The 139,731-nt window shown below is 54.0% G+C and overlaps 1 protein-coding gene across 1 annotated transcript; it reads left to right on the top strand.

The window, feature by feature from the left end:
• The first annotated feature begins 45,842 nt into the window (after positions 1–45,842).
• RBM19 (RNA binding motif protein 19) lies at positions 45,843–119,134 on the top strand. The gene is made up of 25 exons (XM_054219881.1): positions 45,843–45,987; positions 47,159–47,341; positions 47,890–48,021; positions 48,223–48,261; positions 48,842–49,055; positions 50,155–50,423; positions 50,929–51,003; positions 51,272–51,350; positions 52,105–52,176; positions 52,894–53,094; positions 54,486–54,616; positions 55,020–55,141; positions 55,913–56,009; positions 56,449–56,559; positions 57,037–57,237; positions 57,761–57,857; positions 58,785–58,936; positions 60,233–60,293; positions 62,341–62,420; positions 63,735–63,790; positions 65,315–65,431; positions 94,314–94,419; positions 100,929–101,049; positions 108,452–108,564; positions 118,753–119,134. Exons 1-24 carry the CDS (start codon positions 45,952–45,954, stop codon positions 108,541–108,543), a joined length of 2,844 nt encoding a protein of 947 aa, XP_054075856.1. The 5' UTR covers positions 45,843–45,951; the 3' UTR covers positions 108,544–108,564; positions 118,753–119,134.
• Positions 119,135–139,731: the final 20,597 nt, after the last annotated feature.

The raw sequence follows: 139,731 nt of genomic DNA, 5'->3' as shown, positions 1-139,731 counted from the left end.
CTTTGACCCTCCTCAGAAATTTCGTAGAAATCAACAAGTTCTTGCAAAATGTTCTGATTTCGATCCAAATGTGGTTTTGGAAGGAAGGCCTCCATCAATAACTCTTTGACCAACTGCTTTTGATCCATGGCTTTCTAGTTCCACTCGGTACTCAAAAATGCTTTCCCCCCCCTCCCCGTCGTTTTCTTAAATTGAATTATCTCAACCCCTCAGAAGGAAAGGCAAAAATCATTCTTTACCCTCATTTTACTGACAAGGAAGCCAAGTTGTAGGGAGAGAACTTGGCCAGCGCTTGCGAGGAGGGAGGGCTGAAGAGGAAGCCAAGACTTAGGGGCCACCTCAACGCTTCCCTCGGTGTGGATCATACCCAGCTCCTCTAGGACTAAACGGGGCATGTGGTCTGTGCTGGCCAGGATGGATGGTGGGAGGGACTGTGGGAAGTCAATGTCTCCATTAAACCCTCTTGGATGTACAGTACTGTGTGCTTTCCTGTGCCGTACCCTGAATAAATGGGGGGTTTATGCGCTGCTGCTGGTACTTGCTTGCATCTTGGCTTGTTAATTCAATGAGTCGCAATTTCCCAGTCTAATTTTGCAGTTTCCCAGTCTAATTGCCCTGGCAAGGTGCTGCACCACCAACGTTGTACTCGGTTTTCACCAGTGCTCAATTTGCTGTTGGTTTTTGGTTTTTTTGTGGGTTTTTTTTTTTTTTTTTTGTAAAACTGGAAGCGGGGATGGGCGAGGGGAGGGCACTTGCTTGGAGAAAACTCAGGGTTGAGCGAAGGTTGTATCCTGTTTCCTGAGGCTCTGCTTGATCTTGATGGTAAAAGAAGCTTTCTGAAAAATAACATGACAATTGTCATTTGTCCCATCACAGTCAAGGTTTGTCCCATCAAGTTACCCTCAAGAGATCTGGAGGGGGCTGGTTGTTAACCAGATTTCTGAGAGTTAAAGCATGTGTTTTTTATTTTTAAAGTGCCTGGTTTCACCTGGGGGAGAATCTCTGTAGAAGACTAAAGAGTGAACGAATAACCTCTCTTTTTGTATGTAGAAGCCTTAAAAACCGGTTCAAGCTGAAAGGGAACACTTGGGATGTGATTGATTTCTTTTTTGCTTTTCCAAATTCCTATTGAAAACAAATAAATAGCCTCACGAAATGGCACCGCTCTATTTCTTTACTTGGAAAACAAGCTTTAATAAGCGAAATATTTATGTGTTAGTTCTATGCAAAAGCCTCGTGCTAAAGAAAGGTGTGCCTCGAATGAGCCAGCTCTAGCTTGAACTTGGTAATGAATATAGTCTTCACCAAAGTGTCTGACTGCAGTCACCTCTCCCAGTCTCTCCACTATTTGCAGTCAATCACAGCAGCATTGGCCTTGGTCCACAAGGTCCTTTGACCTGAAACCTTAGTGGAGTTTGGTGAGCCAAGCTCTTCAAGGGCATGGGTTTAAAAACCCAGAGCAGGATAAGGTCTCTCACCTTCTGGAAGTGCCTCTTTCTCTCCTTGGAGGAGCTAACGTGTGGAGATCTCCATAAGGTCAGGTGAATTCCTCCATTCCCGCTTTGTTTTGTCCTTTTCCAATGCACTAAGCACCAGTCCCACTGCTAGCTTCGCGGTTCTGAGCTGTGCTGTCATTGCAGCAATGGGTGGGAACCTCTCCGTTCCCAAATCTTCATTAGCCCAAGGCTGTACTTAGTTGCATCTGACTCCACAGCCTCTAGAAATGTGTGTATCTAGGGCAGCTTTGTGGTTTTGTATAGCCGTAGTGATAACACAGTAATGAAAAAGTCACCCTCCAAAGAAAGCCCTTATCTTTTCTGACAGCCACTCAGAGGAAGAACACTAATTTCCAACCTGTTTCTAAACATACTGACAGTGGGTGATTAAGGGAACAAGGGAAGCAATATACTGCGTACTTGGCCATAAATGAAGAATTAATTGAACACTTTCTTTTAATTTCCCCCACTTGCCCGAGGCTGAACCAAACTTGCATCTCTTTAGCTGACAATGTGCTTCCCGGTGGAGGAAAGGTGCGCAGTGGTTATTTTTCCGTGTTTGTTGGCGCTTCCGTCACTTTCTGCTTGATTTGGACAGTTCTTCGCTGGTTCTTTGCTCTTTTCACATCAGCTCTTGCTTCTTCGTGCTCCTTTTCCAAGTATAGCAGAGCCAGGAGGAAGGTTTGGGTTGCTGGATTTAGCAGAGCATCCTACGGTTAGTGGTGACGGTGTAAAAGATGTTCTGTTCATGGTATCAGCTCCAGGTAATGGCAATGTCTGGTCAATGCTATGCCTTGTTATCAGCTGTCTGCATCCTGTGCGATACCTGGAGACCGTGGGCTGTAGCAACCCTGATTTTGGAGGGTTGACCCTCCCGTGTGTCCCATCACATCCCTTCTTTCAGCTGCGGGTGCTCCTGGTCTGGACCTTGGTGTGACTTTGGAGAGATGTTGTGATCCTTGAACTCGGTAGCAGGTAACTTGCAGGTCAAGCTCCTTTCCCTGGGGAATGTAGCCAGCTACGGAAATATATCTGCTGCTGTGGAAAAGGGAGCTTTTTCTCACCTCTTAGTGTCCCTTGAGACTGGGAATCCCCCAGCAGCAGAGCTGTGCTCTTGGCTGGCTTTGCAGCATCTTTGTCACCTGTATAACAGAGAGAAACTCAGAGGCAAACATAAATAATTTAAGGAAAAGTTCTCCTGAAAATGATGGGGAAAAATGAAAATGCGTCCAAGGAGAAATAGGAACATAGTGTGTTCAGCTTAGGTGCTTTTCTCCCCTCTTTTTCTCCCCCTTTTCTCCCCGCTTTTTGGTAAAAAGGACCCACGGACAGCTCTGGGTCTCTCCCATGGGTCTCCCCTTCCAGCTTAGATCTTTTTAACTGAATTACTCTCTTTACCCTCAGTACTGGGCTTTCCTGGTGTGACCTCAAAGACTTCTCCCAGAGCAGTGGGTATCATCCCTCAGCCTGAGCACTAGGCAGGATTTGGCCCTGCCTTTACCACTAAGGAGATCCATGGCCTGATGCTCACCGTGTTGCTCCCAATTTTGGGGAGCGTGGAGAGCCAGCTGCCCAGTAGCAACTTTTGCAGCAGAACATGGATTTACAGAGGAGATGTTTGGGCAGCATCGGGAGATCTGAAGCTTTCTTTTCCCTTTTTGTCTCTCTCTCCACTCCCCTGACCATTGCCTGGCCCCAATTACAGCCTGGGTGCTCTCGGAGGAGACGCAACAAAGCCCCGTCGTGCGCCGTCCCGCCAGCCCTACAAAGACGACATCTCCTGGACTTCTGTCCTAATGAGAGCAAATTTTTTGTCCAAACATTTGAGGCGAGGAAGTGCCTTCTCTTGCCACCCCCTGCCGGGATTAATGTTATTATCCAGTTCGTTCGGGTTAGAAATTAAAACATGGGCGTTCGCTTCTTTTAATGAGAGGTGACAGTGGCTCCAGCACTTCAGAAGGGAATTAGGAAGGGAGGGATGGCTGCGGTGCCCGTCTCCGCAGAGTCTTATCCATCGGCCCTTCTGTCCTGAGCGGTATGTGGGATCAAAGGCCACCTACCTGCTGCTGAGCACAAAATCCCTCGGGACACCCCCTCCGGCGACCCTGCCCCACGCTGGAAATAATGGATTTAAAGGGCAGCGTAACGCTGGGCTTCGCTTCCCTCGGGAGGATGGGGCAAGAAGGCAAAGAGGACCCCGTGGAGCTTCTGGGCATCGTAGCCAGCTGTGGAGTTTTTGGGGTGCTAAACCTGGCCAGGTTTTGGCTTACGACTTTGGTGGAGGGGAGAAATATTGGCATAGCCAGACTTCAGGCAAAACTGGTGAAAATGCAGCAATTGAAATGTTATGGAGACAATTTGTTATTATTTCTTTTTTTTTTTTTTTAGTGAAAAGCTTGGAACTTGAAGTTTTCAATGGGACCTTTTGACTTTAGCTAAATGTTCCAGACAAAGGTTTGAGGTTTTTTAGGAATTTAAAAAAATGCTCATTAGAAACACCCACCAAAGGCTTCCCGTGACTGACGGTCTTATCAGTGAAAAAATAGGGAGCTAAACCCGTTCTTATATCTGTCTCAGGATAGGTTTGATTAGAAACGTCAAAAAAATATGGGGCAAAAATGTGAATTTTTAATCCCATTTTAAAGGACCTTTACCCATGCGTGAACTTTTCTTTTGAAGTGCTGCAGTCGGCTCTTCCCCGCGCCGCTCGGAGAAATGCCTGCTTGGAGGGGGAGATGGCCCGCGAGCCCAAACAAAAGGTTTCTCGCTGAACCCTTAAAGCAGACGGCATCGATCGCTGCTCGTGGTGGGACGCCGGAGCGTCGGCTCCTTCTGCTGCGCCAGGCTGCGCACTGGGACACGGCCAGTAAATCCATTTACTGGAATGCCAGGGAAATTGCTGGTGCTCTGGAGGTGGAGAGGGATGGTGGGGAGCAGACACCGACCCACGTAACACAGACCGCAGGGTGGCAAAACAGATTGAACAAGCTGATAGCAGTGATTGTAATTAATTTTGCTGGGTGGGTTTTTTTGGTTTTTTTTTTTTTTGGGGGGGGTGCTGAAACAGCTTATAGCTGCTCTAGGGAAAGGATGGGGAGTGGAAAATAATTCCCCATGCACACGTCATACAGAGGACGTTTTTTTGTGCCCCTCTGCTGCGGGGCTGGAGTCTGGCGCGCCTTGGCCATGTCTAAATGGCTTCAGTAGCTGATATGGGATGAATTCAGCCCAAATCCCACCCTGTCTTATGCGGTGGTGCGCTCCCCGGGGAACAACCCAGCTGAAAATTCATTTTAAGGGTTTACTAGCATGAGTTTTGGGGAGGCAGGATGTTTGATGGAAGTAAATTGGAGAGAGAGCAGGCGGTGGCCGTGTGGGTATTCCCTTAAAGAGCTGTGTCAGAAGCGCTCTTGCCGGTGGCTGGGGACCTGCTGGTTATTGCTGTCCCCTTGGTGGCACTGGGAGCCAAGGGACAGCAAATAACAGCTCCACCAGGGCATTCCCCGTGTCGGGGAAAACAGGAACAGATGTGTCGCAGCTCCAGCTGCCGGGGGAAAAACATCCCTTTCTCCCCATCTCCACCACAGAGGAAAATTTCTGCTTCTTTTTTTTTTCTTTGATTGGAAAGCTGCAAATGAGTGCAATTTTAGGTTTCTGAATGAGAAATCGTCAGTTTTCAATGGATATGTGACGTAGCTTAGGGAAAGCCGACCCTCTTAAGTAGAAATCAGCCTATTTTGGCGTTCAGCTCTGGAGCGGGGCAGGACCACGTGTGAACAGCCAGGGAAAAGCAGAATTAACGGCATGAACGCTCTCATCTCTCTCCATCAGGGCTGGGGGCTGCCAACATCACGACTGGAAGCGGGATGGGGCCATCGTCCTCGCCGAGGGCTGGGAGGGGGGAGCCGGGGAGCAACCGCTGGGGAGCAGAAACACGGCTGCTCTCCCGCGCAGGTACGCTCAATAAATAGCAAGCGATAAAACAGCCGTCTCCATCAGGAAATCAATGAGATGTGAGGCCTTTGGGCTGGCTTTTTTTTTTTTTTTTTTTTTTAAAATCCTTTTTTTCCTCCTCGTTTTCCATTTTTCAGGCAGATGTCTAAGGTGAGGGTTGTGGAAGCAATTGCTTCTCGAGGCAGTTGCTTTTCTGTTCTCTCCATTCACAGCTAAAGTGCAGCGAAGCCCATCGCTCTGGGGCTTTGTGATGCTTCGCTGTTCCACCCCCCCCCACCGCCATCCGCTGGGAAATTGGGTGGAGAGAGGCTGGAACTGGGGAGGTTGCTGGGGTCGCGCGTTTGAGATGCTCACGGCTTGGAGGAGATGCATCAGGCTTGGAGCCGGGCCCAGCCGGCGAGACCCGGAGCGAGGGAGAGGAGGGTTTGGAAGCTCTAGTCGCAAAACGTTTGCTCTGCGTTTGGATTTTGAGCTTGCTCAGAGACGAGGAGGGGCTGAGAAGAGGGTTCAATCCAGCTCTGCTCGGGGTGAGCTGCTGGTCCCGGGGACGTGCTGGAATGAGTGGGCAGCACGAGGTCTTTGGCAAGAAGAGACGGAGCAGAGAGGTTCGGGTGAGATGCGCCAGTGACTGGGGAGATGCAGGTTTCCCCTTGACTTGTCAAAGCGTCCTTGTGGCCCATCAGCCCAGCCCTGGGGCAGTGGATGGCTTCTCCAGGGCTTTCCTCAGCTCCCACCTGAAGCCCTTTGCAGCCACGGCTCTGCCAGGGACTCCAGGACCTCAGCTCCCGTCCCATCCCTTCCCAAGCAAAGGCGATGCGTCTGCATTTTAGCAGCGATGCTCTAAACACCTCCCCATGCTCCTCGCCTCATGTTTACAAGCGTTTCTGCCCCCCCCAGCTGACGTTGTGGTCTCCCTCCTGCATTCACAGCATCCACCCAAACCACTCGCAGTGCCCCGTCCAGTGCAGCGAGAACCACCCAAACCCACGGGGTGTGCGTTGGGGTGGAACTGGAGCTCTCCCTCATCCCTAAAATATCCAAACGGATTTTGCTCCTAAGCAGACGAATGAAGATTTTTACAGTTAGCATGATGTGTCCGTCTGAAATAGCCCACCTCTGTTTTTTCGCAGGGAGTACAGATGTTTACAGAAACCCAAAGCCCTGAGTTCGTCCCACCTCGAGAGCATCCGCTTGCATCCCGGATGAATTCGTAACTGCAGTAAACAGGTATTTGAAGCTCTGCGCTCCGCCTCACGCTTTCCTGACTTGTTCCTTACACTTGCCTTGTTTTACCAGAGTTGCAAAGTCCTTGAGAAATTTTAACTTGTGGAAATAGTCCTGGGTTAATTTATTTAATTTGGATTAAGGAGGAGTTGGAGATGGAGTTCCAGAGACATGCCCTTAAAGATAGAAATAAAACCCAGCCTATAGAGGTGGAATAAATATTTCCATCCCTTTTTTTAACTTGTCAGGATGGGAAAAGCAAGGCATTTGATGGGTCGGGCTTGATGGATTCAGCAGGACTGAGCGTATTTGGGAGCAGACCTGGGTTTTGGAACTAGAAGTTCAGGTTGAAGAAGGGCGACCCAGCTTTGAGACCAAGACTTGGATTTCATGGTGGTTAGCGTCCCCTTTGTAACTCGTCCTTGTCGGTGGTTTATGGCCTTGCTTGCCTCACTCCTGGCTTTAACCTTCAGAAGCTCAAAACTGCCCAACCCTTTCTGCTGCTGGTCGCACAGAGACCTGAGCGCGTGAGGAAGGGACGGCGTTGGTTTAGCTAAGGAGGGCTGAGCTGCTTCGTCCTGAGATCTGGGCTCTTTGCAAAAATGGAGAGGAATTTAAGAGGTCAAACGTTACCACGCAATTGAATTTCGAAAAAACTTCCTGCTTTGAGAACATCGGAATATTCGGTGGGCTGGGTTTTAATGACACATTTTCGTAAGTTAAAATATAAGCTCCTGAATAGCTGCTTTGCCAACCTAATTGTCAGTGAAAAGGGTAATTCAGCCTAAGAAGTCATAAGGAAGGGAAATGAAACAGCAGGGGCAAAGAGAAAGGCTGCCTGAACTAAAGCATTTTGCTGTTATTTGAAGGAAACAAATAAATTTCTCCAGGCGAAAACTTCACCAGCGTTTCTGCAAAATATTGTGGCTTCTGCAAATCTGCTTTTTGTGCCGCTAATTTGTGTCACGGAAGGAGCAGCAGCCTCCTCCTGCTCCAGTGGAGACTGAAGGGGGTTTTTCCCCGGAGAGCAGGAAGCAGGGGATGCTCTCCTTGCGCTGCCGCTTGCCGGGGACCGAGCAGAGGACGGATTGCCTCGAGTCCAGGTCCTACACACAGCGTGGAGAGGCAGGGAGAGACCTTGATATATCATCTGTCCCTTTGAACAATCTCAGGTCGGCTGGGCAGGTTCATTCATCTTCTCTCTCAGAGAAGGAAAGGAGTAAATTCGCTCTGGTCTGGATTCCAGATGTTTGGGGCAGGGGGTTTGTCGTGGCAGTACCTGGGGTGCAGAGATGGTGCGCCTTATCCGAATCCTCCGATCTGGAAGAGCGCTGGGTGCTCCTGCCAACAGCGTTCCCGGGCAGACGGACCTGCTCCATCCTCCGGAGCGTCGTGGGCTGTTGCCTGGTGGGGATCAGCCCTGTCTCCTGGTGGGGTTACCACCCGTCAGCCGTGCGGACATCACCGGCTGCACGCGTGTTCCTTACCTGTTGCAAATGTAAAGTATTCTTTAAATGATTTCTCTGACCCACTGGCTTACGCTGCCGGAGTTAACTTCACAGCCTCATCATTAAGGCTCAGCTACCAAGAGATGCCTCAGCTGCTTTTAATCGCAGGGACATCCCCTGAGCTCCCAGATGCCAGACTCGGGCTTATTACCTTGCAGGAACTTGTTAGGCTGTCAGCCCGAAATGTTCAAATATCCCAGGTGAACCACCTCCCATATTCATTTAATTATCTGTCTATACTCATACATATATATAATAGTCTTGCAGCTTGTAGGTTAAAATAGCTGACTTTGAAAGGAACGGATGTAAGAGTATGTTTACCCTGCCTTTTGTTCCTTAACCATCAAGCATAGATTTTTAAACCACGTGCAGACAAAACGTTTTAGGATTCAGTAACGGGGGCTCATACATTTGCTGCTTGCACGTCTGATCCGGACAGGAGATGTGTTGAACTGGTTAAAACATGCGGTTTTTTCTCTCTGTTAGTAAGTTTGATGTTGGGAAAGAAAATGTCATTCTGGTTCATAATTTCAGGAATGACATTGGGAAGGGGATAAGAGGGAATCGAGGGCACTGAATGTCACCTGCTTTGGGCAAGGGGGTGTCTTTCGCTCTCCTTTTCTGGAATTTTTGGGGATTCTGCAATTAGCACAAGGGAACTCTGTGGTTTTGTTCAAACCGAAAGCAAATAGAAATTGGGAAGCTTCAGAAGGGCTTGGGTTGGGTTTTTTTTTTTTTTGTTTGCACGCACATGGTGTAACCTTTTAAAACTTGTTTGTGTAAAGCGCCGTCTCCGCCGTCAGTCAGATGCTCTGGTGGCCAAAGCGTCGTGTTGCAGCTCACATTCAGCTCGCTGGGTCCCCAGCTTGGTCCCCCCCGCCAAGGACGGATAAGGCCATGAGTTATGTTTCTGCCTCTCAACTGCGTTTCCTCTTCACCCCAAATCAGCTGAAAACACCCGGGAAAGCTTCTCCTGGGGTTTTCTTCCGGTTGGTTGTGAGCGGAGACCGTGCCCAGGCTTGAACGCTTGGAGCATCGTTGCTCATCACTGCGAAGGCCAAGAGGTGCCCTTGGCCCTTACGGGGGACCGAGGGCTGGTCGGAGAAAGGGCCGGGGGGGGGCCGGGGACTTGGAAACCAAGCACATTTCTTTTAACGCCGGCTGCCTCCGCCGCCGGCCGTTCCCTCCCAGCCCATCCTGTTTCAATCGCGCCAGCCCGGCAATGTTATTTCAGCAATCAGCTGCAAGACAAAACAGCTGGCCCCGTCAGCCGGCGTGCGGAGGTGTGGAAAGTCCGCTGGGGGATTAAGCTGGTCTTACCATCAGTCCTCACTTGTGAAAATACAACCTACTAAGTTTTCCTAGATGATGCAGTTTTCAATTGCTTTTGTTTGCTTTTCAGGCAGGTCTTAAATCAGGCTGTCAGTCAGCCTCCCTTCCTCCCCCCCACCCCTCGCCTCGCCTCCGAGGCGGCTTCCAGGCACTTTCTGGGAGGACCTGTAATATCTTTGCTATCGCCATTTATTTATGGGGTTTTCCCTTCCCTCCCGGTAGGAAGGGAGGTGCTATGTCTCGCGCGGCGAAGCGCATGCTCCGTAGCTCGTTGTTCAGAGCCCCCCGATTGCCATCGGTCCCGGGGTACCCGGCAGTGATGCTGCAGGGGGGGGCAACATGTGGGGGAAGGACACGGGGGGGACACCCTGCCCTGGCGCTCGGTGTCTTTGCATCGTAAATCCAACCCGCCCTCCAACTTTCTGCTTTCGCATGTGCAACACAGCAGGGTCGGGAGGGTGGGGAGATCGTTATCGGTGTCCGAGGAACCTCTCACCCTCTCTTCACGCCTGCCACGGGGGATTTCCCATGAAGGGCTAGGTTTATCTGCGTTTCCTCTCCTCCCTCGGCTGTTACATCCATCTTCTTGCCTGCAAAAGGTATTTGCGTAGCGTCCCGCGGGTAGAGCGGAGCTGAAGGCTCGTTAGAGCTCACTGCTAGAGTTTCCTATCCTGGCCAAAGAGGGTGCCATGGTTTTTGGAGGATGAAGTACTGGCTGAGATGTGGAGGAAGCAGGTCTGCAAGGTGCAGGGCTGCGAGTTCAGCGGGAGTCAGACGCTCGGCTCGGCCCCGCGCTCCGTCCCACCAGGCACATTTTTATATATCTTTAGGTGCTTGAGCACAGTGCTGTCAACACATGGGGAAGGAGGTGGTCCTGTCTGCGTGTACGCAGCAAATCCAACACATCGCAGGCAGAGGTTGGCTCTGCTTGACATATGGAGCAGGTTGGTGCCTCCGGGACGCGGCAGCCCTGCGGCAAACGTAAGGCAGAGCTGCTCCCCATGTGTTCAGGGGAGGTTGATCCGGGGTTTCTGACCATCCGGAGCAAGCCCCGACCCAGGTCTCTGGGCATCAGGTTACTGCTCCAAGTCATGGTGCGGGGGTCCCGCTGGCAGAGGTGGCTTATCTCCAAGGACCTTTACAAATCTGGCCCAAATCTCCTAAGCAGCCGTGGCAAAGTCTCTTCCCCCCACCTCGGCCTCAATGTTCCAGGTGTTTTCTTCCGCCTTTGTCTCATAACACAATACACAAAGGACAGACCTCTTCCAGATATGGGAATCTGTGCGCCAAGTCCACTCCCAGCAGCCCACTAAATCCTACCCCTCCATGTAATTTAAATCGCAGCGGTTGTGCCTAGGGGAAGGTGGGGGAGGCTGCTGGATTTGAATGTCACCTGGTTAATGAATGCACTGCGATACCTTTTTCCCCCCCTCCCTGTATCTACAGCAAAAGTCCGGGGATGGAGGGGTTTTGATCCGCGCTGCTGGCTGAAGAAGCTGATTCCCCTGGCCGAGCTGCTGTGGCTGGTATAACGCAGACGCGGTGTGCCGGCGGAGCCGGGGTGACGTGAGCAGACAGGGCTCGCAGCCCTCCCCGAGCTCCTGGGGGATCGCGATGCTGAGCTGCTGGCAACTTGCATCTCAGATAAGGAAAGAAGGCCGAGAAAACCCAGGGCGCGTCCCTGTCCTGGAGGGGCCGAGGGCAAGCAACTGGTTTTTGCATGGTGCAAGCGACGCAGGAGAACGGCCCCTTCCTGGCGGAGAGATGTGCGCTCCCACCTAAGCTATCAAAAAATGCAAATATTTGTCTAACATGCCCCATTGCTGCCAGAGACACGCAGGGAATTGTCCCCAGATAATTTTATTAGGGAAAGGATGGATAGGTGGGCAGATCAGTAAGGCAAGGTACCCTAAAGCTGTTTGAGGATAGGGGAGGAGCTGGATGTGATTTTGGGGGTGCGTGACAGCCAAGTGAGCAGTGACCCTCTCTGGCTGCAGGAAAGCAGCAGTGCTTGGCACTGGACTGGAGGATGAAGGAAGGGGTTTCACAGGCTTTCCTCCTGCTCTTGTTGGTGTGCAAGAGCCTTGGGCAACTGGAGAGCCCTTGAGAACCACCATGCAGACGTGTGGTCCCTGCAAGAAGGGGACAGAGGGTGGTCACGTCTTTGACTTACACAGCTGAATCCGCAGCAGCTCCTCACTCCAAGGCTTGAACTGGTTTTACGTCTCATTTTTGGCAAGCCAGAAGAACCTTGGCATCTAGGTAATGCTTTGCTTTCCTCCTCCTCTTTGCATCTCCTGCCAAGCAGCCTGGAGACACTTGGAGAAAACTACATCTTCCAGTACTCTGGTGAGCAAAGAAGGACCCAAATTCCTGGTCTTAGTGTTATGTAGCCAACCATAAATCAGACCGGTCTTGCAGGAGGAATAAGAAATGTGAAAGTGTCTGTGCTGTTAAAGGGTCCAGCCCATAGAGTGAGGGGAAATGTGTTTTCCCTTGGGCCAAAGCAAGCTGAAGGACCGAAAATCTCTTGCCTCTCAACTCTGATGTGAAATCCAGGTTGCGTCCCCTGCACACGTCTGCAGCACTGTTTCTTCTGGTGCCTTCAGGAGAAAACAAAGCAGGAACAAGCCATGGCAGACGGTCTCCAGCACAGCGTGGTGCCGAGGCCTCAGGTGCTTTGCAGGTGAGGAAGACAGGCTGTGGTGCACAGCATGGCTTAAAAGCCTTCCAGGGATGCTCTGAATGAGAGTCACCTTGTTGTCCTGCTAGAAGCATTGCTTGAATAGCTTCATCACCAGCGGCTTCAGCAGGGGCTTATCCAACTCCTGAGCTCCCCAGCACCATGGCTCACTCAGCTGTCTTGGCTCGAGGAAGGAAAAGCATCTGGCTGGTGTCAGGGCTGCTTGTGGCTGATAGAGCAATGAGAAATCACTGCACCGTGCTTTGAACCATGCTCTGCTGGGTCTGGGACCTACTGGATTCATTGACAGTCTGTCTGCTCTTGGCCTGTGCTCCCAAGACATCCCCCAGCCGTTGCTGCTGGGCAAGGAGAGAGGATCAAAGAAAGTCCTTCAGGCTCAGGAGATGGGAAGCCACGGCCCTCCCTTGTCCTGGTCTGGCTCCTTCCCCTTTGCATCTTGCCCCAGGGGGTTTTGAAGATGCCCAACTGGCAGGCCTTCAGCGCATCCCTGCAGAGACAGGAGTGAGCTACGGAGCAAGGCATCAGACCAAGAGCTCCCTGCAACCCAAGATCATGAGCGTGCATCAGCCTAATGATGAGGAATAGCATTCCCCCCTCTCCCAGGGCTCCCAGAGGAGGGATACACAGGTGGGTGTCTGTGTGTCCATCTCTGGAGATTTCACTCCTGGCATTAGTGAAGCCCTGGCGTTGGCAAGCATGGCCCAGAGCCTGAGTGGAAGACCTCACACCACGTGAGCCATTTTGGGTGCAGCAATGCATCTTACTGCTAACTTGGAAGCCCTCCCTGGTGAAGATAATGGCTGCTCTCATTTGCTCTACCCTGCCTAGGGAGAAAATGATGTTTGTACCTCGGAGTGGTTTTTTTTGGCTTGTTTCATCCTTCCCTCTTGCAGCCTAGGGAGCAGAATAACTGATTGGTACCCTTGCAAAGCTGCTGGATTCATTAATGCTATGTTACTTGGAAAATGCTGCTCAGGAGTCTTTATGTGTGAGCTTGGCTGTGGTTAAAACAGAAGCATCTCAAGTGAAAAAAGGATTCCTCAAGGAACTCCAAAATACCTGCTGTGGGATATCAAAGGGTTAATGTTTTAGCTGAACTCCTCCTCTTTCCACGCACCAGCCTCTCCTGGAAACAGTTGTGGATTTTTTTTAACCTGATATAGAAAAATTTTAGAAATGGCACCCGTTTTATATTTGAATGTGATTAACCTAGCTGGGATCATTCAAAGCCAGCACCATTTCTCAGAGGGGTTCTGGTGGGGGGACCTGGGGGCAAACCAGGCTGTGATACGTACTAACAGGGGGCATTGCCATCCTACCCGCTGGAGCAGGTCTTGCAAGGGGATTGTGGAGCAACTGGCAGCAGACCTGGCTGGGAATATTTTTGATAAAAGACGCGTTGGAGTTTCTTGGTCGGATGAAACTTCTCAATAGCTACATGTGGCGCCTGCCAAAGCTGAAGCTGGGAATGGTCGCCTCCATTAGTAAGGCAGAAAAAAAGGGGATCCGGGAAAAACAATGGCTTTATGCAAGTACATCCAGGCTGGGAGCGTTGGCTTCAGCTCTCTGCAGAAGTCAGAAGCACAAGGCAAGGCTGCCAGTGACACCAGAGGTGTTGGACCTCCTTGCCCATCCACCATTGCAAGACCCCTGATGTGGTGCCAGGACCCACCATGTACTGCTTGATGGTGTGTCCTTCTCAGCGGGGTGTGATTTGTGCCAGAGCCTCCTGTCCTGCACACGGTGTCTTGGATGAGCTGCCAGTGGGCCAAGCTTGGATGAGCTTGGATGAGTTTGCATCTAGAAGCAAACTCTTCAGCCCAAGCCAGGGGATGGTCCGAATCTCCTCCGCTCTTCCTTCACCTTTCTCTTTTTCTCAGAAAAATTTTGGAGGTGGCCCCTTCCTTGTGGTGGGAAATAGGAAATTCTTGAAAATGTCCCTTTTCGGCAGGCGAGCAGCATTTCCGCTGCTCTCGGCACAGCGACGCCAGCCAGGAGAGGCCGCACTGATGGCGAGCTCCTTACAGCTGCTCTTCTGGTATAAATCTGAACGGCGAGCTTACCCAATTCATTAGACACTGCCTGTTGAAAAGGCAGTAAATCAGCTAAAACCTCAGTCAGAACCGGCTTTGGCATGTTTTATGGCGGAATTAGAATAATGAATGAGGAGCCGGCTGTTTATGTTAGTTTTGGCTTCCAAGCTGAAGAAAAATTCTGGTGTTGAGCTTCATGATAAACTCTCTACACCAGTGGGCTCTGAGGTTGGAAACAACTTTTTAAAACCTCAAGGGCCCAAGAGGGTGAGGGACGGGCACATCGCAAGCTGAGTGAACACTAGGGCTTAGATAAGAGGCGTGGGCATCTTTTGGGACATGGGGCAGGATGGGACCTCGCTGCATGGAGGGGTTCTCCAAAGCTTGGACACCTGCAGTCTTCTGCTCCTTGGCGTTGGTCTCCACACGACATGCTTAAGGAGCAAAGTGAATTGGCCAAACCTGCAAGTGTCCAGCTATTTCCGCGCTCTGACTAGCTTATTTATACCTCGCTTGGATGAGTTGGGGTTCCTCCACACCTTGTGGTGGGTCACCCATCACCTGTCCTTAGTGGGGTTTTTTCCAGCTTTGCTCTCACATCCTTACTTGAGCTCATCTGTATAAAATGGGCTTCGTGGTCTGAACCTGCCAGAGCTGCAGGAACCAGAGTGAACTTCAGTGTGGTTTTCTCCAAGCTTTAACCTCGGCCTGGATGGCTCGTGGTGGAGCTGGTCCTATTTTCCTCTGACTGAGGAAAGATACTCTGGAAAACCTGACGAGCGGTTAATGGGACACAATCTAGCTTGGTGGATGGATGGGGAGCATTTCTGTATTAGTATTAATAACCTAATAATGCAGCCTACAATGCATTATCCCTGATTCAGGCATGCTGCAGCAAATTCCCATTTTCTTGATCACTCTGTGTCCAGGCAGCCCCTCTGAGGTTACTGGGAGGAGTGAGTACCTTGATGTGCTGAGCTCCCTCCACCCCATGACTCAGCAGCGCTCTCCAAATAGCATGACCTCCCTTTGCTGAATCCAGGTTTTCATTTCTTGGTGGTCCTCTTTTCCCTTTGATGACTCTTGCTGTTTGGCTCAGAGTGGGACACTCCGTTCACCAAGCTCTAGGATCCTTCTGTCATGACCCTTTTGCCCCAGCCAGCAAACGCTAAGCAGATGAACCCAAATCTCTGTGCTTCCATAGTTTTACTAGTGCACGAAACTTGGCAGTGCTCGTGGTCTCGTTTTTGCTTCACCAGGTGGTTGACTTCTTTCCAAGGGCGGTAACGCACGTCACCTTTCCAGCAGAGGAACCCAGCCCACCTGGCCTTGTCACTGTTCATCTTGTTGATTTTCCTGGATTTTTGAATTTTGCTTTTTCAAATTGTCTAAAAAGAAAGTGCTTGGCTTTGTCATGGGAAACGAAAGTTGCACAAAAGTCTCTTCCACCAGGTGGACTATGAAATGCAATTTGTAGACGGGGCCTCCTCATTTGTACGTGCTGCTTGGACAGGCAAGCTGAAAGCTTTGTGGAGGGCTGCTTAGAGCATGGAATTTGAAGCATCCTCTGTCTGAATCCAAGCTACAAAATTTGTAAAGGGAGGAAATCTGCCTACCGCTCTCCATCATGCTGCATCTTCTATAAGTAACCCTGTGCAAAGAGTCCAGGCTTGGACTTTAACAGTGATCACAGGATCTAAGGATGTGGTAATTCTCTTCCCACCTATGACATGACTCTGGTCTTTATGGTCTTTGCACGCCCCTTTTGCGCTCAGAAGCATAAGGCAAGTACCACCTCAGTTCATCTTTCATCCACCCCTTGACTGTCACCCCCAGGCAATGAAATGCCCCGAGGGTTTAATCTGAACTCAGCTGGAGACCATTGACTTCAGAGAGCTGTGGAAGTTCCTGCAGATCCAACCGCAACTGGTCATTGGCAGTCATGACTTTTTGTCTTCTAAGCTGTTTTGAACTCAAACTGTGCATACGCTTGGCAGGAGGAGCCAGGGCTTGGAGGGAGAAGAACACAATGAGGTTTCCCTTTGTGTCCCCTGGTGCCACCCCAAAGCCCAGGGCTCTCCCAACAGCCCTGCAGCCACCACCCGCCACTGGATCCGCCGTATCCTTCCATCCCCTTTTTCTTCCTTTCCTATTAGCCGCTGAACTGGACTCCACTCAGTTCAAGTTTATCCCGAGCACGCTTTGTGGCCGGATTTGCCTCCCCGAGCTCCCTCGAGCGCCGGGACCGCGGCTGCCTCCTGCCGGAGTGGTTCGCTCAAGGGCAGCCGCCCTCCTTTATCTCTTTGAAGATTAGGGGGCTTTAACGTGTCTTTAAAGTGAATTTCTCCCCCCCCACCACCTCTGTTTTATTATTATAATTGATGACCAGCAAACTTTTCTTTTCCTTTATCTCTTAAATATGTTTCTTTACCCTTAAAAACGCAATATTTCTTTTAACTCGGAATATGGATGGGTCTGTGCGTAGCAGGGCCGCCTTTGAATCATCTGTCAATTTGATCGTGTAAAGCCTCTGTTTTCAGCTGGCATCCAGCGCAGATTTCAAAGCCGTGACTCACCCGTTCTTGCAGAGTTAGGACCGAAAGGGAAGGTAAAATTAAAAAAAAAAAAAAAAAAAAAAAACAACAAAAAAACCAAACCCCAAAGAAACCTTTTCCAAGCAGTTAATAATTATTAAGTTTTATTTTGTGAGGTCTCTGTATCGGGGCTATCGGGGAGTTTTGCGCGTGCCAGAAGGATTAAAAGCGTTGCAGGATTTCAGTAGTGAGGACTCCAAAATGAATGGTTGCTCCGTGGAAAAGAGTAGGTTGGAAGAAATTAAATGACCGTAAATGAAGTGGGGAGGCCAAAACGTGAACTTCTTTTCACCAGGCGTAAGGCAGGGAAGGGGGAAGGCACTTGGATCATTTTATGTAGAGTCAAACCACTGCATTTACGTATAACGTCTATATGCTTTTGTAGCAGATGCTTGAAACTGAAACTGCTTTTTCTCTCCGTGCACATCTGTATAAATAGCAAAAACAAATCCCCTTTCAGAATGAAAAATTCTGCTGAACTGAAAACCAGAAATTCCCTGAAAATGTGAATATGCCTTTTTTTTTTTTTTAAGCAAAATTCCCCCCTATTTATATCGTTTCAAAAAAAAAATCTTTTTTTTTCCAAATGCCGTTTTTATCGGTGTGATTGCAGCCCGACATACCTGCAGCTGGGAACTGGTCGGTATTTTCTGGGCCTGATGCCCCAGCCCAGGGTTATGAGGCACCGTGTCCCCCCCCGGGAGGTGACAGGGCGCTGTGCTCCTGCCGCCGGTGGCTTCTGTTACAGAACCCCAGGCTTTCACCGAGACAACTCTGCAAATAGTGTCAGAAGAATACGCGTGCAGCAGCTCAGTGTTTCCTCTCTTGTCAGATATTTTTATGACACCTTATCGTATGCACCTTAAATCCACATGTAGAGAAAGCAGGCATTAAAAATGAACGTTTGTAACCGCCCGATGAGCGCCGGTGCCGTCTCTGGGTCAGCGGCAGGATGCTACCGGCGGATGGGACGTTTCCTAAGGGCAGTCCCCACTCGGAGGTAGGGCAGGACTCACCGCGCCGTGTGTGACGGTGCCAGCTTCCAGCCCTGCTTATTTTAAGACTTCTCACTCCAGGATGGGGCGAGCCCAAATCCCTGCAGGCTTTGCCCCGTTGGCTTTGGAGATGGGGGACGGGGTGATGTTGCTGGTGAGCGTGCGGTGAGGGTCCCGTGGCTGTCTGAGCACCCAGGGTGCTCTGAGGTTCCCATTGGGAGCACTCTGCGCTGGGATCTCCTGGTTAAATACCACCTTATAACACCACTGGGGACCCCAGAGAGGCTGCGTGTGGCAGTGGGGCCACGGTGGAGCTGTGTTGTCAGGAGGCAGGTCAATCGCGGAGGCTCTTGGAGCGCAGGCTAGTACCTTTGCATCTTTACAACACTTGCTTGTGCTGTAGCGGAGCCTGGGAGATGCTCATGTTGTCGCCCAATGCGCTGGCCAAGTATGTTGTCACTCCTTTTTTCCACATTCCTCATTCCCAATGCTAATCTTGGCACTTACTTGGCGATCCCAAGCAAGCTGGGTTTGAGATGATGGCTGCTACAGCATCTTCTGGAACACAGCACAGTTTTAAAACAAAATTTGCAAGCAGCTGCTGATGGAAGGCACTTCACGATGTCAAGCACTGCAGAAAACTGGTGTTTGGTGGTTGTTCATCCTTTGTAGCCAAGAGTAATGCAGCAGTGTTGGTGTGAAGCGCATGGAGCTAGGGGCACGAAGCACAGAGCCTGCGTGTGTCTGATCCCATCTATTGAACTTACTTTTCCTTGCACCAGCCAGTTTCTGTAATTATTCCTTTCCTCAAGCATTGATGTTCTCCAAAGTGTTTTGTATATTGGCACCTCCAGCCTCTCTTCTGGACCTGCCTGGGAAGTGCTACCTGACCAACTATGTTGTCTTCAGCCCACCATTGCCATGTGAAATGGGCCACATTCCTCTTCCCTTTGGCAAGTGACTGCTGCTGTGTCATCGTCAAATACCCTTTGGTCAAAACTTCTTCAGCACCAAGTTCCCCTTGAAAGTGGCCTCAATGTTTTCTTAGCCTCTGAAGACCAACAGCTGGCCAGCGGGAGACATGTGCCAGGGGCACTTAAACCACCCAAATGTGGCCTTACAGGTCGGTCTAGAGCAGTTGGGAGCTGGAAATTAGCGCTTTTCAAAACCTCATCATTCATCACGTGGTTGTAAAAAGTATGAGAAAGGGAAGGGAATGCTGGAAGGAGGTGGTGGGGCAGACAGGAAGGAGGCCACCGGTGCTCGGTGGCCATTGACTATCTTCCTCTCCAGAAATACAAGATTCATCCCAGAATTAAGGTTGTTCTCCTGGTCTCAGGCTCTGAGAACAGAAGCTTCGAGGTGACTCCACGTTCTCCAGCCGCTCTCAACACGCAATAGTGAACCAGCTGTGCTGACGTGGGCCTCCATGGTTTGGTCCTCCTGCAGCCACCCACCCGCTCCTGGGGGAGGCGACGAAGATGGAAGGAGACAGTTTTAGAAGCAGAGTGTGAGTCACTTGGTGGCGGGGAAAAGCTCTAAGCAGAGGAGTCCTTGCCCCACCAGGCACCCACTGCTATCGGGGGGCTTTTGGGGGCACCGACCAGCAGTAGCAACTGGCTCAGGCTGGATCTGAGCCCGTGAACCAAGAGATGAAAAGCTGCGTTACAGGTCCAGGGAGCCCACCCAGGGCCCTACAGCAGGCTGAGCGCCAGGCGTGAGGATGGATACGCGGGCCATTGAGAGACCTCAGCCAGCGTATATTTGGGTTGTCTTGTGTGACACAAGAGAACCTGAGTTATTATTTGATCCTGCTCTGAGTAATAACCAGATAAATGGGCCTGCGGATTTCCAAATAAACATTTTAATAAATGATGGGTGAATTAAAGGAGAGCTGCTCTCCCCCCGCCCTCCCCTGCTCCCAATATTAATGTTCAAATGAAGGCAGGCAGTGTCTAACAGAGCCCCGTGTACTGTAAATACATTTCTTGCACTGTCACACATAAACACTGGAGAGAGGGAGATCAAAAGGTCTGGCCGTGCAGAGCAGAGCCGTGTGATGAAGTGAACATGTTGCTTTTGTGGCTGGGGTGGGGTGATGGGACGCCTGAGAATAACAGACTGGCTGGAGACGTAGGAGCCCAGAAGGCCTGGGGGGCCTCAAAGGGGGAACCAAAAAAAAAAAAAAAAAAAAAAAAAAAAAAATCCCCACTAGCAGCAGGAAAAATAAATAATTCCGTTATCTCTGATGAATTTCTGCCTTTGATCTAGTTTTTCCTCTCCCTCGCGCTGCCTTTTCGTTCCCTCTTCTCCCCCTGGCTCGCAGCCTTCCCCCACCTCCCCCTCGGACACTTTTTCCCCCCCCCTTTCTCCTTCTTGCGGTTTGATTTATCCCGCGGCCGGCTCGGGGAGCCTGACGGGCCCTGATGAATGGGCAGAGCTCGTCTGCCCGTAGCCCTGCCCCGGCGTCTGCCAGGACATCCCCGGCTTCTTTTCATTCTTCGAAACCCGGCGTCCCGCCGGGCAGCCTGGCGCGGTGGATTCGGTTCGCGGGTTCTGCTTTCCTCGTCTGCCTCGGGGAAGATGCTTTCTGCCTCTCCCGCTCATACGCACACAAAGCCCAGCCTTCCCCATCCCGGGGTTATTTAACTTATCCTTGACAGCCGCTAAATAATGGGGTGTTTCTTCCACAGCCGGTACCTCCTTTCTGAGCCAGGGGAGGCCACATGGGTGCCTCTGATATTTCCCTGCAGCATTGCCAAAAAAAAAAAAAAAAAAAAAATTAAAATAATAAAGATGTGGGTTTGGAAACAGAGCGGAGTGGAAGTGGTCCGAGGAGGGACGGTGGCACGGGAGGGGGGACGGCACCCCCAGGGGGGTTGAACAGGGAGATGCGATGAGAGGTGGTGGGTTTCCTCCTCCTCCTCAGGGCTGGCAGAGACACCGGGCTGACCCTTCCGAGGAGAGGAGAGAGCAGTGACACCAAAACGAGCTGATGCTCAGCTCAGCTCTGAAATTCTGGTCCTGGAAAGGGCCCGAGTCATGACACAGGTCAGCACAAGCGCCCGACCTGGGGCGCTTCTGTTTCAGTGCCCAGATGAAGATGTCTTTTAAAAACAAACAAACAAACTGCTTTTTGGCCTCTCTGTGTTTGAAAACACTGTGAAAACGCATCGCAAACCGTACCGTGGGCCTTTTGTAGACCACCGCCTTCTCCCTGCCAACTACTCCAGTAAAGTCTACAAACTTTGGAAGCCCAAGCTGGAAAAAGCGGCCGGGGAGACGCTGTGTAAGAACCTGCCTGGGCTGACAGACCCCTGGGTCGATGCATCAACCGTTTCCCGTGGCTTGAAGCCAAAACTCATCCAGTAGCCCGCCCATGGGATTGTTAAAAAAGAAAAAAAGGGTCTTGCATTTCTGCTTTGACATCTCCTCGCTCCCAGTTCAGCTGGTTAAAACTTTTCCTTCCATATGACATCTAATTTTAACAATTTCCATTAAAATCACTGTGAAATACGTGACGTTTCTGTTTGATTCAAGCCCGCAGATGCAGCCCAGCTCCTTGGTGAGATGGTTTTTCCCCCCCTTTCTGTTTCTTTTCTGCCTGCAGTGCCGTTGTGGTTGATCATTCCTGATTTTCCACCCTCTGGAGATGTCTCAGTAATGGCAACCTCCCCCTTTGGGCTGCTTGGCCCTGAATGAACTCGTCCCTCTCCCAGAGGATGTTAGCTTAAAAATTCATGCTCGACCCTTGATAACAAACACTTGAAACTGTTCATACGTTGATACAGAGGTCTGCTTTCTCCTATAGTCTGTTCACGGATCCACTTCCTTCTTCAAAGTCCTCTATCCTTTAAACCTTTTTTTAATGTAATTTCCTACTTTTGTTCCCCGTGAAAATAAGTTTTTGCGTGAAAGACTTTTAAGGGTTTTTGTCGACAGTCAATGCATTCATGAAGCCTACTGGCAATGAAATACCTCCAGGCTTCTTATCCCCACCAAAACGCACGTATACCTTGAAAATACTTGTATAAACAACGTCTCGGAGCCCTAAAATCAAACCGACCCATCACACTGAGCACGATACAACCCATCGCGCAAGGCGTTCCTGCCCTAAATACTCACAGCAAGGAGGAAGAACTGGCAGCCAAAAGCACAGAGGGGTGAAATAACTCTGAGAAAGTCGCAGAGCGGGTCGGAGGCAGAGCTGGGAGGAGAAATTGGGTCCCTAAATCTGTGTTTCTTTTCCTAACCTGCTACGATGCCCACCCAGCCTGTGTCACTGGTGGTTCTCGTTGAGAAACCTGCCCCCGATGATTATGCATTCGTGTATTGAATAATCAGGAGCTCATACGCATCCCGGCAGTGGTGTTTTGGGGGCTGTAAGGTGAACGGTAGCAATCGCGGTGCCAGGGAAGGTCACATCCAGCCCCTGGGCTGGGTTTCAGCATGGGGCTCCCGGGGAGCATCCAGCTGCGGTTTGAAGACATCCAGAGATGGCAAATCCATCACTTCCCACAGTGGGCTGTGCCAGCGGTTAATCACCCTCACTTAAATATGCATGCCTCGTTTCTCGCTGGAATTTGCAGGGCTTCAGCTTTTGAGTCGTCTTTCACTTTTCCTTGCAGAAACGCAGACCCTTCCACGGCCGGCGCACGGTGAGCTCGCAGCGCCGGCTGCGCCGCTCGGCACCCCGATGAAGGGCTCGGGCAGTTTTTCTGGGCTTGCTATCGGGGACGCTTTATTAATTCACTTTTCTCTACAACTCAACACCGAGCTCTGTCCTCCCATCGTCATCTCCGGATATTAATAAGGAATAAACGGCTGTGTTTCTACTATAAATAAATAGATATCTTTCCTTATCCATGGATAGGAATTTAAAAAAGTGTTCTGACTTGGAATGGATTTTTTTTCCCCCCGCTAAATTTCCCTAAAATGATCACTTGCAAAAAACAATCAACAATCAAAAGGCTGCAGAAGAAGTAAGGTGCCCTCTGTGTTTCTGCAGCATCACTTTGGTCCTTTGGCTTTTCATTTGTCTGTGGTATTAAAGTGTAATATACTATAATATATATGATAAATACCACATCAGTTAAGGAAATATTTTTAAAGTACCATTTTGCTTCCAACCACGCACCGCGGACCAGCTGTAGAGCTTCACGCAGCAGAGACACAAGTAAGACGACCTCCACCCTGATTTTAGCAAGGAAGGGGATGTCCTTGGCAGCACAGCTGGTAAAGCCCCAGGAGTGAAGGAAAGCAAGCTAATTAGCTGAACAACCTGCTGGTAATTAGAGAAAGGGCAGGACTTCCCCTCCTTGGGGTGGCAAATGCCATAGAAGCCCCAGCACCACAACGGTTGTACCGATGTTGGTGGTGTTTGGGTGGTGGCGAGGTGTGTTTTCTGCAAGGTAGGTGGAGTGTTTTCACGCGGGGAGGTGGGTGTGTAGGGTGAGAAGGTGTTATTTGCTTGTTTATGCTATTTTGGGGGGCGTAACTGTTCTGCTCTGGGTGCCGCTGGCGCTCAGGGAGCGGTGTTTGGAGGGGGTGTCCTGCTGTGCAGACACAATGGTGTAGGACGCACCCGGGGCGTGGAGCCCTGGGGCATCGAGGGGCAGGATTAAATCTCCCCCCAACCTCTAGAGATGATGGTTGTGCTGAGTCCCGTCATCAGACAGAGGCCGTTCTATGCTTTTTGAAGGGAAGAGCTCCCATTCTGGCTGGGGCAGTTTTGGAGCTAAGGGAGTAAACCTGGTGGATAATCTCTGAAACTCCTGAGAGCATCTGGCTTGGCGCTTGGCTGTCTCTAGAAGTGAAAGGAAGGAAAAACGGATGCGCTGAGTTCTGGGGTTTGGTTTTGTTTGTTGTTTTTTTTTCTTTCCTCTTTTTCCCAAAGTGCAACAGCTCGACAGCTTTCAGGTGACCTTACTGTAGAAGTGAGAGGTGAAGCAACTCCTCTGCTGGAGTGGTGTTAAATAAGGAGAGGTGAGGGCTCAAATGAACCTGGTGCGGGTCCGGCTCTGGTCACTGGGTGCCTTGTGGCCTGGCCGGGGACAGGGGGTGATGGACACTGGGGTAAAGGCTTGTACCTTCCCTCCTGGCCTCAAGAGGGATATTGGTTTTGGGGAAAGTTCTCAAATGCTTCAGATAAAGCAGCCTTTGGTGAGCAGAGCACTTGGAGTTAGGTGCAGTAAAGTAGAAGCTACTGCCCGCTCTATAAAAGTAAGACCTCCGTTGCAGAATTCTTGGAGAGTGACTTGAAATACATGAAGTTTCAACTCTGTAAAGTTTTTGCTGTGCGCTTCATCTCTCTGCTTTCAACTGAGGGTTTGTTGCCCCCAACCTTGCCCGCCCGGGCTCCGTGATGCGCTGCACAGCCCGGCACGTGGGGTGCGGATGGAAGGGGAAGGCTTTGGGAGACGCTGGGGACCAGCAGCGTTGAGCTGAGCGGGCTGGAGCTCCCAGCACAGGGCGACTCGTTTGTAAGCAGCAATAGGAGGAGGAGGAGGCTGTTGATCAAACATTTCTGGAAGCCCAGGTCTGTGCGTGCTCTGCTGAGTGACTCGCAGAAATAGCCCAGGCTGCCGTCCCTCCCGGGGAGCGGCCGCGGCCGGCGATTGCGCCGTCGCCTTATCTTTCCCCTAAACATCAGAGAACCGATCTTGCTCCTGAGGCCGGGACCTGACAGCCTCGTACATTAGCACTTTTTTAAAGTGATGTCCACTTTTGAAATAGTACCTGTCCCGAGAGTGGTCACTTCATTTGACAAATGCCAGCGATGACAGCTGGACGCCACTTTACAAACTCCAGCCTTCTGCTCGCCCTCGCTCCGGCCCCGCTTGCTGCTCGCCCACCCCGAGAGAGGCGAGAGCCGTGGGCCCCTTTGCTTTGTTGAGATATTTGTAGGTGGCGTCCTCTCTGAGCCTGCAGCCGGGGGCTGATGTCTACTGGGACCTTGGCTGCTCCCCCTGGGACATGTGCCCGGCCCCCCCCACCAGCAGCACGGTGCTCGGAGCGTCACCAAAGAGGGCAGCTGAAGGCAGGTCGATGGGGATTTTCCCAAAAGGATGGTGGGGTTTTGTCACCCTCTAATGTCTGCCTGGAGCAAGGAGCGAAGGGAGACAGAGAAAGCAGTTGTCTCCTCACTACGCAGGAAGGTTTTGGCTGAAAACTTCTGGCTGGGGCTCCTGGATACTTTGCCTGTGACCCTGCTTGGCTCAAAAGCTGTCCCCTAGATGTGCTTTTTTTGCCCTGGAGAGACCGCTGGTGCCCAAAGGGACTTGTCTGGCTGGATGGGGTTGCACTGGGCACTGCGCTGAAGAGCTGGGACAGCCTGGGCGAGAGGAGGGAGGGCTGAGGCTCCTGACGACCACGCAGCGGAGCAGAGGAGGTAGAAGGGAATGAAGTCCCTGCTCCGCTAAGCCTGGGCAAGAGCCCTTGGGCTGCTGCTGGAGCATTATCTGGCTGGACGAGTCACCCTTAAAACCTGCGCTGAAACCTTATTGAAGTGACAGATCAGGGAAGAGGAGAAACACCAGAACTTGGGTTGCATGAGTGATCTTCTGCCCTTTATTTTAAGTAGGAGACTAAATGCACCTTTTTCCTTAGATTGGGGTGCCCTGTTGAGGATTTCCCTGGCAGATGCCCGGTGGTACCCAAGTGACATACGTGTAGGCAGTGGTGTCTTGTTCTTACTGTCCATGGACTATTTGCAGCACCTACGTGAGGAGGTGGTGGAGCACTTGAGACATGGTGGCAGCTTCCTTTCCCTTCCAGACGCCTGCCCACTGCTGGAATGGTAGTGGGCTGGAAAACTTAACTCTCAGCCCCGGAATTCAACGGGAATAATCTGTGGGTAGGAGCAGAGGGAATGCCAGGGAAGGCTGGGCACCAGGTGTGCTCCTCAGGGTCTCCATTGGGGTTCAGCGAAGCTTTCAAGCGTCTCCCAAAGTTTCCCAGAGCTGTGTTTCGAGTGTTTCCCGAAGTTTCCTGCTCAGCAGGATTTCCTAGATAGCAGCGTGGGCACGCGGGCAGTGCGGTGAGTGTGTGTTGAATGCTGTGCTCTGGGAAATACCAGCTTTGCTGCCCGTGCCCAACGTGCTTCACTCTAACGCATCTTGCACGCAGCAGTGTGTTCGGATCACTGCTGCTGGCGACGCTACGAGTTCATGGCAGTACGCGGGTGGGCATTTGAGACTCCAGGACAGCCAGTGAGGCATCCAGAAATCTTCAAGCCTGGTAGAAACTTCAGGCAGAGGCAGAAAAAAATGTATTTGGGAAACTCGAGCATCTCCTGGTGAAGTATTGAGGAAAAAGCTCTAAGTGCTCTTCAAGTAGCTCCTTGGCCACTCTCTGCTCTATAGGTTGGTGTGTGTTGGTTTGCTTCTCTTCCTTAACTCTGCCATTCTCCATCATTTGGTCCCACCTCTCTGTGTGCTTCTACCCCGCCGCTTCCCCTGCACGCCATCTCCTTATCCAGCCCTCTCTCCCTACTCCTAACGTAAATCCCGTTGGACAAGGAGGGCCTGGGTAGACCGGCTTGATGGAGAGCTGGTACCTCGCAGGAGGATGGTTGCCTCTGCTGCTAAATGACACAGGGAAGCATTCCAGGCTCATTCATGCTCCTAGGAAATGGGGAGTCTCAGCAACTTGTTCCCAATTTCTCATCTTTTTGGCAATTCTGGGGTTGGGGGCGGGGGGGGGCGGGCAGAAAGCAAATCAGGTGAATTCTCCTTTTTCTCCCTTGACTGGCTCTTGGATGTTTTCTTCAACCACCAACTTGTCTCTTCCTGGCCATCCCTCTGAGCCATCCCTTGGTGCCCGCCTCTTGATGGGGGTGACTGTCCCACGCAGCTGCCGTCTGTCTCCGTATACGTCTCCCTCCAGGACTCCACCGAGACCCAAGTTGTGCTGTGAAACTTGGACACGTACGGACAACTGGCACGGCCCAAGCTGAGCCTGTAATTTCCTGGCTCGTAAAAACATGAGCTTCCTTCGGGCCCAGGTCTCCGCCAGGTCATGCTGATCTGAGTCCCACACCTCCTCCCCAAGGCCCCCCCAGCCCCAAAATATTTCGTGACACCAGCCACAAGCTAGATTTTTTTTTTTTTTTTTTTTTTTATTGCTCCATATGTTGGAGACACATGGAAAAACGCATAGGAGAAATCCCCTTAGCGAGGGAGCGAAAAGCCACCAAGTTTACAGGGTGTTGCAAATAATCTGAGGCAAAACAAATGTTTTTAGGCTGACTTGACTGCCAATTTTGAGTACATTGTTTTAAATCCGGAAAAACAGGCCAAGGGGCAGTTGTTAATAGGCCAGTAATTTTCTTCCTTTCTGGACACCCCAGAGCAACAAATATCAAATATTCCTTGGGAAAGAAATCAAGCGTTGGGAGCCTTTTTATTTAACGTATCAAAAGGCATCATTGACTCGCCCTCGTAGGGCGCCGCTCCTTCCAGCGAGGGGCTTTTACAAGCAATAACCTGTTTGCGAAGCAGAGCGGCGAAGCCACACGGCCAAGCTTGGGGCTCGCTGTTGGGGCTGACTTTTATAAGACACTGTGGGGGCTTACAACAGCCGTGCTTTTTTCTTTTTTTTTTTTTTTTTTGTAAACCAGTCCATTAAACAACGCAACCGGAGCTAAAGAGCGGTGGGGGACGGAGCCTCCGGGGACCTTTCCGAGCCGACCCCTCTGCTTCTGTAATGAACTCAGCAGCATCCCGCTTATGGCTGGAGCAGCAAAGAGCCTGTACGGAGAGGCTAATGCATTGCTGCGGAGAAGGTCAAGTATGAAAAGACCCAGGTTGGGATTTTTCCAGAGCGTTTGGTCGTTGCTGACAGGATCAGTTGGCCAAAATGCTGCCGGTCCATGTAGTTTTATTGCTGGTGGTGCTTGGAGGCTTCGGGGATCCCTGTTGAGAAGGCTTCTCTCTCCAAGTGTTGGTGTGATCTTGTGGGTATTACGCTGGTCCGCAGCCCAGGAGAAGTGCCTGTGTGCTGGGAGAAGGTCCCCAACCTGCCAGGGGACCGTGGGTTGCTCGCTGTAGCTTCGTGTTCCCATCTCTCGCTGGGCACGGTGTGGCTGCGGTGGCTTTGGGCGCTCCGGGTAGCTGTGTTGCAATTTCTCCTGCTGCCGTACTGGGACAGGAGCATTGCCTGGAAACCACCTCAAAGAGAGCCAGTGTGAATTTTTGATGATAAATTGTCTCTCTTTTGGGCTGCAAGAGGAAGGAAGGACCTGTTGCCTTTCGTTATTAAGTGCAGGACTTGCATTCCCCTGGGCCGTTCGCATGCGGTGAGAGCGTGGTGGCACAGGAGCTCAGGCAGCAATGGTCAGGGTCTCTGCTGGCACCCGGGAGGTCTCTGGATGCTCACTGGACCAGCATGGGTGAGGGTGGCGGTGAGCACAATGATGCCATATAGTTTGGGTGAAAAATTCAGTTCTGAAAATGCGGTCTAAAATATCCAAGCCAAAAGTCTCCATGGTCTTGTTTGGACCAAGGAGGCTGAGGAACCCCAAAGCCCGCTGCTGTCAGTGTGTCTGGTGCCAGTCAGCAGCTCCTGAGCAGGAGGGGAGAGAGACAGGGAGGGTGTTCGATGTATCATTTGTAATTAGCACTAATGAGCATGTCAGCCACCTCTCCTCCTCGCTGCCCGTGAGCCCCTGATGCCGTGGGTGGTGATGGTCCTGAGTGCAGCCTTGCCAGGGGTTGGGTGGGTCCTGTTCCCAGGCTCAAGCTCCTCTGAAAACCCATCTTGGGTGTCCCTCTCGGTCCTGGGACAGTCTCCACTTGGGCTCCCGGTTCTGCCTGGGCGGACTTTGGCCACAAGGCAAAGCCTGTGATGCTGGAAGAGCAGCAGCTGCTGTGGGAAAGCTGCAGCTCCATGGGGCACGGAGGGACGGTGTGTCCTGGAGGGATTCGGGGAGGAGGAGGGGGTCACAGAAAAGGGGCTGTGCTCGCTGTTTGGGCAGGGACCACAGCCAGCAGCGTGAGACCCCTCCATGGCCAGTCTCTGCAGACCCTGGTGGCACATGGCTTGGGGACATCGGTGATGGATGTCCCAAGCTGGAGAGGGCAGCCAGCCCTTCTTTGAAATTCTCAAATCTTTCCGAGTTCTCAGTATCCATGGCTTGTGGCAGGGTGTTCTCCAACTGGATTACAGGTTTAAAGGGGGGGGGGGGGCGGAAATTATCTCTCTCCTGTCTAAAACCTGCCACCCGATCAGCACCGTGAGGTCCTTTTCCTGCACTGGGAGAAAGGGTGAGCGGGTGCTCCAGCTGCCCGTGCCGTTGCTGGGCTGGGGGCTGCTGGGGGTGGATGAACAGCTCTGGGTGAAAATGTGACGCTCTGAAAGCAGGGGACCTGAGGAGGAGTTGGGCTCCACACTTGAAGCTGGTCTCAGTGGTTATGGGGTGGAAAACAACCATCCGGCATCCCTGCCCTGTTTCCTTTCCCCTGCCCGTCTGGTTTTGCTGCGGACGAAGGGGAGAAGGGATGAAGCGCTCGCTTTTCCCAGCATCCAGGAGAAGCTGTTGATGGGCGCAGCCCCTGGCTGTGTGCGAAGGGCACAAGCACTTGCTGCCTTATTGCCTTTCTCAATCTGCTGGTGTTTTCTCAAGAAAAAGCCATGCAGAGCACCAAAACAAGCTCCCTCCCCTCCAGCCCTTCCCCTTGCAGGCAGTGGGGTGGCAATGCTGGGGCGTGCTGCGTGCGGGGCTCGGCGATCACCCCGCTGTGGTGAAGCTCGTGGTGGACTTAAACTGGAGAGGGGGGGGGAAAAAAGCACCAAAGCAATAATTTTGGCATTAAATCCAGCTTTGCTTAACCCCACTGGTGTCTTTTCTCTGCAACGCCTGCCCTCGGGCCTCAGTGGCTGCCACTTGTCGTGGTCTGAGCAGCTTCGTGCCAGCCAGGGAGGCTGCAGGCAGCGAGGGAAGACCTGCATCTGCCTCTCCTTCCCGGGATGCTTTTTGTATCTCACTTTGAGCTTGAGGCTTTTACCTGTTGGCAGGTCTTCTACTCCCCACCGGGGGCTGGGGGAGGTAAAGGGGTCACGACAGAAAACGCTGGAGCCTTCCCGGCTGATCTGACACTGAAGTTGGCACCGGTTGCGCTTTTCAACAGTACTTTTAGCTGGAAAAAAAGACAGAGCTGACAATGCGGGAATGTTGTGGGAGTTCCAGGTGCTCTGTCACGTTGCTTTAGAAAACTGAATTTCCCCTCAAGTCAAAACTGCTCACCTCTTTGTATTTGCAGAATAGCACTGTCATTTGTCTGGTTTGGAACAATCTTCCCTTTCAATTTTTTTTTTTTTTTAAATCTTGAGGTTTTTGTTCAAACTGAACGAATTATTTTGGAGCAAAGCATCTTGATGAGTCCATGCTCTAAAGAAATTTCCAGATTACTCGCAAAACCAGGGTAGTTTTGTTCTGAATCAGGATAACCCTACTTGAAATCCCTCTGTACTAATTCAGCTGAACGTTGTCTTGCGCGGATACCTACTATCGCACTTTGGAGCCGGAAAGATTGTAATGATGACTTTGAAAGCAATTTATTCTACTCACTTTTGGTCTAAAAAGTCTGGGTTGCAGGTTTCTGGGTGGATGGAAAATTTAAGGGTAAAGGACTCCAGTCCACGAAGGGGTTCAGGACTGGGACGGCGAGGGCTGGCCCTGCGGTACTGTGCTGGGCATCCCCTGGTCCAGCGCCGGCCGCTGGGGGGATGCTGCAGCCGGGGGGTTGCCATGGAAACGGGAAGATGCTGAGCCCGGGATGCGGTTTGGTCCCCGTTGATGTCGCAGGGGACGAGGCGGCACGGCCGGAGCACCCCAAGGGGGTGTCGGGGGCGAGTGGGGGGGGAAACCCCTCGGGTCAGGCTGCCCCCGGCCCGGCGGGGGCTTTCGGGGGGCTTCGGGCGAAGGGTGCGGGTGACATCTTGTGGCGACGGCTCCTCGCCGGGGCTCTGCAGCGCTGGGGGCAGCAACAGCAGGGGCTGCCCGGCCATTCCGGAGCCCGACGGGGGCGTGGGGGGGTGGAGGGGGGAGAGAAGAGCTCCTCCGGTCCCCCGGGCTGCAGCCTTGCCCTGGGGCTTCGCTGCGGGCTCCTTCCCGAAGCTCCCGCACAGCTCGGGCTCGGCCAGGGCGAGAGGATGGAGCTGACGGCGAGGCAGCCCCGGTCCCCTGCAGAAGGCTAAAATCCCATTTCCCACCCCCCTACTTTTTGTCAATCAGCATCTGTACCAGCGAGTGAAAATTCCAGCCCGGCTGATAAGCCCAGACGTGGCCAGGCTTTCCCGTGTTTGTGCCTCGATGGGGACGCGCGGTGCTCGGTTTAGTCCAGCCTGACGCTCTGAAGCAAGACCTTGTCCTGCCCGGTGGAGGGTCTGTAACCAAATGCGAACTCGCTGCTGCGGGATGCCGTGGAAGCCAGAAATATCAGTGGGTTCCAAAGGGGCTGGAAAACTTCAGAAAGAAGAGGGCTGTCTGTCAGGGGACGTTAAACACCATGGTTTGAAGGTAACTTGGGATGGCCCTAGGGCGTCAGCCGAGGCAGGAGTAACTCCATGCATCCTTGCTTCCTTGCCTGAGTGTCCAGTGCTGGCTAGTGCGAGCAGGAGGATGCTGAGCCAGCTGGGTGTTTGGACTGTCCCCTTGTTGCTTGTTTTTATGGACTTTGTGTCTTTTGGGAATCTCAGATGTTGAGAGGTAACGTTGGGACAGAGCTCTGAAAACTCATCGCACCCCAAACCACGGCCAGTTTGGGGTGTGCCTGTCCTTGTGCTCTGGCATGTGGAGGAGGGACTCGCACCCTACTTTCTTGGGAGATGGGGAGGGTTTAAAAGTGTCTGGCTCCTCAGGGCTTTGCTCTTGCTGCTTATTCCGTGGAGGGAAAGGTTAATCCCCAGGCAGGGGTGATGGTTGGGACCACGGTACTGCTGAGCAGCCCGGGGGTTTTCTTATTCCCCTTGAGCGCGGTTTGTCCCCTGGCTCCCAGCACCCTCTTGCCGCCATCCTGGTCCCCACGAGTGACAGGGGGCTGCTGTGGGAGCAGCCTCCACCTTTGCAGCCAGCAATGTCCCTAGAGTGTCCGTGTCTCCGGGCACCCAACGCGGCAGAGCAGCTCCAGCAGCAAGCAAGGAATAACGTGAGCCTGGGGGTTTTGGTACCTGTATATCACCGGACACCTGCTTTTTGGCTCAGACATTCCTTCCCTGACTGTTAGCAGCGTGAAGCGAGGTCCAGGTCCTGCTCTGCGTGTGCATTTTTGGTGGTGCAAGGTCCCTGGTTGGAGTCCCTGTGGCTTTTTGGGGTAGGACCTTCTTGGTTCACGTAGCTCCAAGTGGAAGCAAGACTCGAGGTACAGCTGGGATTTTTGTATGTGATTGGCGGGGAGGGGGGGGGCTGCAGGTATTTCAACACTGAAATGAATCAGGTGGATTTTGTAGCACCGTAGGGAAGGAGACATGGGGGGTGAACCCCCTATTTTAGGGGTCGTGGTTCTTCTCTCCCCCCGTGGACCCATGTGGGAGGTGGGTACGTCCCATGGTGACTTTTGAGAGCCCCTCTTTGGGCGGCTGAGTTGATGGAGGGTTAATGAGTCGAGAAGGCCTCCTGCTTCCTCAGTGGATGGAAAGGTTTAACTCTACCCTGCCTCAGCCACCATTTTTCTGCTCGGGTGGGCAGGAAGCTTAAAATGCCACTTTGGCTGGCAGAAAGATGGGGGCCAGGGGAAGGGTGAAGAAAAAAAGCTTTTACTTCCAAAAATAACTCTGGAACAAAATGAAGAGGTCGGAGGGTGAGCAGGGAAGCAGAGAAGTACCTTCCCCAGGGGCCAGCACTGAAGTTTTCATCCTCTGAGTACCCAAGGAAGGAAAGCTCGGCTGTATTAAAGACTGTCCCCCGCTGCCAGGGCTAAAACAAGCTGGGGCATGGTGTGAGAGCAGCCGGGTGACGGTGGCACAGAGCATCTTGCTGCCTTTCCTCCCCACCGGCTGTTCGTAGTCGAGCCTCCCCCAGCCCATCTTCTAGCCAAATTTTTCTCCTCTGTGCAGTCAGAGCCGGGACAGCGTGGGCCATGGCGTGGGCAGAGAGGGCAGCGGTGGCATCACGGTGTTGGCCATGTCTCTGCTGGTGGGACCTCTCACTGCCTGGGTCTCCGGCTTTGGCAGGGTGATGCTGCAGCTGCTTCCCAACCCCAGGACACTGGCAGCGGTGGCAGGGGGGCAGGAGGGGGGACCGAGGGACTCCACTGGTCCCTTACCCATGCGTGTGCCAGTCCATGCCCAGGCCACAGGGCTGACTGTCTTGGAGATGAAGATGGGACAGGACGGGATCGCCAGAGGGTGGAGATGTTTGTGATGTTTCAGCAGGCTCTGCCCACAGTGGAGGGGGGAGATCAGCAGAGAGGGAGAAAGGATTGGGGTCTGCGCGTGAACCCAGGCGGAGGCATGGGGCCATCTGACATCCCCTCGCTGGGGACCAACCTCCAGCTCCTCAGGATGTGGTTCAGAGAGAGTGAGGTGCTGGGCCCACAACTTTGCTGGTCGTGAAGAAGCTCTGGCTGGAAGCATGGCAGGTGGTGGAAGGAGGATCTTGCTGTTCTGATGGCTTTTCCCCCCCGCCCCCCAGCTTGATCTGAACACCCGTGTCCCACCCTTATACCAAGCTCTGAGCTTCTTGAAGAAGACTTCCCCTCCAGCTTGGTGCCGAGCTGGTCAGAGGGAGCTCCTGTGCCAGCAATCCGCGAGCCGTGAGACCCAGGAGCTGGCACAGCCCCAGAGGACCAGGACACAGGGAAATCCTGTACCAAAGCGGGGAAAAAAACCCCAGTATGACACCCCAAAGGCTGTCCCCTGGCCAAGAGCAGGCCATCACTGCCCAGGGCAAGGGGAGCGCAGGGGTTATCCTTGCTCTCTGACCCGGCACCCATCCCTGGACTCGGCACCCATCCCTGCCCCATGCGAGGGGGCTGCCTGTGGGTCCCAGCACCTGCAAAAGCCACCTCCGGCACATGGGCCCCTTACCAGTAAAAAGGGATTTACAAAGGAAGAAGATGCAGAGGGTATTTCCCAAAGCAAGCGTTGGGCGGGCATTTTATCGGCGGTGGTGGCCGGCATGCCAGGAAATATTGTTATTTCTTCCCTTCCCGAAGCTGGGAGATGATAAACACTGGGGTCTGCCACCATTCAGCTGGGATCCATCAAGGCCGGGGAGGGGGGGGGAACTATCGCACCAGAGAGTGGGTGAAGGGAGGTCAGTGATTGTGTAAACAGGCACTTTAGAGTTCACCCCGAGCTGGTATTACTGTAATTCATTAGAGGTGTCAGCCCTCTTTGTAGTTCCGTGCTTGGAGAGCCCTTTGCCTGGCAGCTTCTAACATCCAGCCTTGCCAGCAGAAAAACAAACTGCCCGGGATGCCTTTGCCGCAGGCGAAGTTGCAGTTGCAGCATCACCCTGAAGAGGAGGGGGAAAAAAAAAAATAAAGGTGAGATTTAGCATCTCTGCATGTTTTCAGGCCAGGCTGTGTTGCACTAACGAAGGCTCCTCCTCCACTGGGGCACCTGCAGTTGAAGAAGTCTTATTTGCTGCTGCCAAACCCACGCTAAGTGAGAGGCAAGGTGGTGCCTGATCGCACTGCTTGGGCAGAGCACACCCACTGCTGAAGTTACAGAAATTGCTTGGGAAGGTGGAAAAAAAAAAAACATACGGGCACCGAATGCACTGTGCTTTCCTGGAGCCAGGGTGGGATTTGCTTTGGAGGACCCCAAAAGAAGGACGTGGACCTGTTGGAGTGGGGCCGGAGGAGGCCACGGAGATGCTGGGAGGGCTGGAGCCCCTCTGCTGGGAGGACAGGCTGAGAGAGCTGGGGGGGTTCAGCCTGGAGAAGAGAAGGCTCCGGGGAGACCTTGGAGCCCCTTCCAGTCCCTAAAGGGGCTCCAGGAAAGCTGGGGAGGGACTCTGGATCAGGGAGGGGAGCCATGGGATGAGGGGGAATGGTTTTAAACTGGGAGAGGGGAGATTGAGATGAGATGTGAGGAAGCAATTCTTGGCTGTGAGGGGGGTGAGCCCCTGGCCCAGGTTGCCCAGAGAAGCTGTGGCTGCCCCATCCCTGCAGGGGTTCAAGGCCAGGTTGGCCGGGGCTTGGAGCAACCTGGGCTGGTGGGAGGTGTCCCTGCCCAGGGCAGGGGGGTGGCACTGGGTGGTCTTTAAGGTCCCTTCCAACCCAAACCATTCTGTGATTCTACGAAAAGTCAGGGAGCGCAGGAGGCTGCTGCCTCTCCCTGCGCACTGGGACCCATGTGCTGATTCACCGGTGGAGCATCCTTTCCAGCTTGGATCAAACCGCTCGCACCAAACCCCCACTGAATGGATACCCCTGTTCTCCCCAGGGTGGTGTGGGGGTTGGGGAGCCTGCGCTCTCCTCCGCACCCTGCCCGGCTGCTGTGCTCAGTGGGAAGCTTGGTACCTCATCAGCATCCAAGGATGGAGCAGGGCTTTGCAGGGAGCCTGCTGAGCCCGCGTGCCGGAGGAAGAGGACTGCAGTGCCCTCCTGCATGGGAACAGCTTGTTCCTGTCCCCTCACCAGCTTGCTCTGCTGCAACACTTCACCCGGCTTAAAAGGGCACTAAAATTCCCCCTCCCGGCAGCGGGGAAGCCCAGCGGGGTATATAAAGTGCCGGAGGTGTCCAGTGAGCGGTTCACGCCGTGGCTTACGGGGCTGTGAACACCGAGGAGGATGAAGCGCTGCGGAGGGCAGCCCTGGGGCTGCAGCTGCTCGGCTGGGTGCTCTTGGCACGGTGGTGGTGATGATGCTGAAGACCAAGCTGCAGGGAAAGGAGGGAGTGTGATGTGGTGTTTTGCCCTACCCGGAGGATATTAACACCTCCCGGGCTGGATGAAACTGCTCCTTCCAACCAAAATGTCCCTGCAGGTGTGCTTGATAAAGGTGATGGAAACCTTGGGTGGCTGCTCCTGCACATTGCCGTACCCAGGAGATGCAGCACGCTCTCCTGAGAAGAGTTATGGCCTCAGCTGTGTGGTGACAGGAGATGAGCTGAAGATGGCGAGTCCTCTGCGGGCAGGGCTGTGCCTTGCTGCGCGCTCTGCCTTGGTGGGGCTGCTCGGGGTGACCCTGTGTGGGACCACAGCATCCCGGTCAAGTCCAAGGTCACCTCCCGGTGCCGGGGGCACTTTCCCCAGGGATGTGATAGCAACAGGCTATCACAGACGCACAGAATTCTGTCCCGAATGCAGAGAATTCCCATCTGCTGCTGGATCTGGGAACCGGGTGAACCCCTCTAGGGAACTGGGCTGCTTCATCAGCAGCCTGCAGGTGACACGAAAGCTGGGTTTTTCTGGCTTTCTCAGCGTCCAAGGGTTTCTATTTGTAAGGGATGGTTGAGATGCACTTGAAGGGAGCAGTTGGGGCTGTTCCAAGGAGATACGCGGGAGTGAAATCAATCCCTGGCAAAAATGTGAGGTTTTGCATCTCTGCAAAGCCAAACAGGTCTGAAGCTGCAGGAGAGGAGCCGGTGTGGGGAGCGAAACTAATGGCCTCAAGCATTCAATGCCCCCTAAATGTTTTTTGTATTCAGTGTGAAAATCTTCTCATAGGGTTCCCATGATTCTCTTTATTTAATGCTTCAGATTTGCATGTTTTCAGGCTGCGTTGCGCTAACGAAGGCTCCTCCTCCGCTGGGGCACCTGCTGCTGAGGACCTGTTTGCTCCCACCAAACCGAAGCGCGATGCAACGCGGTGCCTGACCAGGCTGGCTGGGCAGAGCCCGCCCACGGCTGAAACTACGGGATTTGCTTAGGGAAAAAAAAAAGCTTGGATGCACTTTGGGTTTGGTGAGGATGTTTGACTTTGCCGCAAGTCTGTTGAGATCCCAGGGGCTGGGTGTTATCTCGCCTGCTGGAGAGAGGGTGAATCCTTAGGGATGGGACATGTTCTTCGGATTGGGTGGGAGGAGGAACCGAGCCTGCGGTGTGGCAGAGCTGACGTCACTAGTGGGCTTTGCATCAAGCTCTGATGCTCCGCTCGGTGAGGAGGAGGAGCGATGTGTCCAGGGCAGCCTGCGGCGCGTCACCTCCTTTGGCCTTTAAGGCTACGAACAAATGAGTATTAACCGAGGGGCCGACTTCCATGTCTCCCTTATCTGCCTCCTCGAATCCTGCGAATCGAATCCCATCTCTCCGCTCGCCGCACTCATTACTGCGGTACCAGGGTGCCGCGTTCCCAAATCCAACCTCTCCTGGCCTGTTGCAGGGGGTGGGGGGGGGGAACCACTTCCATGATCGACCCGCTTCTGATGCCTTTGCGCTGGAACGAGAAAACAAGCGTCGGCTCCCAGCTCTGTAGCCGCTAATAAACCATCTGGCATTGCTTATTTTAATTGCACTGTGCTCCGATGGAGGCTCGGGGAGGAGAGAGGGTGCCCTACATTCTCACACGCGGCATTTGGTCAGGGATAATTGTGCTGTGCGAGCGGCGGGATCCCGATGCCGGGGCCTTTGATTCCCGGCCAAGGGAGGCAGGTGCATTCAATATTCGCCTTGCTAAGCCTCTCCCATAGGGAGAAGTGTTTGCAAGATGCACATGGTGGAGGAGAGGCCGAGGAGGGAGTTCAGCCTGGGTAGGCAGCGAGTCCTTGGTCCGGGCTGCCCCACGGCCTCGTGCCACAGCCGTCCCTTGTCACATCGTGCCCTTCCCGTGCTGCCTGGTGATGTGTTTGCCGTGTGCGGCTCTCCACGGGTGTCAGCGGTGGCCTGTCACCCTGCGCTGCCTCGGGGCAGCTCGAGCGATGCCCGATGCTTCCCCCTCCCGTCCTACAGCCCCCTGTCCCTTGCTGCTGCCTCTCTGCTCTCCCAAATCTTCCCTCCATCCATGCCCAGGCGCCAGCTCCGGTTTGCCTGTTCGGGATGGGACGGGGCAGCTGCATCCCTGCACCACCGAGGGCTGTTTCTGCAGCTCAGGGAGCCTCCGGCCACCTCCACAACCCACACAAAAGCGAGCGTCTTGGCATGGTCCTTGGGTCGCTCCTAGTGCTGGAGATAAAATAGGCCGGGCATGGTGAGGGGAGGCTGCGGCTGCATCCCTGGCTGCACCACCAGGCGTTCCCCTCCCCATGCCTCAGTTTCCCTTTCTGCTCTTCCGTTTTCATGCTCAGCTTCCGAGTGCTGGGATGCAGGACTCCGTGCAGGCATGGCTGTAGGTGGAGCCTGTGAATCTTCGGTTTGTTACCAGGTCGGGGGAAAAATGCACTTTTTGGCCTGTGTGGTATTTCAACGGGTAAATCCTTTGGGCTGGGACTTGTGTGATGTGACTATATCCGTGGGGACGTGGCAGTGCTGATCAGGCTGTCGCTCCTGTCTTGTTTCCCTTTACTGAGGATCTCATTTTTCTTGCAAACCTTTCCCAGGGGTCTTCAGCTTCACTCGCTCCCCGGGGACACCCAGCACCCCCCAGCCCCACGCCGTGCTGGCGCCAGCAGGGGGAATAAAACAGGTCTGGCACAGGGTATTGCATGGGGCACAGCACCAGCTTGTCCCATCGGTGCAGAACTGGGGCTGGGCTGCCCTCTCCTTGGCTGCCACCCATCCTCTGGTCCGGAGTGGGACATCTCAGATGTCCCTGCTTGCCACGGCAGCTCCTCCATGTGCCCGTGGCTTGCTGTGGGGATGGCTGGCAGCATCACGGCGCAGAGCATCACTGCTCTGGGAGTAAGCTGGGCGCATAACCCTTGAGCTGCCGGTCCATTTCTGCTGCTCTTTGCCTCCCAAATCCTCCCTCCCTTCCTCCGTGCCAGCCCCATCAGCTCTTAATCCTAAAGCCCTCCATCCACACAAAAAAGGCTTGTCCATGCTGGCTCTCCCAGCCTGGTGTGTGAGCAGACATTTTCACATCTTTATTTTCCCAGGGTTTGCTGATAAACCCTGTCTCCATAACCCCAGCCTTGATTGACTCATTATCAGGCAACGCGCGGCGAGGAAGCGACCCGTGACCCTGCCTGGGGAGATGGGGTGACCCTGCGGGAGTAACCCTTATCGGCACTTTTTAAAAGCTTCCCTTTTTAACGTGCCGGAGGAGCCTCGGCCAAACCAAGCAATACCCAAATAGCGACGGGGTGGAGGAAGGTGTGCGGAGGGTGAGGGCAAAGGGGTGCAGGAAGCATCAGGCACGTGGGGTGGGGTTATTTCTGCTGGCAGGGGGTGAGGGTGTTTGCTGAGGTTGGGAAGAGCCTCTGCCTGGGTGAAAACATCGACCCGGTTCCCAGCGGAAGAGCTGAGCATCGCGGTGGAGCAGGGACGGATGTGGCTCGGGGACGGCTGAGCTCACCCAAAGCCTTGCCTGGGTCCACCTGCTCCGTGCGGAGGGGATTCCCGGCTCCCCGCCGGGGCTATCGGGAGAAAGCCCACCGGGAGATCAGGGCATCCGTGGGGGAAGGTGATGTGGGACAGGCTCGGCGTTGGCGCCACGCTCCCAGATCAGGTTGTCCCCCACGCTGTCACCCGCGTGCCTGGGACGGAGGGGAGGCCGTGAGCTGTGTCCTTGCTGTTCCCAAACCCCGGGTGTGTGTCGGGAGGGGGCTAATTTATCTTCCCTTTTCCTCCCAGCTGTTTCTACAGCAAGCGACCTTTCAACCCTTGCCTCATCCTTATGGAGGCGATAAAAGTGTTAGGGCGTCACTGACCCACTTTCCCTTCGGCATCCCCTCCCGGGGGGCGCAGGAGCCGCAGGGTTGGGTGCGTGCCGGGCTGGCGGAGATGTCGGCAGGGGCAGGCAGGGTTGCTCAGCGTGCGGGAGCAGGGAGGAAGCCACGGAGGGCAAAAGAAGAGGTGGAAATCCCATTTCTTGCCCTGTTGCGGGGAGGATAACACTTTGCTTGGGACAGAACCCCCTGAAGCAGGCAGGAGCCACCCTCCTGCCCCTCACCCTGCCTCAGGGCACGGATCGCTCCCTTCGATGGGCCGAGGGCTGGCTCTCCTGCGCGGGTCGCTGATCCGGCCCCCCAGCTCCCCGGCAGGGATTAGCGGGGATGGGTTTTTGCCAAGTCCTGGCTGTCACTGTGTTCCCACCTTTGATCAGGAGTCGGCATTCCTGAAGTGCTCCATCTCCCACATGTTGCGCTGATCAAAGGCAGCTGTTGCCTGGACCCTCCCCTGAGTCCATTTACACAAACACACACCCCCCAAAATACAGAAATACAAAGGAAACTGAAGGAGGTGGAAGGGGTGATGGATGGAGGAGAGACCGGGCAAGGGGCAGCAGCCGGCAAAATCCCTCTCCCCGGTCTCCTTGCGGAGGGTCCCATCCACAGCCATCAGGAGGACCGGTGGGGAGTCTGTTGTGGGTCTAAAGAGAGATGCTGGAGGCTGGCTCCGGGCACCCTGGAAAAGAGTTGGACCTTATCTGTCATCTGGAGGAAACGGTGTCATTGGTGAGTGACAGCACTTGCCTGGGCCAGATGCAGCTGCGGCAGAGCATAGGCAACATCTCCCATGGCTTTAGGTGGCATCAAGATGGAGACTGGATGAACCTCTCTGTGTGCTCAATGGCAAGGTCCACGCAGTCCCCTCTGGAGGTCCCTGGGATGCCTCTGCTAGGGAGAGATGCTGCTGGAGGCGTGTGGGTAGTGGTGATGTTCCTCACCAGCCCATGGGCAGAGAAAAGCCATGAGGGGTTTGACCTCATGGACCATCTCCAGCCACCAACATCAGCTGCCTCAAAGGGAGAGGAAGGAGGTCTGAGACCTGCTCTGCCGGTGGCTCCTCTCCAGGGCAAATGCGGTCCCGTTAATTGTGTTTTGGCAGATGATTTATTGTTCATGCACGTGATTTACTGCTGCTGCCCAGCTCCTGTAATGCCATGGACTTGGCCTACCTGGGTTTCCAAGTCCTTTCTGAATCCTTCTCCATGGCAAGCCTAGCTGGTGTCAGTGGCTCGTTTGTGCTCGGAGACCTGATGGGGGAAAGCTCTCCTGCCCTTCCTCATCCTCACACCCATCTGCTGGTTACTCAGCATTCCAGTTTAGCTTCAAGGCATTGAAAAGACACGATCTCCACCCCAAAACTGCAGATCCGAAGAGGACAGAGAGCAGGACCAGGGGACACGCTTGCAGACTCTTTCCCTAGCTGAGGCAGGCAGGTTCAGGTGTGGGTTTGTCTGGTTGAAAGCCAAATTCTGCTGCCCACAGTGACACTGCAGCAATCGCATCCCCCAGGCAAGGACAAAAGCATCCCCTCCCTTGAGCAGAGGGTCCGGCGGACCAGGCTGGGCAGAGTCCAGGCGTGAAGCCCTTCAGAAGGGCAGTTTGTCCTCCTGCTCCTCCCTTGGCCCCATCTTGTTGTGCAGCACGCAGGGGGCAGGTGTATCAGGCACCAGCTGTAGCACTAAAGGCGGCCTTTTATTTCCTTTCTCCGCGTCTGGGCAGGAAAATTTGTTCGTAAAAAGAAGGTCCAGTCGTCTCTGCTCACAAAAGCTAATGTCTCCAGCAGCAAAACCAAGGAGATTCAGGCAGCATTTCCAATGGTGCCGTTAATATAATGTTACCCACGTAAGGAGAGTGCTTTGGGGGGGTGCCAGCGCATCGAAACCAGGTAGTAAGTGTTGCTGGGTCACATTCACCCCTGTCCTCGCTGGTATCTGTAGGTTAATTTGATCAGCTGAAGAAGGTCCTCAGCCAGGTTCCAGCCCGCTGCGGTAATTCCCTGAGGCTGCATTTTGCTCATGATCCACATCTAAAAGAAAAGAGAGGGACTCAAGGTCTGAGTGTCAAGGAAACTAAGCATCTCTAGCGCTCGCTGCCATGGAGGCATGTGCTCAACCCCTAACCCCCCCCCCAAACCTGCCCAGCATCATCCATCTGGCACTAGGACGGCTGCCTGACAAGGCTGCACAGGGGATGCTGTCCCAGCAAGGGTGACCCTGTCTCAGATGGATCTTACCTTCCCTGTTCACCTTCACCAGCGTCCAGCGGTGGCCAAGGCGCTCCCGATCAGACAGGCATGAAGGGCTCCTTGGGGCTGTGCTCGTCCTTCTCGGGCAGGGCTGGCAGCGCCTGCCCCCAGCCCAGGGCAGGCTGGCTTGTCACCACAGCAGCCGTCCCAGCTCAGGGTCACAGCTCTGCCTGCCTGGGATGGCAGGAGTGACAGGCTGTGCTGCGGCACCTGGGGAAATTGGGGAGAAACCTCTGGTGCCCCTTTGGACGTCGCCGAGGCTATAGACCAAGAGGAGAAGCATCTCTCCAAAGATGGCAGTAGACTTTGCATCTGACCTCTCTCTTGTCATACCTGGGGATAGATGGGATCTGTGGCAGCTTCTTTCTTTCTCTCCTTCTCAACAGCACTTTACCCCCAGTTCACCTCCCGGAGCACAATGTCGGGGACCCTTTGCCCCTCCACCCACACCTGCCTCTCCCCACTGAGAGATGCCCCCGACGCTGCGGTCCCTTGCCCTAACCCTGCTTTCCAAAGTTCAGCCGCCTGGCTGCAGGCAGCCCATAATCCCGTTTTACAGCAAGGTGACCCCTGCTCTTTGGCGCTGTGCAAGCCCCTGTCCGGCCGGCCGACGAGCCGGCCACCTAACGCGTAGTGACAGGTCGAGTGGATGGAGCTCGTGGAGGGACCACGTCTTCCCCCTCCTCTCGGCGGTGGGGTTGGAAGAGCGTTGGGTCCCCCCCCGCTCCTCTGCTGAGCATGGAGGGGGGGATTTGGAGGAGTGAAGGTGAAGGGAAGGTCATCACCCAGACCCTGCCACCGGCCCATCAGACACCCCAATAGGGAGCTAAGTGGGGGGACAGGAGGGCAAACCTGATGGGCTGATGTCGTGTCACCTTTGCCAGGCACGTCACCTCCCAGTTCCCCCCCTGCACCTCGCTGCTATAAAGCAGTGTAAGAAAGAAAACCTGGGCAGAGTGGCTCTTTCTTTCATTTCCCCACCCAGCTCCCAGCGTGGCTGCCCATGTCCATCCCATCTGCTGCTTGGGGACCCCTCACAGGGAGAAGGTCTGGCACTGCTGCGAGGACAGTCGGTGGCACGGGGACAGGAGGATCACACACCAGCACCATCAAAGACAATAGTTTCCGTGGGAAAAAAAAAGTAAAAACCAATTTATTCAGTCTCTTCCCCAGCCTCTGCTGTGGAGCGTGGGCTGTTTGACCTGCGCCCAGTGTGCCATCCAAGCTGGCTGTACAATACCCGCTCCGTTCCCTACTCGTGCCTTGTGCCAACAGCAGAAGGGTTGAGGATGATCTTCAGGACAGATGTTCAAGCACTGGGAGCTGCTTTCCAAAACCTCCTTTGAGCCTCCTCAAGATGGGGCCTCAGTTTCCCTCTTGTCTGCCCGGGGCTGTGATCTCTGCTCAGAAATGAGCCTGCCTTGGGGAAGGACCTTCCACGGCACAGCAGAACTACCCGCTGAAGGAGCAACTCTTGTATCGCTCTGATGCCTCCCAGATCTCCAGGTTTGCCAGAAAAAAAGTTGTTCCAACTCTCATGTTTGCAAACTTAAAATCTTGACCTACCCTGGGGAGCAGAAACCATGAAGTTTCTAAAGTCGGTATTAGTAAAGTTTGTGCTTCTGTATTGCGTCTGTGCAGGGCTAAAATATGTTGTTTTCAAAGAAGGGAGATTAGCAAAGCTGAGCATCTCCACGGACTTTGCAAAACCACATCCCCCTGTGGACACCGAGGCTTCTTTGCTGGTATCAAGAGTCAGCGTGGCTACCTGGCGCAGAGCCTGGCTCGGTTAAGCACCTCTCTGCTTAACCGAGAGCCTCTCAGTTAAGCTGCAGTGGAGAACTGGCTCTTTCTGGTCCCAGGCACCCTCAGAGGACGCGGCCTCAGCAGCCGAGTGCTGGGATCAAGCTCTCACCTGGGGAAAATCAACCCCAATTGCAGGAGAGGCTAGTAAGAGGGAAACTGTAGGCCCAGGTGGGGTTGTGGCTGGAGATGAGGACTTCCTGAGAGCACGACGGCTGGCTATGGCCAAGGTACATCTCTATCCCTGCTGTCCCAGTAGCGCCCTGTTAGGAGGCAGGGACAGGCAAGGACAGCGTGGGCAGGAGCCGGGCACCGCTGCCGGCTGCCAGCAGCAGGTGAGGAGGAGATGGGGAGGGAGAGAGGGGGGCAAGTGTCTTGGAGAGGACGGGAGTGACAAGGGCAAAGTCTGGATGTGTTAGTGATGGTGTGAGTGTGGCCCTGTCAGTGCCAGCCTTCATCCCAAGTGACAGGCCTGACAGCCCGGCCAAGGACGAGGCAGGAGCAGAGGGCAAGGGGAGGTGGGAGCTGGGTCCCTGGTACAGTGGCACCTCACAGAGACCCTTTTGATGTGCCAGGTGAATGGGAGCAGGAGCATCTCCTCCTGGGTACCCCCAGTCAGGGCTGTGTGAGGGTGAGAGGGGTTTGTGCTCTGTGTTTTCCCTTTGAGCGGAGTCCCAGCAGCATCCCACCCTCTCCTGTTTCCCGTGCGCTGAGCCCAGCTGTTTCCCTGGCTCTCCTTCCGTGGAAAATGCAAGAGTTTCCCTTGCTGCTCGCTTGGGGGAAGATTGTAGGCTCGGGCTGGGCTTTCCAGTTACCAAGCCTGCATCCCAGGCCACCAAGACACTGGGATGCGGCAGTGGTGTGGCTGGGTTGAAGGCTGCCTCCTCCAAACACCTTGTTCCACGTGCTCCCTGCTGCCTTGAGCTGTCGGGATGCGCACAGCCGCCTGGACCAGTCTCAAAGGGTTGTTAGGAGATGGTGCCCCTGCCCACGCTGTTTGTGGGGTGGAAGAGCTCTGTGCCAGGGTGGCTTGGGCTGGGCAGAGGCAGCCTCCATCCCTGGGGTAAATCAGGTGTGGAGCCCAACTGGGGGTGGAAAAACTAGTGAGGGTTGTGGTGAAGCTGAGCACTGCCCCAAGCATCTTTCTCTGGGAATAAGGGTGTAAAGCCAGATTTCGGGCCCAGACCACCGCCCCTCATGTAAGACAGGCAGAGCTGGACTGAAGGGCTATGAGCAAGAGGAGATCATAGAATAGTTTGGGTTGGAAGGGACCTTAAAGGTCATCTAGTTCCAACCCCCCTGCCCTGGGCAGGGACACCTCCCACCAGCCCAGGTTGTTCCGAGCCCCGTCCAACCTGGCCTTGAACCCCTCCAGGGAGAACAGTTCTGCTTCCCCAAAACACATTAGCCCTCCAGCAACGGGTGTTCAGGGCAGGAGAGCACCCTCCGTGTTTAATAACCCTCAAGGGATTTTTCTTCCATGATTTTTCACCTCTTTTGCCCTTGGGAGCTTCTGTGGCCACAACATCCACAGGTTCTGGAGTTCCTTAGAGAGAAGCTGCTTTTCCTCACTCCTGTTTCCCTTCCTTCTTTGCTCCTGCTGCGTAAGTTTTAGGTGGAAGAGCAGGGCGGGGGCCGGGGAGGAGCGGGGGGGAGGGCACACTGAGGCTTCCCTCCGCGTTAAACCCCACTCCTCGGCAGCCCCCGCGGGAGTTTTGCTCCGGTGGGCGCCGCCGTGCCCGGCTAGGGGCTGCAGCGGGCGCCGAGCTCCCTCCTCCGGCCCCGCGGAGCAGCACGGCCGGGCCGGGAGGGCTGCAGGCACCCATCCCGGAGGAACCCGGGGGCGGGCAGCGGGGTCCCCTCTGATGAAGGGGACACGCAGCATCACCGCGGGGGTTCCAACAGCGTCCGGGCGGGGGGGGGAAGCTGGGTGACGCCTCCGAGGAGGCGCTGCCGGCTCTCCCACCGTGCGGCCGGGTCCGCTAGTCACCACCCTGCCCCCCCCTGCACTGCCGGCCCCCCCCCTGCACTGCCGGCCCCCCCCCTGCACTGCCGGCCCCCCCCCTCCTGCACTGCCGGCCCCCGCCCGCTTGATGCTCCAGTGATGCTCCCCGTCGTCCCCCCGGGGTCCTCCCGTTGCTAGGGGCCCGTTGCTAAGGCCGTTGCTAGGGGCCCGTTGCCAGGGTGCGGGCCCCGCCTCCGGCGCATGCGCGCTGCGGCCCCGCGCTCAGGTGACTCGGGAGGGAAGATGGCGGCGCCCGCGGGGAGGCGTGTGCGGCGTTGAGCGCGGCGGGGCCTTGCGTTGCATCGGCTGGTTTCTGCCGCTTCCCGCTGTCTGTCGCCGCCATGTCGCGACTCATCGTGAAGAACCTACCCAACGGGGTGAGGCCGCCGCGCGGTCTGGGACGTCCGCGGGGTGGAGGGGACCGTGCGGACCTGGAGATGGGTCTGAGGGGACGCCCCACGGGGACGTGGCCTCCTGGGCAGGGAGAGGCCCCGTGAGGGGATAGGGTGGGGTGGGAGGGGGCTCCCGGTGTGGTGAGGTCGGGGTTGAGCGGGGAGATTCCCTGGGAGAGAAGGTCCTCGGTTCGGGGTGGGGGGGAAGGTGACTTGGTGGGGGAGCAGGGAGGTGTCCGGGGGGAAGGGGCTCTAAGGGGCACGTGTGCTGGAGGGGGGGGGTGTTGTCCTTGCAGGAGAGCGGGCAGACACCCCTGAGGGTCGGATGGTGGGGGACGCTGGGCAGGGAGTGCCCCAGGAGCAGGCAGGGAGGTGCCCTGGCAGGGGGGAGGCAGAGTGGGCTGGGGAGGTGGCCCCAGGGAGCTGGCAGCCCCTCCGGGTGGGGGAGCCGAGCTTGTTGTGGTCACTGCCCTCCCTCATTCTTCAGGAATTGGGCACAGGTACGCACCGTGCTGCTCTTCTGCCATCTGGGTCCCCCATGAGGGTGCCTGTGGTCGAACTGGGGGCTTGGTTTGGCAGGCCAGTGCTGTGGGGGCTTGGGCTCCCCCAGAGCTGGGTGCACCCTTAGCTGTGGGGGTGTTGCAGATGGAGATCTGTATGTGTAGTGGATTTATGGAGAAGATCATAGAGTCATGGAGTGGTTGAGGTTGGGAGGGACCTTAAAAGATCAACCAGTTCCACCCCCCTGCCTTGGGCAGGGACACCTCCCACCAGCCAGGTTGCTTCAAGCTCCGTCTAGCCTGGCCTTGAACCCCTCCAGGGATGGGGCAGCCACAGCTTCTCTGGGCAACCTGGGCCAGGGGCTCTCCACCCTCAGAGTGAAAAACTTCTTCCGAACATCTAATCTAAATCTGCCCTCCTTCATTTTAAAACCATTCTATCTCTCCTATCGCTCCACTCCCTGATGATGGCAATAGGATGAAGATGAAGGGTTTGGTAGCTGATGTGTGGGATTTTTTTATTAGCATTGGTGCAGTATGGTGTGGTTCCTACAGCACTTTGGAAGCCCTCTAGTAGCAAATGTTTTACTTTGGACGCAAGGCATCTCTCACCGCATTGCTGATTTGCCTTCCTGTTGTTCTTCCGTGTTTCCCAGATGAAGGAAGATCGCTTTCGGAAATTGTTTGCCGCCTTTGGTACGCTGACCGATTGTTGCTTGAAGTTCACCAAGGAGGGCAAGTTCCGGAAATTTGGTTTCATTGGCTACAAGTCTGAAGATGAAGCTCAAGCGGCACTGAACCATTTCAACAGAAGTTTCATAGACACCTCCAGAGTCACAGTGAGTTGATATTTTTTTGATTCTTAAGAAAGTTTGTCGGTGGAGATTTTGTTGGTCTTAGAGGTGAACAGCCAGGGGCCAAGAAAGCCTAAAGGTTAAGTCCGCTGCAGCACAACATCAAAGCTTGGTGCCAGGCCTTACTGCTGGAGTCTCAAGCAGGTGCTTGATTCAGACGGGCTGCGTTCATGCACTAGCAGTGATTTCAGTGCTGGCTGGAAGAGCAGCGTCAGATTTTAAGGTGTCATCATCTGAATTTTTGAACTTGAGCTCATTGTTTCATTTCAAGGCTTTTGTCCTGTTTATCTTGAATCATTCTCTGTCCAGAACAACTTATTTGACTGTGCTTAAGTGAGCACAACAAACTGTTCCTCATGTTGAGTGGATACGTAGCTCTGTGTTTTTAAAATGAACGTCTGTGTATGAAGCTGCCTGTTCTTCTCCTGCGCACACCTCCTCCATCCCATCAGGGTTCCTGAGTGATGCTTATCCAGCAGTCACAGACCTGGACTGTTGAACATACGTTTCATTAAAGGTCTGATTCTTTTCAGGTTGAGTTATGCAAGTCTTTCGGTGACCCTTCAAAACCCAAAGCGTGGAGTAAGCACTCTCAGAAGGCCCCTGCCTCAGAAAAACAGCCCGAGAAACCTGTGACAAGTGCAGCTCCTGCAGGCACAAAGAAAGTGAGTCTTACTTGTGTCCTTGAGGCTCTGGTGTGTGTCAGGGACTCGGCAGAGAGAAGGGTAGCTGGGACAGTGGATGTTGGAGTCTTGGTTCTGTTATTTTCTGCCTTAGGATCTGTGTTCCGGTACCATTAGGTTACCTGAGAAATGATCTTGGTTGTGCTTCTAATAAGCCTTTCTAAAAATGATTTCTTTTCCTAGGATAAAAAGAAGAAAGACCCAGCGGAAAACTTAAAGGAGGTGAGTTGAGGTTGATTTGCAATCCCTGCATTCATGCTAGCTTGTATTAAGAGCAAGAGCTGAATAATTTTTCTGTACTGCTTCCGGTGCTGTTAATTCAGGCAAGGTGATTTAAGCAGCTCTGTGACAGTCCGATTTTACTGTAACAAACCATGATTTTAACAACCACAACATTGGGGACCAGTTTTCTAATGGTCAGCTACCCCTATGTGACCATGCACTGCATGCAGGACAGCCCTGTTTCAACAGTTCTGGTTTTTAACCGTATGCACGTCTTGTTTAACTTGTTCTTACTTTAACTTGTACATGTACTTGTACATTTTTTTTCTCTTTAATGTTTTGTTTTCTTCTTTAAAGTGCTTTCTAAACATCAATTACAAAAAAGAAAGAGTAGGACTGAGAGATCTTGAGAAGACTTCAGTCACTTTAAGTGGTCACCTTGTGAGTGTAAAGTGGATTTAGGACCTTGGGGATTTTTTTTATGTTGTTGGAAATGAGATGATAGCTTTGGATTAAAACTTACTACTAGCTCTCCTGTGTCTGTCTTCACAGCTTGTGTGCTTGGTTTCTTTTTCAACAGCTGGAAGAAGATAAGACATTCCAGGAGTTCTTGGTGGTTCACCAGAAACGGTCTCAGGTGGCCACTTGGGCTAATGACACTTTGGCAGAGGAGCCCAAGAAGGGAAAATCAAAGCCAGCAGCTGATTATCTCAACTTTGATTCAGATGGGTCTGAGGAGTTGAGTGAGGAGGAGGATGGGAATGAACCTTCTGGAGATGAGGAGGAAACTAAAGGTACCGAAAGGAACTCTCACCCTTTGCTTGTCTTTGTCATGGTGAGTGTGAGAGCAGGTGTGCTGACTTGGAGCCCTACCTCCAAATGAAGACAGTATGATCAGGAAGGTGGTTTCTCAAGCACGAGACTCATTCTTTGTGCTGTGGATATGTGGTTGTTTTCCCAAATCTGGGGAAATGTGGGAAATGCAGTTTCTGATGTTAAGGGGATGGCATTTATGCTTTTCCCTGGGTCCTTAAGTCAGTGTCTAGGGAAGAGTAACAGGGCAAACAGCTGTATTTTTTCCCTTAAATGCTCTCCTAGCCTGCAGCTACTTTTATCGCCAGGATTTCCAGAGCGTAGTGTGGTTTCTGTTTAATTAGTAACCTGTAGCTGATGTCCGTGAACTTGTCTGCTCTGCCTCTGCATATTTCTGGAAACGGTGTATCCTTGGGCTCTGTCAGGTGGGAAGGGATGGAGTTAAGTATCTTGGATCCTGAAAGGAAAACTGTATCTAGTAGAGTAGCAGGTTAAGCTAGAAGACTGAGAAATCTGGGCTGCAGTCTGGTGTGTGACTTCTTAAAACCCCACGTCCCTGCACCGGTGATGAATGTGGTTTTGGAGCCTTTCTCCCTCTTTGTATGGTATTCCCTTATGCTGTTCTTTTGGAGTAAATAGCATTTCCCTGCTGCCTCTCACCTCTCTTTGGGTAATTAAAATGATCAGTTGATCTTTGGTGGGGGGGAGTGTTTTGGAGAAGCATCTTCCTCTGTCCTTTACCTTGCAAAACTAAATTGAACAGTTGAAAACCTTCTCTGGGGTCTGTCTGAAGTAATTGCTTAAAAATGAGACAAAACACACTGCCACAGTGTTCCTCAGGCTGCTTTCTGATTTGTTTTATACATGAGCTGTTGCTTTGAAAAATAGTCATCCAGAAATGTCAGTCTGGAATTGCAGAGATAAAATTGCTCTGCTATTCTCGAGCCTTTCTTCCCCGTGAAAAAGGTAGAGGAGGGGAAGGCGGTTCTTGGGATTCTGTCTGCCCTCAGCTTTTACCCGGCTGGGGAGAGAGCAGCAGCATCTGTGTGTAAAAATTCTCTGATCTCTCCTCTCTGACAGCAAAGAAAGGAGAGAAGAAGGCAGCTACCAGCAAAGACCTCTCGGATATGGATTACCTGAAATCTAAAGTGGTGAAGGATTCTTCCTCCTCATCCAGTTCAGAGGAAGAAACAGATAGTGAGGAGGTGGAAGAGGAAAGTGAGAGCGAGGAGGATTCAGGCATTGCAGAAACTGCTGGCACCAACACAGATAAAAAGGGGAAGCCAAAAGCCCAACAAACACAGCAAGAGACGCCAGCGGAGAAGAAGAAAAAAGGATCCACGCTAGAGGTATAGCTGAATTAGACGTTTGTCTTAGCTAAAGCAGGAGCTTTATGGGGCAGTGTGTGTCTGTCAGTTGCTCCAGGGATGAGCTGAAAGCTTGAAGTCTGGGGGACCCCGTAGGTACCAGCTTTCTTGGCTCGCTGGGCAGGAGCCATTCAAAACGTTTGCTGGATCCAGTGCCTATTGAATCCCTGGAAGATGGGGCTTGCAAACAAGTGCTGTTAGTGCCCTTTCCAGAGGTTTTTTCCTGTGTCTGCAGGAAACACTGTGCTGCAGAACTCGATTTTTAGTGACTGGGTTTGACTATCCCAGCCAAACCTTGCACCCCTCACCCAGCACCTCCTGCCCAGGCTGATGCAGCTGTGACAAATCTCTTGATATTCTCTCCCACTCTTCAGCCTCCTGTTTGTTGGACAAGACCAGCTTGTTGTACTCTGATTTCTGTTGGTTTTCACTCAGCTTCATTTCTTTTTTTTTTTTCCTCTTTTTTTCTCCCCATCCTTGTGTCCAGAACCAAGGCAGCTCAGCAGAAGCCAGCACACCACACACGGTGAAACTTCGTGGTGCACCCTTGAACATCACTGAGGCAAGTGTTGTCACCGAGCTGGGAATGGAGGCTCAAGGGTGTTCTCAGTGTGTAACTCAGTGTGATCTTTGCAGAAGCTTCTGTCGTCACTTACGGAGCTGTTTTGAGGGTTGTATGGGTGGTTGGAGAAACTTTTCAAGTGGTTTTATGCAGAGATGTTGTATGTTGCACGTAGTGTTCTTGTAGTGTATATAAAAACTAGAAGCCTGAAATGTGCTGCTTTCCATGCCTGGGAACTTATTTAAAGAACTTATAATTCTTCCTGCAGCAAAAGATTCGTGACTTCTTCTTGCCTCTGAAGCCAGTGGCTATCCGGATAGGAAAAAACGCCCGGGGGAAAAATACAGGTAATGTCTATATGTGGAAGGTGGGGGTTGGATCTGTGAGTTAGAGGACCTCTCAATCACACCCCTGCTCTTTCTGTCTGCAATTCCAAATCGTTGGCTCGCGTACTGATTCTTACAGACCTTTCTGTGACTTTGCAGCTCTCCTGCCCTAGTTGCTGTCCATAGGATGCCGTGGGCAGAGGAATGTTGGCTACGCTCCCTTAGGCGTAGCAGCAGGAGCCTTTTCTTTGATCTGCCTCTGAAACTTTCCTAAACATACCAAACCATGCCAAGGAAAGGCCTCTTCCTCTAGGATGGCTGCAGTAGCACCCAGGGACTCTGCTGACCTGTGCCTGTCGGCTGCAGAGCGGTCTTTAGCCAGGGTGGGTCTCCTGCCAGGCTGTGGCTACCGGAGGTACCCGGCAGAAGGAGCGTGGAGCAGATCCTCAGAGCTGGTGGGGAACTCTGCTATATGCTGTTTTCCTTTTGCAGCCTAACAGCGGATACACCCTTTGTTTGCTCTTGGAGACACCTGTGAAAGCCTACTTCAGCTGTTCAGTTGGGCGTCTTTGGTTTGCGTGTAGAGAATAAGCTTTTAAAAGGCAGCCTTACAGACTGACTTGGCCATTTTCAGGCTGGATTGAAACTTTAATGGGAGTCGAATGCTTTATCTATAGGAATCTATATTAAAGAAAGCCCAATTCACCCTTAATTAGCCAATTAGTGGTTGTGTGTTCCCCACATGATGCTCAGTTGAACCTTTCCTTCCTCCAAGGTTGCATCTTTGTTGACTTGAAGAGTGAAGCAGAAGTGCAAAGGGCCTTGAAGCGAAAAAAAGAATACATAGGTAAGGGCTGTTTGTTGCTCCTTGTTCTGGCTGATGTCAATGGCAGGGTGCTCAGCTGCTGAAGTGTTTGCTGCAGAAGTACCTCCTGTTGTTTTAGTTTTTCCCAGGCAGATGGTGGGGGTGGTTTCCTCCACTCGGCTGATGCCGGGATAAACCATGTGCTGTGTCAGGAGCAGCGTAGAACTGGCAAGTGACTGAGCTGTGTGTGTTGCTCTTTGGCCCTCGTTTTTTTTCTGTCATGCGCTTCAAGTGTATCTTGCTCTTGGTTTAAATCTGGTTGGGGTAGCGTAGGGGATTTGTACAAATGATTCTGTAAGCCTGCGTTTGAAACCTGTTCCTGACCTAGTCCTTAGCTGAACTACTAGAATAATATTTGCAAAAATTGCATGCAGAATGGGAGTATCTACTTGGAAGCCTTGGACTAGGTTGGCGCAGGCAGAAAAGCTGGAGCTGTCTGTAAGGAAGGCAGACTGTGGAGCTGTCTAGCAAATGTTATCCTGGTTTTTATGAAGACTGATTTCTTGCAGCCCCCACGCTGTCGTGTTTTTTTTGGTTTTTTTGTTTTTTTTTTTTAAATCGGGCAGAGATCTGCTCAAAGCTTGTGGAATTGTAATTGCTTGTGTCGCTGCTGTAAGCCCAGGCTCTCTGCACATTGATATTGATTGCCCATGGCCTTGGGAAGCATCTAATGTGCCTCTCTGTGTGTTTGTGGATTAGGTGGACGATGTGTTGAGATATTCCGATGCAGGAATACCCCAAAAGAAACTGTTACAGCAAAACCTGATAACCAGCCATGGCAAAGAAGGAAAAGGGATGATGAGGAAGAAGAGGACTTGTCTGAATCAGGGCGACTCTTTGTCAGGAATCTTCCCTTTACTAGCACTGAGGAGGACTTGGAGAAAATCTTTTCTAAGTACGGTAAGTATTTGCTGTGGGACTGGGATTTGCAGGGCTACGTCTTTGCTTTGCTCACACAGAGGTTTTCTTGCTGGCTGTGAATGGACAAAGCTCTGTGTCCTTGAATATGGACCCACTCCCATCATCTTTATCGCCTGGTGTGGTGGTGTGTGGCTGTTTGGCTTTGAAACTGATGCTGGGGTCGTGCTGCTTTGCTGGAATCATGTGCTGCTGTGTGCCCTCACCCCTCTCATTGCATCTCTGGTGCAACAGTAAAAGCTCTTGCCAGTCAGTGCAGGCTCTGAGTCCTAGTGGGATGGGGAGAAGGAGGAGATAACCAAAAGCACCTGCTGCATGAAATACTGATCACACAGATTTCTAGATACTGTAGGTAAGAGGCGAGTCATAGAATGGTTCGGGTTGGAAGACCTTAAAGACCATCCAGTCCCAGCCCCCTGCCCTGGGCAGGGGCACCTCCCACCAGCCCAGGTTGCTCCAAGCCCCGTCCAACCTTGAACCCCTCCAGGGATGGGGCAGCCACAGCTTCTCTGGGCAACCTGGGCCGGGGGCTCACCACCCTCACCGCAAAGAATTTCTTCCTGAGATCTAATCTAAATCTCCCCTCTTCTAGTTTGAAGCCATTACCCCTCATCCTGTCGCATCATGCCATGGTAAAAAGTCCCTCCCCAGCTTTCCTGGAACCCCTTCAGGGACTGGAAGGGGCTCTAAGGTCTCCCGGGAGCCTTCTCTTCTCCAGGCTGAACCCCCCCAACTCTCTCAGCCTGTCCTCACAACAGAGGGGCTCCAGCCCTCTGGTCGTTTTTGTGGCTTCCTCTGGACCCGTTCCAACGAGTCCGTGTCCTTGTGCTGAGGACTCCAAAGCTGGATGCAGTACTCCAGGTGGGGTCCCCCCAGAGCAGAGTAGAGGGGCAGAATCACCTCCCTCGACCTGCTGGCCGTGCTGCTGAGATACACCCCAAATTCATGTTCGTGTTTGGCATGTCAGGTGGAAGCCTGAAGCTTCCCTTTGCTAGCTCAAAGTTAAACAAATTTAAGGTTGCCTTGGCATTAGAGTGTCCTGAGGGGTAGAGAGGGTTAGGTTGGGGAAATCTTTATTCCTTACTGAAGGTAAATGCAGTGGCTTGGAACTTGCCTGGTTTGTGTTACGTGTCAAAGCCCTGTGAGCTGCCACACAGGGCACAACCGGAGTTGGGGTGCTTTTGCAGGGCCTATCTTGTCATTCTGCAGCCAGCAGCTCCTCGCCCAGGCTGGTGGCTTGCTGCACACCCGCTGCAGTGTTCAGAGCTGCTCCCTGGCTCCTCTCCTCCCTGTCTTCGGCCGGGAGGCGCCAGTTCAGGGCGTGTGATAGCAGTGCGACGACATCTCTCACGGAAAGGCCTTGCCTTTTGCAGGACCCCTCTCAGAGATCCATTTCCCTATAGACAGACTGACCAAGAAATCCAAAGGCTTTGCTTTCATCACCTACATGATTCCTGAGCACGCGGTGAAAGCCTACGCAGAAATGGATGGGCAAGTGTTCCAGGTATGGTGACTGATGGCTTTCCTGTGCTGTTGGACCGCTGCCGGTGGGAATATTTGTTCGTAACGTAGCCAAAAATCTGCTTCTGTGCTTTGATGAAAAGGTTGAGTCTCTTCTGCTTTGCTGTAAGAGAGCATACTTGTTTTCGATAGAGCAGCCTGGTTTGAACAGCATCACAGGTACCAAAGTCTGCACTGGAGGTGGAGAAGGAGATCCGAGTCTTAGTCTCTCGCATTGTGTGGCTACTCTGACTTGCAATAATGTCTCCTTTGGGAAGGAAGATTCCCTCCTTCCACCTAGGCTGCTTGACTAGGAAAGGTGCCGGAAAATTTCCTCCACTCTGCTTAGTTCATGAACTTCTGTGGGTTACTTCAGAGCTGCTGAACCTCTTCTTCCTTTCTTCTAGGGTAGAATGATGCATCTTTTACCATCCACGATCAAAAAGGAAAAAATCGAAGCTGTGGATGCGGAAGAGTCTTCCTCCTACAAAAAGCAGAAAGAGGCCAAGGACAAAGCCAACAGTGCCAGGTACAGAGGTGTCTTGTAGTGGAGCAAGGCAACAGAACCTGCCAAATTCCCAAGGGGTGGGAATGCATATGGGGTCTTTGCAGGGGCCGTATAGATTACCAGAGTCAATAAATCACTTGCTGTGCAGCTCTGTTTCCTTTGTCTCTTACCTGCTTGATTCCTCTGTCCTAGTAGCTCTAGTAGCTCAGTGAGCAGCAGAAATTGAGACAAACGTGGTTTTGAATGGCTTTGTGTACAAGTTTGTTTCTCTGGTGTCTACTCAAAGTTGTTCTGATGCTGTAATTCTTTAGGGTAGTGGCTTCGGATCAGCTGTGTCTTTCTCCTCCACTTGGCCATCTGCATTTCTGAAACTTGTAGGAACTTTATCTTTCTATGTGACAAATTAGTTCGAAAGAAGTGGCTGGTATTTTGTGACTGGAAGGGAAAGAAACGCAACCTTGCTTGTGTGGGCTTTGTGCTTTTAGGAAACCAGCTGAAAAAAACCCCCATGTTCCTCTGAGCCAACATCTGAACTTCCTACTGTGACCAGTGACCTCTAGGGAAGGAGAGCTAAGCTGCCAGCATTGCGGCCTTTGTGTTCTCTCTCCAGCCATGTCTCCCTCATCCTGTCCCTTCTCTAAGGGTGTTCCACCCTTCTTTCCCTCTGGCTTTTCACCCCAGATGCTCATGGTGGCTTTCAAAGCTGTTTTTCCCCAGGACCACTGACTAGAGAGACACCAGTGGAAGAAGGGACCACACGACTCTGAACCTGACTCTTCTTTCTCTTTCCAGCTCTCACAACTGGAACACGTTGTTTGTGGGGACAAACGCCGTGGCTGATGCCATTGCTCAGAAGTACAACGCTTCCAAAAGCCAAGTGCTGGATCATGTGAGTTGGGTTATTGATCGGCTGGGATGGGAGATCACTTTCCTATCTGCTTCCTCGTGCCCAGGGCCTTCCTCTGTGCATGAACGAGCACTGTGCAGGCTGGGAGATCGTTTTAACTTCTCTGTGGGATCTGAGCCTAACAATCCCTTTGCCACTGGAAGGCAAAGCGACACTCCCAGCCCTCCTTCCCACTCTGCTTTTCTGTGGCTGAATTTTGCATTTCTACATAACCAGAAGTTGATGGGAATTTACACCCTGAAGTTCAGATCCTTCCTGGAAATGTTATTTTGCCTTGTGAAGCATTCTGACTCCAACAGCAAAGCTCTTGGCGGCTTCAGAGGAGCTGGAGCATTTGACCTTCAAGCTTTCTGCTAAATTTCCTTTGCATCTGCTTCTGAGAGGCGCATGAGCAACAGGTGACTGACATTCTCTCCTGCAGGAGAGTAAAGACAGTGTGGCAGTGAGGGTCGCTCTGGGAGAAACTGAGCTGGTCCAGGAGATTCGCCGGTTCCTCATTGAAAACGGAGTCAGCCTGGATTCCTTCAGTCAGGTGAGATGCCCAGCTGGAGGGCGCGGTGTGGACCTACCCTTTCTAGATGATGGCCTAGGCCTAGTGTCCTCAGCTCTCGTTGAAAGTAGTAACTAAATCCTCAGCATCTTGTAGGATTGAACCCTTACATGGGTTAAGAAATGTTCTGTCCGTTTGAAAATGCAGCTGCCCTCGGGGTGGTTGAAATACCTAAGTATGATGGCTTATAGTATGACAGTCAGCGTGTCGTAGGCAGAGGAGGAGTCCTGTGTCCGTACCAGGGTGAAGCTGGAGCTCCTGTTTGCGCAACAGGGAGGCTGTACTGGGGTGTAGATTTTACAGGAAGTGTTTTCTAAATGGCTGTTGGCCCTCTTGGAGCCTGGAAAGGGGCGCTGTGGAGTGAGAGAGCACGGCGTGTTGGATCTGCAGTTATTAAGATATTGGGGTTTGCTTTTTTTAAATCCCGTCTCTCCCTTCTTCCCCCACCGAACGCGGCAGGCTGCTGGTGAGCGGAGTAAAACGGTGATCCTGGTAAAGAACCTCCCGGCCAGCACGAGTGTAGTGGAGCTGGAGGATGTCTTCGGCAAACACGGCAGCCTGGGCCGGGTGCTGCTGCCGGAAGGAGGTATCACAGCCATTGTGGAGTTCCTGGAGCCAACTGAGGCCAAGCAAGCGTTCACCAAGCTGGCCTACTCCAAGGTGAGCATGGCAAGGGGGTAGGCAGCTGCCTGGAGAGTGCGGATCTTGATCTTGGCTCGTTGTGAAGCTGCAGAAAGGAGTGCTTTTCTACAAACACGGAGGGCAGAGGACTTCTGAGGGAAGTGAGTTATCCCAGAGCCACTGCTGTTACTCTGTCCCTTGGATTTAGGGAGATGCCTGCTGCATCCTTGTGCAGCAGTGGCTGAGTAGGGCCCTCAACCTGCAGAAGATGGCTGGAGGAGGGGGCTGTGACACATCTAGAGAAGCCTCGGTGACCTGGAGAGGGTTTCTTTTACCTTTGGCGATACAGGAGCGTGGTACACAGTAGACACTTGTCCTGTGAGAGGCTGGCAGCAGACTCTCCTTTGGTGAAAGAGAGTTTAGCCAGCTGAAGAAGTTGCTCAGCTTTTCCGCTGCTGCTGTTTTCCGTTACAAAGTGAGAGGAAAATAAAGCTGAGAGCAGAGCTTTTTCTTCCGGCCTTCCCCCTCCGCTCTTCATTTCTCCCCTGTGTTCTCTTTACAGTTTCATTCTGTGCCGTTGTATCTGGAATGGGCTCCAATGGGTGTCTTCTTCAGCCCGGCCCCTCAGAAAAAAACCCTTGAGGCTCCAGAAAAGGAAGGTAAAGCTAGGCTGGTACCTGGTAAGAACTTTGACTTTGGGACAGAGGTATCTTTGGTTTTTCCGCCTCTTGTTTATGTGGAAAGCAGCGGTGCTGATATTCCTGACCCTTTGGGGATGGAACCAGCCTCACAAAGGTGTCTGCACGTAAGGTCACCTGTTCTGCAGTACGTTAGTTGATCGTATCATACAAGCGTTGTGCTTATTCCCGTCCTTGCCCTCCTCACCTCCTGGATGAGGCTTGGGCAGTGCAGTGCTGCTCACAGCACACAGGTCCAGTTTGGACTGGGCTAACATGAGCTCTGGGAAGAGATTTTTGGTCCAGCGTGGTCTTGGGAGTAGCTGTCAGGAGAGCAGCAGCTGTTTTCTGTAAGCTGGACCTCACCCCTGAGCGTGTGAGCAGAGTATAAACACTGGAAGTGTTAATGCCATAGTGAAGCCCTTTAAGACGGCAGCCTCGGCGTTGGGTGCAGTTCTTCGTTGCCCTTCAGTATATGTTCGAGCAGAACAGGCCATGTTCCTTCACGTGCTGATGGGTGAGTTATTTCATGTCCTGCGGATACATATTGGAATGAGATGAGGTTTCAGAGCAGCAGTGCGGAAGGATGCTCAAGCAAATTTGGGGCCCCTTGCCTAGTTCAGTAGGTGCCTGGTTGGGTCTGGTGTAAGGAAGCAGGTTTGGGGAGTTTCTACGCTCAAAGAATAGGCAATATTTTATTTTTCATGGGGACACATTCATATACTGCCTGTTGAGTTTGCTTCAGTCCACGTCCATCCATAAAGAGCCAGTGGAGAAGTAGCCTTTTCCTGCTGGAGTAGTAACTATTAGCTTAGTTACTACTAAGCTACTACTGGGATAGTGGACAAGCTCCCCCCAAATTTGGCTTTGTTACACCTTACGAAGTTTGGTTTATTCTTTTTGTTTCAGGTGAAGGTATAAAGAGCTCAGAGGAAACAGCAACACAGGAAGAAGAGGAGGAAGAAGAAGAAGAGGAGGAGGAGGAAGAAGAAAGCATTCCTGGGTGTACCTTGTTCATCAAAAACCTGAACTTTGCCACCACGGAAGACACACTGAAGGAGGTGAGCTGTGAGCGAGGAGAGGGGATGGGGTTTTGCTTAGCATGGTCTGCTTGGATGGAGTGGGAGGGGGTTGAGCATGTGGTTGAGGGCCAGACTGAGATGCCTGGTGGAGTAAAGCCCTCACTCCCGGCATGGGCTAGAAGAAGGGGCTCTACTCTGCTGCAGAAGGCAGGGGACAAGCTGTTCTCCACCTCTGTTTTGCTAAGGGTAAAGTGTTTAAAAGAGTTAAATTGCAGCCAATATGACCTAATGGGAGATGAGGGAGCACTGGATTGTACTGGGACTGGGAACCTCTGCTTTGGGGTTTTAGGCATCAATTAAGACAAATGTATCTGAAACCGTTTTGGTGGGGTTTAATTCCACCTTGGGGCAGGTGGAGGCGGTAGGAAATCTTTTAAGACTCCTCATTTCCCATGCTTTCTGTAATCCTTCTCCTTGGGACAAGCACTTGTGCAGCTGTGATGGTGCTTTGTGTGTTGAGGCAATAAATAAATAAATAAATGATGGTTTCACCGAGATGTGCTTTTCATCTGAGGTTGTGTCAGCATTGAGCTGTCTGTGCTGCTTTACCTCAGCAAAGCCCTTGGGAGAGATCCTGGCATTTCTAAAGCCATGTGAGGTGGTAGCAGCAAAACAGGGAAAAGCATCTGGGAGTTCTCGTCTCTGCCAGTTTTTGTAGCCATGTGAAATGCCACGTTTCGTGGCCCAAAAATGCCGGTGCAATGTCAGTCCATCCTGGGACTACCTTGGGACAGTGGTACTACGTAGGGACCCTGGTCCAGTTAGGTCTGGAGACAAATGTAAATGTTGGGAGGAGGACTGGGACTTGTCCCCTCCTTCTTTTTCTGCCTTCTGGCTGCAGTTTTACAAGGAAGTCGAATAGATGGCTTGCAGCCTCTGCTACCCTCCAGCCCTTTCTGTATGTCTTTGGAAGGAGCTGTGTTCTAGGGGCATCACAGGAGTCCCCCATCCCTAAGGTGGCCGAGGGCATCTTGTGATCCATAGTGTTCCTCCAGAGCCATCCCGGATCTCTGCACTGTTTCTGAGGAGTGGTGGAGGGTTTCTGGGAATGCGTGTATTGATATCTTTAAAAATCTGTCTGTGTGTGTATATTTGGAGAGAAATAATCTTACAGGAAAAGACACAGCTGCTCTGACTGCTTGTCAGGTATGCGCTGGGGGGAGGTGGGCCTGCGAGCGTGTGCTCCTGGCTCTGGAAGAGGGCCACATTGTCACTCGAGTTGAGTTGCAAGCCGGTGACAAAGGGAACTGAATCACGTGTCTGAATTCCTTGCAGACGTTCTCCAAAGTGGGAGCTGTGAAGAGCTGCACAATATCCAAGAAGAAAGACAAAGCAGGTACTCTAGATGTTGCTGTTCAATTCCTTCCCTCGGCTGGTTGCCGAGGGCTCAGGTGTGGCATCGTTTTAGCATTTATCTGTCTGAGCGTTTGTGTTCTCTTTGGCAAAATCGTTAATATTTCTCAAAGTGTGCCTGTTGAAATGGCTGAAAGCAGCAACCAAAAATACCCCGGGGTTCGGTTTAGGAGGTTAAGCTCAATTGTGGGGTTTGTGGAGACGTGGCCTTCTCTTAGATCTTTAGATAGAGAAGCCAACTCCTTCAGGATCGCAGAAGAAGAGAGCGGGATGCAAGCTGAAAGGAATCAGTGCCCCGTGATGATTAAACCTGCGCACAGCATGCTTTATCCGCAGTAACGGCTGGGATCTTCAAGGATGCCTGGCGGAGTGCTGTGCTGAGCGAGCTTCACGTGCCTTCTGCCTGCCAGCTTCCAGCCCGGCAGGCTGCGGTGACGAGCGGTGACGCCTGTTGCGCTGACTGCGCTCGCCTTCTGGGCACTTGGACAGGGAAGAATTTGCTTAAGGCAAGCGCTGGCTGGATGGGCTGTGTCGTCTTTCCGGATTTTAGGCTAGGGAGTTGCACAGCTTTATGGGATTTTGCCTTAAGAAGGCTCCTCTTGCATCCGGATCCACTGAAAGGAAAACTCAGATCCACTGAAAGGAAAAAGAAATAAAGCGAACTCTTCAGTACTGCTCGCCTGTCTGGCTGTAGGCGTGCTCATGACCAGACAGCAACATCGAGGCCTGGAAGTTGGAAACCGGGTGTTATGTTTTTGCTGGTGGATTTTTCCTTTCCTCGCCCAGCTCTTGTCCTGGTCAGTGTGTTCCTCAGAAGCACGGTGTGACCGTAGGTGTTGCAAACCTCTGTAGATGTCTCCTCCTTTCGCGTGGAATCGGCAGCTGCCTGCCCAGTTTTATAGGAGCGTTGGCTCCTTTTGTGCCTTGCAGACCTCAAAGGTCTCGGAAATGAAACGCAGGGCTGCCGCTTTGCGATGCTGGGAAATACAAACTGAAACAGATCTCAAATGCTCGGCTCCCAGCAGCGGTCAGTAACTGACTGGTTGTCGGCTGTTGGCCAAAATGAATTTCTGAAAGGGCTGCAGGTTAGAAATGTCTCTTGGAGACCAAACTGCAACTGGCACGTTGCTATCCTGCAGCAAAAGTCCCACCCGTTTCTGGGTAGCTGGCAAATTTTCCAAATGAAGGTCTCATTCCAGTCATGAGGAAAAAGTCCTGGGTATAAACAAATGTTTGTGTATCCATAATGAGATCGCTTACCCGGTGGCTGTTTTGTAGGACTTAGTGCTTTATTTAAGGAGTTTGCACTGAAATTAGGCAAAGCAAAAAAAATCTGTTTTGCATGCATGGCGTGGGTTATCTCCTCTTCAACGTCAGCACCAAAACAAGCTGTTCTAGAGCAGCATCTTGCTCAAAACAAAGTCAGTAATCACAGAACCATGGAATGGCTTGGGTTGGAAGGGACCTTAAAGATTGTCCATCCTGGGCAGGGACACCTCCCACCAGCCCAGGTTGCTCCAAGCCCCGTCCAGCCTGGCCTTGAACCCCTCCAGGGATGGGGCAGCCACAGCTTCTCTGGGCAACCTGGGCCAGGGGCTCACCACCCTCACAGCAAAGAATTGCTTCCTCACATCTCATCTCAATCTCCCCTCTCCCAGTTTAAAACCATTCCCCCTCATCCTATGGCTCCCCTCCCTGCTCCAGAGTCCCTCCCCAGCTTTCCTGGAGCCCCTTTAGGGACTGGAAGGGGCTCTAAGGTCTCCCTGGAGCCTTCTCTTCTCCAGGCTGAACACCCCCAGCTCTCTCAGCCTGTCCCCACAGCAGAGGGGCTCCAGCCCTCCCAGCATCTTGGTGCTCATGAGGAGCATCGGAGTCAGGGCACAGACAGGCTGGCCCTTTTTGCTGGGGTTTTAGTTTCTGTCCCCCCAATTTTGGCAATCAACGCTCGCTTCTGATTCGTTTTTAAATCTCCTGCTTAATCTTGTCACTGTTTCCTGCTAGCTTAATGAGTCCCCTTTCTCTTCTGACAGGCGCTTTGCTTTCCATGGGCTTTGGATTTGTGGAGTACAAGAAGCCGGAGAGCGCCCAGAAGGCCCTGCGCCGGCTCCAGGTGAGCTTAGGCATCCTCTGTCCGGATTTCTTTCCCGATATGGTGGGCAAAGACTTGGATGGAGGTTTGAAGTGTAGCCGAGGATGTCAGTGCTGTGAGTTACCCTGTGCAGATGGAGAAGCCTCTAAAATGGGCCAGGGAAGAGGAAGAGTGAAGGAAAAGGAGGAAAGAGGGTTTGTAAAGGGACGAGACCTCATGCAAAAGAGCGTTTCCTAGTGCTGATTCAATACGGACGTGGCAGAAAATATGCAGTGAATGAAATTTGATGAGTTTATTGTGCAAGGTGCCCTTTGCAGAGGTGACAGAGACCCAGGCCCCCACTGGCAACAAATATTGCTTGGTATTTAGTGCTGCAGAGTTCAGCTTTACCCTCTGTGGCTCTGCCATTGCTTCAGGGTCTTCTGGCCTCCTCCTGCCTTCTCTGTGTCACAGGCCGTGGGGTTTGGCTGCACTCTGAAGGAATAAATCATTTTTTCTGCTGCCTTGGCATCTGAGTGTTTGATCCATGCTACCTGGGTGCTGTGGACCACCTTCAGCAGGTGGGTATTTCATATTCCACAGCCTTGGGGAAGACTTGGGATAGATACATCTCTCCATCCTTTTGGAAGGCAGAATCCTGGGGAAGAGAGAAAGCAGGAAAACGGGTATTTTTGTGGAGGGAAGGGGCAGCGGGGCTCCAGGTTCCTGGTGTAGTGCCTTTGCATGTCGTGTGTCCTGTCAGGGATGATTAGACAAGAGGCTGCTTGTTTTCAGTGCTGAGCTGAAGGGATGTTCTTTGAGGCGCAGGAAGCAAGAGACAGAAGACTTTCTTGCTGTTTTGGCTGCTGATGGCCAACAAGACATAGAATCATAGAATTGCCTGGGCTGGAAGGGACCTTTCAGATCATCTAGTCCAACCACCAACCCAACTCTGACAAAAACCATCACTAAACCATCTCTCTAAGCAACATCCTCGGCTCATTCCAGAATAAATAAGACGACTGTGAAGGGTTTGCAGTCTGGAGGTAAGGGAAACCATAGCTCAGAGCAGTGAAGTGACTTGTCTTTGCCAATTTAGTGGCAGAGCTGAGGCTGATGGACAGCTAGAGCGGGGATGTTGGCTGCTGCTTCAGTCAGTCAGGCTGTCTCCAACCTCCCGTCTATGAGAAGCCTTGCCTCGCATGAGCGGTGTTCAACAGAGGAAAAACTTTGGCAGGGAGAAAGGGGAGGAATATATGGGAAAGAGCAAGATCTGAGATGCCGTGTTTATATTCTGGAAGCTTGGAAGCTGTTGTGACTTGGATTTTTTTTTTTTTTCCTTATTTTAACTTCTAGGGCTGCTCTGTAGACGGCCATCAGCTGGAGGTGAAAATCTCGGAGCGAGCTATCAGGTAAAGCTCGCGTCTCGCTTCTAACAAGGTTACGCTGAAGCTGGTGGGTTCTTAATTTCTTACCTAGCGTCTCTGCATCGTGGGGGATGTGATCGGCAGCACTCTGACTGCTGGACACATCAGCCTTCGTTGTGCTTTACTCGGAGTCGCTTTAGTCATTTCTTACTTGGAAAAAAGAAATGATCACTCATCAAATGACATATTTCCAGGGAAAATCCGTAAGCAGCCTGCAGTAGTGGGACCCCAAAAATGAGCCCAAAGTGAGAAGCAGGCACTTGAGTTTTCTTCCGCACTCAAGGAAAAGACTCTTTGAAAACCTGTTTTGGTGGCAGTTTGGTCAATGTTGCGAAATGAACAGATAGCCCGAGTTCCAGTAGGTTTAAAGAGTTCTGGAAGACAAATCTTCTCTGTGTAATGAATTATTTCAGCCTGGTTCATCAGGGAGAAGAGCAGCTTAAGAATAATGTTCTGCTGCCAATTCCGATCAAATAAAGACAAATACTGGGTGGGGTTGTTTTTTCTTGCTTGGGAAAAAAAAAAAGAAATTGGATTTAACTTCTTTTGTTTGGGCTGCCGGGTGCAGAGGAGGTGGTTGCTTGTGGATGAATTGACTTGGAGTTAGAGTCCTGCTTTTTAGGGTTTCCTTCCTAGTTTTTATCCAGTACAGAATCTTTTAAGTCCGAAGTTGAAAATTAATCCAGATTGTTTGAAGGTGAATGTTGGCAGCTAAAAACTGTCCTTCAGACACTTTGGAAACCCGACTGGAGGAGGTTTCTCTGAAATATCAAAATTTGCTTGAAAATCTGTTCCCTGAGGACCAGAAACAGTCTGACAGCTCCTCGTCTGCACTTTGTGTTTCAGTTCTTCGATAAACCATTTTCATCCATTTTTAATTTTTAAAACCCCTTCGGTAGGTATCCAGCCTATGATGCGGAATGTTTGGCTTTATGAAGTGAGCTGCTGTGTTTTGTATTAGGTAAATTCTCGCCTTGTTCAAATGCAATACAATTCTGAAGTTAAAAAAAAAAAAAATAAAAAAAAATTAACAATCTCTTAAAAACCTTGATTTGCTGTTTTCTAAGCCAGTAAGAAAAAAAAATCAAAATCAGCTTACATTAAGCTTTTTTTCTTTTTAAAAAAAAAAAATATATTAAATAGTACATCCTCCTGAGAATTGGATGGACAAGACTTGATGTCAAAACAAAAGTTAGTGGCGAACGTGAGCCCAGGCCTCCGGCCTGGCCTCAAGAGTCCGCCTGCCGGTCTGCCTGACCAGCAACAGTCGCTTGCAGTCAACAAGCTGGAAACTTTGATTTTTTTTCAGATGTAGGATTTAAATCACTTAAATTCATTCCTTCTCGGTGTAGTGTGTGACGTGCCACTGTCACCAGGAAGCTGCCAGCGAGGCTGTGGGTGTGAGCTGGCTGGCTAATTTTTCTGCATTCCTAATTTTGAAGGAGCCAGGACGCGATGGGTGTCTCGCCGCGCGGTGGTCCTTACCTGCCCTTTCTCTTGACTTCATAGGCCCGTGGTGAAGTCGTCCCGAAAGAAACAAACCATCAAGAAGCAGAAGACTTCCAAGATCCTGGTCCGAAACATCCCATTCCAGGCCACCGTCAGGGAAATCAGGGAACTCTTCAGGTAGGAAGGCGCGTTCCGTCGGGTCTGCGGAGTGCTCCGGGCTGGAGCCGGTGTGATTTTTTTTTTTCATACAGAATCTTGCTTATCGGATTGTACATGCATTTTTGTTTTCTTTGTGGAAGTAAACAAGCCTTTTAGGGAATGTAAATACAAATGGCTTGGCAGGTTACACCAGTATAGAAATCCTGCTGGTGAGACGGCCATGACATAAGCCAGCGTTTTGGCTGGAGCCACTCTCAGACCCGGTGGCCCATCACCGCGCAGCAGGCACTCCCGCAGCTTCCACACCTTCCCCGCCTGTCGTGTGAATGACATAGCATTGGATGTATTTCGTTTTTCCTCTTGCCCGAGAGGCGTGCAGCAGCTTTCCTGATGCTCGGCACGCCTGGCCGGGGAGGAGCACCCGCAGCCGCTGCAGACAGCAGCTGGGAAAGGTTTTAACTGGGGCCGACTCCCTACTCCATCTGTCTTCCCCACGGGATGGTGTGACTCCTTCCCGTCATGAAGGGAGCACTTTGATCTTGCATTCCCTTCCATGAGTGTTTCACTGCCTGTGCCTCGCACCATCTGTGGTTGGCAGCCCTGTGTCTGTAAGGATGTGGGACTGTGCTCTCTGTAACGCCCTCTCCGGCAAGAAATACCTCGTCAGCCCGGAGACCTGCCTGGGAGAGGGATGAACGTGGAAGAGGGATTTTGGGATCCCAGTATGCGTTCTTCTATGCACGCTGCTTCTTCTTCGTGTCTCGTTAAGCTTTGTAATGCATCCTGGAAAAGAGGTGAAACTTTGTAAAATAGAGCATCCAGCATTTCTTCTTCTCCTGGGATGAGAAGAGCGTTGAGCCAGGCCATGGTCCAGTGAGAACCTCATTGACCCAGGCCATGGTCCCTGCTCCGTTGCTGGCTTGCAGAAGGAATTTGGGGGAATCGGTGTCCGGCTCTGCCCATCAGTCTCCCCTGCCTGCAAAACTAGGGTGATAGCTCAGCTCTGCAGGGCACGGTGCAGCGCTGTGTTAGGAGGTGGCTTTTCTTCTAAGCAGAAGGCGGGCGCTTCCGTCTGGTCAGGGCTGTCCTGTTTCTTCCCAAAGGGGCTGAGTTGAGGAATCGCTTAACCCTTTGAAACCTTCCTGGACCACGCAGCAAAAACTGCCTTGCGAGGAGCCGCGGGGCAGTGATTTGTTGGTTGCGGGGGAAACGATGCATTTCCCTACGTACCATGAATTCTACCTGCTTTATCAGGGGGTGATGTTCTCCTGGCTTGCCCACAGGCGAGGACAGTGGCTCCCACGTGGCTGGTAGGCTGTTTCCTCGCAAGGTGTAAGGTGGGGAGGAAAACTGGATGTTGCAGCAGTGTTTTGGGGTGGGCTCCGTAGATTTAACTTGGATGCAGACCATGACTTGGCTCTTGGACGCACGTTGCTGGAGGGGTGATGGTAGGCACGACGTAGAGATCCCTGTAGAAGAGGTTTTTCTTGCTTGTGCTGGGCAGGTTGGAGGCTTTCGCTTCAACACTGCCCTGGGAGGCCCTACTGAAACATGGCAAAAAATGTGGACTTCCAAGTGGCTGTGCTGAGTTTTCTTAGCACGTGAGGCACCGCTCGTTTGAAACCCAGCTCCGTGTGGTTACAGATGTGATCTTTGTAAAGCTGGCGCAAACAAAACCAGGGGGATCTGTTCGCCTTTTAGGGCCCCGGGTTAAGTTGAAGGGAGGGTTATGTGTATCACAAGGATAGACAAGCCCAGCAGAGACTGGGGGGGGGGGGGGGCTTTTTTTGGTCTGTTTTTCTTTTTTCCTCCTGTCTCGTCTTGCACCTCAGTGCCGCGAGAGGAGGGGTGGAGGAGCCCTCTGATTAATATTGCAAGGAACACGCAGCTTCCAGCCGCCTGCGCTGCCGACAGCCCTCGCGGAGCAATGCGTGAACATCCGTTTCGTTTACCTAGGATATTGGGAGATGTGTGTTTTATCCTCAAAACAAAAGCCAATGGCTTGGGGGGGGGGACGACCCACAATCCTCCCTCCACCCCTGCCATCCCTCCTTCCCTTCAGAGTGGCTAAAACCAAGCACGACGGAGCGCTGCTAAACACTTCATCCTCCTAGATTGCTTTATTTTTTTTTTTTGGGGGGTGGGGGGTGGTGGTGGTTTTAAATCAGAAGCCTTTGCTCTGGAGCTTTTAGCTCTTTCTGCATTTAGGAGCCTGTCTTATTTGTATTTTGGTACTTAATTTATTTGAAAATGCGAACAATCGCTTGGCGGCGGAGGCGGCGCGGACGGCTGCAGGGGGCACTCTTAGCCTGCCCAGGAAAAGCTGGCTGGGGACCACCGCGCCGGGGACCACCGCCAGCCTGGGGACAGCAAGGGACAGCCAGCCTGGGGACCAGCGGGCATCGCCGCGCAGGGCAGCAGCCCCGGGTGTGCGGAGGTGGGAGGCTTTGCAGGGCCGGCAGCTCCTCTATTGTTTCACACGCTCAAAAGCCACTTTCCAGCTGATGGCTCCCAACCTGCTGCCTTCTGTGCCGGCTTTTTTTTTTTTTCCCCCCTTTCTCAATTGCCTGGGCAGGAGAAAAATTAATAAATATACATATACACACACTTTTTAATATATATATATATGTATGTATTACTGTGTGTATATGTTACCCCAGAAAAATACATATATTATGCAAGTATACATTTCCAAATATATGGCCATATTTCCAAATATATATATATCTATCTATATATTAGGTATTTCAAAATATATATATATTTATTTGGTATTTCAAAATATATATGTGTATTTGGTATTTTTATATATATATATTTGGTGTTTCAAAATATATCTCTATATATATATTTGGAAATACAGATATATTATTGTTTCTTTTCCATGTTTTGAGCTTTGTCAAGGAGCCGCGTCTTCCTTTTCAAACGGACCCGCGGTAGGTGTTAATGGTGCTGGAAGAGCAAAACAAGGGAGTTGGGTGTTTTGAGTCGTGAATTTTGTGTTGCACCTGTGCTGCTCGGCGCTGGCTGTTCAGGAAATCTAACCCTGGCTGCTTTTATGCTTTTTCATATCATTGTTTATGGATCCGTCGCTGAAACGCTTCCCCAGCTGCTTGGGGCGATGGGTGCGAACCACAGGGGAAGACTCTGCGCCATCCTCTGGGCTGGACCTCTCTGTGCTTTGGAAGTGGCTGGGGACACGCGTGTGCTTCCCGTCACACGTGTCCTCCACAGCGCGAGCACCCGCAGGTTTGGGGAGCCGCGGTCCCCAGGACTTTCCTCCTGCCCGAGGTGGATCCCGGGGAGGAAAGAGGCCAGCAAGTCCCTTGGGAAAGGTCTGAGAGTAGGCGTAAATTTATTTTTTTTTAATTACTATTTATTTATTTCCCCCCTCCAAGCTCATAGTTTGCAGGAGATTCAAAGCGAATGTGTTTCGTTTAATTTTGGAGTTTGGGGAGTTCTAATTCTTGGGCTGGAGGAAGGTGGTGCTTCATTTCCTCCGTACGGGAGTCACGAACGCTCTGGTTAACAGCTGAAGTCCCCTGCCCGGAAAATAAATGTCTTGTTGCGAGGTCCATGAGCTTTAGGTGCTGCCCACCTTCCACGCCGGACCCAATGGGTGTGCGCCGCTGGTTCAGAACGTGTCTTGCCATCTCCTGCTGGAGGTGTTAGCCTCTCTCGCACCGGCAGGGGATTTTTTTTTATATATTTTTTTTTATTATTTTTTTTGAGACCCAGTAGGTGTTATTTCCTTCAGAGAGAGAAACGCTTTTCAATTATAGGGGCTGGTTTTGGGCTAGGTGTGAAGATTTAGATGCTACTCTTATCTTTACTACCTGGAAAAATGACAAAAGACAAATGGTCCTTGGTTCTTTCCAAAGAGCCATAGTTAGGGGAGGAGAGACAAAGGCATTGATATCCCAAGAAGGCTGCTAATTTTTGCTACCAAATTGGGGGGCTTTTATGGCAAGATTTTATTATTTTATATATTTTATTTTTTTTTCAAAGGGAACTCTAGATGTGGCAAGCTGAATTGGAGAACTGTGAAAGGCCACATTTTCACAGATTGGAGCTCTGGCAATTTCTGAAAATTAGGCTCCTTTAAAAATCTATCCCATTAGATCCATGCAGCCTTCGTTGGAAGCTCCAATTAACTATTTTGTTTCGCAGCATCCCCTTCCATCCTCCTTCCAACTTCTCTCCTCTGCGCCAACTTGCACGAATATTAAAAATAAGGCTGGTTTTGCAGTTGGCATATAACATTTCAAGGAGGTGTACGTTTTATTTTCCCTAAAGGGGGTACGCTTAGATTTAGAAAAAGACGACTTAAAGATTTCTACCCGATCAAATGCAACCTGAGGGGTAGATGCTGTAGAAAGTCTGCTTAGGCTTGGACACACCTGATGCTTATTCGCAGTTATTAGAGTTAAATCTCAAGTAGCGTGTTTTGGGGCTGGCATTGCTTCCTCTTTCCTTTGCAAAATACAGCTGAGAACTTACCACTGGGTCTGTGTCTATAAATTCCCCTAAAATCGCAACGTCCGTCACTTCCAGCCCCTAACCCTCAAAACTGGGAGCGAGATCAGGTGGCAGCGCTGTGTGAGCGTGGAAGGTGTTTTAATGTCCGTCTGGCCATCCTTTGCTTTTCACCTGTAGGAACCGATTTCCAACGCGTGGCGTAAAGCTGTAAAATCAGAAAATTGTTATCAGCTGGGACACTGGACTTTAGTTTGAAAAAACTAAAAAGCAATTGAAAGGTGTGCCAGAGCACAGGACAGGTTATCGGGTGCATTTATCTCCATATTCTGACTTTCCTATAAAGCAAGTAACGTTGCTGCTTAGGAAGACCTTCGGGGATGGGTGTCTCTCTTAATTTTAACTACTTTGCTGACTGTTTTCTCCGTCTTGACCAAGACACGGCATTTATTGCATCTGGCAAAACAACTGCCTGGGACTGATCAGGAGAAAACAGGTCTATTCCCCCTGATAGAGGGTAAAAGTGAAGACAGCCACCGGGACAAGACTTTTGGAGTTGTGTCTCTTCTAGAAGAAGAAAAAAATCTCTGGAGAAAGATGCGGTGGATAAACTGGCAGAGATATCTTTCTTTTTTTTTTTTTTTAAAGGCAGTCTTTATGAAGTTAATTTTATAAGATGATGCCTTTCACTTCTTCTGACCTATTATAATAAAGTGTAGTTATCAGAATGGGCTTTTCATTTCCCATTATAAAGGACACGGTGGTATAATGAATCCGTCTGCCAGACATACTTGCTGTTCACACCTTTCTCCCAGTAATGGAGCCTACATGACTGGAGACAATTTCTCCTTCCCGGAGTAACGTCGCCCTGTGGAAGCCATGGAAATCTTTGCTACCGAAAGGCAAAGGAGGGGAAAAAAAAAAATAAAAATCAGTCCCTTCATAAACATGTGAGTTGGTTAAGCAAGCGCTGGGCGATATTAATTAGAATATTCAGTGCAAGCAGCCCTAGGATGGACCTTCAAGCATGGCTTGCTGAACAGCCTACGGTCAGATTATTCTGCAGGTGCTGCTTTTGCTTTTAAAACCCTAGACGTTGTGCTAGAAATGTTTTGGAATCCATTGCTGCTTCCTCGGAGCTGCTTAAATTTTTTTCTCTCCATACTGTCCCCCTGCAGTTCGATGGCCCGTGGGCGTGGGGGGAGCTGCAGAAGTCGCAGTGAGCACCTCCTCGTGTTGTAAGGGGCTGCTGGGGGTAGGGCAGGGATGAAGCTGGCGGGGAGGGCGGGGGGGGGATGTTGGGGAGAAGCCCCAGGAGGTGCTGAGCCCGTGCTGGGGGTCTGGAGATGGTGGGCAAGTTTGGTGATTCCCAGTGACCGTGGGTGCACTGGTCTGTCTCTTCGTTCTGCATCTGACCACATCAGCAGATCTGTCCCAGGTGAGACATCTCCTCCTGGCCAGATCGCTGGCTTAGCTCCTCGCTGTCTGCTGGGAGTGATGTCCCCCAGCATGTGCTGTGTCCTCCTCTGAAAAGCCAAAATGCAGGCCAGGGAACTGCTGGAGAGGGTACAGCAAAGGGCTACCAAGATGCTGAGGGGACTGGAACATCTCTCTTACGAAGAAAGGCTGAGGGCTTTGGGTCTCTTCAGTCTGGAAAACAGAAGACTGAGGGGGGACCTTATCAACGCTTATAAATACGAAGAAGGTGGGTGTCAGGAGGATGGGGCCAGGCTCTCTTCAGTGGTGCCCGGGGACAGGACAAGAGGTAATGGGCACAAACTTGACCATGGGAAGTTCCATCTCAACACAAGGAGGAACTTCTTTGCTGTGAGGGTGGCAGAGCCCTGGCACAGGCTGCCCCGAGAGGTGGTGGAGTCTCCATCTCTGGAGACATCCAAAACCTGCCTGAACACTTCCTGTGCCACCTGCTCTGGGTGACCCTGCTCTGGCAGGGGGTTGGATGGGATGATCTCCAGAGGGCCCTTCCAACCCTACCATTCCATGATCTTTCTCCACTGTTCAACAGCTGGAAAATCCCCCCCAGCACCCTGTGGAGTCTGAGTAAGGGCATGCGCATTGCAAACGTGACGGCGATTCGTAGGACTGTAAAAACTCCTATTTGTTATGCTCTTGGCCCTTTACAGTCAAAACAAAATTAAATCGACATAGATAAAATATTGAGACTATTATTTGAGGGGCAGGGGGGACAGGGCAGGTGTTGGGCAGGCCAGGCTACGGTCCCGGTGGAAGGAAGTGGAGCAGATCATCGGCCCTTTCTTGTGGTAGAAACCGCTCTTGGGTTCATTCCCCGTTCATCTGGGTTATCTCCATGAACGGATTAAGCTGCATTTCTGAGTCATTTTATCGAGACGGTCCAAGTGTCAGCCTGCAGCTAGATCCAGTCTGAAGGACAGGGAAAAGAGGGGGGAAGCTGTTTGGGTGCTGAGCAAAGCCCACCACCTAAATGTCTCTTGTCCTACCTGTGTGTAGTTAACTCGTTTAAAGTGAGTGGTTTCTGCTCCCTTATCGGTGAATACAAAGATGTCCCCCAGAGCAAGATGCTGTTTCTTCTCTCCAGGAGGCTACTTCTGCCGAGGGAAGAGCCTCTTGGTCTTCTGCAGTCTGATCCCTCTGGCCCAGCCACCTCCTTCGTTGCTTAGTGTGGAGTCAGATGAACAAAGTCCTGTACTGGAGCTATCTCCTGGAGAGGAGAGAGCTTGGTCCTGTGGGATCCGGTCTGGATACCTTGCTCAATTCTTTGCTCGTGTTACTCCAGCCAGGATTGATCACTCGCTTAATGACCTTTGTGGATTGGGGTGTAGGTCCCTCGGAGAACGGACACAGCTCCTGAGAAGGATCAGGAGAATAAGTGTATTAAAACAAATGCTCTCACCTTTGCTTGTCCCAGGGCACCGTCCTTGCAAGCCTGTGCTCGAAGGGGGAGCACAAAAATGAGTCTGTGCAAGCAGAAAGACACCAGAGAAGCAGCTGGCATCGGTGGGCTCCCTGCACCCATCCATCGGGGTGGTGTTGGATCCCAGCTTTCTGGCTTCCTCTGGGAATTGGGATGTTGGTGCCAGCACATGGAAGGACCGTGGAACGTGTATCTGGCTGAGAGGCGCACGTTCAGGTGGAAACCTGTCAAAAGCAGTTTGAGGAGCAGGAACTGGAACGTGTCTCATTACACATCTGAGCGCTGACAGCAGTAATGATGCCTCTGGGTTGGGTTTGGTGTTGGGCGGGATTGCCATGCCGTGTTCTCAGGGAAACAAATGGGTGGTTTAAAAGAGTGACCTGTTGTTCTTGGAGATCTCCAAAGCCATCCCCACTCCTGGCCATTGAGTGCCCTGAATTTAAAGGCACTTGATGGTGTGGTGGTTTGCAGCCGAGCACACGTGTTGGTGTGTGTACGTGCTCTGATATCTTTAGAACTTGATTTCTTTATCTTTTAGCATAGGTGGATTCCCATGCTAACAGCGCTTTTGCCCTGTCTTAGTCTATCTCTAGGGGTAGAGACTGTTCTTGTTTTAAAGGTGGCTTCCCAAAACCATGGGCCAAAACCATGGGCCAAACCCATGCCTGGGAAGGAGCATCCGTGAGACGGTTCAAGGCCGCATCCTCAGGAGATGGAAACGCAAGCGGTTTCCGATGATGCCAGCAGATGATGTGGCGCTTAGCGTTAATGCTGGGATTTCAGCTTCCTAATTAGGATGCGAGGTCTGTGCGTTGGGCTGCTGAGCGTCTGAGGAGGAGCGTGTCTGGCACAGGGGGGCTGCAGGATGCTGCTCTGGATTGAAGCTTCCTGGTGCACGGACGTGTCTTCTTTGGCGCGGTTGGGAAGCTGGTTGGTTGCTTGCTCCCTCCGTCCTGGCTGAGGACGTCCTGGCTAATCCCCATTAGTGGATTTTTGGTTTGCAAGGAGAAGATGGAGTGTCTTTACTCTTATATTCCCCCTGCCCTCCAGCATCCGTGGCAGTCTCTCCTCCCTGCACCCTTACAGCGGACTCGGGGCTGGTGTTTGCCTCGGGTCCTGACTCCACAGTGCCGTTGGGTTGAGCTGCTTGTGGTCCCTCGCGCTCCCATCATACAACCTAGCTCTCTTCCCACCCCCCGTCTCTGTTTTCCCCCTATTTTCCCCTCTTGTGGGGTGTTGTTGGAAGATTTACATCTCTTCCCCTTAGGCTGGACTGCTGGTCCACCCTGTGTCGTCCGCCTTTGGACCCTGCATGAGCTTGTTCTCCATCACATCCTACCCCAGGTGCATGCATACAGCCCGGCTCAGCGCAGGGCATTTATCCATCCTTGGGTGCTCCTGTGTCCAAATTGCGGGTGCACAAGGAAACACGGGGTGCAGGTGCTTTTCTGGGCAGCAGTTTGCAGGTTTGTGCACCAGCTTCGTGAGTTGAATGCTCTGGATGAGGACACAGAGATCTGCTGGGCTGGTTTATTTCTTTCACTATCTCAAAAACTGTAAATTAAACTTTTTTTTTTTTTTATTTTTTTTTGGTCCTTCTTCAAGCCTTTTCTTTATGTGCTGGAAACCCAAACACAGCAACGCTGGGCTGATGTTCAGAGACCAGCAATGTAACTGGCCACTTTAATTTGACTATCCAAAATGAGCCATGGGGCGGGGGAGAGCGAAATAGGTTTTCAACGCTGCTTTTTCAGTTTGAATCATAAAGGTGTTTAACATAGATAAGGAAATGTTTAACTCTGTGTTATCTTGACAGGGTTGCTTTAAAAGGTGGATCTTCCTAAGAGCAGAAGGAAGATTTTTTTATTTTCCAGCACATCTTTTTCCCGGTCTTGCATATTCATTGCAATACTTGATTATTATTTATTTTTTTTCCCCCCTTTTTTGCACTCCATGTACTCCATACCCACAGGTCCCCTCTTCTGCTTGCCTGAAACCTCTGCCGAGGCTTTTTCGGCTGCCTGCTTTTGCGCAGCCCGGTTGTCCGATGCAAATGAAAGGAGTTTTTAGGCTGCTTCCCTCTGACTCCTGCCGAAGCGTCTCTCGCCAGCCCCAACCTCCTGATGGAACTTAATTAGTTTTACGCACAGACTCGGCCCTTCGTCAGCGCGGAGGGGCTCGGGGAGGCAGAGAGCGGTGGGGAAGGGGCTGCTGTTGAAATGTCTTACTCAAATGGAACTCTGGGGTTTTGTTTTGGGGTTTTTTGCCGTTTTTATGTGCCAGGTGGAGCTGGCACACGTGTGCGTACGTGTGGGCTTTCTCTCCTGGATAGGAAGCAAAAACCAAAGCCCATAGGAGCTGCTGTCTCCTGTAAATAACCCGCTCAGTGCTATTGGTATTATAAGGTCTCCTTTTGTCTGAATTGTTAAGAAGAAATTGTGTGTGTCTATATATAAGGAAGGAAAAAACGTGTTATTTTTTTGCCTGTTGTAGCCAGTTCTTGTTCGTTTTCAAAAATTGTCCCTTGGCCGCTGAGGCTACTTGAGGGGGTGGCAGCTGGGGCGTTGCAGAATCTGCAGTGTTGAAATGACACTGGGCTAACTTCTGAGCTTGCGTCTTAGCCTTTAAGTCAAGGAGCAATCACGATGATTATTTTCTTGATCTTACAATTCTTCTCTCGGTTGCATTTCTTAACTAGAGTTCTTGCAGGGTGACATTGACACGCACGCCCCCCCACCTTCCTCTCTTTCTCCAGCGTATATGTGTGGGTATTTTTCAGTCTCACTCCACGAGAATGTCCTGAACAAGCCTCTAATGAATCACAGTTTTCTCCTCAGGATGACATTGTGTCCTTTATTTGCATCTCTGTTTGCATTATTATTTCTTTTTAACCTCAAGCCTGCTACAGCATTTCTGCCTCTTCCAATCTGGTGGATTTTAAGCCTTAGGATACGGTTACAATTAAGGACTTTTCGTTGCCCAGCCTCTTGCCTCCCCCGGGACAGACCCCCTGCCGAAGGCATTTGAACCGCGTTGGCTCCTGCAGCTGGTGGCACCGGGAGCGTTTCCGTCTGTGCTTCTGCCCGCGCGTGGCTTTTCCTGAAGAAACCAAGCTAAGGCGGATTGGGCTGACCATCTGTCTTCTCACCTCCTGTTCCTCTTCCCCCAGCACTACCCTGACCACTTCCAGGCATCTGGCAGAGGGGAGGAGGCCTTAAATTTGAGAACTTGGTGCAATTAAGCGTAGGAGGAAGCTCCTGAGGCCGCCGTGAAGGTGGTGTTGTGGGATTGACCCTTATTTAAGCCGCCAGGAGTTCACATAAGCTGCCCTTGAAGATGAAACATTTTTTCTGACCAAGTTCTCACTTTACTAGATACCAGGGAACCTAACACTGGGAAAGCCACCTCCTTTCTTCTGCTTCTCACAGACCCGCTTGTTAGCGGAGGGGCTGCCCATTGGTGGTCTGGGCGCATCAAGCTGTCCCCTCCCCGCCTCGTGGATGGCCTTCTGGGACCTCCCAAGGATGTTTTGAGGCCGGGCTTAGTCCCCCTTCAACACCCCTTATTTTGTTGTTGACATCTCCTTGTGGAACCTCTGTTGGCGAGGCAGCAACGATGACTTTTCTGAGCCCAGGAGCCCTGATCTCGGCACCTTGATGGGCTGGGCCCCATGGCAAGCAGCCCCCTTGGGATTTGTGCCCCAACTTGGCCCTGCAAAGTCACTTCTGCATGACCCCTTTTCAGTTCTCTTTAACCCAGGTCTTACTCTTCCCACCCTTTGATCCCGCTGCTGTGCTGGCAGCCAAAGGGTTAAAAGAGTTGGGGGGGGGGGGGGGCGAGGGGGTGGAGACAGGTATTTCAGATGCTCATTACTCACTGCCAGCTTCCCCCCAAATCATATTAATTTCACGCTGTCACGCAGGACTGCGCTGTCTCTCTCGTCAGCATCCAGGAGGGTGACGGGGATGGGGGGGAGCGTGGGTCGTCCCCCCCCCCCCCCCTCCCTCCGCACCACGGCTGCGATGGGGGAAAACTCCCGGGTGGCCTTTTTCCTCGCTGCGGGACCGGGCTGGGGCTGCTCACCTTGCAAGGGGCGTCTGGGGAACGTGGGGCTGCTTCGCCGTGCCCTGCCTCCCGATGATCATTTTCCACCCCGCTGCTTGTGCAAAAACCCCATGAAATTAGGTCTGCTGCAGCGGGGAAGTGTCGGGGAGGGAAGGAGAAAGGGAAGGGGAGCTGCTAACCTGCCCTGTCCTACCCGTGGGCAGCGAGGACGCTGCTTAAAAGTTGGTTTCTAACCAATTACCTTCCTTGCTTTTTTTAATACATGCCAGCGCAGCCTGGCTCTCCCTTGCAAGGATCGCTTCCCCGGCTGCCATTCCCCGCTTTCTCATTTCTCCCCCTTTTCTGCAACATTTTCTGCTGTTTGCTCACTGCGTCTGCCAGAGCTGTCACCTCTGCAGGGACTTCTCGCCGTCACACAAAGTAGGGCTGGGACTCTCAGGGCTCCCGAGCCCATCCTGACTGGCAGCTCCATCTCCCCGTAAGGTTCTCTGGCAGCAGGGATTCTGCGCCGTCCCCAGCGATTTTTGTTATTCTTATCCCTAGAAGGTGTCTTGGCTTTTGTCCATGTGTGCTCTTATAATTTTTTTTTTTTTTTTGCGGGTTAGGGCCAGCAGCATCGTCTCCTCCCCTTTTCTCTCATGGTGTACCCTGTGCCCGCGTTTCTTGCGGCACTTGGCAAAATGCAGCAGCAAAAAACCAGCTCGGGGCTCCCTGTTTGCAGAGCCAAGAGGGAAACGGCACGTTAGGAGGCACAGCTCTCTCCCCGCAGCGGAGAGCTGACGGCCCGTCCTATTTGAGACTGAAAGGCTTTATAATGAACCTTGGGAGGGGAGTTACCTGTGCAGGAAGAGAAGTCCTGTGAGCCCCAAGAGACCCATGGCTCTTATACCCACAGAGCCCGGGACACTTGGGAGTGGAGGATGAGAGCGGCAAATCCTGTGCCAGAAGCAGCACCAGCCTCTGGTACCCACAGCCAGGTGCTGGGTGTTACCGATGCTTACGAAACATTAGAGAATCTATGAATCCAGGCATTACTCCATTTCTTTAATCAATTCTGCTCGTGCTTTTCTGGCTCTCGTTCCTTTCTAAGGTCCTCTCTTCCTCCAAAAGGCCTTTCTCTGATCTGTGAACCGAAAACAGGCTCCTCCAACATAGCCACATCCCCTGGGGACATTGCCATCTCTCCGTGGTGCGGTGCGTTTCCCCCACCTTTGCGTTGACCTTAGGAACGGCGAGTTCTGGCAGGGCTCAAGCTGGCTGTCATCCGGCACGTTGTAGGTGACCAGCCCATGGTGATGCTTCTTAAATTCAGCTTTTACTCTCTCCTGTGTCGGGGATCTTCCACTTGAAGCAGAGATGTTTCTTCTGGGAGGTACGGGGGATGTTTCGGTGATTCAGAGGCAGACAGGCGAGGGTGAGAGGTGGTTTCCCGAGCCCTGTTGCTTGATACCAGTGCAGGAATCGGAGAAAAGCTCATGACTTGGCACGTGCCTCTATTCAAAGCAAAGCATCTCCTCTTGGGGAGTTGTTAGCTCCCATCTCATTTAATCCGTCAACTCCAATATGGGCACGGCAGCTTGTGTACCAGCTCGGAGAGCTGTACCGATCTGTTTTACCTCTAAAAATTAGGATCTTTTCCTGAAAGCCCCTGGCCTGGAAGCCTCGCAGCATGGAGAACTGAGGTCCCTGCTCTGCCTCCGGCTCCCTGCCAGCTGGGTGTCCCTGCCTAGGCAGCCAGTGGCCAAAAGCTGTTGGCGATGGCGCCTCTGGGGAGGGCAAACTCCGGCCCTTTTGGACCCCAGTCAGGTTATTTTTAGGTGTATCATTGCCTTTTTTTGTGGGTTTTGGGGTTTTTTTCCTCCCGGCATCTGTGTGTGCATTACAGCTCGTTTAGGTCAGCTGGTGCGGGCATTGCTGGCAGATGAAGAACGTGGTTTCTCCTCCTCTTCTGTAGCCCCTCATTTTTACCTCGCCTTCACCTTCCTGGCCAGCCTGTGGCTGCCACGCTGCGTTTATGGTATCTGTTAGCAAGGTACAAGCGGCTGCTCTTGCCTGCAACCAATTGTGAACACCCAGGGCATTGCGATGAGCCTTCCTGAAGGTTGTGGGGGGGGGACAGCAGAAGGGGGAGGGTGGGGAGAGCTTGCGTCCCACCACACGGATGTCCCACTCAGTGTTTGGTGCTGCCTTTGACCTGTCCTGCCCAGCTCTGCCCTTTTTTTTCTGTCTCCCACCAGAGAGCGGAGCTATAAAACGCTCAGGCTGTGTGTTTTCCTAGAGTGGTGTGTTTTCGTAGGGTGGTTTAATTTCTTGAAGAGGCTTTAAATTGGGAAGGGGGTGGGCAGGGCCGAGGCAGGCAGATGGGGAGCGCTGAAGCAGACGCTTTGCCTCGTCAAAGTCCATTTATTAAATTAGCGAGGTTGCATTGGCATGTTCACGGCTGCTGGTGTTTGCATCCTGATACGGCGAGATGCTGGGTGAGGACAAGGCAGGGAGGCGTGTCCCCACCTCCGGGACATCTCCCTCCATTGAGAAGGTGGTAGGTGCCCAGTGGTGGCTCACGCTGTTTTGCAAAGGTCCGTCCTTTGGAGGATCTGCCTCCGTCACAGGGGTGGGATGCGTGTGCCCGGCCCCAGGGCAGTGATGGTGAGCATGGACTTCAGCTTCCCTACGCAGGGACACGCTCCTGCTTGTTCAACTCAATCGCGTTCTTCTTGCAGTGCTGCACATATAGTGCTTTTCCATGCTAAGACATAAGGAAACAAAGAAAAAAAAAAAAAATAAATCCAACAGGAGATACTTCCACTCCAGGTCTCTTTGCCTGGAAAGTCCCGTGGGTGGGTCAGCCGGAGTTGTCAACTTCCATGCTGGGGTCTGATGCTTTTTGCTGGTTGCAATCACAAATCTCCTCTTCATCCAGTCATTGCAAGCGCTTTCTGAGGCTGGTGGGTGGAGAGCGATGAGTTTCTACGCTATTCCGAAAAACAGCGTAGAAACATCATCTCTGAATCCCCCAATGGCTCGGATAATGCTCGCACCATGCAGTCGCTCCCTGTCCTGTCTTCCGAGAGTTTTCCAAGTGACCTGTAAAGACGCGTCCCACTGCGTAAAGGAGCCTCCAAGCTTCAGCGTGTGTTGTAGTTGTTGGAGGTTGGGAAAGAGGGACAGGGACAGGGTACGCTGGGAGCAAGAAGAGAGCAACCGTCGTAGCTTGGGTAACAGCGAATCAGACTGTTATCGGAGTAAATACCTGGAAGTGCTCCTCTGCCCACGTTACTTTCACAGTACGATGAGGAAATCTAATGTTTTGCTGTTGGTCGTGTCTCTGGAGAGGACGGTGCTGGTCAGGGGAGCACCATGGCATGGTGGCTCCTACCCTTTCTTGCCAGCGAGCTGGTCTGTGCCTGTTTTTAATGGTTTTTCTTGTTCTGATCCCTGGCAGACTTCAGATGCGGTGGGGCTGGGCTCTTCGGAAACCAGCCTGCGTTCAGGAGATCTCACCATCCCGCGGATATTTTAGTCACCAGAACAGAAGCACTTCACTCGAGCTCCCCCATTCTTCATGCATTTGCATGCATTTGATCTTCCCTCCGTGTTTCTCTGTTCTTCTGATGAAAATAATTAATCTGGTTATTTTTCGAAGTCATCCTGCAGCTTTACAGGGACAAGGCTTAAATAAGGATATTCTCTTTAAAGCAGAGCTGTGTTAAAATAGCTGTCTGCCTATAAATATCTCAATGCTTCTATATTTATTCTCCTCCAGCTCAGTGCAGGAGATTCTAGAGTTGAATTTGAGATATGTTGGGGTGGTTTTGACTGTTGTTGCAGCCGGTATCTTAAGAGCAAGGCTGCTTTCTCCAAAGGATGCCCTAGGTACCCCTTTGGGGTGGCTAAATCTCTCCCTCCTCTGTTTACTGCTTTGCTAGTTGTACAGATTTCCTCTTGTCTTCGAAACAAGCTGACTCATAAGAACCCTAGAGGAGCGGAGGTTTGTACCGGGCCCTCCTGCGAGCTCTATTTTAGCATAACTTATTTTTGACCGGAGCTGCACTCTGCTCGGGATTTTCGAAAGAGCCTGGGAGAGATAAATCCCCAAATCTCGGTGCTGTCGCAGCTGCGGGTTCCTTTTGAAATCCTGACCCGTTGGTGATTACTGGGGTGACTTGGTGGCTCCTAAGCCCTGGTCCTGCAAGGTGCTGCCTGCGGGGAGAACGGTGGCTTACGAGCGCAAGCTCTGCCAAGGGCTTTGCGAGCGTTGGAGGCTCTTGTTGAAGTCCATGCAAGGGTTGAAGTTCCACGGGGTTTGGGATAGAAAGGTCACGACTGTAGTGGTTTGTACATCTCGGTGACAAGCCACCGCAGGAGTGGGGGTATCAAGCTGTAGTTTGGTCCTGGCGTGGTCCTTGGTGTGATGGGAAGGCTCAAGGGAAGTCCTCTTTCAGTTGTCCTGGTAGAGCTGGCCCTTTCTCCACGCTACTTGAATGTCTTTTTACAGCAACATCAAGAAGAAAGCCACTGGTTGGGTGAAACCACAGAACTGGCGAGTGGGCAGAGCCCAGCTGGAGTCTCGTCAGGGGCTGGAGGGAAGAGCCCTGCGGTGACTAGGGCTGGGAGCGGAGCTCATGTCTCTGTAAGATGGCAAAAGGGGAGAGAAGAAGCAGCAAAACCTAAATAGAGTGGGATTTTTGACCTCTCTGCTGGTTTTGCATGACCTCTTAAGTCACACATCTCCAACAGCGCTTATTTTTAAGCTCTCTGAGTCACCAGCTCATGCTCCTTGGGACCCGCAGGTGCCTTTGAACCCCTATATCTCTTTCAGCATTCAACACAAGCCCAGCAACGCTTGTGTTGGGCTTCCTAAGCTTATGTCGTTCCCCATGGCTTATGCCAGCTCTGCACCTTCCCCTGGGCCTTGGGAATGCGCTTGGAAATTTTGAGCATTGAGATGTAAAGTTTCGGAAGGAAATCTGTTCGTGCTTTACGCAAATAGTGAATCATGGTTATCTTGCAAGCATGAAAATAAATGTGGAAAATATATAGGTATCTTGTCTGGGAGGTGTCAGCGTGCTTAGTGAGTCCTGGGCGTTTTAATTTGATCTCACCAGCTCTAAAATAGATGTATAACAATAGGTAGATAAAAAAAACCAACCTCCCCCACCCTGTGTTAGACCCATGGCACACGCTCCTCCACCAGTGGGGACCAGGAACCAAAGGCAGGGCAGATGTGGACAGATGTGGGCCTGCTTATGCGGCGCCCCGGGGACAGGCACGGGGTAGGAAGGGACGCTGCGGAAGAGCTGAGATCTCACTTTGAAGAGACAAGATCTCACTTTGCAGTTGGACTAGGAGGAAGATGGGAGTCCTCAGCACAAGAAGGACATGGACCTGTTGGAATGGGTCCAGTGGAGGGACACGAAGGTGATCAGAGGGCTGGAGCCCCTCTGCTGTGAGGACAGGCTGAGAGAGCTGGGGGGGTTCCGCCTGGAGAAGAGAAGGCTCCCGGGAGACCTTCCAGCCCCTTTCAGTCCCTAAAGGGGCTCCAGGAAAGCTGGGGAGGGACTCTGGATCAGGGAGGGGAGCCATGGGATGAGGGGGAATGGTTTCAAACTGGAAGAGGAGAGATTTAGATGAGCTCTGAGGCAGAAATTCTTTGCTGTGAGGGCGGTGAGCCCCTGGCCCAGGTTTCCCAGAGAAGCTGTGGCTGCCCCATCCCTGGAGGGGTTCAAGGCCAGGTTGGACGGGGCTTGGAGCAACCGGGGCTGGTGGGAGGTGTCCCTGCCCAGGGCAGGGGGGTGGGACTGGGTGATCTTTAAGGTCCCTTCCAACCTGAACCATTCTGTGATTCCATAAATGAGGAGATGGCCAGGTCTGTCCCTCTGTCCGAAAGTCATGCCGGGAGGCTGTTGGGTGGTTTCTCCACATTTGCATCTCCTGCTGCAGATGTCCGAGGGCTGATGCTCATCCTCCCCTGCTGCTCCCCACCTTTCTTTTTTGCCACATTGCCCCATTAAATTTGGACGTGGGAGCCAGCTCTGAAGGGCTAAATGACTGTGACGGTCCTACCATAGCAACTGTACCTGTTGTGCCTCTGCCAGCGCCGGCTGCCAGCCGGGAAGCTGTTGAAAAATAATCATGGTTTGGGAGGAGCAGGGGGCCAAGGGGGGGCTGCGAGACAACATGACGCCGCGTCCACCGGCATGGCAAATCTGCGCCCACTGTGGAAGGGAAAGGCCCCCTTTAACGCGAGCCTTTAAAGCAAATCTCTTTCAGGAACTGAATCTCTCGCACGACGTTAAACCTCGCAAAGCGGGATTAAAATGCGGCAAAAAATTAAGACACCAAACCTGGTTGCGGCACCTGTTTAAAAATGACTTAAGTGGTTGGGATATTAAAATTTTAAGACCTGCCGCTGGGCTGGTGGTGGAGGATTTAAAAAATAATAATTACTGTTGAGGTTCGTTCCCCCCCCCCCCTTTTCTTTTTGCTTGGTTTTCAGAATTGGTTTCTGTTTAGCATGCAGCCTAATTGCGTAATTACACGATAGACTGGAGTAGAATTTAGTGCGTGTAATACCAGTTATAAAGAAGAGCCCTAATTATGTATATCTTCTCAGGTAAATAATACATCAGGGGCATGGAGTGGCCTAATTACTGTTCTGAAAACCTGCCTAATGACTAATTTACTTGGAATTTCAGAAAGCTTTTGATAAGGTCCCTCATAAGCAACAGTTAAGGAAAATAAATCGAGAAGGGGTAAAATGTTTCGCTACATTTTTTAAACGAGCCGTTTAAGCGACGGGGAACAGCCACGGCCTTGGGGGTCTTGCATCTTGAGAAGGGGGAAGGTCCCGGGGCTGCGTGTTGGGCTGGGGCCAAAGCTCTCACGTTCTCTGATCCTGCTTCACTTCCAAGGGAGGCTGCTGCCGAGTGAGCTATCCATAAAAAAAAAAACGGGATTTAATATTAGGGGGAGTCTTGTGGGTTAATTCACAGTTCCGTGGAAGCAGCGCATCTCTGTCCATACAGTCTCTGGCACCGGCAGTATATATATGATGTTGAGCATCTGAATAGCTTTTCGAGATCTGGGCCACAATTCCATCAATCCAAAAAGGGCTAAACTTTGTTTCATTTTCCCCGTGCAGAAGACAGGGGGAGCGAGAACAATCCAAAAGCCGGAGCAGCTTCCCCCAGGAGTGGTTTCTAGGTGGATCTTGTGGGCTTCCTCTGCGCGCTGGGGCTGGGACCGGCGCCGCCGTTATTCTGGGGAGCACCTCAGGGAGACACCGCAGTGGAACGTGATGGATGGGATGGATAAATGAGTCAGCTGGTGGGCCCCGGTGAGAGACGGGCGCTGAGCCGACGAGGAGGGGTGGGAGATGCGAAGAATTGCAGAGAGGAGAGTCCCAGCGAAGCCTGTAGCTGGGGCAGAGGAACCTTGAAGCAGTGGAATGATGGGGATGAAGGAGGAGAGCTCGCTGAGGACTGCCTGGTACAGGGGGTGCGATGGGGGGTCCCTCAGCCACGAGGCCAGTGTGGTGGCTGGAGAGGAGAATGTGGGATGGTGGCGTAGGGACTGGGATGCGGGAGCCTTGCAGGCTCCCCTCCGCTCCCAGACCGCATCACCCTGCCCGCTGCGTCTACCAGGATGATTTTTTTGGGGGGTGTATTTGTGGCAAAGCATCGCTTTATTCTGCCATGGGCACGGTGGGTGCCTGCCTCCTCCCCAGATTTTTAAAAAAATAGAGAAAACACGCACTTCAGTGGCAAGACCCTCTGCCACGCATATCGCAATGGTCCCACTCGTCCCTGGACCTTGGGGTCTCCTCCTTCACGCCCGGCTCTGCCCCGCTGCCTCCCAACACCTCCTGGTACAGGCAGCTCAAGCTGGCTCACCACCACCGCCCCCTCCCTTTGCAACCCACCGCCCCGCTTCGCTTTTGGGTCTTTTCTGGGAGAAATCAAGGATGTGTGTTTCCAACTGGAGGAGCCGGAGAGATGCGGGAGGAGAATTAGCACCGAAGGGTCCTCTGCTGAGCCAGCCACGGTGGAGATAAAGCAAGAGGATGTCTGTGCCTCGCCGGCGACATGCTAATTGGCTTTCCTTCCTAGCAAACTTTGCAAATGATGCTCTCTAAGTCGTCGGCAAGATAAACAGTTGCTGCGGCAGGTGTGCCGAAAGCACCGTCTGGCTGTAATTAGCCACGTTCATGAGACAGCATCCCGGAGACATCCAACGGTGCTGTTCGGGCCGGGCGCATCCTGGGGGGCTGGTCCCGCTCCCCCCAAAAAGCAGGGCTGCTTTCAGAAAGCATTGGTCGCTTCCAGCCAAAGCCAGGGGGGATGCAAGGTGTGATTCTGGCTGGTATCGATTTCCTACAGGCCTAGTGGAAATAAAGCCTGAGAAAAGGGGAAAGGTGTTATTTGTGCTGTGGTGGCAGAAAGGTGGAAAATTCCTCTCTACGACACATCAGAGAGTCTCCGTTCGGGACAGGGTGGGGGTGGCCACCCTGGCTGGGCACCCTGTGTCCCATCGCTGTGGTCCACAGAGCAAAGTGCTTGGTGTGCCCCTTTCTCTGACCCCGATCTCCCGTCACCACCCAAGGTGAGTTCCCTGGCGTACAAGGTCAGGTCACCCTTTTGCAGGACTTCAGCTTTTCTGCTGCTTTGGCTGCAGGGCTTTTGCTTTCTCTCTCGTACCAGAGATGCTAATGTTCACCTTGCACTGCCTTTTTTTAAATATCCCGAGTCCCTCTGCTGCCTTTGTGGATTGATCAAAGTGTTGGGTGTCTCTGTGAGGTTGGTAGACAGCAGCGTGGCTGGAAAAACGGGAGAGGTGCGACAACGCACGGTATAGAATCATAGAATGTGTTGGGTTGGAAGGGACCTTTAAAGGCCATCTAGTCCAACCCCCCTGCAGTGAGCAGGGACATCTTCCACTAGATCAGGTTGCTCAGAGCCTCATCAAGCCTGCCTTGAATGTCTCCAGGGATGGGGCCTACTCTACCTCTCCGGGCCAGTGTCTCACCACCCTCATTATAAAGAACTTCTTCCTAAAGTATGGGGGAGTGGAGGCTGGAAGGAAGCCTGGGGTCCCCGCTTCGTCCCCAGCGTCGCTGCTGGGTGCTGAGCTCCTTCCCAGTAGCTCAGGGGTTGTAGCATCTCTTGCAGCGTGCTCCTGCCGCATCGGGACCTGCTGGTCATCACTGATCCCAGAGAACCTCTTGGTTTGAAAACGTTCCCAAATTTCGTGGGCGTGTTAAGTAGGGCTGCGTTAAATGTCGCTCCTGTTTCAGAAGCCTTGTTTCAGAGAGACCCCTGTCTTCCGGGGAGACTTGGAGTTTCGTTGAGATTTGGGAGTCTCTCCCCTTTCCTTCACTGTGTTGTTTCGCTGCCCTGTCAAGCAGTTCATTAAAGCAGTTCGTTAAAGCTTCCAGGGAATGAGTTACAGGTGTTTGGCGGGGAGTACAAAGCTTTATACTGTCTGGGATGAGATCGCAGCACCCTGGGAAGTGCTGGCCTGCCATCATAGAATGGTTTGGGTTGGAAGGGACCTTAAAGCCCACCCAGTGCCACCCCCCTGCCCTGGGCAGGGACACGTCCCACCAGCCCGGGTTGCTCCAAGCCCCATCCAACCTGGCCTTGAACCCCTCCAGGGATGGAGCAGCCGCAGCTTCCCTGGGCAGCCCAGCAGTGCAGGGAGGGACAAGTGGGAATGACCCCGTATCCAGCTGAAAATCTAGGAGGGGTTTGAACACTGACGTGAGCTGAGGATACCGGCTAGAATAGCTTTGAAATCTGGTCGTGGTGAGGCTTCCCGCAACTCCGACGGCAAGCAGACACGGCTGTGCTTGGTCTGCATGGTGTGGAAGAGGTACCTGATCGCGTCCGCAAGTGCTGCACCACCGGCAGCTCCTGCCTGGAAATGCTCAGTGCCAAAAAGAGAGATTTGTGGTGAAATGCTGCGGCTGACCTCAGACGCGCGCCGTCGGTGCTCAGCTTCCACCAGTGCGGGTGGCCAGGAGGGGAGCCTGGCTTTAGCCCTGCTGTAGGAGGTTCTCTGCAGCCTGGCCAAGTCTCCCGCAGAAAATTGGCCTCAAGAAAGGGGTCCATGGCTTGGAAGCAGCTGAGCTCGGAGAAGGCAGCAGCACTTCTCCTGGCAGCACGAGGCTGGCGCTGAAGAAGAGGAATTGCGTTCAGCCAAACCTGGTTTCACTGCCGCAGCAGATCCAGTGGCCTCCGAACAAAGCTGATGCTCCCGGGCAAAGAGGAGAGGAAGCTGGAAAAACTTGATCCGTGTAGCAAAGACCAAGGCGCAGACGTGGCTGTCCTCCTGCTGCGTACCGCTGGCTTTTGAAGGTGATTTGATTATCCAGCAGGACTGTCCGGCGCAGGTGAGGAGCTGCTGTGGGAATGAAGGATCGGCAGGGCCAGGGCAGGCGAGGACCCACTTTTCCACATCCTTATGGGCTGGGGGTGCACTGAGGCACCTGATCTGCTGCAGAGTCCTTCCACCCATCATCTCCTGTCCCCCGCGGCTCCGCCGGAGATGGAGGCAGCGGCGGTTTGCTCTTGGTTCAGCGTGTCAGGAGGCTTCGCTCCCGCCTTGCCCTCCCGCGCGTTCATTTGCTAATTTTCAGAGGTTACCGAGGAGACGTTATTGACGATGATGATGATGATAATGGTAATAGGGGAGATAGGTGGCAGATTAATTTCTGAACTCTCTAACAGGATTTAAGCTAACAAGAGAGGAGGGCTTTTTTCCTCCCTCTCTCCTTTCCCTTCCTCCTTTCAGATATTTCCTGTGCTGGGGATAACAACACCGAGGAGTGTTAAATTGGCTCTGAATGTCCACCCCTGGCTGTCCACATTCTTGTAACGATTTCATTAGCTTGAATTATCCACGTTATTTTCTTGTAATGGGATTAGCCGTACTGGAGTCAGCTGAAGTCCTGGAGCGGGAGGCGGGAGGGACCTTCCGCTGCGTATTTCATTAACTCTCTCATGCAGGGGGTGGAACTGGCCACGGCTCAGCCCAGGGGCAAAACCATTTGCCAGGGTCCCGCGTTCCTAAAGGAGGAAGAAAGAAAAAGGACCATTATTATTATTTCCTTCCCCCACCTCCCCCCCTTACCCCCATAATCAGCAAATCAGCACAGAAGCAGAGTCTGGCAGGGAGGTAATTTGTTGGGGGAGGGAAGGTCCTATTTGGGGGCGAGGGAGGGGAAAAAAAAATAAAGTAAAATGAAGGCGACCATTGCAAAGCGATTGAGTGAATTCTGCTGGGCTGAAGCGTGGCTGCTGGGGGAGAGGATGGGCAGCAAGGGAAGGGAAGGACTTCTGTCTCTTCTGGACTTGTCGTCCCCTGCCCAGAGCGGTTTCTGAGGAGCGGTTCCACTGCCTGGTTAATCTGCTTGAGCTCTGTCCTAGGGCTGCCCGCTGTCACGAGGCGGGAGTTGGGCAGCGTCAGGGCTTGGGGATGAGGAAGCAGCGAGAGGAGAGGAGAGAGGAGGAGGAGGTGGTGGCAGTAGATGGCAACCCACGAGAAGGTTGGCAGGCTTGCTAGAGGTTTTCCAGTATGGAAATTTCCAACGTGGTTATTGCCGGTTTGTTTTTCTTGAAGGGAGATAAACCAGAGAGAGAGGGGTTTAGGGCTGCCCCATGCAGTGGGACATCTGTACGCGTCCGGAGAAACCTAAGGGCGATTTTTTTGTTTGTTTGTTTTCCAAGATCCGCTTTTCTGGCAATGGACAGCAGTTGGCCTTTCCAACCACGTGCATGGCTTTGCGGCGTTGGTTGTGCTTTGCCCTTCAGAACTCAGCAGCCCAAGAGTCCTTGATCAGCTCGTGGGTGAGACCACACCAAGATCAAGCGCAATGAGCACATCTTTGCATTTCGATCTTGAAAATAATGGTCAGGGTTGGAGAGGTCTTGGCCCGTCCTGAGGAGCTTGCAGTTTGCTCCAGTTTGAGATGGAGGGGACATTTCCTAGGTGGGGTACTCTTCAACCCCATCTGTTCATGGTGCCTGTCCCATGAAGGAGCGTGTGCGAATGGCCATCACGGCTGCCTGGGACAGCGGTGGGGTGAGACTTAGACATCAGGGGCCAATGAGGTCGGGGAGAGACTTGGAAGCACGGGGCAGAAATTCAAACAAAACCCGGTGGGAAAAGAGGAGCTGTGAAAAGAGGTGGTAGAGTCAGCGGCAGAAGATGGTGCTGGTACTCGTGTGCCTGGCGATACTGGGGTGGAAGCTCAGAGGATTTGGGGCTGTGCCTTCAGCAGGAGAGCGGTGATGGAAGGGGAAGGAGCCGCAGGGTGGGAACTCGCATGTCGTGCTGGCGGAGGAGGGAAGAGAGTTTTCTGGAGACCACCTGTATCCCCCCGTCCTCCTCTGTCCTCCGCTGCTCGGCCGTCTTGATGAAGGATGCGCAAGCACCTTCTAGTAGACAGGCAAAGCCAAGTGAGCAGCGTGGTGTCTACCAAGCTGGAGTGTGCTCTCTTTAATAGCAATATAATGTCCTATAATTAGCAGGCAATAGGACTTGCCTCCCAGCTGGCCTGTGCCAGAAGGATATAATTACAATCCCAAGGAGTGATGTTCCTCTGACCTCCAGCCGGCTTGGAGCGTACGTCTTAGAGCGTGGAGGAGAAATCTGCTTCTCTTCCCTCTGTTCAGCCAAGGAAGCACGGGGATGGCTGGAGCGCCAATGGAAGAGCTGCCAAAGCATCGGGAGAGCGGCTGATACCCGGCAAAGCCATGTAAAAATGTTGGATCCCTCATGGGCGGGAGGGAGGGGATGTCCCTTTTGGCATCTCTGGGAACGCCATGTGTTTCTGCTGAGCTTGGGGCCGGTGTGGAGGAAAAGGTTCCTTGTGGAGGAAAAGGTTATGGATGTCTGTTTTCTGCCATCTGTGTGGATCATTGCTCAACCAGGGCCAGTACGGGCTTTTACTGGTTTCCCCTCTGCCTTTGTAAATATGGATCGGCATGAAAAAACGGTTCTCATTTAGGAAATATCTTAGTTGCAGCATTTTTTCGGGGCTGTCATCCCTTCCAGCCAACGGCGTGAAGACGTGCCAAGCCTGGGAGAGCGAGCAGAGGCGTGAGGATGGATTTTGCCAGCCAGGCTGGCAAGCTGCCTGCGGCACGGGCAGAGGGAAGCCAGGAGAGCCGTGTCCTCCAGACCCACCCCACAGCTCTGCAGGCCCACTGCACTCCCCGCCGGGCCCTGACCCACTCGGGATTTCACAGGACTGCCGTTTGGACACCTTTTTTCATGAATATGTGGAGAAGGAAACCAGGAGGTGATGGAACAGCTGTGTGCATGGAGGTCACTGGGGGTTTTGCAAACCTGCCGCCTCCATGGCAAAGTTCTAGCTCTTCGCTTTTGCCCCTGCCAAAACCACCTGTTTTAATTGTGAGCAGCGCCATGGGGAGGTCTTGTATACAAGACATTTGGTTTTGCCGCACACCTTGGCCATACTCGGTACAGATGAAGTCTCAGCCCGCTGCGGTGCCACCAAAAACCGTGGGGTTCATAAATCCAGCCCCGGACCCAACACGTGGGTCTGGTGGGGTCAGGACTCCCCAAAAAGGAGGTTACAGTCTTCTGCAAAGTTAAGCCGGGTTGAATGCAAAGAAGAATGATGGTGTCTCAAGAAGGAAAGGGCTTTGCTCCCCAAACTGCCACGTCCTTCAGCGCTCGTGCTGCGACTGAGCGCTGGTGTAAAGGCTGGGGAGCACTTGGAGAAGATGTGGATGCCGGTATGAATCCAGGAACCGCCCAAGTTTCTCACTAACGCTGACTCCAGGGAATTCCCTGTAAGCGGTCGTGCCCAGGGCGAGGAGCCTGGCACGGGCCAGCAGTGGGATTTGTTGCCAGCGCTTTCGGAGCTCCATCCAAGTTTGCTGTGGAGAGAGGTGAGAAATCAGCCCCAAGACGAACCCCCACCCCCGGGGTGCGTGCTGCGTTTTCACAGTGTTTGCGCCCATCCGCGTTGTGTGCGGGCAGGGGAAGGAGGTGACGACATTGGGTCTGAGCTGCTGCGAGCCCGCCCAGCCTCCGCAGCCATCCCCGGCCCTAGGGAAGCACGTGTTTTAAAGCAGCTCGGTGGGATCGTACAGACGAGATGCAGTTTAGTAGCCCGGATAAAAGCTGCTTTCTTCCCTCCCGTGTCGTCTTGCTCAGATTTTGTCCGGGTGATGCGCTGCATCCCTTTCCCTTCCACCATCCCCGTGGTGCGATCCGTAAGCTGGAAGGCATCGATGCAGCCGGCACGGGAGCAAACACGGCAGCACCTGGCTTCCCAGGGTACCGGGAGCCTGGCACCGCGGGAGGTAATTGGGTTCCCTCTGCCTCTGCTTCTCATCCCCCAAAATCCAGAGGAAATAATTGGAAAAGAGAGGTGTGAGTCTCTGCCTGGCGCAGGGGAGGAGAACATTAAAGGCCCGAGCTCTCCACTTCATTCGCAGCTCCTGGGATGGTAATTGCTGTGTTGTGGTTTCTAATTAGCGCCGCAGTGGGGGGGAGAGTGTTTTACTCCGCAGCCCCGGTGGGGTCAGCCCTGTCTCTGCCAGCCCCTCGGCTTTCCCGGCCCCCCCCGCTTTGCCTGCTCCCCACTGGGAGCTGGGATGCAGCTTCCATCCATGGACCTGTCTCTCTGGGAGCCCTTGGTGGGTCCCACTGTCCTGCCTGCCCCAACCCTGTCCCCAAGGAGATGTCTGTGGCCAGCCCCGCTCCGGATCGGGTCCCAGCGTGGGTGGCTCAGGCTGCTGTGAGGTGGGAGGAGGGAAGAGCCGGCTTCTTCTGTCTCTGCCCAGGCTGATGTGGGTCACCACAGCTTCGCCCCCGGTAGCCTGACGCCATGGTCCAGAGCAGTCTTGCTCCTGCTGGGCACCTCCTTGCCCATCCTGCGAGTCCAGTCTCGGTGTCAAAGGGAGACGCTTGGCGTTTTAGAGCACAGGGCGGGTGTTGTCTGAGACTCCTCCCTTTTAGCAAATATTCTGCTCATATTCCTTTAGCAAATATTCTGCTCCCCCCAGGCAATGCCCATGATGTTTTCCACAGAGCAATAGGTTGGAGCAAGCCTTCCCTTGCCCATACCACCCACCGCCTGCCTTTCCTAGCTAGATGCTTATCTCCTTGGATGAGGAGCTCTCTCATTACCTCTCCTTTAACCCAGCTGGGCCATTCGAGATCCTACAGGGATGCTGCAAGCGAGAGGAGCCATCCACAGAGCTCCTGGGGCTCCCATCACCCGCTCCCCCTTGTAGGAGGACCCTCCTGCTACTGGAAACCATGCAATGCTGCTCCTGGGGCCAAGCGTCCCTGAGGAGAAGGACTTGGGGGTGCTGGTGGATGAGAAGCTCAACATGAGCCAGCAATGCACACTTGCAGCCCAGAAAGCCAACGGCATCCTGGGCTGCATCAAAAGAAGCGTGGCCAGCAGGTCAAGGGAGGGGATTCTGCCCCTCTACTCTGCTCTGGTGAGACCCCACCTGGAGCACTGCCTCCAGCTCTGGAGTCCTCAGCACAAGAAGGACACGGAGCTGTTGGAATGGGTCTGGAGCCTCTCTGCTGTGAGGACAGGCTGAGAGGGTTGGAGTTGTTCAGCCTGGAGAAGAGAAGGCTCCGGGGAGACCTTATAGCAGCCTTCTAGTACCTGAAGGGGGCCTACAGGAAGGATGGGGAGGGACTGTTGATCAGGGATTGTAATGATAGGATGAGGGGGAATGGTTTCAAACTGAAGGAGGGTAGGTTTAGATTGGATATTAGGAAGAAATTCTTTGCTGTGAGGGTGGTGACCCCCTGGCCCAGGTTGAGGTGTCCCTGCCCAGGGCAGGGGGGTGGGACTGGGTGGTCTTTAAGGTCCCTTCCAACCCGAACCGTTCTATGATTCTATGATCCCCACCGTTCGAGCCCAGCATCCCCGCCGGCCGAGGCTGCTCCCTCGCCTCCCCTCGGGTTTGTTTGTTTGTTTGCCTGGCGCCAGCTCGAAGGGGGCAGGAGGGAGCGAGGGAGGGGAAAGCGCCGAGGAGGAGACGTGCGGATTCATTTTGAGGCTTCATAATGGTACATTTACACACCACGTTGCCTAAGGAAATTGGGTAGATGAATGCCTGGTCATGCTGCCAGTGCACCAGGTTAACTCCCAGGATTTAGCTTATATCATTTCACGAGAGCGTTTATGGCCTTTACTGTGTTTATTCCCAGGTGCTCTTTGGCACTGCCGCATCCCAGGCTCCTTTTGTGTATGCGCGCGCGTGTGTGTAGATTTTCAAATAAAATAACACATCTATTCAGACCCCGGTCCACATTAAATATTTATCGCCTGCAGCTTGTGCATATGTGGTTGATAAACGGGCGGGAGGGGAGGGGAGGAGACGGGGAAGCAGGAGCTGGGATGAAGAGAAAGCATCGGCTTTGTCCTGGCATCTCTCCAGGGGACGGCACTGTAGAGGGGTGTCGGGCGAGCGCCGCCTTTGGGTCTGTTTTCAGGCTTTTTGGAGCAGGTCCAAGCTGGTGGGGTGGCTGTGTGCTTTGCTCCTCAAGTGACAAGTCCCATCTCCGGTTACAGGCGGGCTGTGACAAGGTTTCTGCTGGTCTGTGTCCAAACACGGATGCTGCCAGCCCTATCCCACACCCTCCAGTTAAATGTGAACCCCCTTTTTGTTTCCCCGTTCCTGACTTTCCATCCCATTAGCACTCAGAAACTTCATCTGAAACGCTGCTGGATCTGGGAGTTGTTGTAGAGGACTTGGGTCTGCTGAATTCACCTGTTTCCCCTTATACGTGCGGGAAGCTTAAATAAAATCAGTTTATTCTAGCTTCTGGAAGAGGTTGGGTGGCTGGCTGCAGAATGGGAAATGCAGGTACCCAAGTGCAGTGTTAAAGCGAGGAAATCCAGTCTTAAAAACGATCCCCAGCACCCACGGAGCAGAGGGGTGACACCTTTGCGAATGCAGTGCCTACAACAGGCTCTGGGGATGGAGGAGCTATTCTGGAAAGACAATATGTCCCTGCAGGGCCGTGCTCTGGCTTGTGCCCGTATCCTGTGCCTCTCTTCGGAAGGGCAAATAAATCTGTTTTGATGGTGCTCAGGAGCAGCCCTGGTAACCTGGAGGTGCTCTTTGCCCTCCCTGAACAGGGCACGGCACTGCGGATCTCCTAAAGGGAGGAGAAGCGTAGCAGTTAACATTAAAGACGATTTGTGCTTTGTTAAGATTTGCAACTGGAAAGGATGACCCTTAAAATCCAAGCTGAGTTTTTGGCTGTTACGAGGTGCTTTGGACACGGGGCCTACGGGGAAGCAGAGCCCCACTCACCCCAGTCCTCAGCGCTGGCAAGCAACGTGGGTCTGGAACCGTTAGCGCCGTGGTTTGTGATCAAATGATGGTTCTTCCCTCGATCTCACAGTCTCTTTGCTTTTCCCTCTCTAATTCACAGCACCTTTGGAGAGCTGAAGACCGTCCGGCTGCCCAAGAAAATGGCAGGGACAGGATCCCATCGGGGCTTTGGTTTTGTGGATTTCCTCACCAAGCAGGATGCCAAGGTGAGCTGTAGCATCCGTCCCCTCCCCGCTGGCACCTTCCCATCCTGGTCTGGGAGCAGAAGGGGAGGGAGGGAGCCACGAGGCTCTGTCCCACTGAGGCTTAGCCCAGATTTGGGGCAGGCTCTTACCACTCACCAGCAAAGCTACGCTGGGGCTAAAAACCCCCGTGTGGGCAACAGCTGGAGGTTACGTGAGCCGTAATGGGCAGAGGTTTGGTGCAAATCATACAACGGCTAAAAATCCTTGTGAAGCAGGACGGGGGTTTGTCAGAAGCAAGGCGAGAAGCTGAAGGAGATGGTTTTGACCCAACGTAACACGTTAGGAAACCTGAGTACGTGTCCCACCTCCGCTGCTGCCTTGGTTTTAAGGGGAGTTTTGGATATCGTGGGTGTTCACTGATTTGTAAACTGTTTTAAGCTGGGATAGATTGCTGTTCAAAATGCCCTAGTCTGTTTATTTTTTTTAAAGCTTTCCTATATGTTTAAGTTCCATCCTTGCAGGAGAAACAAGGGGGTTGTAGCCTGCCTGGTAGTATTCTGCTCTTACCTTTTGCCAGAGGTTCGGGAGCAGGCAGGACCAGGCATGGGGGGTCTCATGCTGTGGGCAGAAGAGGGTCCTCAGCCCCGCTGTAAGGTGCTGCGTGGGCTCTCCCAGCACCGGGGCAGCGCGGGTTCCGTCCCCGCTGCTGGATCCTGGCGATTTGCACAATATCTGGAAGAGAAACAGTTGCGGGCGGAAGCCGAGGGATGCTGTTTTTGAAGGGAAGTGTCCACATGGCTCCACCGTCTCCCTGAAACTCCAAATTTTCCAGACTGGGAGCAGAGATGGAGGAGAGGGGTGGGGAGTGGAGCAAGCGTAGCTGGTGTTTATGTTTTTAGACAGGATTCATTGATCCGGGGTCACGAGGGACTATTAGATCATCCCTTCCAGCCTGACCTCCCGTATAACACAGTACGCAGAGTTTCTTTGTTAGTCCGTATTGATCCTAATTCAAACTTCCTTCCGCTCGGCATTCGCCCTCCCCGGGGGCGGGGGATGCTGAACCCCCCCCCCAGGAGCGCGGTTCCCCTCTCTGCGCGAACCCCGGCTCCCCGCAGCTTTCCTTTAACCTCTGCTTCACTCCAGAGTCGCTCAGGCTTCTTCGTTCCTGGTTTTTGAATTAGTCTTTTCCTAAGGAAAATTTAGGCGTTTGATGGAAAGGTGCCTACAGGGACCTGGCTGGTTCTTTACTGCTGCTCAGCCGCCGTTTTGGGGGTGAATGAGGCAGCACCCGCTTTTCTGCTTGGGTTTGGAACAAAAGAAAGGCAGAGGTCTGCATCCAGTCCCTCTTCGGCCCCGTGGGGAGCCAGTGGCTGATTCCAGCTGCGCTGGACAAAGAGAGATGTCACCGGTAGGAAACCCATCTCTCGGTGGTGAGCACGGGCAGCCAGCCGGAGGGCAGAGAGCCGGCAGGGCGCTCGCTCCGGCATCGCTCCCAAAACTCGCGGGGAGTGAGATGCTCTGCAGAAGATCACTCGGGAGCGGGGGGGCTTTCTTCTTTTCCAGCAAAGCAGCTCTTTTTCCTCCTCGTTTTCCGCTCCCCCCCCACCCCCCGCCCTCATCTCTTTGAGGGATTTAATTGTCTCACAAGTGGCACATCAAGTACACTCCATTGGCCGTCTGGAAAAGGATGTGCTGTGTATTGATGAATAGGATCCTGAATATTGTAAACACGGACATAATTGGCTTAGAGTTTATTGCTAAGTGAAATGAGAGAGGAGGGGAGTGGGCCTGGAGACCTCTGAGCTGAAGAGCTGTGGCTATCAATGATGTTTTCGCTCAGAGTGGTAATCTGGAAATCGCTTATAAGCGCCTTATAAAACATGATGGTTTTGTAATAGAATAGTTAGGGTGGCTTTGTTGGGCATTTAAAGCCTGTGACCTCCCGTGTTTGTCTTTTTCTCGGAGCAGTCACGGCTGCTGCGGGAGCGCGGATGGAGATTTTCCAAAGCCGGGACAGAGCCCTGGGGCTCCCCCTCCGGTCTCCTCGGTGCTGTGCCCGGCAGACCTGTCCCACTGGCCCCGGTTTCATCCCCTTGGTCACCCCTGATGTGCTGGTGCCCGCTGGAGGAGAGCCAGCCCTGATGAAAGGTGCTGCGCCAGAGCCACATTCGTCAGGGGAGGTGACATCCAGGCAGGGCAGGGGACGCTGCTGGTGGTAGCATCTTCTCGTTCGGAGCCGGAGATGCTCGTCCTTCCGAGCCCCAGTCTCACGCCTGCCTTTCCCACGGTGACATCCGCAGCCGGGGCTGTCTCTTGGGTTGTTTGACGGCTCCCAAGGTGATGGATGGACCTCGACTGGGAGCGTTACACCGCCATCAGATGGAATTAGCAGCCCTCTCTCCTCTGTGTCGCTTGCGTTGAACAAATCACAGCGCTCACACGTGCGAAAGCAGGAAACGGGGAGGAACCCATGTCAAAGACGGCAACGGGAGGGACAAAGTAATATTCACGAAGAGGGTTTTGCATACCCACTGGTCAAACTGGGGGTCCATGGAAAAGAAGGGCAACTTTGATCCGCTGGCAATAACGATTTAACACCAGTTAAGGAAGCGTTAACCATTTGACATGTTTCCTCATGCAGAATTGTTGCGGGATTGTTTTTATTTTGGAACTATTAACTGGAAGCCGAGTTTCCACTTCTCTCCCCTGTCGATATAAAAATGCATCTGGTCTCCAAATAGAAATTGCCCATTCGGGAAAGACAGTCAGCCCTTTAAAAATGCATGCGCACAGAAGGAAAAAAATCCTTGTGTGCAGCTGGCATCACAGAGAGCATCCTCAGTTGGGACCGGTTCTTGCGAGGAAGGGAAATTTATCAGTCTCCTAATGTTGTTGACCCTTCGTCCCTCTAATGACTCCAGCCCGGAGGCTCTTCGGCTTGAGTATTTAATGGGGCAAGGGGGAATCTATAGGCAGAGCAGCACTGTCCTCTGAATTAATATGGCGTTTAGGGATGGAGCCGTAGCGCTGAGGGGTGATGGACGCAATGGTCCGGTCTCTTGATCTCTGCCTTTCCAACGCCCCGGCGCAGCAGGCTTCGCCCTGAAGCAGTGTCCGTCTTCTCCCGGCAGCCTGGCCTTCGTGTGAGTTTATGGGCCACCCTTTAATTTTTAAATTGCCTTTTTGAATCCCACAAACATTTTTAAGCTGCCCTTTCAGCCTCTCCCCTTCCACTCTCTGCTTTTCCCTGCTCCGTTCGCCTCCCCATCCGCTGCCCAAGCTGTTCTCGGAGCTAGCGACGAAATCCTGCTGCGCTGAGCCATGGCGTTAAGCTGGAACCGAACTCTGCGGAATCCTACTCATGAGGGCTCAGAAATGACATTTTTAAGCATACCGGCATCCTATTTTCTAGGGCGAGAAGGCCATAGGGGTTTTGTCCAACCCCTAAAGCATTTGGAAAGCAGCAGAGACCTGCGAGGAGGTTTGCCAGCGCTCTTCATCTTTCGCTGTTACCTGGCGGTGGGTGTGTTGCCAAATGCAGCAGATTTAATTAAATCCTTTTTCAGCATTTACGGATACTGAGCCTTGTGTGGTGGAGGCGCTCCTTTTCTTAAAGGTCTAGGATGATGCGAAGCCGTCGTAATTAGAGGTCTTTTCCGGTGAGTCTCTCTCTCGGATGAACGGACACGACGCCTCTCTTTATCCCTAGTTCGGATACAACTAAACAAACCTCTGGCCGTTCGGTCTTCAGAGGAGGTGTCCTGGGGAGGAAAACACTCGGGGGAGGGAGAGCTGCACCCCGAGAACAGCCCCTGCCTCCAGCCCCGCTTTCTTTGAAAGCCAGCCCTCTTGTCCTCATTTCATAGTTCTCATGCAATTAAAATATATTTTTTTCTCCTGCCTGTCTTTTCATCCAGAATAGCAGCAGTGGCGACTTTTCCCCCTCTTGCTGGAAGATCTCCAGCAACGCGGATGGATGGGGATGGCATTACTCCCCTTCATCCCTCTGTCTTTTAAGTCATCGGTGGTTTTTCTCTTTTTTTTTTTTCCCCCCCCTGAAAAAGTCTTAATTCCTCTCGGAGCACCGAAGAGCTAAGTTTTATTTTTTAGCTTTTTTTTTTTCCAAAGGAAGTGACATTCACTTGGTTTTCCCCTGAAATGCCTGGCTTCTGTTCTGCAGCCCCAACTCCGGGAGCCCATCAGGGAGATGGGACCGTGGGGAGCAGAGGTCTCCCTTTCCTGCCCGGAATGGAGGGATCCCTGCGATCTCGGCCTGGCATTTCCAACTTGGCTTCATCCCGGGTGCAAAACCAGCTCATTTTGGGAGTGTGTTCAGCTGGGAAAGGCCAACGTCACCAGGCTGCTGGCAGATGTGCCTCTCCCAGCGGGTTTCTTCCATGCGATGCAACTTGATGGCAGCATCTGCCTTCCCTCTTGCTCCGTGACCTTTCCCGGTGCTCCCCACAAATCTAGAGGATACCTCATCCCGGACTGGGCATGGAATTAATTCTTCAGGGAGGAGGATGTGGCAGAGCAAGCTGCTTTTGAGGACGAGAGCCCACCAAGCACCGCGCTTTTCCATGATGGTGGATGCTTTCGGCATGGTCTGCCTCCCTCCGTGACCTGCTGCGAGGTTGCCGGGGCCGTATCCCGTCTTCCAACCTTCCTCTTCCTTGTGCCGCGGGGAAGTGAGAAATTAAAAAGTATAAATTAACAAATGAGGCCCGGCGATTAGAGCTGCAGTTGTTTGCCAGGCTTTGGAAATGGCTCTTTGTGCCAACGTAAACAGCCATCACAACTCCCTACTGCCACCTCCCCCTGAGTGTTTATTTAAGCCAACACATTGCTCTGCTAATTGGATACCATTCCAAGGGAAAATAGGCCTTTAAAACAACAACAGCGGCAAAATAAAAACAGCTGTAGCTGCAAAAGCACCAGCCAGGCTTGCAGCCCTTCGGAGGGGAAGGTGCCCCCCAAAAAGGAGACAGGATGGCGTGCCGGGATCGGCCCCGGGGAGCTGGCGGAGGTGGGGAATCTCAGTGATGCCAGGGAGGAGGTGGAGCTGGGGCTCCTCCTTTCTCTTTTTTTATGTCGGATTAGAATTCTGTGGGTGAAAGGGAGTCGGAAGGAGGGGAAGACGCAGGGTACTGAGTGCTGGTCACTGGAAATGGGGGGGTTTTTTGAGTTGCATAGCCCAGCGGCTCAGGCACAGTCCTGGCTGCTGAGGAGCGGTCATGGGCAACCAAAGCCCCTTGCGGGAAGAGCCACTCCGCCCAGAGACGTGACGTCTGGGGACAACCGTGGTGGATCAAAACGGCAGTTTGGCAAACGGCTCAGGGGAGAGGTCTGGGCTTCTCCAGGACAACTTCGGTGCTGCTTTGGTGGCCTGCGGGCGGGAGGACACATCCCTCTTGGACGGCGGGATGTGTTTCTGTGGTCCTGTGGCTGCCGTGTTTGTTCCAGGGCTGTGAGTTTGACAGCTTATAGCCCTACTTAATCCCAGCCTTAGCAGGGGTTTTTAAAAGAGCGTTTTGGGCTCCTTTTCTCCACCCCTGTGCCCAGCCGTGTGTCGCATTGCTTTGGAGCACTTTGGGTGCCTCTGGGGATGAAAATATTTGACCGGCGTGTTTGTTTATTTGCATTTTGGGCCCAATCTTGCTCAGTCCTGAATTTCCTTGAAAGTCTGTGGGAAATGAGGACAAAGTCAACCTTCCCTGGGTCGAGGAGCTGTGTCCTGAATGCCTCTGCTGGTTGCCTACAGATAAAGAAAGCCGTCTGAGCTGCTGTGCTGGCCGGCACGCTTGTGTTCAACATCAGCAAGGGATTATAGCTGTGCAGATGTTATGAAGCAGAATGTAACAATAAGGGAACCTCTGGGTTTCTATAACACAGCAAACCACCACAGGCAAAAGGAGAAGGGGACTTCTGCATTGCCTTCTGGCTCTGCCACCTTTGCTGCCACCAACGGCCACCAAACGGTTGGCGAGAAGGCGGCAGCTTCCCCCGACGAGCTTGTGCTGCTTCAAATTCCTTGTCCCTGAGCAGAAAGCAAGCTCTCTGCGCATTTGAGCTGGGCTTTACTGGATGCCGGAGGAGAACAGGGTGGATGGAGAGTCGCGAGGTGGCTCTACAGCTGCCACGCTGCCCGTGAGCACCCTGGTTTGCAGTCGACCCACCTTGTGCTGCCCCACATCTCGACAGCTTTTCCACCCTGCCGCCTTCCCGGCTCAGGTGTGGTCCCAGGGTGATGCCGGGCCGCAGCCAACCTTGATCTCCGCCTGCTCCCTCGCGAGCAGCAGCAGCCTGCGGGAACGGCGATGGGTATTTGCTCTGCTGCAAGGATGTAGAAGATAAATGATCAAGTCAAAGTCACTGATGGAGATGAATCCTGCCCCATCAGAGCAAAATGCACCAAGTAGCATGTTCTCTGGTGACCTCTTAGATTCAGGGCAGAGGGAGGGACCTCTTTGTCTGAGCCTGGTTTTATTTTCTCCCTTAATTTTTTTTTTTTCCTCTTAATTCTGCAGAAAGCATTCAACGCCCTGTGCCACAGCACGCACTTGTACGGCCGGAGGCTGGTCTTGGAGTGGGCAGACACGGAGGAGACGGTGGAGGCCCTGAGACGGAAAACGGCAGATCATTTCCACGGTAACGTAGCGGCATCCTCCCGGCCCGTCGCATCCAGCCCCGGCTGGCACCGTCCCATCTGGCACACGCTGCTGGTCCACACCAGCCCATTCCCCGCCGCTGCCAGGGCTGGCGGGTAGATGCTGGAGGATGCTGAGGGTGCAAGGGGGAAGCAGGAGGCATCCAGGCCATGGCTTTGTCTGACAGCTCTCTGTCTGCACATCAGCCAGTTAACGCTCCGTGTGCCGGCACTGCCGGGGCACCTCATTGCCACCTGCGATGCTTTGGCTCCGTTCCCCTGCACCCCAGCATGCTCCGTAGCTGGGGACAGGCTCTGCGCATGCAGCACACGGATTAAAAAAGGACAAATAATTTGGCCATCGGTCGAGAAGCGGCGAGGGCTTGTTCGGATGAGGTTCCTGAGAATGACAGCTCCGCAGATAACAGCACTGCGGGCTGCTATTGACAGCCATCGACAGGCACAAATGCATTGCTTGGCAAATATTTATGTAGGAAGGGCTCCCCTGGGCTGGTGGGCTAAGCTGGAGATCAATGCTCTTCCTCCTGCGCCCCCTCCCAGCCTCCCCTCTCCACCACGCACGTGCCCATCGCCGGGGTGGGGGGGGGTTGGCATAAGCAGTTCTGGGGCTGCACGTCGCAATCCCCGGTGATGGAAAAAGCAGCAAGCCTCGCTTATTTAGCCGGCCTGACTCCAGCGGGACCCGGCCTCGTGTTTGTGAAGTAATGTGCACAGCGCTGATTATGACAGGCTGGGGAAGCTGCAGTTTGATGGCAGAAGGGCTGAGGGTGGGTACAACCGGAGAAGTGTGGAGCAAAATGGGATGTGCTGGGATCCGAGGGCTCATCTCCAACGTGGTGCCAAAGAGGAGGCCAAAAGGAGCGCAGCGGTGTCTAGGTGTGTGTGTCAGCCGGGGCGTAGAGCTGTGCTGCGCTGCTGGGGGATGGATGTGCCCACCCAGAACCCAGCGCTGGAGGCAATGTGAATCTCTGCCGGGGTGGAGAAGGCAGCGGGTGTGACGTTTCATGCACCCCGTCTTATATTCCTTTCTCCCTTTCTGCTCTGTTCAGTCTAGGGGGGAAAAAAATAGTCTTGGCTTTACGGTAGCTGCAGATTTGCAGCAGATGCTGGCAGCTGCCTGCGAGCTCTGTCGCTTCCCGTTTTCCCCCAGGCTCAGCTTGCTTCCCAGTTTCTGTCTGCGCTTGCTCCAGCCCCCTTGTCCAGGGTCTTCCTCACCGAGGCGGGGGCTCTGGGCGAGCGGCAGAAGAACGTTTTCACATCCCAGGAAGGGGATGCAGCCTCGGAGCTGCACTGGCTCCGGGGGCTTGGCTGAAAAACAGGAGCAAGGTTATCACTCCCCATCTTTAGGGACCGAAAATGTGATTGAAGGCGGCAGTCATCGCTGTGCTCCAGCCCATCTCGAGGGGGAGAGAAACAGCATCCAATGACTTCAACCCTGTCTGGTGCACACGCGCGTCCTCCTAATCCTGCAATCCTGCGGCAGAGCAGGATCTGCCAGAAGCGGATCTCCATAACAAAGCCCCGTCTGGGGCAGGCTGGCGGGCCCTGGGAGCTGGCTGCTGCCTGGGACCAGGTCTCAGCCTCTCCGCACCGCCCTGGCCGGCTGGAGTTTCACGGGTGGTGGTCGATTTCTTTGGGAAGTGCCCTCTCCTGATTTCGAGGGGGGCTTGCCACCGGGTTTCTGGCTGCGATGCCCGGCGGCCCTGAGGAAGAGAGGGAGCCAGACCCTGTCCCATTTTGCTGTGGGCGCGCAGAAAACGATAGCGGTAGCGATAAAGAGGGACAAACTGCAGCTGCCACTCTGCCTTCAGCCCCCGTGGAGATGCTCCTTCGTGTTTTAAGCCCAGCGTAGCTGGAGGCTGATTTTCCCGCATGGAGCCAGGCTGAAGAGGATAGAGAGCACGCCCAGCATTGCTGCCCCGTATCCTTGAATCCTCCCCGCCCTGTCAGCCCACCGAAGCAGCCGGGCTGAGACCACACATCTCGTTTCACTGGTGATGCAGATTGCATTCTGTTGACCAGAAACCAAGCCCACTTTTTCCTACCAATGCCCATTTCCCTCCACTTTCCTCCCCTCCCCATGAGGAGCAGGAGCAGCTCAGACATCCCTGCTCTGTTCGTGGATGTCCCCACGAGTTCTCCTGTCCCACCTCGGCGTGGGTGTCTTCTGAGGGTCTTCCCACAGCTCTGCAGGCTGCAGTGGTCAGGCCCCTCTGGTCCCTTATCTCCAGGTAGGAAGGGACCGATCTGGAGATGGGAGAGAAGAGGTAATTTTGAGTCTTCAAGACTCAGGAAACAGAGTCGAGACCGAGGTCCCTGGTGTCTTCAGCTGCTCTTTGCCACTGCTGCTGCTGTCCTCGCGTTGCTCCCCAAGCCAAGCCCAGCCAGCAGCATCTGAGAAGCAGGACATGGAGGCAGATGCCTTCAAAAGGCAGCAGTGTGGTAGGTGGGTTGAGTCTTAACCCACCATCCGACTCAGTTTATTCCCTGTTTCCTACCCTAAATTTCTTCGCGGGGTTGAGCATTGCCATCCCATGGGAAAGTCATTTTTTTGTTCTTTCTCTGAATGTTTGCTGTGATCTTTTTGGACCTGGAGAGCTCCAACACCACAAGCCACCCATGCTTGGAGAGGCTGGTCTCGCTGTAGCAGCGTTGCGTGTTTGTATCAAGCCATGTTGTCATTGCTGTGCCATCGGTACAGGGTGACGTGTGGCCTCTGCTGCTCCAGGCCCTTTTCCTGGTTATTCCACAGAAATAAAAGCAGCCAGGGAGCGTGCTGAGGACCAGAAGAGGTGGAAGTGTCAAAGCAGGACAAAGGACTGAGACTGCCCATCTCACGGGGCTTTCAGACGCATCTCTCCCGAGTTTTATGCAATTGGAATTCAAGTATTTTGGAAAGCTCCTTCCTTTCCTTCTTCCATTGTCCTCTTTTCCATGCAGTTTTTGGTTTGCTGTGGGCACAGCAGTGATGTGCAGGTGTTTCCACAGTCAGCACGTGGTGGATCTGTGTGGAGGAGAGGCTGCAGAGCGCTAACGGAGGGCGAGGAGCTTGCCCTAAGGCCCAGGGGGTTGTTATCACCCAGGTCCACGGGGACAACACGGTGACCTGCACTCCCCTGGGTTTGGTGGCGAGTTTGACTTGAGCAACAAGTTCATCCTTCTCCGTCTCGCGGCCATCACAGCAGATTTCCGCATCTCCAGCTTTGATAGACCCACCTTGATCTTTCAGCCTGGTGTCTTGAGTAGCAGCGGCCAAAACCCCTCGCCCAGCACTCTCCCATCATTTGGGAAATGATGCGATGTCAGTCCCATCGGTTTTGTCTTAGCAAAGAAACACTTTGTAAAGTCTAAACCTGGGCTGCGAGACACATGTCCTGCCACCGACTTCTCTCTGCTACAATTATGCACTTTATTTCTAGACACCGTTTATAGAGATTTGGCTTCCAGCTCCCAGGTCTCACTCTGCTGTTATTTGTTAGGTTAAAGAGAGGTCTGACCTCCTAAATCTTTTCTCCGTGCGGGCGTTTGTCACGGCAATCAAGCCACTTCTGAGCCATCTTTTCAATAGGTCTAATAGACGGAATAAAACGGAATAGGCTTCCTTCCCATTTCGTGTCGTTTGCAGGTCATTCTTTATGGCTTGTTCGGAGGCTTTGTAATGTTCCAGGAGGAAGCGAGGATCCCAGAAGTGGCCATCAGCTGCCAGAGATGGTTTCAGAAACGCTGTCGGTAGGGAAGCCACAGCCCAGCCCCTTTCTTATATTAGAAAGAAAACTGCTTTATTTGAGTTTTAATTGCGCCCTACCATGCGTTATTAATCTGTGGGACCTGCAAGGTGGCTGGAGAGCCCCAGAGCTTGGCCAGCTACAGGGGAGGATTTGATGCTGCTGTGGGTAAAGAGACTTATCTACTGTAACGTGGTAAGGAGAAGCCACGGAGAGGTTGGCCAACAGTTGGCCTTGGGGCCTCTAATCCAGCCCATAATCGTAGAGTTGTCTAGGTTGGAAGAGACCTTTCAGATCCTGGAGTCCAACCAGTGATGATGGAGATAAACCGATAAACGATGATGCGGAGCAGGGTCATGGCAAGCACCAGCCACATCAGGGCGGCAAGGGATGCAGGAACCCTGCCGCCAGCAGCACCTTGGCCCTCATTTGGGGAAGGGCGATCCTCCCTTTGGAAAACAAGGATCACTGACAACTTTGAAACCAGCAGGGAGAATATTTTGACTCCGCCAAAACAGCGACGAAGGGATCCCAGTGCCCTGCAGCTGAATTTGCCAGCCCTGGGCCGAGGGGTGGCTCTGCGCCCCGTGCAGGAGGGAATGGTCCAGGGTGGCATCCAGAGCCCTGGTACAGACTCGCGCGTCTCCCGCGTCCCCGCCGTCGCCTGACTGTAGCTCACCAGCGCTCTGTGAACAGCTCGAGCCCCCTTTTCTTCCCTCGCTTGCCTGGCACGGGGCGACGGTTGCCGGCGCGGCTCCATCTCGGCAAGCCTCACTGGGGGAAGATGGGCGAGCGAGGCGGCGATACCCTCGGCGTGCGCGCGCTCCCTCTCTCCCGGGAGCTTGCAGTCCGTGCAGGGAAGGCACTTGCTCCCAATCCAGCTAAATTACTATTGACTTGTGTTCTCTGCGCTTCACAAACATTGCACTCAGCCGTCGCCAGCGGGGCGGGCGGTATCCTGCCAGGGCTAACTTGGGAAGCCAGCTGTGCCGGGCCGGTTTTTTTCTGCTCTTTCCCATCGATCAAAGAATTAAATTGACAGATGGGGAATTCTGCGCGAGACGCGGGAAGGGGAAGGAATGACTTGTGGGTTGGGGTTTTTTTTTGTGGGTTTTTTTATGGGAAGGATGGGGTGGGAAGAGGGGATGCGGATGGTGAGGAGTGGGTGAATGAGAGAGGGATGCGTGGGGAGGGGCGTCTGGCTTGTATTTTGGTTGTGAGAGCGTTTCTGGTGAGAGCCCCGGTCTCGGCAGAGGGCTGTGGGTGGGTGGAAAGCAGCAGAGCCCCTCTGGTTATTTACAGGTCATAGAATCATAGAATTGCTTAGGTTGGAGAGGACCTTTCCGATCGCGTAGTCCAGCCATCAGCCAGCTGTTTGCTGGAAGCACAGGGTGCGCAGGGGAAAGCGTTCTCCGCTCTGGACCCGATCCTCATGCCCTCCCCGGCGGCATGGGAAGGGTCTTCCCCGTCCCCATCACCTTTCCCAGGTTGCTTCTCCGTTGGCCGCAGACCCCAAAGCTGCTCCTTTTACCCCTCGGCTGCGTTACAGCCCCCCCCAGCGCTCGCCCTCACTTCCCAGCCTTTTGGGCTCTCCTTTTTTCTCCATTCTTCTTTTTCTTTTTTTTTCTTTTTTTTTTCTTTTCTTTTTTTTTTTTTTTTTATTTTTAGAGAGCATCTGTAACTAATGCAAACACATGCCGTAGCCGGAGAGTAAAACCCTGCAGGATTAGCGTGGCATCCGCAACCCTGCCACGTTCTAATCCCGTGGTAATCCCCCTCTCGGCCCACCCCCACCGGCTTTGGCTATTGTTTAAAGGAAGCAAATGGGATCGTTAGCGGGCAAACCTTAACCAGCTTGGAGCGGCAGAACGGAAGTCGAACCAATTCCCTTCCCCACCCTCCTGGGGGGGGTTTCCTCCCTTTTTCTCCTTGTTAGGAGGATGGGGGGATGCTCCCGGTGCTCCCTGGCGGTGCTGTGGCCGAGCCGGTGAATCCGGAGCACACGGTGGGGGCTGTTTGCCCTGCCAGCCCCCTGCCCCACGCCACGGCGGGTCCCCTGGGTGCACCGGGCTGCTGAGGGATGCTCCCTTAGCACCCAGCATCCCGCAACCCCCATCGTCGCCTCCGTGCGAGCTCTCCGCATGGGGCAAGTCGGGGTCTGGTGGGGAAGGGGTGGCGGGGGGGGGACAAATTCTGCCCTGCTATGGATTTGGGTGCTGAGACCACGTTTGATGCCATTTCCGAGCCCCAAGGGCGATGCTGGCCAGGGGAGCGGGAGCCAGGAGGGAGAACCACCGAATTGGCACCTTCCTCCAGGATGGAGGAATGATTGAACTGGGACGAACCGCTGGAGGGTCCCGGGGGGGTCACCTCGAGGTGCCCCTCGACTCCCCCCAAGCTTGGCAGGGTGGGCGCCGGGAGGGGAGTGGGGGCCACCGTCACCCCCGGTCCCCCTGCCCGTCCCCACAGCCTCCATCACGGAGGGAGGCGGGTTCTGGCGCTCTGTCAAGGAATTAATTGAAAAATAAAATCATTAGATGGGAACTCCAGAAATGCAAAATTGTTGGGAGTTGGGGGGAGGCGGGGGGGGGGGGGGGGATGTGAGCTTTTGTCAGGTTAATTTCTTCTGTATTGATGTTTTGTGACATTTACTTGTTGTTTATCTCCCGCAGCAGCTGTAATACTAAAAGAAAATGCACAGCTTGTTCCATTTATTTATTTTACACCTTTTCTTTAGTCCTATGGTATGTTTGTTTGTTTGAGAAACCCAGCGAGGCTTTTGATGTCTGAAAGCAGGATTTAAACAGCTGTTCTCCATGTGCTGCGAGCGAGCGAGAGCCGCTGGCTGGGGAGCGAGCGGGGGGGAGAGGGGGCTGCGCCGCCGCTCCTGCCGAGAGGCCACTTCTTGCCCGGCGGAGAGGAGCCAGCACCGACATCGGCCTTGGCACGGGGACCAAATGGCTTTGTCCCCCCCGGCGCCGATGCGGGGTCGGGGTGCTCGCTCGGGTGCCGGCAGTCCCCGGGGGTTTCTCGCCCTCCCGCAGGCTGTCGCGTCCACGGGGAGGGATGCGTGCGCGGTGCAGTGCCCCACGGCAGTTTCGGGAGCGGGATGATGCCCCGGGGGTCACAGGACAGCGCTGTCAGTGTGGGGCAGGAGAAGCAAAGCAGGGACATCCCTGCCCCATCTCTTGCCTTCACCCATTGCCGGCCGAGGTGGGCGATGCATGCTGGGCTGCAGGGCCGGGCATCTTACATCTCAGCAAGGGTGTTGGTGGGTCTGTGTCCTGCCAAAGGCCACCTTCAACCAAGGCTGGTGTCTAGGTTGGTCTTGCGACCACTCTTGGACAGGGGATGGGTGAATTGGGGTCAACAGGTAGGGTCAACATCACCAACGAGCCTATTTGTACACTGGGGCTGTTTGCTTCCAGCAGAGCCTGGGAACCAAAGCGTGGGCGGTAGGTGAGGAGTCCCACCTCCAGCCATGGTGCCCTGGCCGGTGAGAAGTAAATGCTAGTTGGGGGGCTTTAGCCGGGAGGGGGGTGAGGCAGGCTGGAGGTAGCAGGAGATGAGCTGGAGGAGATCATGCCTGGGCCCGGGTTGTAATCTCTGCTTTTCTTCTGCTCCCGCATCTCCTTCGCTACCACCCGGATCTGGACAGACTCCCCAAAGAAGAGAAAACGATCGGAGGTTTTGAATGAAATCCTGGAGCACCTGGAAGAGGAGGAGAGCAACAAAGACGAGGCCATCTAGCAGCTGCCTGGCATCGGCGAGGTGGGTACCGGGGCCTTGGCGGGGCACGGCTGGCCCTGAAGGTCAACATGCCTCAGGCTGACGCGGGGTCGGCAGTGCCAGGAGGAGGAGAAGGTGGCCTCAGCACCCGAGCTGGGGGTCCCACCCGCTGCCTCCCCCTGTCACCCCACAGGCTCTTAGCCGTGATTTCGGGGGTTACAGCCCAGATTTGAGCTCAGTTTAGGCCCCGCGTTGAAGCGAGTGCGTGCGCTGCTTGTCTTTCCCGTGCGCTCCCCAGCGGGTTTGCTTTCCTACGAGGGAATCCGGCAGAGTTGCTGTTGCAGCAGAAATGGCTGTCGAGTCGTGAATCGGCCCTCGCTCTGGTTGGGGGAGAACAGATGGGCTGCCAAAATAAAAAAAAAAAGAAAAAAAAAAAAACGTCTGTTTGGAGACCAACCTGCAGCTGCCACCACAAAACAGATAGTTTGGCAAAGGCAGGGAAAACTGCCCGCCCCCCCCAGTCTCCACGGCTTCGCTCCCTCCCTGGCCACCACGCACCCCAGGGTCTAGTTTGTGCCATTTCATGTTCTCCTTGGCGGGTGTCGTCTGGGAGTAGCATCTCTCAAGGCTGGAGAGCATGGGATGGCAGAGGTTGGCAGGAGGGAGCCAGGAATAAATAGCTCCCTGCGGTCAAACCACCGTGCAGTTCAGCCAGCCCCCCCACCTCCTTTTGAGACCGCCCAGCAAACCCTGCGTGGCTTCAAGAGGGGTGAGACAGGCTCGTGGATCTCCTTTGCCTGTGTTTGTGGTCACGGTGAAAACCTCGGATTGCCGGTAGGAAATCTGTTCTCCAGCCACAGCATCTGGAGAAGTGTTATAAAAACACCAGGGGGGCTCCCAGGTCCCTTTGAACTGCTGTCTGCCCCGCTTTTCCATCCGCGGAGGGACACAGCGCCCACCGCCCCAGTGACAAAACCCCATCCTGTGCTGAGAAACTCCTGCAGGGACAAGAGTGACAAGCGCGTTGCGGCCACACACTGCCCATGGGGAGGTGCCTCGGGGCGCTGGGTTGACGAATCCTTCGTGCTGGGGAGAAAGTCCCTGCCACGCTTTCTCCAGCACGGCTCAACACCTCCCAGGGGAAGGATTTTGACACGTTCTGGCTCTCGTTTTTACAGCCACAGAAATGATGCCAGTTCCTAAGTCTCTTCCAAGTGTCCCCTGGTTTTTGGGGTGCTGCTGGGGCTTTATATGTCCCGAAGCGGTGTTGAGCTGAGCATGCCGGGGAGAAGCTGGGGCTGTCCTCCGTGCATCGGCACTGGGAGAAGCCAGGGCTGTCCTTTGTGTATTGGCACCGGGAGGAGCCGGGGCTGTCCTCCGTGTATCGGTACCAGGAGAAGCCAGGGATGTTCTCCATGTATTGGCATAGGGAGAAGCCGGGGCTGTCCTCCGTGTATTGGCACTGGGACAAGCTGGGGCTGTGCTCCGTGTATCAGCACGGGGAGAAGCCGGGGCTGTGCTCCGTGTACCGGCACCAGGAAGCCACCCTGCATTCACTGCCGGGTGTTTGTGTGCGCGATGCACATTACTGCCGGAGAGGCTGTTTTCCTCTCGGCAATACCTACCTATTGCTGCAAGGCGGTACGCAATACACCTAGCAGTGGGATGCTCATAACCTTACTTATTACCGGACTTTTGTTCAACCCACGACACCGCTGGCTGCCTGAATAGCGAACGCATCTGGGTCTGGAGCGGACCAATAACCCTGCTAATACATCTGCCTTCCCCGGCCGCTGCAAGAGCCGGGCACTAGCACAGCGCCGGGGCCCTCCTGATGAAAGGGAAGGTGCTTACATGACCGCAGGAATAATCCGAGTTGGGTTAAATAACTGCCTGCTTCATGCAGTGCGTCTGCAGTAAGTGCCGGGGCCTCGAGATAACATTTGTTCCCTTGGAGCGGCTCTGATTTAAGGATGCCTCGAGGTGGACATGCTGTTAACACCTTCTCCAGCAGCTAGCCCGAGGATGGAGCTGGGGAGGGATGGAGGGGGAAAGGAATGGAGCTGGGGAGGGATGGAGGTGGAGAGGGACAGAGCTGAGGAGGGATGGAGGTGGGGAGGGAGGGAGGTGGGAGGGACGGAGCTGGGGAGGGATAGAGGCGAGGAGGGATGGAGCTGGGGATGGAGATGGGGGGGGATGGAGTTGCTGGAGGGACGGAGCTGGGGAGGGATAGAGGTGAGGAGGGATGGAGCTGGGGAGGGATGGAGCTGTTGGAGGGACGGAGCTGGGGAGGGATAGAGGTGAGGAGGGATGGAGCTGGGGAGGGTTGGAGCTGGGGAGGGTTGGAGCTGGGGACAGATGGAGCTGTTGGAGGGCTACAGCTGGGGAGGGACGGAGCTGGGGAGGGATAGAGGTGCAGAGGGATAGAGGTGAGGAGGGATAGAGGTGAGGAGGGATGGAGCTGGGGAGGGATGGAACTGGGGAGGGATGGAGCTGGCAAGGGATGGAGGTGGGGAGGGTTGGAGCTGAGGGCAGATGGAGCTGTTGGAGGGATGGAGATGGGGAGGGATAGAGGTGAGGAGGGATGGAGGTGGGGAGGGATAGAGGTGAGGGGAGATGGAGCTGGGGATGGAGGTGGGGAGGGATGGAGCTGTTGGAGGGATGGAGGTGGGAATCTGGGGAGGGGTGGAGCAGCACAGGAGGTGCAGGACAGACAGCAAAGAGCCCAGGCAAGCCCAGCATTTTCGGATGCATCCTGTCCCAGCTCCTCTGCAGACCTCCTCCCTGAAACTGGTCCTCTCCGTGGGGCCCTGGATTCAACACCGGCAGCTCCCCGGCTCTTTGTGCGGACCCCCGGAGGAGGCTGAGCTCAGTGACAGAGCTGTAACACCCCAAGCTGGTCCCCCAAACCATGCTGCAGCTCAAAAGCCCTTCCACTGCTTCCAAGCATCCACCTTGCCCTGCAGCAGGCAGGCGTTTGTGTGTGATTGACCAATGGGTAAACTGAGGCACAGGTGTCGGAGCGGCGCTGTCAAAGGGGGTGTCACCGCGTCGCCCGAAATGGTGACAAGCCTTTTTTTCTCCCTTTTTTTGCTCAGCGTTGACGAGTGGCGTTCCCGTCCCCGCTCCCTCTGCGGCTCCCCACTGCCTTGGCCATCTGTGCCAGCATGGCGCTGGGAGGCAGGGGGGCAGCGGCAGTGGGACCCATCGGTGGTGCTGGGGTGGCTTCGCGCCGATGAGGAGGGGGTCACCATGGGGAAACGGGGCTTTAGCATCCCGGGGGTGCAGCCGATGGCCGGCAGAGAGGGCGGAGGAGCCGGGCAGGGTCCCTTCCATGCACGTGGATCACCCCAGCCCGCACACGATTTCAGCGAAGCTTTGCAGCGTTGCAGGTTGGGGTTGGATTTTGGATTTTTCCTGGTTTTTTTGTTTTTTTTTTTCCCGGTGGTGTTTTTTTTGGTTTTTTTTTTTTCCCCTCTCTCCCTTCATTGTCTTTTGTGGCGGGGCAGGTTTCTTGCTGAGTGTCTCTGAGGTCTGCAGCGGCGACGAAAAGGATTAGCGCAAGCAGAGCATGTAGGCTTTAGAGAACAGAGCCGAGTTTGGTTTCAACATCTAATTCAATTTGTTCTGCCGAGATTGAAATATGAAATGGTTGCCAGTCAAACGTTCAAAGGCGGGGAGGAGGGAGGAAAGAAGAGAGGGAGCCTTCTCAAATTTAAATTTTAATGAAAATTAATTTAACCCTTTGATATGTTTTAAAACACGTTATTTCCCGGTCTGGAAACAGCCTAGAAAACATTCATGAGGGTTTTGTTGGGGTTTTTTGTTTTGTTTTTTTTTTCTTTTCCATACCTTCAAACATAATGAAGATTTTCTTTTTCCCTTAATGATACTTATCTTGTTGAGCAGTTTGACATTGGTTAATTTTTCAGGCAATTTGGTATCGAGGAAATCTGTTTGATGTGCGCAGGGGGGGCGGGCGGGGGGGGTGGGTGCTGTGTGTGTGTATACAGATATATATATATATATATATGCCCGTACATTAATTACGAAAGTGCTGATCGTGGCTCTGGAGAACAGTTTGAGTTAATTCCCGCTCCGCAAGCAAGAGGCTCCGCTCCTTTGTTACGTATTGAGAATCCCCCACATCGCACCCCTGAAATCAGTGAGTTTAACGGGAATTTTCTGAAAACGAGCGTATACCTGCTAATTACCCTGAATTAAAATGAATGCCTAAGTAGGTCTGCAGCAAATTCATCGCTCCCCACAGCCTTTTTTTTTTTTTTTTTTTTGCCCCCAGTTCTGAAACAATCCTAATGATAAAATAATGCAAACTCTCTTAACCGTCCGCGCCGTTAAAGCTGGGAAATATCCTCCCCCCGGTCCTTAACCCCAGCGCATCCTTCTGCAGCCGAAAACCTTCGCAATACGCCGCTTTTATGAGTGGTAAGAGTTTTCTTTTCGCCGTAACGATTATTCAGAAAGGCGGTATCTATAACCAGCGATCGCACCCTAATTGTTGTAATTGGGCTGTGAGGAGCTGTGAGCCCTGGCCCCCCCCCCCCCCCCGCCCTGTTTTGCTGGCTCTTGGCACCGCGAGGCCGGTGTCACCGTGCATGTCGGTCACCCCCGGGCTGCCCGGCGCTCCCTGGGGAGATCGGGGGTGCTTTTGGGGTGGGATGCTCGCCTGCTGTGGGTCTCCTTTTTGGGGTGGGTGCGTCGTATCCAGGCTGTGATGGTGGCGGAGGGGACGAGCAGCCCCCTCCAAAGCCTCTGCCCGGCTCGTCACTCATCGCTCTGCGGGCGAGAGCGGGAGATCACAACCGTTTTCGGGGCTGCGCGGGTGATTTCGAGCTTCGGGGAGTCTCCGGGCTCGCGCGAGGCGCGTGGTCACGCCAGCAGAGAACTGGAACTGCTGGGTTTCGCTCAGTCCCCTCTTCTGCACGGTCCCCGTGGGGTCTGCGGCCCCCAGGTTGAAGCCCGCTGCCCCGACGGCTGGGTTTTTGCCAGGTGGCGATGGCTTCGCGCGGGGCGAGACCCCGTCGAGCTGAGCGGGAGCTGTGACGGCTGCGGCTGGTCCCCAGGCACCCGCCGGATCCCCCTCCCCGGGGCTGGCTCTGGAATTGGATTAGGATATTATTCAAATGCAGCCTTTTTACTGAATTAGAGGGTTAACGGGTTTTAATGTAAAACTAGCTTTACTTTATTGCTGCCTGTTGCCAGAGGCCTGTGTGGGCTGTTATCTACTTAAGGGGAGAGCGGGCAAGTCACCGCGGAGAGAATGTCCCAGGGCGCTGTGATCCCTCTGCTTCCAGGGCTGTGTGTTTTCCCCAAGCGGTGCTTCCCGCTGCTCTTGGACCTCTTTGATTGCTCAAAGTCACTCATCGCCTTCGGAAAACCCTTGTCGACGATCTGTGTTGGTTTTCTCGCTGTCCCACGGGAGGAGGCAGGGGATTCGGCGCAGGCAGGTCCCATCCCGCTCTTCTTTTTTCCCAGGCTTGAATTGCTGCTGCTTACAACGGGTCCCCGTCCCTCTGCTCAGCCGCGGGGTGGTTTCCTTTTCATCACTTTTCCTACGGCTTTGGATCACGAATTGCAGCTCGTTTAGTCCCGTCTTGCCTTTGCAAAGTCTTCCTCCCAGGTGTGCCCAGGAGAGCTTCCTCCCACGGAGCGGGGCTCTGGGAAGCGCTTCCTGTCTCTTCGCAGCAAACACCGTGGACGCCGTTCCCCAGACATCCCCACTGGAGATGCCGTTCCCCACACATCCCCACCGGGGATGTCTTTCCCTGCGGGAAGAGCTCCCATCCCCCTGGTGTCGTCTTTTGCTGCTTTTCCAGCCCAGCTGCCGGCTCCAGGCAGGAGCTGGGGGATCTCAAGCCATTCTTTCCACCTTTCGGCCATCCCCTTCTCCCTGGCAGCTCTCCCAGCGTTGCTTGGCTGCTCGCAGAGGCACTAAGTGCGGCGTCTGTGCCGGCCTGAAGTTGTCTTCCTGAGCAAGGAAACACGCAGGAAGGGTTTGGGCTTGAAAAAACCCAGTGCTTGGGTTGCCGCTCCCTTGAGATGGAAGAGGCAGCGTGCTGGCGGAGCGATGTTCTCCACCAAAATCCTCCCACGCTGCCTCCATTCCCCCATTTGCAGAGCACGGTGCAGACCTACAGGTGGAAGCAGCTGCGTGCCGTGCCCATTCCCGCATCCCTGCTGGCAGCATCCCAGCTCCCTGCCGGGCGTGCAGGTGTGCTGCAAACTCCTCTTTAGCCAGCAGTCGGGGCTTGCTTTTCTTCAGCTCCTAAATTCTCTCCCTTCCTCCTTCCACCGGCCCTTTGCAATTGCAAATGCCGTTTGCTTCTCCCCTGCCGGAGGATTAGCCAAGGGACGCTGCTGCGGCTGCCCCATCGTGTCCCCACGGGGCACGGAAACCTCTTTCACCTTCCCTGCAGCCAGCACTCAAATACTCTGCCCGTGTCTAAGGGATCAGACCAGTTGCCGCTGGGTGACCAATTGCCGCGGATCAGCCGGGCTCAGCCCCAGCCAAGGTGGCTCCCAGTCGCTGGACCCCATCATGGAAGGTGACAGCAGCAAACTGGCATCGCCGCGGGCTGTGGCCACCTGTGGGGTGGGATGGTGGCTGGAGATTTGCTCGGGATTTGGGGGGATGAGCTTCTCCTTAATATTGTGGTGTGTCTGGACCTTACCCTGGGTCGCACCGTCACCAGTGTTTGGCACCACCACCTCCTCCTTGCACCACCACCTTCCTCCTTCCACCACCACTTTCTTCGTTCCACCACCACCTTCCAGCTCCTACCGCCATCTTCCAGCTTCCACCACCACCCTTCTCCTTCCACCACCACTTTCTTCGTTCCACCACCACCTTCCACCACCACCTTCCACCACCACCTTCCAGCTCCTACCGCCACCTTCCTCCTTCCACTACCACCTTTCTCCTTACATCACCACCTTCCAGCTTCCGCCAACACCTTCCTCCTTCCACCACCACCTTCCTTCTTCCACCACCACCTTCCACCACTACCTTCCACTTTCCACCACTACTTTCCTCCTTCCATCACCACCTTCCAGCTTCCACCACCACCTTCCTGGCCAGGAAGTCGAACAGGAGAGCGAGGAGGCAGCTTTCCTTTCCCTGGAGCGCGGCTGCCTGTGACTGAGACGCGCTGCCTCCTGTTTTCCCTAAATATATGCATTGGAGAGGGAGAGAAATCGCATGGCAGGGCTTGAGATTTCAGACTTAGCCATTCATGAATAATAATCAGGCTCAGTAATTCACAGTAAATGGGTATCCAAATTGGCTAATAAGGGAGGCTTTCACCCCAAACTGGAGCTAGGAGGAGAGACAGAGAGAATATCGACAGACGTTGGCTGGAGCGGCTGTGCGCACGGTGTGACCTGAATCGGTGAAAATAGGGAAAGCGATGCCAGCGCGAGAGCGGGGAAACCGGAGAGCGGCGACGGGGGAGGACCCCGGAGAAGGGACGGTGTCCTGGTGGCGGCCAGGCCAGGACCTGCAGGAGCACGGATCCACAGCCCGTAATTAGTACCATGTAATTAGGCTCAGCTCTCTCTTCCAGCCCCGGGACCGTGCTGGGCCGATGGGCGTTAGCATTCCAGGTCCGTGCATCCTGCCAGCGCCCCTGCCCCGCAGCCCACGTGGATGGGACGGTCCGGAGCCGGTGTCACCATGTCCCCACACGTGATGTCCCCAGCCCGGGGCTTAGCAAAGCTGCTGGGACAGCGATTGCTGCCCCATGGGCACCTTCTGCTCATGGGAAACAGCTCCCGAGTGCCCGACGCCGGACGGAGCAGAAGCGATGGATCCTCGCAGAGTCCTTCCCTGCCGCAGATCAGCTGCCACTTCCCCACAAATGCTCCTTCAGCAGCATCTTAAGATGATGTTTGATAGAGTTAAGATAAAGAAGGAAAAAAAAAAAATGGCAAAGCACCTCCGCAGATCCCGGTCTGTGATTGGAGCTATTTAAATAGGCAGAATAGAAGCTGAGCGTGCGGCTGATGAGGAGCTGAAGGAAGGAAGCCCCTCCGAGGGCCGGCTGTTGCCAGGCGGTGTTTTGCAGCCGCTAAATGACTTTTTAAATTGAGGAGAAACCTGCAGCCACTTTTACAGTCCCCTCAGCTCCCTTATATAGGGCAGCGCAATGGCTGGAGAGCACCATGCCGCCGCTTGGCTGAGTTACCAGCTATTACGGTCCCGCCGTCCTACAGCAAGGAATTGCCATGGATTCCAAATCAACTGCAGCAACTCTGGCCAAAGGCGATTTTCCTCCTGCCCTTCTTCGCCTCCCCCTTCCCCGCGCCGCTGGATTGAGGACACTCGCAAAATTTAGCGCTGGGTGGCACGGAGCGAAAAAACCTTTTGGGTTAGTTGTGTTCCCCCCACTTCCCCCACCCCCGTGACTTCACTTATTTAAGCGCGTCGGAAAGTGGTTTCGGGGTGCGCAGGGTGTTTTTCTCTCGGGTGTGATGGATGCTCTCGATAGCCCAGCACCGCAGAGTGGCCGGATTCCACCCCCTCACCCCCCACCACCGCTGTGTCCCTCCATCCCTTCCCTACAGCTTAAACCATCCCTTACGGCCCCAAAACCGGAGGTGGGATTTAGCAGGTGTAATGAGGATGGCTTTATAAGCCACGAGGGATGGAGAGAAAATCATGCTCCTGCCTCTCCTGCGCTTGGTGACCTAAAATCTTTTTGGATTTGAGCATAGCCCGTGCTGGCAGCCGCCATCCCGCGGATACTGGTGGGGCTGGGGAAGCGCACGGGTGCCGCCCTCCAGCCGGTCCGAAGGTTTTCTCCTTCGTCGGCCTGGAAATCACACCACAAAATGCGAAATAAAGCTTCATCCGAAGCGCCACCCGAGATTTCCATCCCGGCCATACGCCACATCTGCGGGCAGCCATCCCCGTGGGGCCGAACCCGGCTTTCGCGGGGTCCACCCTGCCCCGAGAAAAACATTTTACCTTCTTTTCTCCCCCAGGCTCTGGGGTGGGTGTGCGGGACCCTCCCCTTCCATCCGCTCCACTGGCACGGCCACCCCCTCGGCTGTCCCCGTCACCGCCCAGGGCTGGGAGCATCCCGACAGTGTCCAAATTAACCCAGGTTATTTCGACAGAGCCGGGGCGGGCAGAGACAACTGGTGGGATGATGCCGGCAGCTCCGAAGGCTCTGTCACACCTGATGGGGGGGCAGAAACAGGCAGATCGCAGGCGGGAGCTGGTTTAATTTCCTTTGCAGCCGAACCCAGCCCAGTGTATCAGCCTGGGCTGAGAAAGCCCTGGGAAACGGGAGGACAGACTGTCCCAGGAGCAATTTGAAGCGCGGAAGAAGTGATGCAGGGCTGCGGAGGGCTCGCTCCAGGGGGGGACACTGCTCTCACCGTCCTACCCACCTCCCCCGGCAGGATAAACCGGACAGGCACGTCGCCCCAGGCACCCTGCAAAACCAGGGCGGGTGTTCCTCCCACCTGAAATTGGGGGTGAAAAATGAAAACTGGGAAGTTTTTAATTTTTATTTGTTTTTAATTTAAAAAAAAAAAAAAAAAACAAACCAAACCCACCCCACTCCGTGTTTCAGCCGCTGTTGCAGGAGCCCCCTGCGCCGGGCAGTGAGCGCGGCTGCGGGAGGGGGGCGGCGGGGGCGACGGACTTCGTTAGGATTCAGCCCTTAGATCTCTCCTTTCTCTCTGATGGCTGAGTGTGATTGACACTTACAAATTACCCAGCCAAAAGTGTCGAGTCTTTGACCCCTGAGTAACATCTTTGGCAAGCCTGAGATTTGCCAGCATTTTGTCATCTAATTACTACAAATCCCTTGAAAATTCACTGGCTGGTGAATTTTTAATGCGGGACAATTTCAATGTGATGCATCGCCCAGATGGGCACGCGCGCGTGCTCCTTCCCTCTCCCCTCGCCGCCGCCTCTCCTTCCCTTTCTTCTCCTCTTCCTCGCCTTCCTTTACTCCTCTTCCTCCCCCCATCCCGTTTCTTACCTCCCTCCTGCCTGCCTGCGTCCGTATTTATGGGAATCACCCCGGCATCGCATCCCTCCCCAGACTCTTCATCCCGCTGGAGGAACCGGCCGTGCTTGGGATGGAGCCGGGTACTTTGTGTGTCCCCCCCACGAGCCTGGCAGCAGCCTCCTCGAGACCCCCTCGCTGGCAGGGAGCTGCTACGTGGCATTAATTATTTTTTTTTCCATCTTCTCAGGTCTCTCGCTGATGGCTGGAGAGGGAGAAGCCTCGGCTGGGGACTTGGTAGCCAGCACACTTGTTGCCAGCGGAGTCCACTCGTCCCGTGAACCCGAGGGATGATTCAAGCCGTATGTCCAGGTCTCGGTATTCCCAGCTTTTTAAGACCTAGAATTGGGAGCGGGAGGAATAGTCCTGCCCGAGGATCTCCTCTTAAATCCGGGCAGGGATGGGATTCCCCTTCATCTCAGAAACCGCCCAACCTGGTGGCACAGAAACTCGGGGAGACGGACAATTCCCCCGCCGGCCCCAGGGACTCCGGCAGAACCTGCTCTCAGTGTCTGAATTAAATGGTAATTTCTGTCCATTAAAAAAAAAAAAAAAACCACGCGGATGTTTGAAGAGTTTTCCAAACTGAGCCGCATCTCAGGTTTTGTTTGGATTTGTTTGTTTAACACATATTCGCCACAGCTAGGGAGTTATTTTGGTCCGATAGGGAGATAAGCATATTTTAGGAGGGAGGCCTGGGGTTTGCTGCGTTCGGCTTTGTGCCTGTGTCATTTCTGTCCCCGCTCTCAGGCAATCGCCTCCTGTCTCTCCCTTCCCGGCTTTCAAAGGGAAAGAGGCTTTGCTTTTCAACCAGGGTACCGCTTTACATATGTACGCAGCTGATAAAGTATTTTCACTTCGCCCCTTTCCCCTCTGGGAATCGCTGTCTTACGGCAAAACTGTTTTGTCTGACAAGGGCTGCAACAGATTACACGTGTTGGCTGCAAACACAGGGCCTTTTTTTTTTTTTTCTTCCTTTTTTTTTTCTTTTTGTGAACCGCATACCTTTAAAAAAAAAAATAAGTAAATCTCCATCTCTGCTCTGCCATGGTGAGCTCTGCCTTTTGCCTCGTCTTCCCAGGAGCGGCCCCACGCTCAGATCCGCTTGTGGCATCAGACCTCCCGGGGTGATGCATCTCTCCGGGTTGTGTGTCCGGTTCAGTTTTTCTCACCTGAGCTTAATTTGAGCCTGAATCCATAAAAATCCTGGGGCTGAGCGCTTCGGTTGGTCCAGCCTGGGGTTTCGGCTGCAGTTTTGGGGTGGGGTTTCTTGGGACCCCTCGGCATCAGCATCCCCGGAGATCAGTGGGACTCGGAGGAGCGATGTCCTCCTGCTGCTGAGGACCAAGTGCCGGGTTTCATGCTGGCAGGAGACCGTGTGTGATGGACTCGGTGGCTCAGGGACATGCAGGACACCCCATTCCAAGCCAAACGTGGGCCGTAGATTCCTCCCGTCTCATCTAAGCGGGAGCTAGCGGGGAAAGGTGCGGGCTTTGCTTTTCACACAGGTCGTTCAGGCATTAAAAGGAAAACCTTGAACTCCTCGGCTGGCTCTAGGAGGAGAGGGGCAGAGCCAGGAAACCCCTGCCCAGGAAGGGCATCTGTCCCCTGGCTCCAACCAGAAATGTCCCTTGTTCTCCCAGCAGGAAGGCGGCACGTGCACCTGGAGGCGAAGGGCTTGGAGAAGGTGATTTTAGGCACCACGGATCAAAGAAACATCAGGATTCACTGGTGTTTCCCTCTTCAAAAGCTGCTCACCAGGGCTGAGATGTGCCCGGGTTTCAGGGGGAGAAAAATGAGGACCCTGCAGTGTCTTGGAGGGGGCACCCAGAGCCGGGGGTGCCTGAGGGTGCCAGGGAGGAGAGGAGATGTTCTGCCTGGGCACCCAGGGAGGGGTGCAGCCCCTGTGCTCATCGCTAACCAGTCTTGGCAGTGCCTTGCGTGCCTTAAAGGGAAAACGCAAGATGTTTAACGATGTGTGTGAAGAATTAAGGTACGTCACTGTAGGTGGAAGGCAGCTCAGGAGAAAGCTGTCCTCCAGGAGGGATGTTGGCTGGAGGTTGACGTCTGAGATGGGCAACGCAGCCTGGATGCCATGGAGAAGCGTGAAAGCTGAATGCGTGAAGTTAAGACTTCAGTTTGTCTCCAAACAAAGGGAAACCAGAAGCCCGTCCTTTTGCCCCAGGTTTCGTGTGTCGCAGAGGACCCCGAGTCACACCAGGGTGTCTGTAAGGGACCCACAGGGCCAGTAGCTCTCCCCGTGCCACCGCCAATGGGCGCTAGTCCTGCCTGCTCTGGTGACCCCAGCATTGAGTAGACTTTGGACCTGGGCACCATCCACGGGCTGTGTCACCACTGGGGATGCTGAGCTGCGGTTGCCTCATGTGTTGGTGGTCTCGCCGACTAACCCGAGGGGTTTTCACTGCGGTGTCTGGGGGAGAAGGTCCCACCAGCAGCACAGTCCGACTCCAGACTGAGGAGCCTGTCCTTCTGGGCACCTTGTGGATGGGCGTTTTCATGCCTGAGGATACCCAGAAGCGATGTGAAGCCTCACCTGCTCTTTTGCAAGTCAGTGCTCTCATTTTTGCCCCCCATCTCTGGATCTTCGCTCATGAAATCCCATCGAAGCAACAGGTCCAGGGAGTACTTTGCTTCCCCCGAGTTGTTTGTGGGCTCTCTCGGCTGAAACCTGCCGTGCCTGCACTGAGCGAAGGGATCGACGGGGGATGGATGGAGGAGAACCACAAGTGGAAAATACACAGAAGGAACCAGCTGAGAGTGACCCAGAGCGACCCTCGCCCAGGCTGGGACGAGCCACCAACCTGGCGTGTCTCTTCTCCTGCTCTGTGATACTCCCTCACCCCAAGGCCGTTCAGTTTTGGGGACATCCTTTTTGTTCCCGGTGCCTTTTCCAGCTTCTCTGTGCCCTGGTCAAGCCGGGGACAGATGCTGCATCCTCCCTTGCAGGTGCGGGCACAGCTCTGGTTTATACCATGATATAGCGACGATCCCGCTGGGTCCTTTTCCCAGTCTTCCCATCTTTTCCCAGTAATTTCTGATCTTCAAGCCTCCTGTTATTTTGCCCAGCTCTTGTTTCTTCAAGACCCAAGTTTGGTGCCCTGGAGGTGCTCCCGGCAGTCATGGGGGACACGATGGGTGATGGTGATGGTCCGGGCAGGGCCACCTGCCCCCTGACATCTCCCCAGGGTCTTCTGAGGCCTGGAAACATCCCAGTGCCCACCGGCAGCCCGTGGCACTCCATAAACCCCCTGCTCTGGTCGCACCACGACGCCTGGGTAACTAAGAAGTAATTAGTGCCGCTTGCTACAGCGAGTAAAACCCAAATGTCAAAGAACAGCAAAGCTATTAAGACCTAGTTTTACTGCACCTTTGCAGCCGAAGTCTCTGTGTGCGCACTGAAATTTGGGGGGATGAATCCAGTCCCAGAGCACTTGGGCGAAGTCCCTTCCCCTGGCTGTGCTGCCGACCTGGCAGGTCGTTCCCTGCTCCCTGCCTCAGTTTCCCCTCCATCCCTTCTGTAAGGTACCCGCCGTGCCCTCCATGGGGAAACCCACCTAGTTGTGTGGATGGGAGAGGGCAGATCCCACCCCGGGGGGGGGTACAAGGCAGGGTGTCCCCTGCTGGGGTGGGTAAGGACGTCTCAGCAGCCAGGGAAAAACCTTCTGCTCCGATTTAGATCTCAAAAATCAGATGAGCCGAAGGGCTGGCCCTCTCTGGGTACCCACCTGGCTGCTCCCAAACCTCTGCCTTGATGCCACAGCCAGCTTTTTGGGGAGCAGGCAGCTTGGCCGGGTGCAGGCAGGGCGACAGGTCCCGCAGCAGGACCACCACACACCAGCCCGCTTCCCATCCCCGCACCGAGCAGGAGAGGGAGAGAGCCGGAGAAAGCAGGAGGGAAAGGACATGTCAAATCAATCATATTTAAACAAAAGCCTCTTCGGCCCAAGGGCCCTTTTAAAAGCTGCTTATTTAATTAAAAGTCCCATTTTCCATATTTATGGCCCTTATTCAGTTAAATATTAACCGCCTGGGCCAGGGCTGGTTTATTCTTTGGGAAGAGGCAGTGTTGGGAGGTTCATTAGGGGTTTATCAGGCAGCCGAGGCGCCCGGCAGATGGATGGATGGATGGATGAATGGATGGAGGATGGATGCGGGATGGTGCACAGGGGCTCGCACTGGTACCCAGGGACCCAGGGACGGCACGACCATTGGCCCAGCTCTTCGGGCTGTCACCTTCCAGCAGGATGCAGGGAAATGGGGTTAAAAATAGGGGAATTGGGACTGTTGGGATGGCGTGAGAGATGGGCAGGCGCTGCACGCACCGTCACATCAGCTCCTGTAGGAAACAGCCTGAAACCCAACCGCCAGGCACCGCTTATCCCGCCCCCAGCGCCCCTAAGTTGTGGCGGAATAATCATAAAGACACCTCAGTTTTGCCCTAGTGATGGCACCATCGCTGGCTCATGGCCAAACCCTTCTCAGGGTTGTGGAGAGAGGGCTGTTTTCCCCCCAGGATCAAATTCCCAGCAGCTCAGTGGGCAATCCTTGCTGGCGTGTGACAGCCACGGCTGTGCTGGACCCAGCTCGGGTGGGTTTTGACAGCTCAGAGTTGTGCAAGACCTCACTGAAGGTTCATCAGCCAACCATGGTGTTGATGCAGCAGCCTTTGGGAGCTGGGGACAAGGACCTCTGCAGGGGTGGAGGTGGACCTAGACACAGCTTGGAGGAGGGCCAAAGCAGCACATCTGGCTGCAATGAGTTGGCAATGCCTTCAGAAGATGTGGGAACGAGCAGAACCTGAAGCTTATATAGGTTCCTCTCGAGGAGAGATGCTCTTCCTGGGGTTGAGTTGGGTTGTTGGTCCTCCAAGGAGAAGCAGCATGTCTTGGCCATCATAGCAGCAAGAAGAGCAAGCAGTGTGATGACCATGATGAGGAGAAGGTGCTGAGCTGGGCACAGATGGGGTCTTTATGCCCATGAGGCTGAGGGCTGTGTGTGTAGGTGGTGGCTATGATCTAGCTTATGCTGGATGCACAGGTGCCTGTGCTCTTTTTCCGGTGATGGTTCTCCTTTCCTGCTGGTGGTTATGTTACCTGGCTGTGTTGGATAAGCGCTTGCCTCAATGGGGCTGTGACCTTAGTGAAAACTGATGATTTGATGATGTCTGTCTGCTTCAAACTGCTCCCCCTTGGTCCTGTGCAAGGGGCATGGTGGGTCTGCCTTGGTTGGGTGGTTTGTAGATCATTATCAAGTGGCTCTTGTGTGTCATTTCACAAGGCGGTAGTGAACAAGAGACCTGGGCTCCATAGCTTTGCTGGAAGCAGGGCTGGTTGGGAGAACTTGGCCACGTGGCTGTGGATCTGGAGCTGGCTCAGGAGCACAACTCACAGGCCAGACTAAATGGAGAGGTGGGGGAGCTGGAAGGTACCTTAGGCCAGAAGTTTCTCCATGTGAAGGTGCTCTTCCTCTGTGTGCTGCTTGTTGTCCTCCGACAGACCCGTGGGCAGCTCTCGCAGCACAGGGCAATGGCTTTGAAGTGCTACCGTCAAGGTGAGCCTCTCCAAGGGGAACACCATGGATTAGAGGAGCAGCCACGCTCCAGAAGGTGTCCCTGGGCCTGGGTGGGCCTCAGTGCTCACCCCTGCCATGGGGCAGGCTGTGGAGCCCTGCCAGGAGAAGCCGCAGTGTCCTCCTGCGGGGCAGGATCCTGCAGAACAACCTGCTTTAGATGTGCTGGGAGATGCCCCTGGGAGGGAGGGTCCCTTGCAAAGACCTCAGGAATGTGGGGCTCACCTGGGCGGGCACGGGAGCTTGCTCCGAGCTCTGTGTCCTCCCTTGGCCCCCTTTTTTTTTTTCTTTTTGGAAGCTCTGTACAGCCCCATGGCACCCTGGCATGCCGGGTACCACGATGTCAAGGCAGAGGATGATGTGGGGGGGAGGACAATGGGAGCATCTTCCCCTCCACCCCAGCGTGGTCAGCACAAACCAACCAACCCCTTCTTCTTCTTCTTCTTCTTCTTCTCCATCAAAATTAACACGACGCCGGCCCAGGCGGCGGAGCCCAAAGGAGACCCCACGGTGGGAGGGTGGTGCTGGTGGTGCGAGGAATGAAACGGAGCCGGCCATTTCCTCCGGGGAGCGGGGCGGTGAGGAGAGGAGGTGTGTGGCGGGGGGGAACGGGACGGCTGGTGTGGAGCGGGGGGGTGGCAGGAGAGGGAGAGACACCGGGTTATCAGAGAAGTGTGAAGACAATAATGCAATCTGACATTTCTGAAATGAGACCCCCCGGTTGCCCTGGCAACAGCTCACGTGGGACCAGCTCCCGGGAGACGGCTCCGAGATGTGCTATAAATGATGTTTGATTAGAATTTAAATCATTTAGGCGGAGAGAAGATAGGCCTTTTGTCAGCGCGGGGACCCGCGGGGGTCAGCCACCCAGCAGCTGCCTGGGCGCGCCTCGGCCCCGGGGCGGCGCGGGGACCGGGGCCAGGGGTGGCCCGGGGGGGTGGGGGGTGTGATTGCCCCTGCCCTCTCCTCCGCCGGGGGGTGGGTGCCGACCTTGCCAGCCGGGCGAAGCGGGAGCTGGAGGCCAAAGCGAACGCAACCAGGAGAGGAAGACGCTGCGCCCCAGCCCTGGGAAGGGAGCCGGCGTCTCGGCGGCGACAGCATCACCTGGGGTCTGGGGGTTCTGCCCAGCTGGTGCGAAGGCACCGAGATCCTCCCGTGGCTTCCACCAGCTGAGAACCTGGCCCTTGGCTTTTTCGGCAGTGGCAAATGTGCGCTGTAATTAAGATAATAACACTTCAGGATCCTCCCTAAAAGTTTCCTTAAGGAGCAGGGAATGAAGCATCTTATTGCCTCCAAGTGGAGTGCTCATCCCAGGAATCTCTCCTTCAGGGACAGGTCCAGGTTCTCCCCACCACCTGCAGACCATGGCCCAGGTAGGCTCTCCAGCATCCAGCCCTGTGCAGAGGAGCTCTTTGGGGCAGGAATCGTGCTGGACATCTGTACACCGGGGATTTCTTGCTCTTTCCAGCTCCTTGATGGGTGCAGTGAAGTTCCTCTTTGCTGTACAAAGTCTTCCTCGGGATGAAATATTTAGCCTGGGTCCAGGAGCTTGGAAGATTTCACACATGGAGCAGAGATTGAGGCTGGGTCGGCAACCGTGATTTATGTTCCTGTCATGCCGAAACTGCAGTTACTGGGTTTATTGAACGAGGTCTCCAGGTGGCGGCAATGAAATGCAGGAAAGTCCCAACTCGGGTGCAGGGTCTTAGCGTTGCAGCTATCTCCTCATGCAGAGGGGTTGTGGGTCACTCCGGTTCTCGGCCACTGAGGACACCACTCAAATCAGCCCAGTCTTGCTCATCCAGTTCAGTTAGAAGATGACTTAGAAGGATCTGGACCACCTTCTGAGGTCTCGTGAGTGGTGTGCGGAGATGGCCACCATCAAAACCAGGAGGCAACCCTGGCCATGGGAAGGCTGGCTCCCTGGAGAAGGCTCCCGTGCTGCCTTGCTCTCGTTATCTACCCACAGAAGTGGCTCGGTTGCGTGGGGTGGGGACTCCTTGAATGACAGTTGCGAGGTCAAGTGCTGTAGACTGAGAGAGGCTACGAAATGCCCCATCAGCCGAGCGCGGGAGCTCCATCACCCTGAGCCTGGCCCAGGTGCTTCCCCAGCTCACCTCAGAGAGGGATCCAATATTGACTCCCTCCACCGAGCATCCTGCCGTCGAGTCAGTTGGAGGAGCCCTTTATTTTCTTTAATATTAAAAACACCTGAGACCGGGTAAAGAAGAAAAGCTCCTGATTTCCCAGTCGGTGGGAGAACGGTGTTAAACGCAAACCAGCAACTGGGCACGGACTTCCTTCTCAGAAAACTGTGAAATTGCTTGCTCTTTAATGCCGTGGTTTAGGTTCAATGAATCTTTAGAGCTTGCTTTTCAACTTCCCGAAAATGCCATCTGATCCTGAAATTAGAGCTAAACTAATAAGTCTCAACAAATATTAACCTAATGAATTTAGCTTCTTTCTGTTTGTGGACCAGCAAGGAGGGAATTGCAATGTTCTCATACGTATTAATTATTTGAATGTATTCAACAAACCTTTCCTGACTGCTTTACGCGTGTGGCTCCGTAATGAATATTCGAACTCCCAAGTTTTCGTTCTTCGTTGTGATCGCCCTCTAAATGGAACCACAGTTGCCCATCGATTTGGGTGAAGAACTGAACCGAGGGGAGTGCCGGGTCTTGCGTGCAAGCTCTGAGTTCTGGTGGGAGGCTTTCCATCTTCTGATGGTCTTCCGTGGCAGGTGGCCTCTCTGAAGGTCCTCAGGGTTGGAAGAGACGCGCTGCAGAGTGAATCAGGTCTCGGATCTGCGGGTTCCTTGGTGGTGTCAGCCGAGGTGAGGGATGCACAAGGTGGCTGGAAGATGCTCTTTGGTGCCACTGGGTGGTTTTGGTGGCCCTCACTGTGACTGTAAAATCACTTATGAACATCTGCAGGGCCTCCAGCAAGGTCTGTGGCATGAGCTGTTGGGTTTGGTGGCTTAATTGGTAAATATTATAGTCAGAGCGGTGGTGAGGTATTCCTTAAATGAGCAGCACAGCTTTCATCTGGGCGGTGGAGTGTTTGGGCTGTTCCCCAAACTACATGGGCAAGCTGGGAGCTTTGCCAGCAGCAAAACTGCTGGTCCTGTGCTTGTGTACAGCTACGGAGACGGCGTAACTGGGTGGGTTGGACCAGGACCATAAGAAACCAGGTCAGCTGGAGTCTTCCCCCTCTCATAGCTCTGCCTCCGCAAATGAAATGGGGTTTGGAAGCTAGAAATTCCCTGGGCAAGATCCCTGTTGCTTCCCTGAGTACCCGTGGGGCAGAGCAGTGCCGTTCCTCGCTGGGGAGGAGCGTTATTTTAATTAATAGGTGCTTTGCTCCACTTCAGAGCATCTTCTGGGAGGGAGCCTGGGGCGGGGGGGGTGGGGGGGTGGATCATCGAATCGTAGAATCGTAGAATGGTTTGGGTTGGAAGGGACCTTAAAGATCACCTAGTTCCAACCCCCTGCCCTGGGCAGGGACACCTCCCACCAGCCCAGGTTGCTCCAAGCCCCGTCCAACCTGGCCTTGAACCCCTGCAGGGATGGGGCAGCCACAGCTTCTCTGGGCAACCTGGGCCAGGGGCTCACCACCCTCACGGCAAAGGTGGCAGCAGAGCTCTGGCAGGGGGGCTGGAGAGCTGGCACCAAGGGGCTGTTGGGGCTGGATTTTCATCTTCCAGCCCATCCTTTGGGATTTGTGCCCCTGCTCAGGGAGAGGGGCTGGTCTGGCTTTGCCAGGGGGTGATGCTGGGGTGCGCGTAGGCAGGAGGTGCTGCGCGGGGCCGGCCCTGGGCCCCAGCTGCGGAGCTGGCAGTGAGACCCCTTTAATTGGCACAGGCTGGAAGTGCGAACCCGTCGCAGGAACGGGCTTGTTGGCGGCAGGTCCGCGCCCGCCGTGCCCCATGGGAAGGTGTCCCGCAGCTCTGCGTCACCCCGTGCGCGCTGGGTGGGAGCCCCTGTAGGTCTCCAAACCCAACGGTGGAGGTGGCCAGCAGAAAAGTCAATGTTCTGGGGCGCGGGAGCCCGGTGCTTGGCCTTCACTCGCGGGGGCTTTGGCAGGCTGGTCTGAGCATGCTGAAACTGGAGGCTGGAGAAATGTGTTGCTTTTTAAATTAGCGCTGCATTGATTGGGTTTGCGACGGGGTAGCTCTGCCTGGCAGCGGGCTCCCGGCTGGCTGGCTGTCCGTCCTCTTCCATCGCCCGGGTTGGAGATGCGCAGGGCTCTGGAGTGGGCTTTGCTGATGGCCAGCCTCAGGACGCTTGTGGCGCCTGGGGATGCTCAAGGCGGGGGTGTTTTAAGAGGGATTGGGTGCAAAACGGGGGTCCTGAGGCTCACTCTGCGGCCAGTTCCTCCATCCAGAGCAGGAGCATCGGGACAGGCAGGACAACCCGCCTCTGGTCTAAGTGCTCGAGGGTTTGGGTCCGTGATGGTGGGGAGGGGATGCTCAGACCCTGCCTTTCTGCTGATGGGGACTGTCCTGGTGCGCTGCAGGCTCAGAAATGCCTCCTGCATCCCCGCTCCCCTGCCGTGGTGGACCACGTGCTGCCCAGCGCTAGTTAAACAAGCCGGGCGCTCTCTCACCAGCAGCAGGACCAGGCACGAGGGCCCCAGGAGAGGAGATGACATGACCCTTCTCAGCAGCCTTGCAGCTCGGCGAAGGGTGCAGAGAACTCAAACCACCGCCGGGTCCCATTGCAAAGCCCCCCCGGATGCTCTCCTACAGCTGCAGTCTCCAGGCCACCTGCCCACTTTTGGAAGAAGTCCCTTTTGTCGCTGATATGCTTACCCTGCTGCCTCTCACCTGCGTCCCGAGCTGTTAGTGCTCAGCTGGCATGGTGGCATGGCAGTCTTAAATGCGCTGTACCCTGAAGTCCTCTGCCACCATGTCCTGGGCAGCTGCATGGAGTGCTGCGCGGAGAGTCCTCTGCGTGTGGACAAGGGTTGCCCATCCATCCTTCCGGAGGAACAATCTGACACTTCAAACTTGAGGTTCCCCTCAATGGCATTTGGGAACACCCTTCCTCTGCCCTCTCTCCGAATCAAACTGCTTGGCTGGGTAGTGAATAAGATCCCGCAGTGGATGCGGTGGCCAGCACGGGCCAGGGATGCTCCATGACACCGGGATGCTCTTCCGCACCCTCCATCTCCTGGAACTCCTCCTGCCTTGTGTAATCGAATCACGGGGTAGTTTGCTGGAGTGGAGCAGGGCTGTGCCCCCAGCCAAGGGACACAAGCCACGGTGTCTCCTTGCATGCACATCTGCTGCTCTCCATCCTACACAGAGGGCTGTGAAGCCTGCTGGGCGGGAGAGATGGGGACGGACAGGAGAGGGACCAACATGCACGTGGCCTCATGCCATGCTCTGCCCTGGGAGAGCGTCTCCAGGCTGCTTTAGACGGCTCCTCCTGCAGCAGACAGCCTCCTTCGTGAAAATACTCAAAATGCAAGGTTTCTAGTCTAGCTTCCACCTCATTTCCCTTGGAGACCTCATCTCGGGCCGTGGTGGCACATCACAAACCGCATGCCCAGGGCTTCCCGCATTCCTCAGCCTGCCTGAGGACGTGCTGGCTGGGAGCTCCCCGCAGAGACCCTTCTCATTCTCTCTACAGGACATGAGACCCCTCAGCAGGGGAAGGTGGGTGTCTCTTCACCAGCTCTCCCGTGTGCTGGTGGAGCCCAGGACATGCCCTGCTGTAGGGCATCCTGGATGGTGATGGGGAAAGGACTTCACCCTGTGTCCCCAAGGGATGGCGTGGTAGCTGAAGACTAGATGAAGCTCTCAGTTGTGTTTTCCCCAAGTGAACTGTAGCCCAAAATGCAGCAATCTACCTGTGGGAACTCATGAAATCCTCCGGGGAAGGTGTCCTTTCCGGGCCCTGACGCTGGCCTTGCAAGCCACCAGCTCTCCCTGGGAACTTACCTTACAGAAACGGTGACTTTTAGATGGAGCTGGGTCAGAAGTGAATTAAACGACTTCTCCGATGGTTCCACCACCAAGCTTTGAGTCCCTTGACAAAAACGCAGAACTACTTTTTTTTTTTTTTTTTTTTTTTTCCCTGTTCTCTTGCAGCATGGGAGTCCCTGGGGTCCCCTGCGTTCTCCCGGGATGCGGATCGCTGGCAGAGGGTTGAGGAGCAGGTTCCTGAGCTGAAGTGGGCCAAGGTAGCAAAGACAGGTACAGAATGGACATTAAACTAAATATATTGCGGGTTTGCTTAAAGACAAATGATTTTTGGCAAATATTAATGTTCTAGCAGGAGTGTCACAGGAGCCACTCCAGCACCCCTGGGAATATTTTATTTTTTTTATTTCCATTTAGGTCTTCAGTTTGATTTTTAAAACACCCACCCAGGTCTGGTGCATCCCTCCATGGGAAAGGCCGCTCGGGGCTGGGGACAAGGACAGGGAGAGGCAGCCCTTGTCACCTCCCTCTGCCCTGTGGCACCGGCTTATCCCCTCTTTCCTCGCCTGTAACGTGGGCGCAGAGGGGGAAAAACTGCTTTTGCAGCTCAGCTAATGCTTGAAGTGTCCATGAAGGCTGGTGCCGGCTGCGGAGAGGGCTTTTCCCAGGGGACAATAACCGTGTGGGGAACCGGAGAGGTCGGTGGCTTGGATTTTAACACAAACCTCTCGGCTTTGGGAAGGGGAGCTGGCGGGTGTGATGATCTGGCCTTAGGAAAACGTGATCTGTGGCAACATCTGACAGCTGGCAGTGGGATGATGCTGTTACACTGGCGGAGCTGCGGCGAGAAGGTGCAGCTTTCCCGGCTCTCTGGAAGTTCGTGCCTTGGGGAACGCCGGCCACTTGGATGCAGCAGGGCCAAATCCAGCACGAGCGCTGGGGAAAGGGCCCGGAGGGTTAGCAAAGCGACCCCGGGCTTGGTTTGCAGCGGGGGGAGCTGGCGTCTGCGGAGGAAGCAGCGTTGGAAGCTGACGGGGGGTGTTGCAGGAGAGGGTTTGGTTGGTTATAACGCGTGGTCCCGTGGGTGGGAAGTGGCTCTGCCATCCCGGAGCGCGCAAGCCACCGTGCAGGAGATGCGAGGTCCCAGCTGTGCTTCCAGGAAGGTTTTGATCAAGGAGAGCCGGGAGCCGACGTTGCCGGCGGCTGGCAGCATCGGCGTCTCCCCAGACCGTCCCCGCTCGGGCTGGCGAAGCGCCGGAGCCCGTGACCTCCTGCCAGGGCTTCGCTCCTTCTCGCCCGTGACGCCTCCGGCAGGAGGAACAGCCATCTTCCCCCTTTGTTCAGCTCCTCGCAGCCCTGGCTCCGGCGAGCGGCGGCGCAGAGATGACTGATGGCGGGGAGGGGTGCGATGCCGGACACCGGGAGGGTCGGGGACCGAGCAGAGGGGCTTCGCAGCATCCCTCCTCTCTCCGGCTGCGCGGCCGGGCGTGCAGGACTGATTTCCTGAAGCTCTTCTGCTCCCAGTGTCTCCTGGATGCCCCTTTCCCAAAGCAAACCTGCGGTTAACCCTTTCCGCACCCCCGGCAGCAAAGTGACAGCGGCTGTCGAATCGATCTCCTGAACCCTCCTGATTTTTTTATTATTTTTTTTTTTTTTATCTCCAGACATTTGCTGCTTTCCCTTGTATTAATGGAGGCATCTCCCATCACCAAAAAGCCTCCAGGGCAGAGGCAAATGGCACCAATAGCTCTGCAGCCTGTCAGGAGCACATGCCTGTGAGAGGAGGGACGATGTGACACGGGGAGCAGATGGGACCGGTCCACTTCCATCACCCCTTGCCAGCAGCAGCCTCGGCCGGTTGGTGCCTCCTGGATCAGGCGGGGCTTTCTCTGACCCCCCAGCATTGTGTCCTCCCTGCAATTCCTCTCCATTTTCCCCCTTTTCTCCCTGAACATCTCCCTTTCCTCCCCCCACTGCAGCCCTGGCCGGGGTGGCCCAGCTAGGGGCAGGGGGGGGAGTTTTTTGCCCCGTCTCCTCCACTCGTGAATATTTGGCGTGGGAGCCCGGGTCTGGGCTAGACGGTGCTTGAAGAGCATCATGCGATATCAGAGTGCGATGGCGACTGTCCTAGGGATGCAGCGGGCTGGGGCGGGAGGTGGTACGGGATGGAGAGGAGGAAGAAAGTGGGTGTCTTGCAAAAAAAAAAAAACCAAAACAAAAAAAAAAACACCAAAAACCCCAGAAAAAAACCATTTATGTTTTTGTATTTGCCTCACAGCTCAAGGGAAGAGATACCTTCATTTCTCCATGGGAAACCAGGAGATGGCTCCGTGTTGCCGCTGCCACCGCGGCAGAGCTGTCGGGTCCCGCTGAGGCAGGGAGGTGTGAGACTTGGGGGGGTTGGGGGGCTGGGGGTGGGGTGTGTGGCCCCATGCCTGGTAGCGGCATAAGGAGGTGGGACCAAACACTGATTTCTTCAGCAGGCTCTGCAGAAAAATAGGTTGGAGCCCAGCTACTTGATCCTGCTGCCCCTCTGCCGTAGGTGACGGGGACCTGGGGGGTGGCACTGGAGGGGGGGGCATCTGGCTGGCTGCTCAGTTGCCCCAGGGGACAGGAGACCTCCAAAAAAGCCCCCATCCATGGCAAGGCCACGCTTTGCTGCCACCCTGTGCTTCCAAGCCTTCCTCCAGGTGAGGAAGACCCTTTAGCATCTCCCACATGGTTGTCCCCCAGGTGCGGGGGGTGGGGGGGGGGGGGGAGTGGGGGGGCTGAGGTTGTGCCGTGGCCGGCAGCCACCGCTGTGGTTGCAGAGCCCCCAGGAAGGTATAATAAACCGCCAGAGGTTAGTGAAGCTGTTTTGCCAAATTTACACCCCTGCGGGGTGAAGCGGGGGGACGGGGGGGTCTGGGGGGGTGGCAGGAGCCAGGGCCGCTCCCCCTTGATAGCCGCATCTATCAGGGTGGATAAATGGCCGCGCTCCGGGAGGTATCGAGCGGCGTTTGCAGAGACGGTGCCGGCTGTGTCAGCCCCCCCTCGTCCATCACCCGGCCGGGGCAGGGAGGGGGGGGACAACAGGACACCGGCATCGAGCGGGAAGAGCTCAGGGATGCTTTGGTAGCAGCAGGATCCGGCCCCCAGTTCTCCTCCCTCCCTGCCACCGCAGCCAGGAGGTGACAAGGGCCACGCGTCCACGCTTGGCTGGAGGCTTCGTGTGTCCCCCCCCCAGCCCCCAGCCTTTTAAAAGGGGGTTTGACGGTGGTTGCTGCCAACTTTGCGGAGGCCGGGGGGGGGGGGGGTGCTGGGGGCTGGCAGGCGGCTGAGGGGGCAGCAGCGTCGCTCCTGCTCTTCTTCGCTTGTCTTCAAAGCCATCGCGCCTCCCTCTGTCTTCCAGCGCTTGTTCTGTCTCCGTTCCCGTCTCCTCCTTGCACGTACCATTCGAGTGGCTCTTGTCTATTTATTTTCTCTAATGGCATCAGGCTACAAGTGGCTGAACAGTTAAAATGAACACCATCAGGCTTTTTTTTTCTTTTTTTTTTTTTCCTTTTTTTTTTCTTTTTTTTTCTTCCCCCCCCCGCCCTCCTTCCATTCACTCCGGAAACGGGGATCTTTGCTCTGTCCCCTTCCGAGCCCGTTGGCCAAACTTCCCCTGAACTTGGTGAATGCAGAAAAGCCTTAAAATGTGGTGCTCTTGTACCTCTTGGGGGCGGAGGGAGAAGATCCTTTGATGCCTTCGCCAAATAAAACCGGAGGACGCGAGGCTATCGCTGAGGCTGGGGACGGGTGGCCACCACTCCTGGAGATGGAGGACCTGGTCCTTCTGCTGGTGCAGAAAGGGGAACCGAGCTGAATTTTGCGCCCCCAACGTGGGGTAGAAAGGGGAATGGAGCTGAATTTTGTGCCCCCGAGATGGGGTTTGTGCGGATCCCACCTATCGCCTTGTGCTCCCAGTGCTTTCCTCGCTTTGGCTCTAAGTCCCCCGTATCCCGTCCTGCTGGGGTGGAGGTGGCCGAGCCACGGGCCTGCCCGGAGCTGTGGTCTCCTGCTCCTGGGTTTGTTGGGAGCCAGGGTAAGATCCATACTGGTCCCGGGAGGACGGAGCAGCCCTGAAACACGGCCAGAGTGACCGTGTGTGCTCCGGGGGAGACAGGACGGGGTTTGCAGCTCGGAACCATCCCCGGGGCGTGATGGGTGCCCGCACACGCGCTGCTGTGGCCCTGAGCTTTCCCTGCACCGTCTAAATCCACAGCACGTTACAGCTGCCTTAGGAATAGCGATTAATGCAGCCGGGCTCCTCCAGGTTTCTTCCTCCTAAGTTAAATTCTTCAGGGGTGGGGAAAAAAAAAAAAAAAAAGAAAAAAAGGTTTTTTTTCCCTTTCTCTGAACTGTTTTTTCTGCAGCGACCTGAGCATCCCGACAAACAACCTGCCCCGAACCACGCGGGGGACGGACCTTCCTCCTGTGGCCAGGCTGAGCGGCGGGAGCAAGCGAGGGAACACGGAATGCGGCTGCAATCAATCCTCTTGTGATTTGTGGGGTTAAGAGGAACATCACAGCTGGACTTTTAAAGAAAGGCATAGGGTTGCCAAGCCGAAGCTTTAGGAGTTTAAGTCCCCCCCGTCTGCCGTTTCTCCCTTCTCCCCCTCGCCCCAAAACGCAAACCGTGGTGGACGTCACAGCCACGGGACTTTAATACACTCAAAATTAAACGATTCCTGAACGTGGAGCGTGTTGAGGAGAGAGCAGTAGACGGGAACCAGCTGTTGAGGTAAACTCCAGCCCATCAATCCAGCGCTGCCGCGCCGCAGCTCGGGGCACGGAGCAGACGCCGTGCCCGTCCCCGGAGCCAGCGGCTTTGGGGACAGTGCCCGGCTTTGGGGACAGTGCCCGGGGTGGCAGCTGCAGGGCTGTCGGGTGGTGGATCCTCACCATCAGCCCTTCACCGTGGCCTTGGGGTGGGTTTGGGAGCCGCTGCGGGGTGATGCTCCAGCCCTGGTGCACAGCGGGCGCAAGTCGCGCTCCACTGCTGGGGTAAAACAGGGTTTTGGGGCCCGGGGGGGGTGTGGGGGGGTGTCCCCAGAGGTGCCATGGCGTGACACAACCGCAGCGCACAGCCCTCGCCGCCCTCTCAGCTCGCACTCCCCAAACCCCCCACGGTCCCCGTCTCCCGCGCCCCGAATCCTGCGTCCGTCCCCAAGCCCTGGGGCTCCCCAGCTGCACTGGGGCTTCCAGACGGGTGGGTGGGCTGGGGCCAAGGATGCTCCGAGCTGCTCCCCGCCTCGTGCCGCCTCTCCCACCCCGCGCCGGCGGTGGCTGAGCGTGCTCCATCCCCGTCCCCCCCGCCACGGCTCGCTTTCCTCCTTCCCTCACAGCTGCTTTCTCCTTCTGCTCCTGCTCCCCTCTCGCTCCCTCCACTCTGCCTCAGAGACATACATAACTCTCCCGTGAAATATATACAGTGTAAATATATAAAAAGCCGGCGTTTGCCTGCTGCTTATGTATTCATGAAATAGTAAATAAATTTTATGGGATAATGTGAAGGCTGCCAGGGAGCAGGAGGATGAAAACTAACCCCTAATGAGCCTCCGTGTCAGTTTGGCACACTCGGGATCGATCTGCCGCTTCCATTTAGCGCCCGAGCGCGGGGGTGGAGGAGGCGCTTCCTCGGCGCGGCCCCCCGAACCTCGCTGGCGCGACGCCTCGGCGATGGTCGCAGGGTCACAGGCTCAGCCGAGCGGGACAGGGGCGGTGGGGGCGGGGGGAGAGCGGGCCGTGGTGGTGGTGGTCTGGATCAGGCTGAGATTTGGGAGGATGAGAATTGGTGGGGGGTAGGGGGGTGCCTGGGGAGGGGATGCTCGGGCCTGCATGGGGTGGGATGCAGGGAGGGATGCAGGATTGCATGGGAGGGATGCGGGGGGGGATGCTGGTTGGCAAGGGGGAGGATGCAAGGTGGGACGCAGGGAGGGATGCAGGCTTGCATGGGAGGGATGCAGAGAGGGATGCTGGTTTGCAAGGGGAGGGATGCAGGGAGAGATGCAGGCTTGCACAGGGAAGGATGAGGGAGGGATGCAGGCTTCCACAAGGAAGGATGAGGGAGGGATGCTGGTTGGCAAGGGGAAGGATGCAAGGAGGGATGCAGGGTGGGATGCAGCCTTGCGTGGGAGGGATGCAAGGAGGGATGTAGTTTTGCAAGGGGAGGGATGCAGGGGGGGAGAGATGCAGGGAGAGGCGCAGGCTTGCACAAGGAGGGAAACAGGGACGGATGCAGGGTGGGATGCAAGCTTGCACGGGAGAGCTGCAGGTTTGCACGAGGAGGGCCGCAGGGTGGGATGCAGGGAGGGCTGCAGCGTGGGATGCAGGCTTACAGGGGCCGCCAGGTTGCAGCGAGGATGCTGCCCTCGGCAGACAGACAAGGAGGGCTGGAGGTGACAAGGCTGGAGAGGGGGCTGGAGAGGCAGGGGATGGACAGGTGAGAGCCGAGCATCACCTTTCCTGCCAAGGCTCTGGCCCTGCTGCTGAGTTTGGCCATGCAGGCAGCCCGGATCGGGATGGTTTGGGATCCGTCCTTCCACCGAGATGCGCCCTTGGCATAAGGCAGCTCCTGGGGTTTGCCCACGAGGCTGGATGGAGGAAGGGCTGAGCAGAGCTGGGTTTCCTCTCTGCAGCTCCTCAACAGCCACCGAGGCCTGCAATCCTCCCAGGCAGTGCCAGCTCTCGGGGGGGATGGAGGTGGGCAAAGGCTGCCCCAGCCACCCGCACCCCATGGGACCTCCCCTCGCTCCCGTTACCCCATCCCAGGGGGATTAATGGGGAGCAGGGCATGGGGAGCACCGCAGAGAAGGAGAAAGTCAGGGTTTCACCATCCCCAAGCTCTAGGAAGATGCGCAAAAGCCAGTGAGACCCCCCCTCCGTGGGGTCAGCGAGACACCCCCCCCCCCCCCCAGGCACCCCCCAGGGCTCAGCCTACCCACAGGGAAGAGATGCAAAGCGGGGAGACGTATTTGGGGGGGCTACAGGTGGAGGGCAGTGGGGTTTGCTCCGGTGCCGGGTCTCCCACCCTCATCTGCAGTGGCAGGTGAGGTTTTGGGGTTATTTGGGGTATGAAAGGGGCTTACCTTTAATTCATTATATGGGGAGGAGGGTAGCGTGCAATAGGGGAAAAGCAAGAAAAACGAGCGCGTGCTTCCAAATGCCTGGCGATGTGATGATTACCGGGCAGCCCTGCGCACCCGCTGAGCTCAGAAGTAATAACGTGGGGAATCCACCTGCACCCAGGGAAGAATTTTAGGGGTTTTGTAGCTAAAACCCAGCCCGGGTTGGAAAGAAACCAGAAGCGTTGGTTCGGTTAAGGTGCAAACGTGGCAGCACCATCTCGGGCACCGTGCTACGGCCTCGTCATTCCGGGTATCCCAGCAAAGTGTAAGGTTTCGTTTAGAAAACACCAAAACCTGCTGTTTTGGAAATACCGTGGCGGGGGGGGGGGGGAGGGGGGGGACGGACACGACTTGACTAAGAAATATTTACACATGTAAATACATTGAGGCTTTATCCTTTTTGGCACGTCCACTTTAGAGGCCACCTTTGGCTGCAGCACGTGAGAGACCGGCAGACGCCACGGGATGCAGGATGCCGAAGCTGGCGGAAATTTGGCGCCGGATGGGTTTTTTTCCATCAAGAACCGTTGATTAGCGGGAAAATACACATTTCCCAGCAGAGGTTTTGGCGGCTGGTTAAAGCGTCGCGTCGGGTGATGCCGCGGCGTTTCCCCCCTTCCGCTGTCGCCCATCGTCTGCCGGCGTCTCCGCAAGGCTGAGCTACCCCGGGGTGGGACGCGGCCGAAGTCGCGATATACGGAGTTATTTAACGGGAGGTTTCGTTCCCACTCGGAGGAGAGCTGGAGCCTGGCTGCTGCGCCTTCGTCTCCGCTTGTTTTCACGCCTCCTGATGAGATGCCTCCTGCAAAACACTCGCTCGGCTCCCACCCCCCCGCCCCCCCCGAGCCCCTCCATCTCCCACCCATGGGTGCTGCCAGGGGTGGGACCGGCTCCGGGCACCGCCGTCTCCCTTTGCCGGCACATCTCCCAGCTCTTCCCTCCCGCGCCGCCTCTCCCCTCCCTCCCCTCTGCTATTTTTTTTTTTTTTTTTTTTTTTTTATGGAGGGAATGAGATGGAGAAGTAAAAATTATTAACCCCGGGGTCAGCGCTGGCTGCCTCATTCCTCTCTAGCTTCAAGCACTTTCTCCCTCATCTGTTTCACAGACAGCGATGTTCGGCTCAACACATTTGCATATACTTATTGCATTTTTTTTTTTTTAGTCTTTATCTATTTATTTATTTTTAAAGAGACAGAGCTGCTCTTGCCTCTTTTTTATTTTTTTTTTCCCTCTCTTTTTCCCCCTCCTGTGAGCTTTCACCAGCCGCTATTTGGGATTTGACTCCCCCGTCGGCAGGGCTCGCTGGCGGAGAACAGGACCCGCGCCGTGTCGGGAGGGATGCTGGCCTTGGCTCTCTTCCTCCCCCTCCTCGATTTCACGGCTCTTTTCTCCGGGTTTTCCCTATAAAATGGCCGAGTTGCCCCCCTCGGCTGCTGGGGGAACAAAAGCGCGGTGGAGGACGGCCATCAGGGGGGCGTCCATCTTGCGCTTCATGGCGATGGCTCCCCCCCGAAGCACGGGTGGGGAAGGTCCCAGCGGTCCCACGCTTGTCCCAAGCAGGATGGAGATGGAAAACCCCTCGCCATTCCCAAGGCCTTTTCCAGGCGTTCCGCAGCCACTACGGCCAAGCACGGCTGGGTGCGGAGAAGGGGACCGACCAAGCTCCTCCGAAGCCATCGGCACATGGCGAAACCAGCGCCCTCGTCGAGGCGTTTAGCAGCACCCCCAGGCTCAGCATCCACCTTCTCCTCAGCCCGACGAAGCCTTTCTCCTCCCGGCCGCCCCGAGAAACGCTAGGGGAGGGGTCCAGGAGCAAATAAATAAAAATAAATAAATAAATAAATAAATTAGGCATATTATATCTTAAGCTCAGCATCTCCAAAAAAAAGAAAAAAAAAAAAAAATCACTCGCAGATATTCATAATGGTCCAGGAGCTATTAGAGGCGCAAGAAGGAGAGAAGGGAAGGAAATGAACGCCGGGTGAGAAGAGAAAATTCATAGCCCCGCTGATACGCCATGATAAATAATTATGAGTTATTAATTTTAAATTACATCTTTAATGCGTTGCATGATTTTAATTCCCACCACAGTATTAATATAGGGACTCTGGGTTTGATTAATTTAAAGCGGAACAGAAAGGTGTCAATTCCCGGGGCTGCTGGGGACCTCGCGGGGCTGCGCGGGGAGGGGGCTCGCCCCAGCGTGGGCACCGGGACGGCGGCTCCTGCGTCGTGGCACGGCGGAGAGCGGCCGGGGATGGGGTGCAATTAGCGGGGTGGACCACAGCCGGGTGTTTCGGAGCCCAAAACCACGCTATTTTGGGGATGGGGTGAGGGGAAGCTGCGAGATGCTGCGTTTGTGGGGGGGGAGAGCATCCCACATGGGTTCAGAGAGCCGGGAGCACCCGACCTGCATCCCACCCGGCATCCCCCCGACGGGGATGAAGGCCACCAGATAGCATCCCTTAACCGCTTCACCCCAAGAAGTCCTTATTAACAA

Source organism: Rissa tridactyla, chromosome 13, assembly GCF_028500815.1.
Source record: "Rissa tridactyla isolate bRisTri1 chromosome 13, bRisTri1.patW.cur.20221130, whole genome shotgun sequence".
Taxonomy (NCBI): Eukaryota; Metazoa; Chordata; class Aves; order Charadriiformes; family Laridae; genus Rissa; species Rissa tridactyla.
This window is presented reverse-complemented; position numbering and strand designations above follow the sequence as displayed.

Excerpts from the sequence above, each read along its gene's own strand:
- RBM19 (XM_054219881.1), top strand. The coding sequence starts at position 45,952 with ATGTCGCGACTCATCGTGAAGAACCTACCCAACGGG. Across the intron at positions 54,617-55,019 it reads TGGATGGGCAAGTGTTCCAG|GGTAGAATGATGCATCTTTT; the intron begins GTATGGTGACTG and ends CCTTTCTTCTAG. Across the intron at positions 63,791-65,314 it reads ATCTCGGAGCGAGCTATCAG|GCCCGTGGTGAAGTCGTCCC; the intron begins GTAAAGCTCGCG and ends TTGACTTCATAG.